Consider the following 127,524-nt stretch of genomic DNA (forward strand, 5'->3'; position numbering starts at 1 on the left):
ACCTCATCGCAGGGACAACACAGATAGACAGACAACATTCACACTCACATTCACACACTAGAGTCAATTTAGTGTTGCCAATAAACTTATCCCAAGGTGCATGTCTTTGGAAGTGGGAGGAAGCCAGAGAACCCGGAGGGAACCCACGCATTCATGGGGAGAACATGCAAACTCCACACAGAAAGATCCCGAGCCCGGGATTGAACACAGGACTTCTCAGTACCTTCGTATTGTGAGGCAGACGCACTAACACCTCTGCCACCGTGAAGCCCCTCTTGCCGGGACATATCATACAATTCAATCAGCAAGATAGGGTGGAGCTAGACCGTTTAGTATTTAATTCATAAGTAGTAAAATCTTCAAGTCTCATCTTCAGTGCACAGCAAGTCAATGCAGGTGAGCCAGTATAGGCGTGATATGGACAAACGTTCTTGTTCTTGTCAAAAGTTAAGCAACCGCATTTTGTACCAACTGTAATCCTTTAATGCCAGACATAAGAAGGCCCGACAATAATACGCTACAGTAATCGAGACGAGAAGTAATGAATAATAACCTCAGTGTCAGTGGTGGACAAAATGGAACAAATTTGATCAATATTACGGAGATGAAAGAAGGCCGTTTTAGTAACACTCTTAATGTGTGACTCAAATGAAAGATTTGGGTCAAAGATAATACCCAGATTCTTTACCGAGTTGCCTTGTGTAATTGTTTGGTTGTCAAATGTTAAACTGGTCTTATTAAATAGGTGTCAGTGTCTAGCAGGTCCGATAATCAGCATTTTCGTTTTCTTAGCATTGAATTGCAAAAAGTTAGTGGACATCCATTGTTTAATTTCATTAAGACACGCCTCCAGCTGACTACAAGCAGGGAAACCCAGACTTCCCTCTCCCCAGCCACTTCGTCTAGCTCTTCCCGGGGGATCCCGAGGCGTTCCCAGGCCAGCCGGTACCCGTCCACTGCATCCGGAGTCCTATGAGCCAAGAGGACCCGATAGGACTCCTTCTTCAGCTTGACGGCATCCCTCACCGCTGGTGTCCACCAAAGGGTTTTAGGATTGCTGCCCTGACAAGCACCAACTACCTTGCGGCCACAGCTCCGATCAGCCGCCTCGACAATAGAGGTGCGGAACATGGTCCACTCGGACTCAATGTCCAGCACCTCCCTCGTGACATGTTCAAAGTTCTTCCGGAGGTGGGAATTGAAACTTTCTCTGACAGGAGACTCTGCCAGACGTTCCCAGCAGACCCTCACAATGCGTTTGGGCCTCCCAGGTCTGTCCGGCATCCTCCCCCACCATCGCAGCCAACTCACCACCAGGTAGTGAACGGTAGAAAGCTCCGCCCCTCTCTTCACCCGAGTGTCCAAAACATAAGGCCGCAAATCCGATGACACAACTACAAAGTCGATCATGGAACTGCGGCCTAGGGTGTCCTGGTGCCAAGTGCACATATGGACACCCTTATGTTTGAACATGGTGTTTGTTATGGACAAACTGTGACGAGCACAAAAGTCCAATAACAAAACACGACTCGGGTTCAGATCCGGGCGGCCATTCTTCCCAATCACGCCTCTCCAGGTTTCACTGTCGCTGCCAACGTGAGCGTTGAAGTCCCCCAGTAGGACAAGGGAATCACCTGCGGGAGCACTTTCCAGTAGTCCCTCGAGTGCTCCCAAAAAGGGTGGGTACTCTGAACTGCTGTTTGGTGCGTAAGCACAAACAACAGTCAGGACCCGTCCCCCCACCCGAAGGCGGAGGGAGGCTACCCTTTCGTCCACCGGGTTAAACTCCAACGTGCAGACTTTGAGCCGGCGGGCAACAAGAATTGCCACCCCAGCCCGTCGCCTCTCACTGCCGGCAACGCCAGAGTGGAAGAGGTTCCAGTCCCTCTCGAGAGAAGTGGTTCCAGAGCCCTTGCTGTGCATCGAAGTGAGTCCGACTATTTCCAGCCGGAACTTCTCGACTTCGCGCACTAGCTCAGGCTCTTTCCCCCCAGTGAGGTGACGTTCCACGTCCCAAGAGCTAGCTTCTGTAGCCGAGGATCGGACCGCCAAGTGCCCTGCCTTCAGCTGCCGCCCAGCTCACATTGCACCCAACCTCTATGGCTACGGGTGGTGAGCCCATTGGAGGGGTGACCCATGTTGCCTCTTCGGGCTGTGCCCGGCCGGGCCCCATGGGAACAGGCCCGGCCACCAGGCGCTCGCCATCGTGCCCCACCTCCGGGCCTGGCTCCAGAGGGAGGCCCCGGTGACTCAAGTCTGGGCGAGGGAAATCTGGGTCCATGTTTTTTCTTCTTCATAGAGGTCTTCGAGCTGCTCTTTGTCTGATCCCTAACAGGGGGCATAAAGTCCCCGGACAACATAGCTCCTAGGATCATTGGGACACGCAAACTCCTCTACCACGATAAGGTGGCAGCTCAGAGAGGAGTCAAATTGTGTTTATTTCAGTTTTTTTTAATTTTGGTCTTTTCTCCCCCGGTTCTCGCTCATGCGTGCTCCCTTTTCGCTCTCTTTCTCATGGTCCCGGACGCTGCTAATAAAGGAGACAGGTGATTAGATAGCCTGTTTCAGCAGAGGAATCCACTCACCTGTCAGCTGCTTCGTAGCCGGCTCCTGCACACTTCTCTTTTAATTTTCCTAAAGGAACTCTCCTGAAGGAATCAATAAAGTACCATCTATCCATCTATCTATCTATCTATCTATCTATCTATCTATCTATCTATCTATCTATCTATCTATCTATTGTTGAGACGCATTTTTAGTGCCGTCTCACCCGGGCCGGGAGCAGGAACACAATTCGAGGAGGCAGAAGTTGAGTCAAGTAGAAGTATTTTATTGAACGCAGTCTGCAGAGAGCGGAGATCGTACAGTACATTTGAACAGTAGTACCAGGAAAACCCAAAGTGATCTGTCTGAGAGTTTGTTGTACAGCAGCTTATATACACTGTGCTAGTAGTTATCTGATTGGTCAGTCTACTGACTGACGTCAGTTGCTATGTGTCTCGTGTCTAGGAAGTACTCTTGGTTTCCTGTTAAGTTGGTTGTTGCTCAAGCATCTGTTTCCTGTATGTGCAATGTTTGGTTGGTTTGCTGTTATGTTCGTTATTGTTCAAACATCCGTTTCCTGTAGGTGCAGTGTTTGGCACACTGAGCCAAATAGAGGTCAGGACGTTTGCTTTGTACACTCATTAATCCCCCTTTTGATCTCTATTAAAGAGATCACAAATCAAAACATCGTATAATATGTGAAAATTCGACTAAGTAGTAATACTTAGTGGCACCTTAAACTTGAGTTGTACCCGTGATGGACAGATGTATCAGGGCTCAAAGAAAGACCATGAGTACCCCAAACCAACAGAGAATAAGGAGGTCGATGGTTGTCACGATCTTCTTGGTCCCTCGACGAATCTGGTTGGTGGTTTGGCACACCACGTGTAGGAGAGGAGCGCTATTTCACCTCCTCCCACAGGGATTTTGGGTAGACTACCTCACCCTGATGCCACCAGGGGATTATTCTGCCCCTTGTTGATTGGTGGTCTTCTCCCGTTGTTGTTGTTCACGTAACTCGGTACGTGTCACTCTCAACGTGCGTGCAGGGGCGTCCGCCGCTGCACACTGGCTCCAGTGGAACCACGTGTCTCCCTTGCCGTTCAGCCGAACAGCATGCGAGGTGCGTTCAGTCACTCGATATGGACCCGTCCACCTGGGTTCGGTCCACTTTCGCTTGAGCACCTTCAGTAGGACCCACTCTGTGCTTGTTGGGGTCGCTGTGTCTTCCTTGTTTCTCTCCCCCACCTGCTTGGCATACTCTGCAACAAGGGCTTGTAAAGCATGGAAATACTGCGTGTGGGTTAATGACTGATCATCACCTTTGATTCCAATAAGCTTGGACTGGGGCCCTGGAAACCTCCTGCCTGTGGTCAGCTCAAAGGGAGTAAAGGCCGTGCTTTGGTTTATTGAGCTTCGAACAGACATGAGGGCAAGGGGTAGCGCATCTAGCCAATTCATTTTGGTCTGTGCACAGATTTTTGCCAATTTAGATTTGAGTGTTTGGTTCATTCTTTCAACCTTTCCTTGGGATTGTGGGTGGTAGACCGAACCAAACCTGTGTTTCAACCCCAGCATTTCTTCAACCTTTTGCAGATCATGGTTTTTGAAATGTGTACCATTATCTGATCGGATTTTCTCAGGAAAACCATGTCTGGGGATATACTGGTTTACCAAAAACTTCACCACTGTCTTACTGTCTTCTTCCCTTTTTTAGGGAGTACCTCTGGCCAACCTGAATACACATCCACACATACCATCATATACCTCTACCCTTTTACTGAATTCACCATATCTGTGTAATCTATGATGATTTCTTTCCCTGTTTTCGTCTCGAGAGGGAAACGTCCAGGATGCGGTCTGACTGTTGGTCGTGCATTATACATGGTGCATTCAGGGCAAGTATGTACATGATATTTACACATATCTTTCAAAAATGGGTGCCACCAATTTTCGAGGTTTCTCTGCATCTGTGCAGCCCCGACATGTCCCACTCCGTGCGCCTCAGTTAGTGCTATGTTTTTTATTCCAGGTGGTAGCACAATCCGGCCATCCGGACTTCGCCACAAATCGTCGGTTTTTGTGCAGCCTCTGGCCAGCCATAGTGATTTCTCCTCCGGTGAAGTTTTACTCTGTTCCGTTTTTACATGTACAAGTTCCCTATCGGTATCTGGGGTTGTCTCAGTGTCAGAGCAGAGCATCATCATATTATGTACATATCCGGCTGCTTTTTTCGCAGCTGCATCAGCCGCGTCATTTCCTATTTTCGTGTGCGAGTGTGTTTTCTCATGACCCTTACATTTGATTACGGCTACCTTTTGTGGTAACATCAGTGCTTCCGCTAGTTCTTTCATCTCTGCCTCATGCTTAATGGGTTTGTTGGACGCCATAAGGTATCCTGTTCTTTGCCATTGTGGCAATTCTATGTGTACCGCCCCTATTGAATAAGCTGAGTCAGTGTAAATGTTGATTACCTGGTCCTCTCCTGCTTTCAACGCTTTGATTACAGCAATTATTTCTGCTCTCTGTGCTGACTGGGGTCCCTCAATTTTGTCTGCAACAACTGTTTTTACGCCTGATTCTGTTTTTTCCACTACAGCATAGGCTGAGATTAGGCCTTGTTTTTCATGTCGGAAACAACACCCATCTGTGTACAAGTTTCTTCCTCCCTCAAATGATTCTGCCTGTAAGTCTGGTCTGACTTTTTCCTCTTTCTGAACCTTGTCTGCACATAGATGTGGTGTACCTGTACCCATTTGGTCTGCCATGTTAACCCCCTCATGTGTGAATGTCAGGTTTGGCGCTTCTAGTACTTTCGCTAGTCGCCTCTGTCTGAGCGCTGTGAGCGTGAATGTTGCAGAATTAACGTATGCCACAACGCTGTGAGTGGTTAGAACGTGCAGTGGGTGGTCCATGAGAATGTGTGCTGTTTTTTGTATGATTTTTGCTATTCCCGCGACATGGTGTGTGCACGTTGGGTGACGTTTTTCCATGCTGTCGAGCATCGCACTGATGTACATCAATATTTTCCTCTCTCCCCCTTTTTTCTGGAACAGCACACCGTTGACACAGTGTGATGTACCAGAAACATCAAGATAGAAGGTGGAGGAGTAGTCGGGGATCGCAAGTTCAGCCGCATGGGAAAGTTGCTGTTTGAGGGATATAAACGAAACCTCAGCTTCCGTAGTCCAATTAAGCTGTGCAGACAGTTTTCGCATGCCGTGTTCACGAACGAGGTCCCGAAGGGATGACGTAAGGCCTGTGTAGTTAGCGACATAATTCCTGCTGTAGCCCGTAAGCCCAAGGAAAGAAAGCATATCTTTAACTGTTTTGGGTTTAGGGTGGTGTAGGATCGTGTCCCTGTGTTCTGGTGATAAACCGGACCCTTCCTGTGAGATCTGTCTGCCTAAGAAGGAAACGACTCTCCGGACTACCAGTAGTTTGGACTTACTGGCCTTAAAACCTTTCTCAGCTAAATGTAGTAGTACCTGTTTTGTGGCTTTCAAGCAGAGTGAGGCAGTGGGTGCAGCAAGAAGAAGATCATCAACGTACTGGACAAGAGTAGCTTCCGGTGGCAGCTCGCAATCAGTCAAAACATCCTTTAATACCTGATTAAATAGGCCAGGGGATAGAGCAAATCCCTGAGGAAGACGAGAATAGGTCAGTTGGACCCCTCGGTAGGTGAAGGCAAAAATGTTTCTACATTCTTCGGCTAGTGGTAGGCAGAAAAATGCATTAGCGAGGTCGATACAGGTGAACCATTGGTGGCGAGGATCAAGATTAGTCAACGCAACGTAAGGGTTGGGAACTGGGATGGTTTGCGTGCATAACGCAGAGTTAATGGCCCTAAGATCATGAACCATGCGATATTTACCAGTGCCCTTCTTTTCAATGGGCCATATGGGAGTGTTCCATTCCGAGGATGTTTCTACCAACACCCCCTTTTCAAATAGACCCTCAATGGTATCTGCAATGCCGATTTCGGCGTCTTTTTTACTTGGGTATTGGGGAACCCACACTGGGTTGTTATTTTTCAGCTTGAAAGTAACTGGGGGGCAGTCGACTAGGCCAACATCCGTGGGCCCAGTGGACCATAATGAGTCAGGCAGTGAATCTAACAACAATGCTGCTTCTTTTCCACAGTCTTGATAATGGAGACGGTAGCGCCGGTATCCAATAAGAAAGGCAGCAAGTCCTGATTTACTGTCACTGACAGCACCGGTTCTGCCGTAAGGTGCTGTCCAGGGCTTCTCTGTGGGGCGTGTCACTCAGTGTCTTGCCACAAGGGGAACTGTGGTGCGGGTCCTCTCCCTTGAGACTGAGGAGGGTGTGTTCCTCCCCGGTTCTGAACTCCTCCTCTCTGTGGAAACCCTCTTTGTGACTGAGCAGGGTTATATGGGCACTCCCTCACCCAATGGGAGGAGTCCCCACACAGGAAACAGCCTTGGTTTCCTCCTTGAGGCCTTCCCCCGGAAAACCCTCTCCTTCCTCCACCCCGTGGGCCTCCCCTTCCCCTATTTTGTCCTCCCCCTCTTCTGAAATGTGGCGTCCCAGACTCCTGAACGTTATCGCCGTCCCACTGCTGTACAGTTTGAGACATAACCTTGACCTGATCTTTCTTGCCCTTCTTTTTGTCGTTTAAGTCATCTCTAGCTTTGGCTAGTTGTAATTTCAGTAATTGTGCCTGCAAATCTGCTTTGTCTTTCTCATCTTGTTGTGTTTTGTCTTGAGCCGTGGTAAGGTGATGAACGAGATGCTTCTCCCATGTACAAAGTTGACATCCTAACATGTCAGGGTTACTTTTCATGGCTGTTTGCACTGACTCAGGCACTCCACTCAGAACTGCTTGTCGGAACCACTCGGCCTGTGACCCAGTGTTACCGGGGTACTGGCCGGTTTGATTGGTCCAGGCCTCTTTGGCTTCACATAAAAACTGCCTGGGGTTTTGTTTGGGGTCCCATCTAATTTTAGGCATAACGGCTGAATTAGGCAGTGGGAAATGACTACGCATTGCAGCACCAAGAGCAGTGCATAGTTGGGTGAATCTGACCTCATCGGACAGTGTTAGAGTTTTTGCGTCCGTCTCTACATCTCTAAGATTAGTCTGGGTCATGCACCGAGCAGCAACAGCGCGGAAATCTCCCAATGCCAGAGTGTGACCGGCTGTTAAGGTGTCTAATTTATTCATCCACAGCCCTCCTCCATCGGTTACAGGAGGTAGTTTATCTATAAACCAAAAGAGAATGGTTTATACCTGGCTACTTGTCCCTGAGCTGTGGGCACAAGTGGGTACGCAGATGCAACATGCCGGACAGACCTCCGGTTATATGGGTGCGTATCTGCAGTAGGGTCTTCTGCTCTTTTCTTTCTTAATAATTCAGCCACCGGAGCAATTAGCTGTCGGCGTTGTCGACGTTCTTCCCACTGCCTGTTTAACACACCCATCGCTTCCTCTACTGTTCCTTCATTTTGCTCAAGCAGGCTTGTCAACAGATGTCGGCTATCATGACCTTCCGTCGAAGCCTGATCCAACTGGTTCAATTCGACATCTAATTGTATCAAGAGATCTTGCTCTTTATCTGCTTCCCACTGTCCTATACCTCTAAGGGAAGCAATACCACTTAACTGTTTTTTAGCGCTTTCTACCTGGTCTTGGAGGAAAGTTTTCCTTTCTGCAGCTTGTCTTTCTGCCTCTTGTGAAAACCTTTCTTGTTTTTCTTTAAATCTCTCTCTGAGTTGTCTATCCATAAATTCAGTGTACCCAGCCTCCTCGGACTCAGTTACTACAATAGTTTGAGGTGGTTTACCTACAGCTGATAAGGGAGGAGCCGGTGGAAACGGCAGTGAGACCATCGCAGGTGTAGAGGATTTAATGGAGCGCAGCGAGATTTTGTCCGAGCTACATTCTTTGTCGGTTACGTAACCGTCAGGCGGATCAATGTTCAGTGTGCCTTTTTCAATGTAAAATGTGGGATACATGCCTTGGTTTGGAGGCGCTTAGGGTGGAGGACATGTGGGGACATGAGGTGCAGTTACCGATTTGGAGTGAAGCTCCTTTTGGTGCAGATGTTTGGTGCTTTGCCAGCAGATTAACAGTTCAGCCCACTCCCGTCGCTCCTTCTCCCAGTCGCGTTCCTTTTTCCTCTGTACACTGCTGCTGGAATTTTAATTTTCCTGAAGGAACTCTCCTGAAGGAATCAATAAAGTACTATCTATCTATCTATCTATCTATCTATCTATCTATCTATCTATCCAACTGGACTTCTGCAACAAACCTCCAATCTTTCCCTGCTCTTCCGCTTCATCTCTCTTTATAGCTGCTGTGTTCATCTTATCAAGTATCAATTGTCCTAAGGGCCCTATATGTTCCAATGTTTTCCCCATGTCCTGAATAAGTTGTTCTAATTTTTGTTTTGCTTTTGTTACTTTCTTCTCTTTATCTGTTGGCTTTGATGTGGCAGCTAGGGCATTAGCTGTGGATCCAATTTGGGTCAATAGGGTGACATATGGGCTGACCGGGCCCCATCCATCATCATCTATTTCTCTATCAAACTCTCTTTCCATTTTTTAACTAGACTCTGAGCTCCACAGTTTTATTGCGACAACAATCTTCCCGGAGATAGCTGCGTTAGCCCACTGCGGTTCTCTGAGAGACAAGCTTCTGGGCCGGCCCTAAAGGTCGGTCCGGTCTCCCACTGGGTGTCCTATCACAAGAACCACAGCGTTTACTCCAAAAATAAGATGTCTCGCTTATCAACTGGGTGATTTAGCCCTCGCTGCGTGTCTGTTGGTCAGATATGGACGGTTTTCACCGCCCACCCCACCCTAAACGGTAGCGAATGAACGACGTTCGTTGGCACCGTTAGGTATCCCGTCAGTTCATCAGCCGCAGACCCAGCAAACAACGAGTATTCACACAACGATTTACTCAGAGTCTTATTCTCCCCACTTCCCTTCTTACCTCAACAACACTTAAAATACACACACAAAGTTAGTGTCACATACACATTCGATACCCACACAGTATTTTCTTTAGCTTAAAGTTGTGTTATCGAAAGACTACTCAGTCTCTGTTTTCAACTGCAGTTTCCTTCGACTGTATTTGTCTTCTCCCCTCGTTTTTCCCACGTAAAACAACCTATTTTGTTGTTTTGAGGAGTTTTATACAGCGATATTTCAATCTCTCCAAGGTTTATAAACCTATTTTCCCAAACGTTTTTGGAGTTTTCATATCGTAACAACAACTAGGATTTAGGGACCTCAACCCCCGGGACTCTAACCCAGCCGCGGTACTAACCGCTCCTGGAACCCGTCGGATCTCAGGTGGAGTTACGCCACTCTCGAGGTTACTGTGTATTCCTCCTGTATCGAAGTTATTTACACTTCTACTGACTCTTTTAGTTTTTATGATTTCTTACAAGTACATAGGACAGGACACTATTTTAATAGTTTCCAATATGCAGAATTTGTTTTAACAGGTTTCTGCTTACTTTATTTGTAAGTGCCGGCTAATGTCTTTGTCCTTTGTCCATGAAGAAAATTTTTAGGTCCGAATGGTCCTCTCAATGTTCTCCTCACAACTCCCTCGATCCCGGAACGAGCCCCCAAATTGTTGAGACGCATTTTCAGTGCCGTCTCACCCGGGCCGGGAGCAGGAACACGATTCGAGGAGGCAGAAATTGAGTCAAGTAGAAGTATTTTATTGAACGCAGTCTGCAGAGAGCGGAGATCGTATAGTACACTTGAACAGTAGTACCAGGAAAACCCAAAGCGATCTGTCTGAGAGTTTGTTGTACAGCAGCTTATATACACTGTGCTAGTAGTTATCTGATTGGTCAGTCTACTGACTGACGTCAGTTGCTATGTGTCTCGTGTCTAGGAAGTACTCTTGGTTTCCTGTTAAGTTGGTTGTTGCTCAAGCATCTGTTTCCTGTATGTGCAGTGTTTGGTTGGTTTCCTGTTATGTTCGTTATTGTTCAAACATCTGTTTCCTGTAGGTGCAGTGTTTGGCACACTGAGCCAAATTGAGGTCAGGACGTTTGCTTTGTACACTCATTACTATCTATCTATCTATCTATCTATCTATCTATCTATCTATCTATCTATCTATCTATCTATCTATCTATCTATCTATCTATCTATCTATCTATCTATCTATCTATCTATCTATCTATCTATCTATCTATCTATCTATCTATCTATCTATCTGTCTATAAATAAATAAATAAATAAATGGGTTGTACTTGTATAGCGCTTTTCTACCTTCAAGGTACTCAAAGCGCTTTGACACTACTTCCACATTTACCCATTCACACACACATTCACACACTGATGAAGGGAGCTGCCATGCAAGGCGCTAACCAGCACCCATCAGGAGCAAGGGTGAAGTGTCTTGCTCAGGACACAATGGACGTGACGTGGTTGGTACTAGGTGGGGATTGAACCAGGGATCCTCGGATTGCGCACGGCCACTCTGCCACTGCGCCACGCCGTCTATCTATCTATCTATCTATCTATCCATCTATCTATCTATCTATCTATCTATCTATCTATCTATCTATCTATCTATCTATCTATCTATCTATCTATCTATCTATCTATCTATCTATCTATCTATCTATATATCTATCTATCTATCTATCTATCTATCTATCTATCTATCTATCTATCTATCTATCTATCTATCCATCTATCTATCTGAAGACGCGCCGACCACGCCCTCTCCACAGTCAGATATATATGATAATAGCTCAATAAAGAGGAAACTTGTTGTTCCATTCTACTGGTACTTTAAGGTGTCAGGGAGTTATATATATATATATATATATATATATAGTTAGGTATATATATGTATATATATATATATATATATATATATATATATATATATATATATATATATATATATATATATATATATATATATATATATATATATATATATATATAAGGGCTGTCAACGTTAACTCGTTAACGCATGTGATTAATAAAAACATTATCGCCTTATCTTAAATAGTCCAAATGAATCAAACCATTTGTTATGACACCGCGTAAACCCAGAAGTCAGCGCTTATTGTTACACCGCCTAAAGATGAATGGTGAAAGGCGGCCAATTTAATTGCAAAACAAACCCCGTAGGAACTTTGGATAAAACTGAGGTAAGCTTTCTCATAATCAGCGCACAACAGGTTTAAAATAGCAAAACACATGCCGGTTTTCCATGTGGCATTAAAAAGCATTAAAAGTTCAACAGTCTATTTGTGTTTTAGAATATTGGTTGGGAAATTACAAATATTCAATGGTCAAATTAACGTCAGAACCCAACAGTGATTGAACGTCGTCATAAAACATGTTAGCTTGCGCCTCCTCCGTGGAAGCAGATCCGTGGTCACCTGATAACCTCTCCGCACAGGAGAGGGCGGGGGGCAGAGAAGAAAAGAGAGATGGCAGATCAACTGGTATAAATGGGTTTTAAGATGGGACTTAAATGCTTTTACTGAGGTAGCATCTCTAATTGTTACCGGTAGGGCATCCCAGAGAACTGGAAAACGTCCTACAGCCGGCAGACTTTTTTTGGGCTCTGGGTATGACTAATATATATACATATAATCATTGTATAATAAACATTTTACATTATTGTCGTAGAATAACTATTTTACAAATGTATGATAAGTTTTTTTGTACAAGTTTTATTATACATTGGTTATTGTATGCCTGCCCTACAATCACAAATAAATAAAATAAATGATAAATGGGTTGTACTTGTATAGCGCTTTTCTACCTTCAAGGTACTCAAAGCGCTTTGACACTACTTCCACATTTACCCATTCACACACACATTCACACACTGATGGAGGGAGCTGCCATGCAAGGCGCCAACCAGCACCCATCAGGAGCAAGGGTGAAGTGTCTTGCTCAGGACACAACGGACGTGACGAGGTTGGTACTAGGTGGGATTTGAACCAGGGACCCTCGGGTTGCGCACGGCCACTCTCCCACTGTGCCACGCCGTCCCATGTAATATCATGTGTAATAAGCTACCAAATGTGCTACGATGAAAAACAACAAGATCATATTTACAGCTAAGGCTTCTTCTTTTTTTCTTCCTAGTTTTTTTTATTATTTATTTTTTATTCCTTTCTTCTTCTTGCTTTCATCAGTTAGTCGCTTCAGTGCAAACATGAAAAGCTCAGCGGGAACTCTCTGCACACATTTATGTGTGGTATTGCCTTAATGTCGCACAGCTCAGCCTCTTTCACACACACACACACACGCACGCACACGCACACGCACGCGCACGCACGCAGGCACGCACGCACACACACACACACACACACACACACACACACACACACACACATACAAGTAAGTGTACATCATTGAAGGGTTATGATAGCTTGCATGTATATTTCCTAACAAATACAACATGCGAGAACATAATGTACACTAATGTTCATGTTTCCAAATGAAAAAGCAAGAAATGGACAACCATAGACAATGCTAAATTTATCGGCCAACAATAATGTCTATCAAACATTTTGATTATTTTAATCCTTTGATTACATTTGTGTCCCCACAGTGACACTCACTTGACCAAACATTATTTGTGGGCTTAACTTATATTATAAATACATGGATGGAGAACTAGGGCCTGGTCCAGAGGTTGTGACGAGTAGGACGCATTGTGATGCGGGTTTCGTTCTCCGAAGGATGCAGACGGGCTTTGGACACAGCGTGCAGGTAGGAAATAATTTCTTTAAAATATAAATCAGACTTTGACAAACTAAAAGAGCTAGCATGGGAGCTAGAAAAAAACTAAATGGCCTTAGCATGGAAGTTAGCATAAGCAGAACCGGGGACCAAAGTCATCACTTGTTGTGCAAAGACAAATTAGAAAGCAAGACAGACTGACGGGAGAAGGCAGGCTAAATAATGACAGTAATCACAAAATCAGGTGTGCGTCCGGAACAAGCGGCAGGTGAAACCAATACGTCGCTATGGAAACCAACTGAGAAGTGCACAAACAAATTCAAAAATCTAAACATAATATGATCCGGGCAGCGGATCATAACAGAGGTGATTGTAACACACCAAGACGTACAAACGTATATATATGTATATGTGTATATATATATATTAAGGGTGGGCAAATTAATGCGTTAATTACGCGTTAACTCATCAATCTATTAACGCCGACAATTATTTTATCGCACATTTGCGTATGTTGTTTACATGCTTTTATTTTGTTAACGCATTTTCTTAACAAGATGGCATCTCCCGGATGTACTTCGGCGTCGAGGGGCTCTTGGTAAAGATGGAACATTTGGCAAAAATACCGGACAATTCTGCAAATTTCAAGGCTGGCTTACAGCGTGGTCACTCCGGGATCACTTACGACCGCCAGACAATTCTGAATGTGGATAGATCGGGCCGTTTGGGACTGAATGATGCGTGCTTGCTAGCATGGGAATACTTTGCCGGCTACATCCAGCGGCCTGTGAAGCAGCGGAGTATTTGTGTTGTCTGTCTATTTATGAATAATGCAGACGAGGAGTGTTGGCTGAGTTCTTAACGTTTGCTTTCAGAGCGTGCATATCACAACATACAAGATGCCGTCATGGCAACACAACCTATACCGGACTACCGCGCATGCTCGTCACTCCTGCTGCATGCTGGGTAGGGTAGTTCTTTTTTTCCCTGGCTCATAACATCACAAATAGTACCATGTATATGCATTCAGTTTATCAAAGCACCAAGCAAACAATCGGAAAATCCCAATCTTATCAATTCCTAAATATGGTAATAATTATTTTAAGTGCACTACGCAGAATAAACACAACATTATTAATATTGCTACTACGGATAATTTGATCAAAAATTCCCTAAAACAGCCCACTACCTATAATATAGGTTTTTTAAACACAAGACCCTGATAAAAAAAAATGTTTCTGCTGTTACCTCAGAAATTGCCCGTTCAGATGTTATGATTGTGGCTCAGAGATTTGTATGTAGATTATATTTATTTTCCATAACAAACAGGATAACTTAAATACCCTGGCAGTGGCAATAAGCTTAAATGTTTGTATTTACATTTTTTCAGTTGATTTTCATAAAATATGCTATTTAACTGCTACTGAGATAGGCGCCAGCGCCCCCCGCGACCCCAAAAGGGAATAAGCGGTAGAAAATGGATGAATGGATGTTTAACAAGGACTGATTTAAATTGTGTTTGCACAACAAACGTTTTGGCGCTTTTGTTCATGTGGGAGAATATTCCAATAAAGGTGCATTACACACTACTTTTGAATTCATTATTGGGCTTTGCGTATACAATGCAGTTAATCACGATTAATCGGAGAAATAGTGCGATTAACTCCGATTAAAATTTTTAATCGTTGCCCAGCCCTAAAATATATATATATATATATATATATATATATATATATATATATATATATATATATATATATATATATATATATATATATGTACATATATATATGTATATATATATGTGTATATATTTTTTGCCTTTGCGACCGAGAGTGGAGTCGGCTCTCTCAGCAGACGATGGTGTGGAACATCGCAGAGGTCACCACAATGTATATGTTTCTTTTAGTTTTTATTCAAAGCTGTATGTAGAAGTGGCTGTTTGCATCAGCTCTGATCTTTTGATGTCTTTAATGTCTTTTGTGTTCTTTGATGTTTGATGTTTTCCTCTTACAAACATGTAAGAGGGATGTGTGCTATGGCTATGAGTTGTTTCCCCCCAATTGTGTACATGTATCTCACCTTTATTGTAAGGGGCGCCGGATGTTGGCAGACCCGTCAGCGATCCTGTTCTGTCTTCCTGAAATGTTTGTCTGATATTGAATGGGATTCTGCTGAACATTTTAATTTCCCCTCAGGGATTAATAATGTATTTTGGTTTCTGATTCTGATTCTGATTAAACACTGTTTCCAGACTCCAGCCCGTTCAAGTGGGTGGGCTTCTGGCCATCGTATAATAAGATCTGAAAGCTCATTTTATTCCTATTTTGTGTTATGTTGCACGATTGCACCAAGAAAAATTCCTAGTTTGTGAACCCGTTCTCAAACAATGGCAATAAAAAACGATTCTGATTCTGATTCTAATTTGAAGCTATCTGTCCTGGTCTATTGTCTTGTAATTGTGTATTGCAACTGCTTGTCTTGTCTGATTTATGATGTATTATTAATTTGGTTCTAATTTCTGTCATGGTGGTTTTAAAGTCTATGTCTCACTGTCGCCGGATTGTAGTCAGCTGGAGGCGTGTCTTAATGAAATTAAACAATGGATGTCCGCTAACTTTTTGCAACTCAACGCCAAAAAAAACGAAATGCTGATTATCGGTCCTGCTAGACACCGACCTCTATTTAATGATACAACTTTAACTTTCGACAACCAGACAATTAAACAAAGCGACTCGGTAAAAAATCTGGGTATTATCTTCGACCCAACTCTCTCGTTTGAGTCACACATTAAGAATGTTACTAAAACGGCCTTCTTTCATCTCCGTAATATCGCAAAAATTTGCTCCATTTTGTCCACTAACGACGCCGAGATCATTATCCATGCGTTTGTTACATCTCGTCTCGATTACTGTAACGTATTATTTTCGGGTCTCTCCATGTCTAGCATTAAAAGATTACAGTTGGTACAAAATGCTGCTGCTAGACTTTTGACAAGAACAAGAGTGTTAGATCATATTACGCCTATACTGGCTCACCTGCACTGGCTTCCTGTGCACTGAAGATGAGACTTGAAGATTTTACTACTTAGTTTGCCCACATATATGCGGTCCTCTCCAAGGTTTCTCATAGTCATCATTGTCACTGTCACCGACGTCCCACTGGGATGAGTTTCCTTGCCCTTATGTGGGCTCTACAGAGGATGTTGTTGTGGTTTGTGTTGTGGTTTGTGCAGCCCTTTGAGATACTAGTGATTTAGGGCTATATAAATAAACATTGATTGATTGATTGATAGAACATTTTCGAAACCTGCCTTGGAACTATGGCTGAAAATGAGCATTTATGATAAGTCTGGCGCATTTACACTGTTTTTTCAAGTGTTGATTAATGTGCACTGTCCCAATTAAATAAATGGAAAAAAAAATATTAACGAAGCATTTGTGCTTATTTTGCCCTGTTTTGGAGCTTTCACACGTCTGTCGCCTCTTGGTGGTAATACTTCATCGGTGCAGGGGGGATGGTAGTCTTTGAGGCCCAACAGAAGGAATCACACTGACCTTTGTTTAGCCTCACCGTGATGATATTCATAATATCTTGTACGTCGAGACATGACAAAAATTAAGCTAAAAGTCAATGTTGTTAAAGTGGTCATGTAACTGTCATGTGAGTTCCATGTGACTCAAGAAGAAGAATTCAGGGCAAAACCTAGGACAATTTGGCTGAGCGGCTGCTGGCCATTAGCCATACATCAAAGGCGGGGCTTCTCAGCAGGAGGCTGCAGTGGTGCGTAGGCCACAGCCTCTGCTAATCTTCGCTTTGCGAGCTGGAGGTTTCTTTTTACTAACTAGCTGGGTCGGTCTCATTAGTAAGGAGTTGGAGAGGGGTTGCTCAGCACGCCATAGTACGGCTAACAGAGAAGAAAGCTAGGAAGCACCATCATTTCACATGCAAAGTTCTACTGCTTCCAAAGCAGGACGGGGAAGCCGGCTCAATTTAGTTCAGCTTAATTTAGTTTATCTGACCTTATTTTAATTATTACTAAGCTTGTATGCTAACGTTAGCAAGGAACAAAGATGCATTTGGTTTTGAAAGGGTACATGAATATTTAATCATTTGGTGTCAAAAAGACAATCAACGTCATCAAAGGAGGGTTTCAAACAGGGAACATCCACTTTAGGCTGCAGCACCGCCTCCTCATTTGTGAACAACGGCAGCCTTTCCTTGGAAGTCACATAAGGCCTCCCAGGGGGCGGACCGCCAACATACCCGCTCCTGCGCTGCGTGTGGTGAACTGAACAAAAGCAGAAAGCTGCAAAGAGGACTCTTTGTTGCTGCTTTCTAATATTTCAACATCAACATGTTTGTTTATGAATTACTTTAAACATCAACATCCATCCATTGTGTACCGCTTATTCCCTTTTGGGGTCGCGGGGGGCGCTGGTGCCTATCTCAGCTACAATCGGGCGGAAGGCGGGGTACACCCTGGACAAGTCGCCACCTCATCGCAGGGCCAACACAGATAGACAGACAACATTCAAACATCAACATATTTGTTTACAAATAGCTTTAAAAATCAACATTTTTGTTCACAGATTACTTTAAACAGCAACGACGTCCCACTGGGTCATTATTGTCACCGATGTCCCACTGGGTGTGAGTTTTCCTTGGGTGTGAGTTTTCCTTGCCCTTATGTGGGCCTACCGAGGATGTCGTGGTGGTTTGTGCAGCCCTTTGAGACACTAGTGATTTAGGGCTATATAAGTAAACATTGATTGATTGATTGATTGAACATCTTTGTTTAGGAATTAATCTAAACATCTACATCTCTGTTTAAAATTGGTCTAAACATCTACATCTTTGTTTTACAAAGTTACACAGTTTATTGCAGTTGTGTTTACAACTACTTTAAAACTCAACAACTTGGTTTAAAAATCACTTAAAACTTCAACATCTTTGTTTAAAAAAATAATCTAAACATCAAAATATTTAATTAAAAAGGTTACACTAAATATTCCAAATTTGTTTACAATTATTTTAAACAACAACAGCTTTGTTTACACATTTCTTTAAACATCAACATATGAGTTTACAAATTTTTGAAAACGCCAACATCTTTGTATAAAATGCACTGTATACTACAAATTTTGTTTAAACATTACTCGAAACATCAACATGCATATTTGTATAAAAAATACACTGACTATTACCATTTTGTTTACAAATACATTAAACATCAACATCTTTGTTTATAAATACTGTAAAAATCAACAATTTTGTTTACAATTACTTCAAACAACATATCTATTTACAAATAAATTTAAACATCAACATGTGTTATTTTCAAAATACTTTAAATGTCAACATCTTTGTTTACAATTACTTAAGCATCAACATATTTTTTGTACAAATTACTTTTAAACATAAAAATATTTGTTTACAAATTACTTTACACATCAACATCTGTGTTTATAAATTATTTAAAACATCAACATATTTGTTTACAGATGAGTATACTTGTATTGATAAAATTGTATTGATGAACATGTAATGATAAACTTGTAATGATAAACTCAGCTTGATGGGCTTTTGTTGATAAAGTTGTATTTAACTATATTAAGCTGTTTAACTTGTGCTACACAAGTTAACAACAAAAGTTGTGTTAATGTCTAACGAAGGAGGAAACAGTAACGTCACCAAGCATATGGTGATGCTAACAAGAAGTAAGTCATAAAAGGGGTTTTTTGATTGATTGGAACTTTTAATAGTAGATTGCACAGTACAGTACATATTCCGTACAATTGACCACTAAATGGTAACACTCGAATAAGTTTTTCAACTTGTTTAGGTCGGGGTCCACGTTAATCAATTCATGGTGTCTTTGAGGTGTTGCGCCCACTTACTTCCCAGCCCTTTTCAGCTTCGTTCAAAACAGTTTGAATATTCATAGATAATGTTTTACTTCATGAGCATAAATGTTATTCAAGAGTTCGTCATTTGCACGTCTCATGACAAGTTAAACTGTCAAAAATGGTTTTACCTGCTAAGCAACAAGACAAAAATTGGTGTCTGCCGTCCCCTAGTGGTTGAAAGCAATACAGGCTGCTGATCTTGTGTAATGACTCCATATTATGTGCGTGTGCGTGCGTACGTGCGCGTTTGAGTGCGCGCGTGTGTGTGTCTTTGTATAAAAATAAAGAACTAGTAGAAGAATGAAATACTGAAAAAGCAAAAGAATGTAAAACAAGTAGAATAAAGAAGAATAAAAAAGTAAACAAGTAGAATAATTACATTCGGACATGATGCGATGTAAGGTGATATGAAACTGTGTGATGTATTGTGTTGTTAAATGTGCTCATGTTCGAAATAAACCATGAAAAGAAAGAAAAGAAAAAAGAACAAGTACGAAAATTAAATAAAGTAGAAGTAGAAGAATGAAGAACAAGCATGGGAATAAAGAACAAGTTGAAGAGTGAAGACCATATATAGGAATGAAGAACAAGTAGGATATATTGAAATAAAGAACAGGTAGAATAATGAAGAACAAGTAGAAGAATCAAATAAAGAAAAAGTACAAGAATGAAGAACGAGTAGAAGAATGAAGAACAATTAGAATAATTCAATAAAGAACAAGTAGAAGAATGGAGAACAAGTAGAATGGAAAAAAGAACAATTATAGGAATGAAAAACAAATATAATTAAATAAACAATTAAGAGAATGAAAAACAAGTAAATTGATTTAATACAGAACCAGTATAGAAATGAAGAAGTAGAAGAAGGAAATAAAGAACAAATCAAATAATTAAGTACAAGTAGAAGATTAGAGAACAAGAAGGAGAAATAGGTAAAGAACAAGTAGAAGAAGGAAGAACAAGAATGAAGAACAAGTAGAACAATCAAAAAAAGAACAAGTAGAACAATGAAGAACAAGTATATGAATTAATAACAAGTACAATGAAACAACAAGCAATTAGAAGAATGAGGATCAAGTGAATTGATTACATACAGAACAAGTATAGAAATGCCCCCGACTTACCATGAATTGATTTAAAGGTTTGTAGAAGATTGGAGAACAAATGAAGAATGAAGTAAAGAACAAGTATAATAGTTAAGTACAAGTAGAAGAACAAGTATAAGAATGAAGAACAAGTATAAGAATGAAGAACAAGTATAGGAGAATGAAGAACAAGTAGAATATTGGAGAACAAGTAGGAGAATGAAGAACAAGTACAAGATTAGAGAAATTGAAGAACAAGTAGAAGAATGAAATGCAGAAAGAGTAGAATAATGAAGAACAAGTAGAATATTGGAGAACAAATAGGAGAAGGAAGTAAAGAACAAGTAGAAGAATGAAGAACAAGTAGAAGAATGAACAAACAGTAGAAAGATCTATTAGCACATGTCCATGTTTGGTGTCAGCTGTGATGATTATGTTGAGGACATCAGGGAGATGATGACTCTGATGCTGATGCTGATGATGCTCACAGTGTGTTGTAATGTGCACGTTGAAACAGCTGAGACCTCACACACATTAGTTAGGGCATGTCCAAACAGGCACCTGACTGTGAATCAATCATCACATTCACATATTCTTTAAGATATTCACATATTCCATCCATCAATTTTCTACCGCTTATTCTCTTTTTGGGATCTCCGGGGGCGCTGGCGCATATCTCAGCTTCAATCGGTCGTAAGGCGGGGTACACCCTGGACAAGTCGCCACCTCATCGCAGGGCCAACACAGATAGACAGACATCATTCACACTCACATTCACGCACTAGGGCCAATTTAGTGTTGCCAACATATTCACCTTTCAAATAGAATAGAATGCCTCTATTGTTATTGTACGTCAGCACCGTGAGATTAGAGCATCACTAATATCAGTGCAAAATAAAAACAAGGTGTTTAAGAAAATATGGGGGGAAATGACAAATACACACAATATAAACATATACAATACTAAATGAAATAAACCACAGTCATATTTAGGTCACATGATTGAAACCAACCAAGATATTGTAGGATTATGGAAGCCATGCAGTCTCATTTGCATAATTACAAGATGGCTTCCTATAGCCAAAAACGCACAATCTGCTTGAACTCTAGTGACCTTTCAGCAGCTGGACCTCTGGGCTGCTGAGGGATTCAAAAACGACCATCGCCAACAAGTTGAACACTCAGCAGTTTGATTATGCATTTCTACTTCCTGTCGCCCAAGATGACATCCAAAAGTGTCTCACTGTGGACAAACGCCATAACGAAACTGTTAATTCTATAGACTCACAACTAAACTACACAAGGATGCTAAGAAAGATAAAGATGGTGAAGAAGCTAAAAAAACTTTAAAATGCAAAATATGTTAAACAAGATAACTATGCTAAACAAGATAAATATTCTAAACAAGATCTATATGCTAAACAAGAGAAAGATGCTAAAGATTCTAAAAAAAAAGTGAAGATGCTAAGAAGCTAAACAAGATATAGATGCTAAACAAGATAAAGGTGCTAAAGATGCTAAACAAAATGCTAAACAAGCTAAAGATGCTTAACAAGATAAAACTGCCAACAATGCGAAACAAAATGTAAATATGCTAAAGAAGATTACTATGGCAAATTAGGATAAAGATGCTAAGAAGCTAAACATAAATATGAGATACAGATAAAGATGGAAGATAAAGATGCTTAACAAGATAAAGATGCCATATTGGTAGATAAAATGGTAAAGATGTTAAAAAAGATAACTTTGCTTAAATGATAAACAAGGTAAAGAAGCTAAACAAACAGATAATATACAGATAAAGATAGAAGATGAAGATGCTAAACAAGATAAAGATGCCATATTGGTAAATAAAATGGTAAAGATGCTAAAAAAGATAACTATGCTTAAATGATAAACTAGGTAAATATGCTAAACAAGAGAATATGCTGAAGAAACTAAACAATATACAGATGCTAAACAAAATAAAAATGTTAAAAAATATATATGCCAAAGAAGACAATGATGCTAAACAAGATAAATATGTCAAAAATGCTAAACAAGACAATCCATCAATTCATCCATTTTCTACCGTTTGTCCCTTTTGGGTCGCTGGAGTCTATCTCAGCTGCATTCGGGCGGAAGGCGGGGTACACCCTCGACAAGTCGGCACCTCATCACAGGGCCAACACAGATCGACAGACAAGATTCACACTCACATTCACACACTAGGGCCAATTTAGTGTTGCCAATCAACCTATCCCCAGGTGCATGTTTTTGGCGGTGGGAGGAAGCCAGAGTACCCGGAGGGAACCCACGCAGTCACGGGGAGAACATGCAAACTCCACACAGAAAGATACCGAGCGCAGGATCGAACCCAGGACCTTCGTATTGTGAGGCAGACGCACTAACCCCTCTACCACTGTGCAGCTCTAAACAAGACTATAATGGTAAGTAATTTTAAACAGATTAAGATGCTAAAATTATATATGCTAAAGTTGCTAAATATTATAATGATGCTAAACAAGACAAATATGCTAAAGATGTCATGATCTGGTAGCTCTGTTGTTGCTTGTCTACTTTTTGTTGCAGTGTCTGGTTTTTAGGTCACTGGACGGAGTCACTTTCGCGTACACCTGATACCCGATTCCTTCTCACTACTTACTGTAAGCTCACCATTTCATTAATTTTGCTCCAATAGATTCCTGATTGTATACCCTTCCAGTCGTGTTCATCTCAACTGCCCTAGCACCTTTTTGTTCCCGTGGCTCTCCCAGTGCTGCCGTGTAGCCTTATTTTATTCCACTCCACACCTTTTGTGTGCGTTTTCAGTTTCTCCACACCTTTTGTGTGCGTCCGTTGCGGGTAGCAAGAATGCTCCCGGTGTGCGCGTCTACTTCTATTGGCAATTCATCCTCAACCTTAACCACAAAGCTGAACCTTTGACAGGGCTCACGTCCACTAAATGTTTCCTAAAGCATCTATTATTAAGAACGTTGATCCTGCTTTAAAAAAAATTCAAGGTTGATGCATCCGATACAGGAGCTGGAGCAGTTCTGTCCCACCATTCCCCTGTCGAGTAGTGTTGTGTCGTTCGTGAACGATTTGTTTGAACGAACGAATCTTTTGAGTGAACGTACTGAACCGAATCACTTCATGAACTAATTTGTTCCTTTCTCAGTTCAGTTGAGCTCCGCCGCGACCATGCCGGTATGAGTGGAACTGGCGCATTCTGTGACTCCCTGAACCCTCGACCCAGCCAGCTACCCATCATGGGGCGGGTGTAGGGACTGAGCGAACGATTCGTTCACCGCGGATTAACGACATGAATCACTCAGTGAACGACAGCACTCTCGCTCTCAGGGCTCGCGAACCTACAGACACATAGAACTGACTGTGTTGCGGAGGATGACGTCACATTGAGGATCTCGTTCAGTCACTGTGCGCATCGTTCATTGGGTGCTGAGGGCTTGGGTCGTTTGCGAACTGACACACAGCGAGATCTGCCGCTGGGGAAGCTGTTACTGACTGACTCATGATTCGCCGACCTGCACACATTTTTGTATTCTATTTTTCATATCGTGTTTATTATATACTGCTTTAAGAGTGATCATAATGGGTTTAAAAAAAAAAAAAAAACACATTGGATGTGATATAAAAGGAAGAGTGATTTTTATCAAATATTTAATACATGTATGTTTTGTTAGAAACATTACATGTTAAAATAATAAAATGTAATGTGAAAAAACAAAACTTGTAACACATTTTAGAATCGTTTTTTCTATCTTGTCAGATCCACCATGAATTGTTAAAATAAATGTAATGTAATAATGTAGAAAATAATTGCATTTCAAACACATTTAAGAATATATTTAAATTATGTCGTTGACTCAAATGTTAAAATGTAAAAATAATAATACCATTTCTAAATGTCTTTTTAATTTTTACCACTTTAAAAAACTTTTTTATTTTTTTATTTTGTTTTCAGATCCATTTTAAAATGTCATGGACACCTCATGGAGAGGACACAAAAAAAGAAGAAGGGGAAAAAAAAGAAAACAATATTTGTAGCAAATTTTAAAATAAATTCTTATTATCTTGTCAGATTCACTTTTAAATGTTAAAGTAATCACATCTAATGTAGTAATTAAAAAAAATTAAAAACAGAATTTTCAAACTGGCGCATTCTGTGACTCACTGCACCCCCGACGCAGCCAGCTACTCATCATGGGGGCGGGGGAGGGACTGAGCGAACGATTCGTTCACCGCGGAGTAACGACATGAATCACTCAGTGAACGACAACATTCTCGCTCTCAGGACTTGCGAACCTACTGACACAGAGAACTGACTGTGTCTCGGAGGAGGACGTCACATTGAGTATCTCGTTTAGTCGCTGTGTGCGTCGTTCATTGGGTGCTGAGGACTTGTGTCGTTCGCGAACTGACACACACCGAGATCTGCCGCTGGGGAAGCTGTTACTGACTGACTCATGATTCGCTGACCTGCACACAGAACTGCTGATGGAGAAGTGATTCGGTGAACAAATCTTTTGAACGAATCAATTTAAGGGACTGATCCTAGTGATTCAGTACAGTCAAAAGAACTGCTGATCCCATCACTACTGTCGAGCAGAGGCTTCACCCTGGTGCCTTTTTCTTGCGTTGCTTCACAGAAGCTAAAAGGTACCGTATTTTTCGGAGTATAAGTCGCTCCGGAGTATAAGTCGCACCTGCCGAAAATGCATTAAAAAAAAGGAAAAAAACATATATAAGTCGCACTGGAGTATAAGTCGCATTTTGGGGGTAAATTTATTTGATAAAATCCAACACCAAGAATAGACATTTGAAAGGCAATTTAAATTAAATAAAGAATAGTGAACAACAGTCTGAATAAGTGTACGTTATATGACGCATAAATAACCAACTAAGAAGGTGCCTGGTATGTTAACGTAACATATTATGGTAAGACTCATTCAAATAGCTATAACATATAGAACGTGGGTTTACCTTTACATTTACCAAACAATCTGTCACTCCTAATTCGCTAAATCCGATGAAATCTTATATGTCTAGTCTCTTACGTGAATGAGCTAAATAATGTTATTTGATATTTTACGGTAATGTGTTGATAATTTCACACATAAGTCGCTCCTGAGTATAAGTCGCACCCCCGGCCAAACTTTGAAAAAAACTGCGACTTATAGTCCGAAAAATACGGTACTATGAGGTGAGGAATAGAGAACTATGGCCATCGTTCTCACCCTGTATGGGTAGAGGCACTGGCTGGAGGCGACTGCCACACCATTCCTGGTTGTCACAGGTCATAAGAACCTGGCATACATAAGGACTGCTCAAAGGCTTAACTCCCGCTCTCATGCACCCTTTTAATCATTTTGTTGACATCAATGAGGTGATTAATGTGAGCCGTGATCAGGACCACATGGTCTGATGATCATGTTCACCTGCTATAGTTCTCATCATGTTTCCAGCTTTAAGCAGATTAGAAGAACAGAAGGTCCATGTTGTATTCATGGACACCATTATGTTTTATTTTAACATATTGTCTTTTACAAGTGGAGGAGTTCAAGTACCTAGGAGTCTTGTTCACGAGTGGGGGAAGAGTGGATGGTGAGATCGACAGGCGGATCGGTGCGGCGTCTTCAGTAATCCGGACGTTGTATCGATCCGTTGTGGTGAAGAAGGAGCTGAGCCGGAAGGCAAAGCTCTCAATTTACCGGTCGATCTACGTTCCCATCCTCACCTATGGTCATGAGCTTTGGGTCATGACCGAAAGGATAAGATCACGGGTACAAGCGGCCGAAATGAGTTTCCTCCGCCGTGTGGCGGGTCTCTCCCTTAGAGATAGGGTGAGAAGCTCTGCCATCCGGGAGGAGCTCAACGTAAAGCCGCTGCTCCTCCACATCGAGAGGAGCCAGATGAGGTGGTTCGGGCATCTGGTCAGGATGCCACCCGAACGCCTCCCTAGGGAGGTGTTTAGGGCACGTCCAGCTGGTAGGAGGCCACGGGGAAGACCCAGGACACGTTGGGAAGACTATGTCTCCCGGCTGGCCTGGGAACGCCTCGGGATCCCCCGGGAAGAGCTAGACGAAGTGGCTGGAGATAGGGAAGTCTGGGCTTCCCTGCTTAGGCTGCTGCCCCCGCGACCCGACCTCGGATAAGCGGAAGATGATGGATGGATGGATGGATGTCTTTTACAAGAGCACAACATAGTTTATTTTAATGCAACTGATGCTACTTTGTCAACACCTGTCTGAACGTCTTCACGTATCTTTTGACAAAAATTTTACAAAAAGAGTTGGACTCAGCAGTAGCATTATTGATATTTTGCTAAAGGTCAAACCACGTGAGCCTCCAATGTGTATGAATATTGTATACAAATATAGAAATACACATGTTTTACAACAAACAGTATGTATTTAACTTTCACTAAGTGTCGTTTTATAGCTGGATTGTTTCTACGTGATTCTAATTAATGTCCACTTGTTTTAATATGTATTTACATATACATATATATATATATATATATATATATATATATATATATATATATATATATATATACACATATATATATATATATATATATATATATGTATATATATATATGTCCATCCATCCATCCATCCATTTTCTACCGCTCATTCCCTTTGGGGTCGCGGGGGGCTCATTCGGCGAAAGGCAGTGTACACCCTGGACAAGTCGCCACCTCATCGCAGGGCCAACACAGATAGACAGACAACAGTCTCACTCACATTCACACACTATGGCCAATTTAGTGTTGCCAATCAACCTATCCCCAAGTGCATGTCTTTGGAGGTGGTAGGAAGCCGGAATACCCGGAGGGAACCCACACATTCACAGGGAGGACATGCAAACTCCACACAGAAAGATCCCGAGCCCGGGATTGAACCCTGACTACTCAGGACCTTCGTATTGTGAGGCAGACGCACTAACACCTCTTCCACCGTGAAACCATTTATATATATATATATGTACATATATATATATATATATATATATATATATATATATATATATATATATATATATATATATATTATATATATATATATATATATATATTATATATATGTATATATATATATATATATATATATTTATATATATATATATATGTACATATATATATATATATATATATATATATATACATATATATATTATATATATGTATATATATATATATATATATATATATTTATATATATATATATATGTATATATATATATATATATATATATATATATATATATATATATATATATATATATATATATATATACACAGGTATATATCAATCAATCAATCAATGTTTACTTATATAGCCCTAAATCAGTAGACCACCACGACATCCTCGGTAGGCCCACATAAGGGCAAACGAAAACTCACACCCAGTGGGACATCGGTGACAATAATGACCCAGTGGGACGTCGGTGACAATGATGACTATGAGAACCTTAGAGAGGAGGAAAGCAATGGATGTCGAGCGGGTCTAACATGATACTGTGAAAGTTCAATCCACAATGGATCCAACACAGTCGCGAGAGTCCAGTCCAAAGCGGATCCAACACAGCAGCGAGAGTCCCGTTCACAGCGGAGCCAGCAGGAAACCATCCCAAGCGGAGGTGGATCAGCAGCGCAGAGATGTCCCCAGCCGATACACAGGCGAGCAGTACATGGCCACCGGATCGGACCGGACCCCCTCCACAAGGGAGAGTGGGACATAGAAGAAAAAGAAAAGAAACGGCAGATCAACTGGTCTAAAAAGGGAGTCTATTTAAAGGATAGAGTATACAAATGAGTTTTAAGGTGAGACTTAAATGCTTCTACTGAGGTGGCATCGCGAACTTTTACCGGGAGGGTATTCCAGAGTACTGGAGCCCAACGGAAAACGCTCTATAGCCCGCAGACTTTTTTTGGGCTTTGGGAATCACTAATAAGCCGGAGTCCTTTGAACGCAGATTTCTTGCCGGGACATATGGTACAATACAATCGGCAAGATAGGATGGAGCTAGACCGTGTAGTATTTTATACGTAAGTAGTAAAACCTTAAAGTCACATCTTAAGTGCACAGGAAGCCAGTGCAGGTGAGCCAGTACAGGCGTAATGTGATCAAACTTTCTTGTTCTTGTCAAAAGTCTAGCAGCCGCATTTTGTACCAACTGTAATCTTTTAATGCTAGACATGGGGAGACCCGAAAATAATACGTTACAGTAGTCGAGGCGAGACGTAACAAACGCATGGATAATGATCTCAGCGTCTTTAGTGGACAGAATGGAGCGAATTTTAGCGATATTACGGAGATGAAAGAAGGCCGTTTTACTAACGCTTTTAATGTGTGCCTCAAAGGAGAGAGTTGGGTCGAAGATAATACCCAGATTCTTTACCGTGTCGCCTTGTTTAATTGTTTGGTTGTCAAATGTTAGAGTTGTATTATTAAATAGAGTTCGGTGTCTAGCAGGACCGATAATCAGCATTTCCGTTTTTTTGGCGTTGAGTTGCAAAAAGTTAGCGGACATCCATTGTTTAATTTCATTAAGACACGCCTCCAGCTGACTACAATCCGGCGTGTTGGTCAGCTTTAGGGGCATGTAGAGTTGGGTGTCATCAGCATAACAGTGAAAGTTAATACCGTATTTGCGTATGATGTCACCTAGCGGCAGCTAGATGCTGAAGAGTGCAGGGCCAAGGACCGAACCCTGGGGAACTCCACACGTTACCTTAACGTAGTCCGAGATCAGATTGTTATGGGAGACACACTGCATCCTATCAGTAAGATAAGAGTTAAACCAAGACAGGGCTAAGTCTGACATACCAATTCGTGTTTTGATACGTTCTAATAAAATATTATGATCGACGGTATCGAAAGCAGCGCTAAGATCGAGCAGCAGCAACATAGATGACGCATCAGAATCCATCGTTAGCAATAGATCATTAGTCATTTTTGCGAGGGCTGTCTCCGTGGAGTGATTTGCCCTGAAACCGGATTGAAAGGTTTCACATAGATTGTTAGACGCTAAGTGTTCATTTAACTGCTCCGCAACAATTTTTTCAAGGATTTTTGAAATAAAGGGAAGGTGAGACACCGGTCGGTAGTTTACCATGAGGTCAGGATCGAGGTTAGGTCTTTTAAGAAGAGGATGAATAACCGCTTTTTTGAATGCTAGGGGAACAGTGCCCGAGGAGAGTGATAAGTTTATAATATTTAGCACTGATGGACCTAATAATACAAAGAGCTCCTTGATCAGTTTCCCAGGAAGAGGGTCAAGTAAACATGTTGTCTGTTTTATTCCATTTACACGTTGTAACAATTCCTCTAATGTTATTTCCTCGAAACGAGAGAAACTATTTTGGAGGGCAGTATCCGCCGTATATACAATCGTGTCAGTGTTAATAGAACCCCGTTGTAGCTGGGACGCATTGTCTTTAATCTCCTTTCTAATGACTTCAATTTTCTTACTAAAGAATTGCATAAAGTCATCAGCTGAGTGGGTTGAGCTACTGGAAGGGGTCCCTTGTTGGGTTAGCGATGCTACCGTACTAAACAAAAATTGAGGATCGTTTTTATCACGGTGGATGAGATTTGAGTAATATTTAGCTTTAGCTAAGGTAAGCATGCGTTTATAAGTTATTAAACCATCACTCCATGCTTGATGGTGCACCTCAAGTTTAGTCGTGCGCCATTTGCGTTCCAGCTTTCTACATAATAATTTCTGAGCTCTAGTTTCTTCTGTAAACCACGGGGTGCGCTTTTTTGGAGCCTTTTTTAACTTTAGCGGTGCTATGTTATCAATGGTTTCGCGCAGGGCGTCGTTAAAGTTGTTAGTGAGGTTATCAATAGAGCCCACATACTTTGGGAATGGTGCCATTACCGAGGGCAGTAGGTCAGCAAGAGTTGTCGTTGTGGCTGTATTAATGTTGCGGCTGCTATAGCAGTTATTATTATTATTAGTTTGACGAACATGTGTCTGAACCTCGAATTTTATAAGGTAATGATCGGACAATACTTTAGTATACAGGAGTATCGTAACTTTGGAAACGGTGATACCCCTGACAAGCACTAGGTCTATCGTATTACCGTTGCGATGCGTGGATTCATTTATTATTTGTGTGAGACCACAGCTATCAATTACAGTCTGGAGCGCTACGCACGGTGGGTCCGATGGGGTATTCATATGGATATTAAAGTCCCCCATTATGATTATATTATCGGCGTGTGTCACTAGATCAGCAACGAACTCTGAGAATTCATTGATAAAGTCCGAATAGGGCCCTGGGGGGCGGTAGATAACAGCCAGGTGTAGAGGCAGTGGTGTGACAGACCTCATAGTAAGCACCTCAAACGATTTATATTTATTATTTATGTTAGGACCAAGGTTAAAGTTTTCGTTGTATATTAGTGCGACCCCCCCCCCACCCCTTTTAAGCAGACGGGCACTATGCGCATGTGTAAAGTTAGGAGGACATGCCTCATTTAGCGCAAAAAAGTAGTTTGGTTTAAGCCAGGTTTCGCTGAGACCGATGACGTTAAGATTGTTGTCTCTGATAATATTATTAACTAACAACGTTTTAGGAGACAATTATCTTATGTTTAAAAAACCTATATTATAGGTAGTGGGCTGTGTTAGGGAATTTTTTATCAAATTATCCGTAGTAGCAATATTAATAATGTTGTGTTTATTATGCCCAGTGCATTTAGTATAGTTACGACCATATCTAGGAATTGATACGACAGGAATTTTCCGATTGTTTGATTGTTGCTTTGATAAACTGCACGCATCATGGTTAGCCACCTCAGTAACGGGAATTTTCCGATTGTTTGTTTGTTGCTTTGATAAACTGCACGCATCATGGTTAGCCACCTCAGTAACGGGAATTTTCCGATTGTTTGTTTGTTGCTTTGATAAACTGCACGCATCATAGTTAGCCACCTCAGTAAAACACATGTCCAACTCTGAATCACTCAAAGCAGAAAAAACTTGTTCTAATTTAACTGACTCCTTACCCAGACCAGTAGTCTCGCATTTTCCATTTAAATCCGTCTTCAGGATGGAGGGAAGTGGTGTTCTGTGGGGATTAGCCTTCTGCTTTGTTTTTAGCCCCGCTCGGCATTCGCGTTTCCGATCACACCGCTGGCGTCTGCTCCGTAGACGGCCCCCGCTGCTACTAGACTCCCCTGCTTCACAGGCCGCTGGATGTAGCCGCCGACGTATTCCCATGCTAGTTAGCACGTTTAGCACGCACGCGTCTATCAGTCCAAAACAGCCCGATATGTCCACATCCAGAAGTGTCTGGCGGTCGTATGTGATCACGGAGTGACCACGATGTGAGCCAGCCATAAAGTTTGTGGAATTGTCCGGTATTTCTGCCAAATGTTCCATCTTTAGCAAGAGCCCCTCGAGGACGCAGCCCGTCCGGGTGCCGCCATCTTATATATATATATTAGGGCTGGGCAACGATCAAAAATTTTAATCAAAGTTAATCGCACTATTTCTCCGATTGATCGCGATTAACTGCATTGTATACGCAAAGCCCAATAATGAATTCAAAAGTAGTGTGTAATGCACCTTTATTGGAATATTCTCCCACATGAACAAAAGCACCAAAACATTTGTTTTGCAAACACAATTTAAATCAGTCCTTGTTAAACAGTAGCAGTTAAATAGCATATTTTATGAAAATCAACTCAAAAAATGTAAATACAAACATTTAAGCTTATTGCCACTGCCAGGGTATTTAAGTTATCCTGTTTGTTATGGAAAATAAATATAATCTACATACAAATCTCTGAGCCACAATCATAACATCTGAACAGGCAATTTCTGAGGTAACAGCAGAAACATTTTTTTTTATCAGGGTCTTATGTTTAAAAAACCTATATTATAGGTAGTGGGCTGTTTTAGGGAATTTTTGATCAAATTATCCGTAGTAGCAATATTAATAATGTTGTGTTTATTCTGCGTAGTGCACTTAAAATAATTATGACCATATCTAGGAATTGATATGATGGGAATTTTCCGATTGTTTGCTTGGTGCTTTGATAAACTGAACGCATATACATGGTACTATTTGTGATGTTATGAGCCAGGGAAAAAAAGAACTACCCTACCCAGCATGCAACAGGAGTGACGAGCATGCGCGGTAGAACGGTATAGGTTGTGTCGCCATGACGGCATCTTGTATGTTGTGATATGCACGCTCTGAAAGCAAACGTTAAGAACTCAGCTAACACTCCTCGTCTGCATTATTCATAAATAGACAGACAACACAAATACTTCGCTGCTTCACAGGCCGCTGGATGTAGCCGGCAAAGTATTCCCATGCTAGCTAGCCGGTCTAGCAAGCACGCGTCATTCAGTCCAAAACGGCCCGATCTATCCACATTCAGAATTGTCTGGTGGTCGTAAGTGATCCCGGAGTGACCACGCTGTAAGCCAGCCATGAAATTTGCAGAATTGTCCGGTATTTTTGCCAAATGTTCCATCTTTACCAAGAGCCCCTTGACGCCGAAATACATCCGGGAGATGCCATCTTGTTAAGAAAACGCGTTAACAAAATAAAAGCATGTAAACAACATACGCAAATGTGCGATAAAATAATTGTCGGCGTTAATAGATTGATGAGTTAACGCGTAATTAACGCATTAATTTGCCCACCCCTAATATATATATATATACATATATAAATATGTATGTATATATATATATATATATATATATATATATATATATATATAAATATATATATATATATATATATATATATATATATATATATATATATATATATATATATATATATATATATATATATATATATATATATATATATATCCATCCATTTTCTACCGCTTATTCCCTTTTGGGGTCACGGGGGGCGCTGGCGCCAATCTCAGCTACAATCATGCGGAAGACAGTGTACACCCTGGACAAGTCGCCACCTCATCGCAGGGCAAACACAGATAGATAGACAACATTCACACACTAGGGTCAATTTAGTGTTGCCAATCAACCTATATATATATATATATATGTATATATATATATATATACATATATATATATATAGGGCTTCACGGTGGCAGAGGGGTTAGTGCGTCTGCCTCACAATACGAAGGTCCTGCAGTCCTGGGTTCAAATCCAGGCTCGGGATCTTTCTGTGTGGAGTTTGCATGTTCTCCCCGTGAATGCGTGGGTTCCCTCCGGGTACTCCGGCTTCCTCCCACTTCCAAAGACATGCACCTGGGGATAGGTTGATTGGCAACACTAAATTGGCCCTAGTGTGTGAATGTGAGTGTGAATGTTGTCTGTCTATCTGTGTTGGCCCTGCGATGAGGTGGCGACTTGTCCAGGGTGTACCCCGCCTTCCGCCCGATTGTAGCTGAGATAGGCGCCAGCGCCCCCCGCGACCCCGAAAGGGAATAAGCGGTAGAAAATGGATGGATGGATGGATATATATATATATATATATATATATATATATATATATATATATATATATATATATATATATATATATATATATATATATATATATACATATATATCCATCCATTTTCTACCGCTTATTCCCTTTTGGGGTCGCGGGGGTATATATATATATATATATATATATATATATATACATATATATATATATATATATATATATATATATATATATATATATATATACATATATATCCATCCATTTTCTACCGCTTATTCCCTTTTGGGGTCGCGGGGGTATATATATATATATATATATATATATATATATATATATATATATATATATATATATATATATATATATGGTATATATATATACCATATTTCCTTGATTTTCCGCCAGGTATACAGTATGCGCCTGCCTAGAATTACTGCCAGGTCAAACTCGTTTCGCAAAATAATTAGCGCATGCTTAGCAATACCGCCGGCTCAGGATTAACGGCGGATCAAACTCATTTCGCAAAATATTATTTTTATTAGCGTGGGTCTAGAATTTCCGCCGGGTCAAACTCGTTTTGCCAAATAATTAATATATGCCTAGAAATTCCGCTGGTTCAAACTTGTCACGTCACGAGTGACACTTCCCCAGACATCATTTTCAAAATGGAGGAGGCTGATTTCAATCATTTGTAATCGCATAAAGGAAAGAAGATTAAGAGCTATTCAGTAGGATTTAAGGTCCAAGCTATTGAATATGCTAAAAACAACAATAAGCAGCTATGTTATATTAATATACCGTAGCTGCGTGTGTCAAATATGAGTCATTAAATGACTCCCGCTTCCTGGTGGTAGAGGGCGCTAGTGATCCTTCTTGCGATACCTCGGCTGCAAAAGAAGTGACAACAAGCAGCAAGAGTGAGCAGCGATCGTTTATTTTTTCCTCTCGCTTGCACTTTTAACATGGAGGATTACATATCTAAAATAAAACAGTTTTGTAAACTGGACTTTCAATCGAAGCAGGAGGTAATAAAGGAAGATCTCCATTGAGACAGAGAGACTTTTAAAACTGAAGAAAGATAAGGAAGACTTCTAAAAACAAGTTATCAATGCTTTTGATCAGAAGGAGCTGCGCATGGACTTCATTTATAAGTAAATGTAAGACCATAATAACGTTTTTTTTAATTGAAGGTGATTTTCATGATGGTATCCATTCATCACACTCAAATTTATAAGCGCAGCCCCAAATTTACCGCATGCCTTTGGTAAGCGCCGGGGTAAGAAGAGGTTTGAAAATAATTAGCGCATGCTTGCCTTTACCGCATGCTTTTGGTAAACGCCGGAGTGAGAAGAGGTTTTAAATTAATTAGCGGCCCGGCGGCAATTCTATGAAATACAGTATATATAATTAGTATGTATGTATGCATGCATTTTACTGTATTTCTTTTACAAAAATCCCACAGAATATCAATCACTTTAACAAAATAATACTGTAGAGAACAATCCAAATTCCAAACCATACCCATTCCAGATAGCAATCCTTAGCGCAATTGGTAAGAGACACAAACAGAACACAAAAACAAAAAGATTCAACAGAAATGAATACAATAAATGTAAAGAAATAAATATAAAAACACTATTTTTATCACCCATCATTTATTGTACAAACCCCGTTTCAATATGAGTTGGGAAATTGTGTTAGATGTAAATATAAACGGAATACATCCATCCATCCATTTTCTACCGCTTATTCCCTTTTGGGGTCGCGGGGGGCGCTGGCGCCTATCTCAGCTACAATCGGGCGGAAGGCAGGGTACACCCTGGACAAGTCGCTACCTCATCGCAGGGCCAACACAGATAGACAACATTCACACTCACATTCACACACTAGGGCCAATTTAGTGTTGCCAATCAACCGGAATACAATGATTAGCAAATCATTTTCAACCCATATTCAATTGAATATGATACAAAGACAACATATTTGATGTTCAAACTAATTAAGCAATGATATTACAGACTTTTGACCCCTCAGGCGGTACTGCATCAAAAACCGACATCATTGTGTAAAGGATATCACCACATGGGCTCAGGAACACTTCATAAAAGCCACTGTCAGTAACTACAGTCGGTTGCTACATCTGTAAGAGCAAGTTAAAACTCTGCTATGCAAAGCAAAACCCATTTATCAACAACACCAAGGAACGCTGCTGGGTTCGCTGGGCCTGAGCTCATCTAAGATGGACTGATGCAAAGTGGAAAAGTGTTCTGTGGTCTGACAAGTATTTAAAATTATTTTTGGAAACTGTGGACGTGGTGTCCTCCGGAATTAAGAGGAAAATAACCATCCGGATTGTTACAGGTGCAAAGTTCAAAAGCCAGCATCTGTGATGGTATGGGGGTGTATTAGTCCCCAAGACATGGGTAACTTACACATCTGTGAAGGCACCATTAATACTGAAAGGCCCATACAGGTTTTGGAGCAACATATGTTGTCATCCAAGCAACGTTATCATGGACACCCCTGCTTATTTGATTGATTGATTGATTGATACTTTTATTAGTAGATTGCACAGTACAGTACATAGTCCATACAATTGACCACTAAATGGTAACACCCGAATAAGTTTTTCAACTTGTTTAAGTCGGGGTCCACGTTAATCAATTCATGCAAGACAATGCCCAGCCACGTGTTACAACAGCGTGGTTTCGTAGTAAAAGAGTGCAGGTACTTTCCTGGCCCGCCTGCAGTCCAGATCTGTCTCCCATCGAAAATGTGTGGCGCATTATGAAGCGTAAAATACGACAGCGGAGACCCCGGACTGTTGAACAACCAAAGCTCTACATAAAACAAGAATGAGAAAGAATTCCACTTTCAAAGCTTCAACAATTAGTTTCCTCAGTTCCCAAACGTTTTTAAAAGAAAAGGTGATGTAACACAGTGGTGAACATGCCCTTTCCCAGCTACTTTGGCACGTGTTGCAACCATTAAATTCTAAGTTAATTATTATTTGCAAAAAAAAAAAAAGTTTATAAGGTTGAACATCAAATATCTTGTCTTTGTAGTGCATTCAATAGAATATGGCTTAAAAAGGATTTGCAAATCATTGTATTCTGTTTATATTTACATCTAACACAATTTCCCAACTCATATGGAAATGGGGTTTGTACTTCACCATCTCATCACCACCACAACCATTAATAAAATAACAATATTGTCATACTGGTTTACACTTGCATTGCATCTCATAAGCTTGACAACACACTGTATTTATTATTTACCACAAGGATTACTAATAAGTCATATTTTGGTTAATTCAATAGTTAAAACGAATTCCTATAATGGTTCTGGGGACATCGTGGCAAAGTTAAAATAGAATAGAATAGAATAGAATTTACTTTATTGGCATTATGTTTCAATATAATGAGATTAAAGACTCCAACTTAGGGTGCGGTAGTGGGAACAAATATGGGGTGAAATAAATAACACAAGAGGTAATAAAGGAAAAAACTAACAATTGAAAGAAACAGACTACTGTCCAATAAAAATAATAAGCAATACTATACAATGTACAAAACACTATAGAAATACAAAATACTGTACAATATACAGAACAAGACAAGAGTACCGAAGTAATAAATAACAATCAGTGTCGGACGTATTGCACTCGAAGGGTAATATTGCACAGTAGGTTATTAGTGCGAAATTTTGTATAGGGTTGAATTATTATTATTATAAATTAGGGTTCAACATGGTGACAGCTCTGGGAAAGGATCTGTCTCTGAGCCTATTTGTTATGGCTCTGATGCACCTGTAGCGCCTGCCCGATTTTAGCAAGTCAAACAGGTGGAAGCCAGGATGTGTGCTGTTCTTGGTAATGTTTTTTGCTCTGTTGAGGCAACGGGAGTTGTGTAAAACCTTCAGGGAGGGCAGGAGGCAGCCAATGATTTTTTGTGCAGACTTTATGACCCTCTGAATCACCTGTTTGTCTGCTTCAGTGCAGCTGGCGTACCACACTGTTATGCAGTATGTCAGCAGGCTCTCGGCAGCCGAGCGGTAGAAGGTCACCATCAGCTGTTTCTCCAGTCTGCTCTTCCTCAGCACCCTCAGGAAGTGGAGTCTCCGCTGGGCCTTCCGGATGACCGCATTTGTATTTTGGGTCCAGGACAGGTCGCTATCAATATCATCATCCACGAATCTTTCATCCTCGCTCAAATTAACGGGGAAATTGTCGTTATCTCCGTCCGAATAGCTCTTGCTGCTGGAGGCTCCCATTAAAAACAATGTGAGGACGTAAGGAGCCCTCACCCTTGTGACGTCATCGTCTGCGACTTCCGGCAAATACAAGGCTTTTTTATCAGCACCAAAAGTTGCGAACTTTATCGTCGATGTTCTCTACTAAATCCTTTCAACAAAAATATGGCAATATCGCGAAATGATCAAGTATGACACATAGAATGGACCTGCTATCCCCGTTTGAATAATAAAATCTCATTTCAGTAGGCCTTTAAAGGGGACTGCAACATTTTAGGAATTTTGACCATTCCGCCCGTAAAATTAAAAAAATAACCATTCAATAACCACCAAAAATACTCAATTTACATTTCATGACTTGAATATTAACCAAGTATTACTGATATTGTTATTATAAGCACTGTCGCAGACAAACTATTGATAGCGGCGGCGGCGTGATCACCACCGAAAGTGCCTATGTTTACATCAACGAGTGATAACCTGACACAAAAAAGCGTTTGGTGCCAACCCCCTTTTCTTTGCGAGGATAATGAGTCCTTCTTCATCTAAACAGGAATATAATAAGATTCTCGATGTCGGCATCCTAATTACAGCAGACATTGTACAGTAAGTGATGTTTTATTATGTGTGTTATCTTTCATAAAGTCTGCAGTGAGAAATAATCAATGATGTTCAAACAAAAAAGTGAACGTTGTGATGTGCTTTTGACATTAATGAACCTAATGAATTGTGTGAGTACACGCAAGCTCCTGCACCTGGAATAAGATTTGAACTTTCAGCGGGTAAGCAGTGACGAGTTGAGTTTATACCAAAATGGCGACATGGATGATACAGCAGAGGATTGGGAGAATGTCATGTGGTCAGATGAAACCAAAATAGAACTTTTTGGTATAACTTCAACTTGTCGTGTTTGGAGGAAGAAGAATACTGAGTTGCATCCCAAGAACACCATACCTACTGTGAAGCATGGGGGTGGAAACATCATGGTTTGGGGCTGTTTTTCTGCAAAGGGGACAGGACGATTGATCCGTGTTAAGGAAAGAATGAATGGGGCCATGTATCATGAGATTTTGAGCCAAAACCTCCTTCCATTAGTGCGAGCTTTGAATGGTTGACCAAATACTTATTTCCACCATAATTTACCAATACATTCTTTAAAATTCCTACAATGTGAATTCCTGGATTTTTTTTCACATTCTGTTTCTCGCAGTTGAAGTGTACCTATGATGAAAATTACAGACCTCTGTCATCATTTTAAGTGGGAGAACTTGCACAATCGGTGGCTGACTCAATACTTTTTTGCCCACATTTTTATTAATTATGATTGTGGATTGTACCAAAGTTGATTCAAAAATGTAATTTGGTTGATTCCAAGTATATTATGACACAGTTTTAGAATGCTAAAAGTAACTTGTATTGGGCTCTGCCTCATCTCATGAAGTATTTTTTAATGTAATATAAACTCCCCACAGGAGGGGTTAGTGCGTCTGCCTCACAATACGAAGGTCCTGGGTTCCATCCTACGCTCGGGATCTTTCTGTGTGGAGTTTGCATGTTCTCCCTGTGACTGCTTGGGTTCCTTCCGGGTACTGCGGCTTCCTCCCACATCCAAAGACATGCACCTGGAGATAGGTTGATTGGATTGGCAACACTAAATTGGCCCTAGTGTGTGAATGTTAGTGTGAATGTTGTCTATCTGTGTTGGCCCTGCGATGTGGTGGCGACTTGTTTCAGGTGTACCCCGCCTTCCGCCCAATTGTAGCTGAGATAGGCTCCAGCGCCCCCACAACCCTGAAGGGAATAAGCAGATTTTTTTTCTATGTTGATCCAGTCCTTATCTGCAGAAGAATGAAATAACTGTCTTGTGTTGTACTCTGTGCACTGTCTTGTGTAATGCACACACTGTTGCTATTACTGGAACAATTATTCCCCTGAGGGATCAATACTGTTCTAATAAAATCATTGAATCGAACAATTGTTGTCTGGAAAAAGGTGAGTTTGTTTTCTTTTTTAACAGCAGAAAACAAAAAGGAAATGTTGCTGTATTGCTGTATTAAGTATTTTCTTTAGTATTTATTTAATATGTCCACATATTGCAGAGCTGGAACTTTGTTCTTCATTATTGCTGACTCTATAGATGTAAAAAGCACACCAGGTGCATTATATGAATAATTATGTTGCGCGTATTAAGTTCTGTGTTGTATTGTTAATTTTCTGTGTGATTAAAAAGGCTTGAAACTGACCCTGATAATATTTCTTTTATCTGCTGCTTTTCTTGCCAACATATGATACATCAAGGAACTAGTCATGTGAAATCCACAGCAGCACACTAGAGAATAACACTTTATTCATTCTTTTAGAGTGCACTGGAATATTTGATGAATACTGTTTGGGCTGTGTTCAAATACAATGTTTCATAATTATCTATGATTTTGCACATCGAACAATGTTTTTGTGTATATTTAACACAGCTTATGGGGGAATAAACAGATATTGTTTCAACACACCTGGACGCAGGAACTTAATCAAGGTACTCGACTCGCCTCCCTTCCATCGATGTCTGAAGATTCGATGAGTTTGATTGTGGAATGTTCTATACCGCAAACTTTATTAGTCAGGAAATACTAGACTGAATATTCAAAACTGACTTTTGGTAAAGATAGTGTACTGTTTGTGTTTAAAAAAGAGCTCAAGCAGTTGAAGTTTGGTCTTTATTGTGTTTGGACATCCAAAGCAGAAGAAACGCTAAGAGTCACAAAAAAGGCAAAACAAAAAGTCATGATTGCTTGGAGCTAATTAAATAAAAATAATACACTTAAATATATAATTATGTTTAACAAATTCAATAATTTAGCTATACAAACACATGTACTAAGACAATAAGTCCATAAATACAGCCAATAAATAAGATAAAAGTTTAAGGCAGTTTACAGCAGGATTTGTAATCCAAAGGCATTAGCGGCTACATGCTAACAATTTGTACAAGCTAAATTACAATATAAATAAATTAAATGACAAAATAAACATTCTATAGAACAAAAATAAACAAAATGACAAGATAAACAAGCTACATTACAAAATAAACAATCTAAATGACAAGATAGACTAAATATTTTTATGAACATTTTCGCCATTCTTTAGACTTCTAGAGCAATATCACGTGATAGTGACATTTGGAATGTGGGTGGGGCTTTGTATGCTGTGTAGCAGCCGGAAGTGACGTTCGCTGCTTGTGTCCATGGCAGCGGCGTTGCTCAGTTTGAGGCGGGCATAGTGCGCGTAATGCATGTGCGCGGAAGCTAGGTGTTTACGCAGGTGGGAGTGACCTTTGAACTTTTTGTCGCACTGGTCGCAGTCCAACTGTTCATCCTCCGAACCGGACTCTAACGGTTCTGGACTGGACGTTTCTCGGCCAGTGGAAGTGGGGAGGAACATTTTGGTCAATTTGGGTTTGTGCCAGCGACGGTGTGAGGCCAGGTTGGCGGGGCAGCTGAACACCTTGGCACACTCTGGGCAGCGGTACTCTACCCGAACTATTCTGGAACACCTGTGCTGGGCCAGGCTCAGCGGGTCCCGGTACGCCTCCCCACACAGCTGACACACAAACTCACCGTCACCCTCCGGAGGCTTCCGGTCCACCAGAACCTCCTTAATCCTCAGACCCAGTACAGGCGAGGTGGTGACGTCATCATCCAAGGGCAGCTTCCGCATTGATTTGCTTCTCTTGGTGGGCGTGGCTTTCACTTTGGTCCGCTTGGTCCCCACCGTGGTGCTGGATTCGGTTCGGTTGTTCATCTTGAGGTCCACCGGTTCGAAGAGGTGGTCCTGAGCCGTGAGGGCAGCAGCCGTGGCCGGGAAAGACTCGGAGCGGGTCAGCGAGCCCAAAGTGAAGTCCTGCTCTTTGCTGACCGGCCGTGTCGGGCTGGACAGACACCGGTACATCACCTCCGGGTCGCCGAACTGGACCCCCTTAGTAGTCCTCTCTAGAGCGGCCGGCCAGCAGTGGGGTTTCAGCGTGCGCACGCGCTCGTGCACGGGGGAAGGTGAAGACTGCAGATCATCTTCCTCATCCTCGGTTCTGAACCGGTACGACACCGGAATGGACCTCTTGCTCCTCTTCACCAGGAAGCCCCGAGGCATGCTGGAAGGCACTGTGTGTGTGTGTGTGTGTGTGTGTGTGTGTGTGTGTGTGTGTGTGTGTGTGTGTGTGTGTGTGTGTGTGTGTGTGTGTGTGTGTGTGTGTGTGTGTGTGTGTCAGAGTGTGTGTGTGTGTGCGGGTGGGAAGCAAGGGGCCCGTGTGCATAAGCTTCTGCTTGGATTCTAATGGATTAATCATTGCTGCTTCTTTTTAACACCACTTTAAACCCCCTCCCCTCTCTCCCCTCCCACTCGGGCGCCTCTTTCGACCAATCACAAGCAGCCAACCCCTCCTGTATTTGTGATGTGAGGAGGAGGATGATCCCCCCCAACACTCACCATCAACTTGATCACTTCCTGGGCATACGCACTCACACACACGCACTTACGCACTCACACTGACACACACACACACCCGCATGGTGACAGTAGTCCACGCACACACACAACAATGCTTTGTATCAAATCATCGCTTTATTGTCAAGCAAAATATTGACAAGCCCTGGGGGGGATAAGGACAGGGGTTCACATTAGGGGGGTCACTTTGGGGTCGTGTGTCCAGACGTGTGCTGAGGGCAATCATGTGTATTTTGGGGGGCAGGGTCCAAGTAGGTCAAAGTGTGATCTGCATGAATGTTCATTGGGGATCAGATGACATATGGTCATGTGACCGGTGCAGCCACTCGAAGTGTCGGTGGGCTCATTCTGGAAGATAATAATCATGTTAATACATTGTCATGCTAACATGTGTGAGTCTTATTAGCATATAGCTGTAAGGACGATGATGTTTCAAAAACATGTGAACAATTCATTTGACCTAAAAAGTGCAGGCAGAACCTGACCATGTCTTGCGAGAACAAGTATTTATTTAAAAAATGGACCACATAAGTGTACCTAATGAAGAGTTCAATTATTGCTCTGCTACCAGAGCCAAATTGACAACACATTCTTCATTGCATTGTTTGATCAGCTGTTTTACTGTTGTATGGCATGCACCATTTGAAAACAATTAGGTGTGTAAGTTACACATATACAAAATCTTTCTGTGTAAATAATACATTTCACAAATATATATCCGCGGCTTATAGTCCGGTTCAACTAATATATGGAAAACATTTTGTTGTTTTTAATTGAGTGGATGCATCTTAAGTACTGGTGCAGTCTATAATATGGAAAATACAGTAAATATTGAATGTTGTGCTGCAGACATATTTTAAATGAATGATTGAATGCTGTCATACATCGCAAGACTTTTTAAATCTACTACTATGTTTATAATAATCAGTATGTTATTTACTATTCAATTATACTTTGTCACTGATTGGATATGGATATCACATTGTCTCACAGAGTGTTGACAGCAGATGGGTTATATTTGTAACTTATGGGTTTTGTAGTTTTTTGTTACTGTAACTTTGCCCATTGTTCGGTTTTTCATCTGTTTTTTGTGTTTGTAAACCTTGCTAGGCCTGAAAATTCACACCTGAAACAGATCAGGCCATTAGGCCCTTTTAAGCAGTGCTCTACAATCATTGGTTGTGGATCACAATCACTATGAAAGACGTGATGACGGAGGGATAGTTTTTAATGCATTCTAAATATTGAATAAATGTAAATAAAAGTCTGCTTGGGATCTGCACTATTCCGCCAGTAAAATCCAATAAATAACCATCAAAAACACAGCAACAATACTCCATTTAATTTCGTGACTTGAATATTAACCAAGTATTAATGATATTGTTATTATAGGTGCTAACACAGAAGAGCTATTCATAGCGGCGCCGTGATTCACCTCGGTCGACGTGATCAATTCCGTGTCTCACTATCTTTACATCATTGAGGGGTCTGCTGCTTTCTCACTTCCTTGCTCCCTGTAAGTTGTATGTAGATCATGCATCTCACTTGGACATGAGACGTCTGGGTAGGTAATTCGACAGGTTGGGACTCATTGACCGCGAATTAGGACATGGAACTGGCAAGGATGACAACGAAAAGCACTTGTTCCAAAATTCCCCCAAAAATGGAGTTCCCCTTTAAGTTAATGACACTAAATGAATAAAGTGTCAATGAATAGACACTTTGATCATCGACACTTTGGACACCTTTGTCAGGATTCTTGAGGCAATTAATGAGGTGTCAATGACTAAACTGCCAATAAATACATTGTCAAAAGATAGTCAATAATTAACTACGCATTGCATAAATTGCCAATAAATGAAGTGTCAATGAATAAACGACATATCAATGAAAGAAGAGTTTAAAAAAATTAATTGTCCATGAATAAAGTGTCAATAAATAAAGTGAACCTGGTGCAGTGATGTCATTAGTCCAGAGGACAGGTGAACATGGGCAGCAGGTTGCTGTTGAAAGACAAATATTTGGCAGCGCTCCTCCTGAGCGCTGCTTTACTGGCGTCGTCCTTCATCACAGCCTGATGATGAGCACTGTCCTCCACGGCAACCATTTGCTTCAACTCGCTTTCCTGTAAGGGTGAACAAAGCATCACTCAGCCTGGATGTCTCTTGAAGTGTAACCATATACCATAATCACAATTCAAAAGCTTATTTTAAGGGGATGGTTTTTGGACACGCTCTGCTGCCTGCTTTCAAGGAGTGCAGAAGTGTCAATATTTGCTCCTGCTTGCTCACTGTTTGTTTTTTTGCTTTTAAATTATTCTACAAGCCTTGAATATGAATGTATTATGTTTCTTTTAAGTGAAGCAATATTCCCTGAATCATTTCAATGCTCTTTTTTTAAGGCTTTTTACAATCCATCTGATGAGCCAGCGACAACAACCTTCTCAACATGGCTGAAGAAGTAACCCAAACAAAGTCTGCCTGTGATAGTTGTAGTGTGATAGTTATAGTCATAAGTCTAAAAGAAATTTGTCCGTTACAAGTAATTGTGTTTTTTTTTGGGAAGCGAAAAAAGACTCAATGAGACACTCCTAGTGGAGTCCAATAATAAGAAGTCCACAATTACCTCCAGATCAAAGACTGTTACATACAGGCAAAAGCTGAATGATACCATGTCTTTTCAATAACTCTGTAAAGACACCTGCAGTGGACTTGGTGCTAGGCCGAAGCCAAGTGAGAACGTTGGTATCTATGGACATATCTAACATAAACATAAGCAGAATGGTTACTTGCAGCTATCCATGTGGTATCGACTCTCACCTCACAAAGCAGCTACTTGACGTCCTGGCTAAACACCAAGGGATAAAACAACTGATGTTATGTGTGCATGTGGTTGAAGTGTATGTCAGAAACCAACAGTCTGAAGGACTTTAATAAACTAGTTAAAAGTGTTTATAAAGTGGAATTTTCTACACCCATCACTCTCAAACTTCGACAGAAAGAGAAACAAATTCATCTGGCTGCTTCAGCTGAAAACATGGCGTTTCATAGATTGTGACTCCAGAGGACTGCATTTTATTGACAACTTCAATCTCTTCAGGCAACAAGAGGATCTGTTTCAGGGGAAAGGCCCACACCTGAACAGAGGTGGATTGAGACAACTGACGGATAACCTCATCCACGCACTGAGGTATCAGAATACTCGTGGACGGGATGCTGGGCTGGCCCAGGAGGAATAGAAGGGGAGCGGAAGAAGAACTTCTCCGCTGCCACGCAAGAACTACAGCACCTCCAGAATTCCAAACACAAGATTCTGATGCAGGAACTCTTGCATCACTATCACCTTCATCACGACCCTCACCACAAACCTGGTTCAAAACCGTTACATCTACCCCCTCCAGAGATTCTTCACTGCGTTTCTTCTCCCAACCGTCAACCATTAGACTTCTAGACCTTGAAAGATTGGTGAAATCAGGGATTAAAATGATTCCCCTTACTGCGGACATGGCGCAATCAATTTCCCCCCCAGTGAAACTCTAGCTCATCTCAAACACACAGTACTCCTTGTCTGAGCTTTAAGTAACAAACCATTTTATCATACAATTTAGATTTTATGTTTTTTAACTGAGACATGGCTCCAAATAAACACAGCAAAAGTAGCTATGATTGAAACTACTCCACCTCACTTTAACTATGTGTTTGAGACAAGAGAAAACCAGAGGGGTTTGAGTGTGCCATATTCAGGGACAATAAACACACCCACAAATTGTCATTTGTTTTTTTTTTATTTAATTATTTGAGTATGTGTCATTAAAAATGGAAACAAAACAATCAGCCATACTTTATATCACTATTTACAAACCAGTAGAACATTCTAATTATTTTTTGATGGTTTTATGGAATTACTTTAAGTTGTGTGCACTGAGTTTGACTGTATGGCCATTATAGGGGACTTAATGTGTGTGTGTGTGGATGTAGCCAATGACAGACATGGTGAAGGGCTCAGTGCTGTCCTTGAAATGTTGGGTCTAACAAAGCATGTAAACGAGCCCACAAACAGCAGAGGCCACACTTGTGATTTGATCATTACTAAGCGTCTTGCTATTTCAAATGTGAATGTTATCGATGTTGCTTTATCAGATCATTTCTGTGTTTTCTTTGACCCAAACCAGCGATTAGGTCTACGGTTGATGGGGAAGACTCATAAACAACAGGATAGGGATGCAGTTTAGGGAAATTATAAGGTTTGAAAAAAACCTGTATGCTAAAGTTGATGATTTATTGAACTCATATACATCAAGAGTTGAAAATGTTTTGGACGCCATTGCTCCTGTCAAGGTTGCAATGGTCAAAGTAGAAAAAAGTCACCATGGAGAAATGAAGACTCGGTCTGAGCACAGAAAAGGGAGTGCCGCAGAGCTGAACGGAAAAGGCGCAAGTCAAAGCTCCAAGTTCAACACATGATTTACAAAGAAAGGTAAATGTGTTCAACCAGACTTTGCGTAGGACAAGCGAAAAATATTTTTCTGAAAGAATCACAAACTGAAGAAACAACTATTGTGTCCTGTTTGCTACGGTAAACAGATGAGCAACCCCTCCAATTTCACTTCCAATAGAACTCATTACTACATGAAAGAGCAATGAGTTTGCAATATTTTTTCATGATAAAGTTTAAGGCATTACAAATGTAATAATTCCTGGAAAACAAATAGTTACTTTCCTGTCAGCTCGTCAACTAGAGCTGGCACATTTCACTCCTGTCACTGACAAAACAGTTGAAGAAATCATCCACAGTCTGAGACCATCAACATGCTGTCTTGCTGAGTTACCCACTAGATTTAAAAAGTCTGAGCTGAGCTGTTTGTTACCACAATATGCTCATCTAGTTAACATCTTCCTTCAGACTGGAACATTTCCAAAGGCCTTAAAACGGATGTCATTAAGCCCCTCTTGAAGTAGAATAGTCTTGATACCACAGTACTGAACAACTATTGGCCCATATCAAACCTTGAATTTTTGGAAAAATCCTGGAAAAACGTTCTATACCAACAGCTTAATGAGTTTCTCCTCTTTAACAATGTGTTTGATGATTTCCAATCAGGCTTAAGGCCCAACCAAAGCACCGAAACAGCGCTGATCAAAGAGACAAATGAACACGGACACAGGAAAAGTCTTGGTCATGGTTCTGCGTTTGACACGTTTGATTAGAATATCTAATGTCAGTGCTTAGAAAACTGGGTGAGAATATCTTGTTCTTTTCTTGACTGGTTCAAGTCCTATCTCGATAATTGGACATACTTTGTTGAAATTCGTAACTGGGTCTCTGACCAAATCGTTATGACTTGTGGAGTTCCTCAGGCCTCGATTCTTGGACTCCTATTGTTAAAATTGTGCATGCTGCCACTAGGCTAGCTCATACGCAGCTTTGATGTGTCCAACCACAACTATGCAGATGACACATGTGTCACTGACAGCAGGTAAATGTCGGCCTGTTGATTCACTTTGTCACTGCGTGGAACAGATCAGTGTGTAGATGCAAAACAATTTTCTTCAGATAAATTTAAGCAAAACTGAGATATTTGTATGTGGCCTACAAAAGCAAAGAGAAACTATTATTAGTCACCTTGAGACCCTCTTCCTGAAACGGAGTAATAATTTTAGAAAGTTAAGGGTGAGAATGAACTCAGACTTAAACTAACAGTCACATTAAGTCAATAACATCAACAGCTTTCTACCACCTGAAAAAACGTAGCCAAAGTCAGAGGAATAATGTAAAAATCAGACTTAGAAATACCAAGCCATGCCTGTGTCTCTAGTAGGTTAGACTACTGTAATGGCCTTTTCATTGGGTTATCTTAGTGAGCTGCAAACCGGCTGCCGTACATCCAGGGTGCAGCTGCTTGAGTCCTGACTAAAACCAGGAAATACTGTATGACCATATTAGTCCAGTGCATAGGTTACTGCACTGGCTTACTGATGCTTAAAGAATAAACTTTCAAACAACTTTGGTTGTGTATACATTTTTAGTACATCTCTGACATATTAGAACTATTTGAACCATCCCGGTCTCCTCAGGGAGTGGTCTCCTCCTGGTGCCCAGAATCAGGACAAATCATGGTGTGGCTGCATTTCAGTTTAATGGTTTTAAAGTTTGAAATTGTCTTTCGGAAGATTTGAGACGGGCCTCAATTTTGGCAATGTTCAAATGCAGACTTTTGTTTAACTGTGCATATGACAACTAAAGGTATTTTAGCTACAAACTTTGATTAAAATTTTAATTTGATTGTTTTTATGATGATTAAATTTTCTGTTTTAATTTGATTCATGATTGTTTAATTTTTGACTTCTTCCAAAAATTTTTAAAGCACTTTAAATTGCCTAGTGCATGAATTTTGTTCCATACATAAGCTTTCCTTGCCTTACCATGTCGGCAATATTATGTCTGCATAAGCAGGTATCATGACTTACAGGAAGTGTAATGTATTCTATGTATATATATATATATATATATACATATATATATATATATATATATATATATATATATATATATACATATATATATATATATGTATATTTATATATATATATATATATATATATATATATATGTATGTATATATATATAGTATTTATATATATATATATATATATATATATATATATATATTAAGATGGCAGCGACAAGCACATTCATAAAAACATAAAATACTATATATATATATATATATATATATATATATATATATATATATATATATATATATATATATATATATATATATATATATAAAAACATAAAAACATAAAATACTATATATATATATATATATATATATATATATATAGTATTTTATGTTTTTATGAATGTGCTTGTCGCTGCCATCTTAATACAAAAAGGAAAAAGTCAGTGGCGGCATTTTTTTTTACCGTTCTTGGATTACAAAAACTTCAGCGTTTATGTGTGAGTACTAAAATCAGGAACATTATTGCAAGAGAGATAATTTAATAATAATAATACATTTAAAAAAACTAAATGAATACTTTTAAGAATAAATGAATGAACAAAGAAATTAATAATTGAATGAATAAAGAAATGAAGGAAGTAATGAATGAATAAATGAATGAATAAATAAATAAATGAAAGCGAGTCTAAATTAATAAATATAAGGAATAAATAATGAGTGAATTCATTAATAAATTAATGAAAAAACAAAACAAATAATGAATGAATAATTAAAAACTAATGAATAATGAATGAATAAATGAATGACTCAACGATCGAAGAACAAACAAACAAACAAAGAAATGTGGCTGCTAAGATGTACAGTATATCCATTGATGAAAAACTTCTCCAAAGTGGACTTTCAGATAAAACAGAAAAAATATCATACTTTTACTTTTAAAACAAATTAAGTTTTCCTACTTCACATACAAATAAAAGATAAAACTACACGTTATTAGTATTTCATGAAAAAACAAAATAAATACACTGTTAAATATTTGATAACATCATTTAAAAAAAGTTAGTTATTATCTTCCTTTCTTGATAGCTTAAAGCTGGGGTACCTAAGTTACAAATGTATATCCTTTAACTAAAAAAAAATCATATTAGCATCATACAGTATGACGTAATAACAGAAAGTATTTTGGGGAAAAAATGTACGTCTGTGTCCTTTCTGTGTCTTATAACTAAGTATTTTAGTAAATAAAACCCCGGAAGACAAAATAATTTGTCTTCCTGGCAGCCAACCCGTCCAGAGTCAAGAGAAAGGTGGGGTGAACCGCGCCCACGAAAGGAACATCCTTATTGGCTGACGCGATATAAGTGTGTGCACGGTTCTAACTTGTTTGCAGTAAAGCATGGCTGCCGAACACCCACCTGAGAAGATCGCAATACCTGCGCTTGCCTTTAAAGCATATACTGCTAAAAAACAACAACAGAGGAAATCATAGGAAGAAAAGAAAACTGCTGTAAATCCAAAATAAACAAATAGAGCCGGAACTCAGTTAAATATTGTGGTCTGGCGTATTTGAGATGGAGGGCCTTGCGGGCCGGCCTTGGACTCATTTTGGACACGCATGTGGCTGTTTTCCTTCTAGACAGGTGATCTAATGTTCAATTTTCCTATATTTGTGTTTATCCTTTTTTAAGTGGCGAACTAGGGGAACCTTTGATGAAACTTCAGACTGTCAACAACCTATGTGTGTGCACATACAGCTATCTCAGCGAGGTGCGCAGAGTGGGGTGCAGGATTTGCAATTTGAATGCCTGGTGAAGATTCAAGAACCCCAGCTTTAATGACCGATCTGTAATAACAATGATCACAATGTATGAACATGAATTTAAGTAAAACTAAATTCCAAATGTGTCAGTGGCTCGCTAAGCACAAACCTCCCTGCGCTTCATTGCTGTGTATGAAGGTATGATTGTGAACAAACACATGAATGCTTACAGTGAGAGTGTTGGCTGAAGTGACGTAAACCAGCTCTTCCTCAAAGTCACAGAAACGGTCGTGAAAGATGGCCAGACACCAGCTTTGCTTGAAGAAACTGTAACATGGGGGGCAGAAACTCAGGATCAGGCTGGGAGTTGATAAAGTACTTGCCTTATATAACCTTAATCACAAAAGTGTAAATACATCATCGGTGACGCGCATTTTGTCTTTCATATTACTCTTGTAAGAAGATGACAATGAGCAAGTGTGGAACTCGCACACTTCTCCATGTTCATTGACTTTAACGGGTTCTGATAAACTGTCATACGCCCCAATTACTTTACAAGTCAGCTGACCAGCAAGAGGGGTTGAGTGAGAGATACGGCTGGTGGGAGGTAGGGAAGAGGGCTTCTTTGTCTTGTCCCGCACTGTCCACAAAGACAGATTGGCAAACTGCATAAACAGATTAGGAGGCGGGGGACAATAGTCTGGCACAGGTCGTTTGTATTGAAATCTCAAAAGCAGGTCACCTGCTGTTTAACAAACACACACACACACCCACACACACACACACACACACACACACACACACACACACACACACACACGCGCGCAGGTATACAGAAAAGAAGACAGGTGAGTGGTGTGGACCTGTAGAGGTCCTGGATCTGGCCCAGGTCGAGACGAACCAGAAGCTGACCCAGGAGCGTCTGGTGCTTGCCGTACAGACACAGGAGGTTTGGGACGGGAAGGGGCTTTAGGGACAAACAGGTAAGTGTCTCCACCAGCTGGTTTTGGTCCAGATGCAGACAGAGATAGTCTCCCTTCTCTGCCTGTCCAGTCGCCACGTGTCGACCCTGTTGGTAGCACGGTGTGGCGGGAATGGTGGGGTGGGAGTTGGGGTGGGGGGGGGGGGGGGGGGGGTGTCCATCATTCAGTGGGGAGGTGGATGTGGTCAAAAAAGAAAGACGTAAACATACGTGTTCAACAGAAGTTCCTGACTGGCTGCTGGCTGCTGGTTTGGTGACATGCAGAAAGTTTAATCTTCCCGGTAACTTCCCACCTGCACACACACAAACACGCCTCTGCTTACTCAATGGACACTTCAATAGGTACACCACCTACTGCATGAAGTTTTTGGATTCTTACAAAGATACACTTCTTGTACATGTACTATAAGCATGTGTATTTACAGTAGGTAATATGACAAACAGATAGTGTTATTTTGTTTTCTACATGCTTCTAATGGAAACAGAATTGTGCTGGATACTGACTAAGTGATCTTATGTGTGGTACTATAATATATATACAGTATATGTGTGTATGTGTATATGTATACATATATATGTATATATGTACCGAGGATGTCGTAGTGGTTTGTGTTGTGGTTATTGCAGCCCTTTGAGACACTAGTGATTTAGGGCTATATAAGTAAACATTGATTGATATATGTATACATATATACCTATACACACACATACACACACACATATATATATTTTTTTATTTATATATATATATATTATATATATATTTTTTTTTTATTTTTTATTTTTTTTATTTTATTTTATTTTTTTTAATATGTGGAAGTAGTGTCAAAGCGCTTTGAGTACCTTGAAGGCAGAAAAGCGCTATACAAGTACAACCCATTTATTTATTTATCATTTATATATATATATTTATATATATATATATATATATATATATATATATATATATATATATATATATATATATATATATATATATATATATATATATGTATATATATATGTGTGTATCTTAAAATGATGACAAAGGTCTGTAATTTTCATCATAGGGACACTTCAACTGGAAGAGACAGAATGTGAAAAAAAAAATCCAGGAATACACATTGTAGGAATTTAAATAATTTATTTTGTAAATTATGGTGCAAAACAAGTATTTGGTCAACCATTCAAAGCTCTCACTGATGGAAGGATGTTTTGGCTCAAAATCTCACGATACATGGCCCCATTCATTCTTTCCTTAACACGGATCAATCGTCATGTCCTCTTAGCAGAAAAACAGCCCCAAAGCATGATGTTTCCACCCCCATGATTCACAGTAGGTCTGGTGTTCTTGGGATGCAACTCAGTACTCTTCCACCAAACACGACAAGTTGAGGTTGTACCAAAATGGATACATGGATGATACAGCAGAGGATTAGGAGAATGTCATGTGGTCAGATCAAACCAAAATAGAACTTTTTGGTATAAACTCAACTCGTCGTGTTTGGAGGAAGAAGAATACTGAGTTGCATCCCAAGAACACCATACCTACTGTGAAGCATGGGGGTGGAAACATCATGCTTTGGGGCTGTTTTTCTGCTAAGGGGACAGGACGATTGATCTGTGTTAAGGAAAGAATGAATAGGGCCATGTATCGTGAGATTTTGAGCCAAAACCTCCTACCATCAGTGAGAGCTTAGAATGGTTGACCAAATACTTATTTTCCACCATAATTTACAAATAAATTATTTAAAATTCCTACACTGTGAATTCCTGATTTTTTTTTTCACATTCTGTCTCTCAGAGTTGAAGTGTACCTATGATGAAAGAGACAGACCTCTGTCATCATTTTAAGCGGGAGAACTTGCACAATCGATGGCTGACTAAATACTTTTTTGCCCCAGTGTGTATATATATATATATATATATATATATATATATATATATATACATCAATCCATCCATCTTCTTCCGCTTATCCGAGGTCGGGTCGCGGGGGCAACAGCCTAAGCAGGGAAACCCAGACTTCCCTCTCCCCAGCCACTTCGTCTAGCTCTTCCCGGGGGATCCCGAGGCGTTCCCAGGCCAGCCGGGAGACATAGTCTTCCCAACGTGTCCTGGGTCTTCCCCGTGGCCTCCTACCGGTTGGACGTGCCCTAAACACCTCCCTAGGGAGGCGTTCGGGTGGCATCCTGACCAGATGCCCGAACCACCTTATCTGGTTCCTCTCGATGTGGAGGAGCAGCGGCTTTACATTGAGCTCCCCCCGGATGGCAGAGCTTCTCACTCTATCTCCAAGAGACAGTCCCGCCACACGGCGGAGGAAACTCATTTCGGCCGCTTGTACCCGTGATCTTATCCTTTCGGTCATAATCCAAAGCTCATGACCATAGGTGAGGATGGGAACGTAGATCGACCGGTAAATTGAGAGCTTTGCCTTCCGGCTCAGCTCCTTCTTCACCACAACGGATCGGTACAACGTCCGCATTACTGAAGACGCCGCACCGACCCGCCTATCAATCTCACAATCCACTCTTCCCTCACTCGTGAAAGAGACTCCTAGGTACTTGAACTCCTCCACTTGGGGCAGGGTCTCCTTCCCAACCCGGAGATGGCATTCCACCCTTTTCCGGGCGAGAACCATGGACTCGGACTTGGAGGTGCTGATTCTCATTCCGGTCGCTTCACACTCGGCTGCGAACCGATCCAGTGAGAGCTGAAGATCCTGGTCAGATGAAGCCATCAGTACCACATCATCTGCAAAAAGCAGAGACCTAATCCTGCGGTCACCAAACCGGAACCCCTCAACGCCTTGACTGCGCCTAGAAATTCTGTCCATAAAAGTTATGAACAGAATCGGTGACAAAGGACAGCCTTGGCGGAATCCAACCCTCACTGGAAAAGTGTCCGACTTACTGCCGGCAATGCGGACCAAGCTCTGGCACTGATCGTACAGGGACCGGACCGCCACAATAAGACAGTCCGATACCCCATACTCTCCGAGCACTCCCCACAGGACTTCCCGAGGGACACGGTCGAATGCCTTCTCCAAGTCCACAAAGCACATGTAGACTGGTTGGGCAAACTCCCATGCACCCTCAATTTCAAGAACCCTGCCGAGAGTATAGAGCTGGTCCACAGTTCAAGAACCCTGCCGAGAGTATAGAGCTGGTCCACAGTTCCACGACCAGGACGAAAACCACACTGTTCCTCCTGAATCCGAGATTCGACTATCTGGCGTAGCCTCCTCTCTAGTACACCTGAATAAACCTTACCGGGAAGGCTGAGGAGTGTGATCCCACGATAGTTGGAACACACCCTCCGGTCCCCCTTCTTAAAGAGAGGAACCACCACCCCGGTCTGCCAATCCAGAGGTACTGCCCCCGATGTCCCCGCGATGCTGCAGAGTCTTGTCAACCAACACAGCCCACAGCATCCAGAGCCTTAAGGAACTCCGGGCGGACCTCATTCACCCCTGGGGCCTTGCCACCGAGGAGCTTTTTAACTACCTCAGCGACCTCAGCCCCAGAAATAGGAGAGTCCACCACAGATTCCCCAGGCACTGCTTCCTCATAGGAAGACGTGTTGGTGGGATTGAGGAGGTCTTCGAAGTATTCCTTCCACCTATCCACAACATCCGCAGTTGAGGTCAGCAGAACACCATCCGCACCATACACGGTGTTGATAGTGCACTGCTTCCCCTTCCTGAGGCGGCGGACGGTGGTCCAGAATCGCTTCGAAGCCGTCCGGAAGTCGTTTTCCATGGCTTCCCCGAATTCCTCCCATGTCCGAGTTTTCGCCTCCGCGACCGCTGCTGAAGCTGCACAGCCTCTGGCCTGTCGGTACCTGTCCACTGCCTCCGGAGTCCTATGAGCCAAAAGGACCCGATAGGACTCCTTCTTCAGCTTGACGGCATCCTTCACCGCTGGTGTCCACCAAGGGGTTTTCGGATTGCCGCCCCGACAGGCACCAACTACCTTGCGACCACAGCTCCGATCAGCCGCCTCGACAATAGAGGTGCGGAACATGGTCCACTCGGACTCAATGTCCCGCACCTCCCTCGTGACGTGTTCAAAGTTCTTCCGTACAGTATATATATATATATATATATATACTGTATAAATATATATATATATATATATATATATATATATATGTGTGTGTGTGTGTGTGTGTGTGTGTGTGTGTGTGTGTGTGTGTGTGTGTGTGTGTGTGTGTGTGTGTGTGTACATGTACTGAATATATTTCATTAGGGACCTTGAATCATTGGATTTTTGTAGATGGGAACCAGTCGGTCGGTGGCGCCTGGTGTCTCGTCAACCGGCTCCAGTGTGGGGTCGAAGTGGGTCAGCAGCATGGCTGCCAGCTCCTGGCCCACCTCCTTGGAGTTAAAGTTGGCGTGCGACCACTCCTCGCTGTAGTACGCGCGAGAGAATTTGGTGAGCGGGCCAGCACCCCAAATTGAGGGGTCGTTGGTGTGGAACATGGCGTCGATGACCAGCCGGCCGTCAAAGACCAGGAACGAGCTGCTGATGCTCCTGAATGCATCGTAGTCCACTCCTTTATTGGAAAGGTTGATGAACACCTGACAAGAAGACAGGACACATGTGTGCAGGTGATGATCATACCGATCCACGGGGAACTTAACTTACTCCGCATGGCAGGTGGAGAGGTTCTGAGGCGGTGCTGAAAGATACCGACATGAGAGGATCAGGATGACCTCCATCGTTCATGTTGGTCAGCACGCAGTCCCGGTGGACATGAACCCTGGCCTTCTGCAGGCGCGACATCACAGCTTTCTCCACAGCGGGGTCAACAAAGTAGGAAACACTGGGGTCTGCGGGCAGGGCACTGTAGTCGTTACTCTCAGGTAGTGTATCGTTGGATGCGTCACAGTCAGGAGGCAGGTCATTGGACGCTTCAGACTCGGGATTTGGGTCCTTGGATGCTTTAGAATCGGAAGGTGGGTCATTGGATGCGTTAAAATCTTGAGGTGGGTCATTGGATGTGTTACAACCGGAACGTGGGTCATTGGAGAAGTCAGAGTCAGGAGGAGGGTCATTAGACGCTTCAGAGACGGGATGTGGGTCATTGGATGAGTCAGAGTCAGGAGGCGGGTCATTGGATGCGTTAGAATCGGGAGGTGGGTCATTGGATGTGTTAGAATCGGGAGGTGGGTCATTGGATGTGTTAGAATCGGGAGGTGGGTCATTGGAGGAGTCAGAGTCAGGAGGCAGGTCATTGGATGCTTCAGAGACGGGATGTGGGTCATTGGATGCGTCAGAGTCAGGAGGCGGGTCATTGGATGCCTCAAAGTTGGATGCGTCACAATCAGGAGGTGGGTCATGAGATGTGTCAGAGTCAGGAGGCGGGTCATTTGATGTGTCACATTTGGGAGGCAGGTCATTGGATGCATCAGAGTCAGAAGGTGGGTTATTGGATGCGTCACAGTCAGGTGGTGGGTCAATGGATGCGCCAGAGTCAGGAAGTGGGTCTTTGAATGCGTCGGAGTTGAGAGGTGAGTCTTTGGATGCGTCAAAGTCAAGAGGCGGGTCATTGAATGTATCAGAGTCAGGAGGTGGGTCATTGAACACCTGAGCGTCAGGCAGCGGGTCATTGGTTGTCTCAGAGTAGAGAGGCGGGTCATCGGATGTGTTGGAGTCGGGAAGCGGGTCATTGGATGCATCAGAGTTGGGTGGCGGGTCATTGGATGCGTCAGAGTCAGGAAGCATGACATTGGATAAATCAAGAGGTGGGTCAATAGACGAGTCAGGAGGCGGGTCATTGGACGAGTCAGAGTTGGTAGGCGGGTCTTTGGACGAGTCAGGGGGAAGGTCATGGAATGTGTCAGAGTTGGGAGGCGGGTCATTGGATGCTTCAGAGTTGGTAGGCGGGTCATTGGAGGAGTCAGGGGGCAGGTCATGGAATGTGTCAGAGTTGGGAGGCGGGTCATTGGATGCTTCAGAGTTTGGAGGCAGGTCATTGGATGCATCAGAGTTGGTAGGCGCGTCATTGGATGCAATAGAGTCAAGAGGCGGGTCATTGGACAAGTCGCAGTCAGGAGGCGGGTCATTGGACATCTCAGAGTCGGGAGGTGGGTTACTGCAAATGACACCTTCCAGAGGAGGCAGGACCAGGTGAATACAGGCACCTCGCACTCCAAGACGGAGCAACGTCTCCACGGTGGTGAAGACATCAATGCTGTTCCCGTAGACAATAGCGTTATCTAGTGAGAAGGACAGTGTTAGCGTGAAGCTTCCAAACTGGCATCTTAATGATAAAACATAATAAAAACGAGTGCAGAAAGAATATTTCCCGGATGAGTATTTTACAAAAACATTATTGAAATCATTTAGAATTGTTGCAAACAAGACTGAAACCTGAAGAGCAAAAATGGTCACTGTCCATGGTACTGACTCCTGTGATGTCAACATTAAAGACCGGCCAGCATTAAAAGAGAGAGAGTGTGTGTGTGTGTGTGTGTGTGTGTGTGTGTGTGTGTGTGTGTGTGTGTGTGTGTGTGTGTGTGAGTGTGTGTGTGTGTGTGTGTGTTTGTGTGTGTGCGTGTTTGTGTGTGTGTGTTCACGTGCGTGCGTGCATGCGTGTGTGTATATACCTTTCTTCCCTGTAAAGTTGTCAAGCAGCCATTGGCGGGCGGTTGCACAGTCATGTTGGTCATTGAGAGTGAAGAAATTCGACGGTACCGGCCCGGTGTACCTGGGGGGGCAGGACAGCCCTTGATGATGCTCGTTTTTGTCCTCCTGGTTCGGATCCAGTAGTGTTGGACACGGAACCTATAAGAACAAGAAGAAGAAGAAACACAAAGTATGTGATGAACAGAATCAGAATCAAAATCAGTTTCACTGGCCAAGTATGTATAACACACAATTAGTGATAATCTTCACAAATAGTGAAGATTTAAGAGATTTTAATGTGTATTTCTGGATATGAAACATTAAGCATAACTCACTTGGTACTGCAGGCCGGTGCAGAGGACAAGGTAATCGTAGGGAATCTTAGCACCACTGGACACCAGCACGTGTTTGGACTTCCTGTCAATGGCGACCATCTTGGCAGCGATCTCTGTGACGCAGGAGCGTAGTGGCAACTGTTGCAGGGCGCCACTGCTGTAGGCGTGGCTGCAGGAGGCGGTAAATCATGTTCAGAAACAGCATGTTCAATACAGGGCTGGTACAGCACGTACTCGCCTCGTGGACAGGAACTTTGCGCCTTGGAGGTTGCTGTGGTCAGGGAAACCATGCGTTGAGATGAGGGTGAGGTTGTTGAATCTTAGGTGGGGACTGCAGAGACATTTAGAATGACTTAGCACTTTCTGCTTCCTGGAGGGTCCTAATACTTAAGTCCACGTTTGTATAAAAACAAAAGTGCAGCTAGCTGGGCCGCGTCAGAAACACTTACAACTAATGTTTTTTTGTTTGTTTGTTTTTTTATGAGTCCCATCCATCCACTCAGGCAAATCATATTGTTGATGTAGATGCCCATATTTGCTTTACAAAGGGCAAGTGTGGTATATTTCTCTTGTTGACCTATTTGTATTTTATTTAATGAATATATTACTTGATTAAATGAATTTATCACCCTTGTTCCTGTTGGGTCCTGGTTAGTGCCGTGCATGGTATCTCCCGCCATCAGTGTGTGAATGTGTGAATGTGTGAATGTGTGTGTGTGTGTGTGTGTGTGTGAATGGGTGAATGTGGAAATAGTGTCGAAGCGCTTTGAGTTCCTTAAAAAAAAAGGTAGAAAAGCGCTATACGAGTACAACCCGTTTACCATTTACCATATTTAGTGCTTTGCGCAGCTTGACCAGAGCAGGAGAGAATAGAAAGAATAAAGAGCGGGACAAGACACAGAGAGACAACAACAAAAATAACAACAGCAACAGAACTACATCAGCAAATATGATATATACAAATAAATGAAGTGAAGTGAATTATACTTATTCAGCGCTTTTCTCTAGTGACTCAAAGCACTTTACATAAGGAAACCCATAACCTAAGTTACATTCAAACTAGTGTTGGTGGCACTGGGAACAGGTGGGTAAAGTGTCTTGCCCACATGACACAACAGCAGTGACTATAGAATGGCAGAAGTAGGGATCGAACCTGCAACCCTTAAAGGTGCCATATGTAATAATTTCATGACAAGTCATCATTAAATGGCTCTGATATGTCAAAAGGCATTAATAAATCATGTTCTCTTTAAATACCTTTGTGAAGTGAAGTGAATTATATTTATATAGTGCTTTTTCTCTAGTGACTCAAAGCGCTTTACATAGTGAAACCCAATATCTAATTTTTACATTCAAACCAGTGTGGGTGGCACTGGGAGCAGGTGGGTAAAGTGTCTTGCCCAAGGACACAGCGGCAGTGACTAGGATGGCGGAAGCTGGGATCGAACCTGCAACCCTCAAGTTGCTGGCACGGCCGCTCTACCAACCGAGCTATACCATTTTATAACTGATAACGGTAGTTCGGCCGGCATAAGCTAGTTTTAAAATTAGATTTAGAGCCCCAAAATATTGTTATTGTTTTAATTATGATGCCCCGACCTCCACCGTTTGACCAATTTAAAAGTCAGTGAGTGTGCCACATTCAGGTTGCCAGTTACGCACCGCCCTCTTCTTTGAGCTACTGCCACTGGTAAAGTTACTAAATATGTCAGACCTTAGTACATCTAAAAGGCATCATTATGATTCTCAACTTATTCATAACAAAGCCAGGAACAAAACAAGGATTTGTATCGGGGATGCCTTCGAAAGATGGATTCCATTGAAGGCTCAGAAGATTTTTTCACCTGAAGCCAAACTTGCTAATTTCCTCCTTGATAGGTAAGTAAGGCATTTATGTTTTCTTATTACTTATGGAAATGAACATTTCAACATTTCATATGTAAACTATATTGTCCAATACAGTCTATGACCTTGTCTAACAAAGCTAGTATGTTCGTGCAACAAAAGCTTGGGGTGGTCGGTGCTCAGCTCCTAGTGTAAGGCTTAGCATGCCAGCCCGGTCAATGACACATTGACATACAGGCTAACGGGAGAAATATATGCCTGTAAGACTGTATGTCGATGTGTCATCGAACTCAAGTGGCAAAATATATTTTCGACAAATAAAACCTAAGTGGATATGGGTAGTGTAAGTGCATATTTCATTGAGGAAATGCATTCCAACATTAGCACGGCTATTTGCGGTTTCTGGTACTGTATGTGCATCAGGCCCTAATGTGGTGGTATTTGCTTGGCACAATATAATGCGTTACATGTAATGATTTTCTACTTAGTGTATTGGCATGGTAGTAGGCTATATGATTTATGTTTAACACGGTTTCCACGTAACGTGGGTTGGCTCATAGAAGTGCATTCCCACGCTGTCGCAAGCGACTCCAGCATCATTGCCTCCGCGACCTCCAGTTGGCCAATGCACGGGCGGCCATCAGGAGACCGCCACGCCAATTACCTGACTCTTCCCTGATGGTTGCGGGGACACTTGGTCTGGCGACCCACCGTCTTGTCCTTCCGCCGCTCTTCCGCGACTTTGGACTTTTTTTTGTTTTGTTTTTTAGAACGTCTGGTATCCGTTATCGGAAGGGGGGGATACCGTCAGGCTTGTCACTGACAGTTTGGCTATGTTCAGGTTTTTCTCTGCTTGTGTTTTATTTCCTGTCAGCGCTCTTATTTTGGTTCCATTTCCTGCACATCTTCCTGAGCACTCGGTTCCCTCACCTGTCCCCGACTGGCAGTCTGGCACACCTGGTGGCAATTGCCAATCCGGCAACTATTTATAACTGCCTCGCCCTTCAGTCAGTGCTTGAGGATTGTTAGCTGTTTGCGGTTTGCTGTCTCTTGGTTCCCCGTATCTTATAACCTGTTTCCTGTTTTTTGTTTCCTGTTTGCTGGTTCCTGTTTGCTGTCTCTAGTTCTCCTTGATTCCTGTATCCTGTTGCCTGATTCCTGTTTTCCTGCATTTCCTTTGAACATTAAAATCATGTTTTCCTACAACAAGCCATCCATCTCTGCACCTTGGGGTTCGTCACCAACACTTCTTGACAGCACCCATTGCAATGACCCCCCAGCAGACCTGCCGCAGAGATCAGACATGCACGACAGACACGCCAAGGCAGCAACACACATATACACAACAAACCACAAAGGAAAAAAAAGAAATACATAAATAATAATCATAATAATAAATACATACATTAAACAAATTATAAATACATAAAAATAAAACAAATACTTTACAATTAAATCAAATTAAACAAATACATTACAATCACAGGAAATTAAACAAATAAAATTAAACAATTAAATGTTTTTACATACATTTAAATACATTTAAAAATCGATTAGAGAGGGAATACTGCATGGCAGCTGGGCAGCACTGCCATATAACAACTATAGCCAATGTTGTAAGAAGTGATCTAGAAGGAATGGAAGGCATAACAACAGGTTTGTTGTGTTGGTGGAGAAGTGATGTAATGATGCAAGCAGCATGAGACAATGTTAGCATGCTAATCTGCAGCAGAAGGTGGATTGAGGCACATTGTTACTGTCTGCATGCAAATGAGGCGCCGTGCTCCGCTATCAGGCGTCGACAGACGGCGGCCGTGACCCTGGAGCTGGACTCAAGCCCAGCCAGCTCTTTATCCATCTGACCCCATGCTAGATGGTAAAAGGGTGGGGGGGGGATTTACTGCTGCTGCTGGAATCAGTGCGCGGGGGCTGGCCAGGGTTTGGGTAGGGCTGATAAGGGCCTCCAGCAGGCTGATCCACCATTCACCCTAGCCTTTAGTCATGGCCTCATTAGTCAACTCATTAGCGGCAGCTAACATGGACGCTGACAGGGAGGCTAATTAAAGGCGACCTGCGCCACACATGCTCAACACCAAACAGCTGCGCTCTCCACTGACGCCTTTGCCATTTTGCCAGCCGCCACTCAGCAAAAGTGCCCTGCTTGCCTGGCAGCTATCAGCTGGTCCAGGATCAGCAACCTGCCGCTTTCTATTTCAATAGTAGACTACTGTTAGAGCCAAACACACTTTCTGTCTGTCAAATTGATGACGTCACTAAAGGGATTGGCTCCAAGGCCAAGTGCCTGTCTATTTAGGGAGGAGTCGGGATCTTGCTCAGGTGTTGCTGAGTAGAGGCGCAACAGTTTTTGACTGTGCCAGGTTAGTGTTTGTTTGTTCCCGTGTATTTTCTGTTTTTGTACAAAGTGTATTATATAAATGTGACTTTATGATATTAAATATTTTTGTTAAACATGGACACAATTTTGGACATCAATTATTAGCCGGCTGCACACGTCTGAACTAGCTTCATTTATATTCGGCAACCAGTAGCAGTAATATAATAGGACTTTACAGCTACAATTAAGTCAAAAACTGTTGCGCCTCTACTCAGCAACTTTGGATCCTGTGGAAAACCAATCAAGGCAAAATTTACCTCAAGCATTTCAATCATTTCAAGGCAACACAATACCAGGTGAACTCCACACTGTATTACAGAGGCAAAATGAAATGATTGCACTCCTGGTTCAATCACAAACCTCCCAATTACTTCCACACAGACAAATTCCGTTTTTTGAAGGTGACCCATTGCAGTTTCAGGCTTTCATAAAAGCTTTTGAATATTGTATAGAGGCAAAAACCAATGATCGTGGTGACTGCTTATACTATCTGGAGCAGTTTACCAAAGGACAGCCCAGAGAGTTGGTGCGTAGTTGCCTCTATATGCCTACAGAGAGAGGCTATGCTACAGCAAAACGCCTACTAAGGGAACACTTTAGAAATCCTTCAAAAATAACAGCAGTCTACCTGGACAAAAGTATGGCATGGCCAAACATCAAGTCTGAGGATGTAAAAAATCTCCAAGCTTTTGCACTGTACTTGCGAGAATGCTCCAATGCCATGAATGAGCTGCAGTACTTGGACGAGCTCAACATGCCAGCTAGCATGAAGATGCTCATACAAAAGCTTCCATACAAATTAAGGGACCAGTGGAGAGGAAAAGCAGCCGACATTGTTGACCAACAAAAGCGACGTGCTTGTTTCACAGACATTGTTACATTTAGTGAACAGCAGGTCAGAATTGCTTCAGATCCTGTCTTTGGCGACATTCAGGACATCCCTCAAAATAAAACAATAACCAAACCCAAGCCTATACATCAAAGCAAATCACAGTTCAGAAGGAACAGTTTCGCAACTCATGTGACAGTTGCCACTAGACTTAAACCGGATCCACACCTCAATAAATTTGTGAACACCTCCTGTCTTTACTGTAAAAGTGAACATGCATTGGAGCACTGTCCGATACTGGAAAATAAGGCACACAGGGAAAAGCTTGACTTTTTAAAGGAAAAAGGCCTGTGTTTTGGTTGCCTGTGCACAGGGCACCTGAGCAAGAGTTGCGACAGGCGCATCACTTGCTCTTACTGCAACAAGACGCATCCCAAAGTGCTACATATGGACAGGAGGCCTCTGGAAAGTGGAGAAAATAGCCAACTTCCAAAGGTAAAAGCAGATAATTTTACTACATCATCTACTTGTGGCCATACAGGGGCTGGCAAATATGGAATTTTACCTATCCTGCCCGTTCAAGTGAAGTACTCAAACGGCAACAAGATAGTCCAGACATATGCTTTCCTAGATCCAGGAAGCACAGGGACCTTCTGTTCTGAACAATTGGTAAACAGGCTGAACACAGAAGGCCGAAAAACAAAAATCCACTTGCGCACCATGGGGCACAGTAAGGTGGTCCCGAGCAGCCTTGTAAATGGTCTGGAAATCTCTGAGCTTACTTGTAGTAAGTTTTTAGAGCTTCCTGAAGTCTTCACTCAAAGGCAAATGCCCGTGTACACAAACAATCTGATTAGTGAGGCAGAACTTGATAAGTGGCCTTACCTCCAAGGCATCAAAATTCCTCGGATAACTGCCGACGTGGACCTGTTAATTGGTACCAACGCCTCCAAGTTAATAGAACCACGGGAGGTGATTAACAGCCACGAAGATGGACTTTATGATGTCAGAACCCTATTGGGGTGGATAATTAATGGGCCATTACAAGGCAATGACACGCATAATGGGAGCCCCACAGTTACTGTTAACCGCACAATTGTTAACAGTTTGGAGGAACTGCTTATGAACCAGTACATGCATGATTTCAATGAGCAGGGTTCCAAAGATCAAGAGGATATGTCAAAAAAGGGAAAGAAGCCCAAGATAGAGAAGCCCAGCAGGAAGACATCAAAAAGAAAATGGAGCGCAGATGACAGTGACGATGAAAGAAAAGTCAGTCGAATGCGAACAATACGCTAGGCAGTCTCCAAGGCCGTGTCGAAACAGCGGGAAATCCTTCTGGGTGATGGAGGCCGTGAGGATGAAGAGCAGGATGACCCAGAGGAAGCTTACCTGGATCCTGATGAGTCTGGCAGTGATGAAGACTTCATGGTGGAAGATGACGAAGACAGCGACTATGGCAAGTCTAAAAAGAGAAGAGTTCCCCGAAAGAGGAGGAAGAAAACGATCCCAAGAGTCCTTTGGGAGAAGAAGAGGAGGAAACTGAGAAGAAGAAAAGCTCTCCTACCCCCAAGGTGACGAAGTAAGCTGATGGCAAGGAGTAGGAAAAGAAGACAGCTACAGTCTACATGGACTGTTGGTAATAGATCACCAGTATTAGATGTGCATGAGGAAATGCAGGCTGTGAATGTGAAGGCATGGGGTAAAATAACTGCATTATTGCAAAAAGGGAACATAAAACCCTAAGAGTGTTTGTTTTAGTATGATGGCTCTATTTTTGTTTTATTTATGTCAAATTGAATTGCTCTGTTCATCACGCCAGTAGCAATTAGGAGCTGGTGTGTTAGAGTCAAATACACTTTCTGTCTGTCAAATTGATGACATCACTAAAGGAGTTGGCTCCTAGGCCAAGTGGCTGGCTATTTAGGGAGGAGTCAGGATCTTGCTCAGGTGTAGCTGAGTAGAGGCGCAACAGTTTTTGACTGTGCCAGGCTAGTATTTGTTTGCTCCCGTGTATTTTCTGTTTTTGTACAAAGTGTATTATATAAATGTGACTTTATGATATTAAATATTTTTGTTAAACATGGACACAATTTTGGACATCAATTATTAGCCGGCTGCACATGTCTGAACTAGCTTCATTTATATTCGGCAACCAGTAGCAGTAATAGTATAGGACTTTACCGCTACAACTACTATTACATTGAAATATTACCACTATTATAATACTTTTCTAACAGTAGCATTTTAATAGTATATATGATAATATAGTACTATTATAAGACTGACCCACTTGCCTCTTCCTTGGATTTTTGAAATTTATTTAAAAAAAAGTTTTTTCCTATTTTGACCTACACTGTATTACTTTTAACAAATAATACTATCCATCCATCCATCCATCATCTTCCGCTTATCCGAGGTCGGGTCGCGGGGGCAACAGCCTAAGCAGGGAAACCCAGACTTCCCTCTCCCCAACCTCTTCGTCTAGCTCTTCCCGGGGGATCCCGAGGCGTTCCCAGGCCAGCCGGGAGACATAGTCTTCCCAACGTGTCCTGGGTCTTCCCCGTGGCCTCCTACCGGTTGGACGTGCCCTAAACACCTCCCTAGGGAGGCGTTCGGGTGGCATCCTGACCAGATGCCCGAACCACCTCATCTGGCTCCTCTCGATGTGGAGGAGCAGCGGCTTTACTTTGAGTCCCTCCCGGATGGCAGAGCTTCTCACCCTATCTCTAAGGGAGAGCCCCGCCACACGGCGGAGGAAACTCATTTCGGCCGCTTGTACCCGTGATCTTATCCTTTCGGTCATGACCCAAAGCTCATGACCATAGGTGAGGATGGGAACGTAGATCGAACGGTAAATTGAGAGCTTTGCCTTCCGGCTCAGCTCCTTCTTCACCACAACGGATCGGTACAATGTCCGCATTACTGAAGACGCCGCACCGATCCGCCTGTCGATCTCACGATCCAGTCTTCCCTCACTCGTGAACAAGACTCCTAGGTACTTGAACTCCTCCACTTGGGGCAGGGTCTCCTCCCCAACCCGGAGATGGCACTCCACCCTTTTCCGGGCGAGAACCATGGACTCGGACTTGGAGGTGCTGATTCTCATTCTGGTCGCTTCACACTCGGCTGCGAACCGATCCAGCGAATAATACTAATAAATTAATAATGTGCATTACATATTGTCACGTGTGGGGGGTCGGGTCGAGGTCTGTTCTCCCGGAATGCAGAACGGACAGCTCCCGACAACAGCGTAAGGTAGGAGATTGTGGAGAGGGGCGTGTCCTACGCGTCCCCTGCGGGCGGAGCATGTGCGGCAGCCGGTCGTGAAGCATCCATCAGGTGAGCAGATACCTCAGCTGGGACGAGTTATCTAATCACCTGTTTCCTTTATCAGCAGCATTGGAAACCATGAGCAGGGCTGGCAAACTGGGAGTGAGAGCCAGACGGAGGAGCCCGCTGTTGAGCGTGAAGAGACAGAAGCTGAAAAGCTGAAAAGGAACTCTGAACGATAAACTGTTGTAAAAATAATTAAAGAGTGTAACCCACTGAGCCAAGGTGTGGTGTTTCCTGCAAAGGAACAGAGGATCGAGGTCGGAGATCGCCACAGTGGCGCCCAACTAAAAAAAAAAAAAAAAAAAAAGGACCCACAGAAAATGTCGGCACCAACCCCGCTGGAAGCGCTTGGCCAAGTGCTGGCGCAAGTGTCAGCGGAAAGTCAGCAGCAGGCGCAGCTGCTGAAAACCTTGATGGACAGGGCAGAGACAACAGGAGGAACCTCGACCATGAAGCGCATGGTGGAGGGGGAGGATCCACAAACCTTGCTTGATGTGTTCGAAGCAACGGCGGTGGCGAACAGATGGCCGGAAGAGGAGTGGGGCGCGAAGCTGCTGCCGCTCCTGGTGGGGGAGGCGCAGCGGGCGGTGTTGAGTCTCCCGGCAACCGCCCGCATGCAATACGCCAACCTCCGACATTCCATCTTAGACCGGGTCGGCAGCAGCAAGGAAAACCACAGAAGGAGGTTCCGGGCGATGAGACTGGAACCAGAAGACCGGCCATTCGTCTTTGCGCACCGGCTGAGAGACGCAGCGACGAGATGGCTCCAGCCAAATGGTCAGGACCCGGGGATGCTGGAGGCCATAGTCCTGGAGCGATTCTTGGAGGCCATCCCGACGAGAACCGCAGCCTGGGTCAGGTACCACAGCCCCCCGGATGTCAAGGTAGCTGTAAAACTGGCGGAGGAACACCTGGCCGTGCAGCGGGAGGCGACGCCAAGGATGGCCACGGACGCCAAGGATGGCTGCAGCACCTCGCCGTCGGCTCGCCCCGCAATGGGGGGCGATGGAGAGAGCAAAATCGCCTGGGCAACACAGACAGGTTCCCCAGGCGGACAGAAAGCAAAATGCACATACACACACCCACACATACCACAAAAGGGGGGACGCGGGAAAATCACGAACTAACTGGTGTTTTTTTGTTGCAGGGTGCCGGCGCTGCAGATAGAGGGCTTCCCTCACAGAGTGCGAATCAAATGCCGGGCCCGGTGTGTTGGGGGTGCGGACAGCCCGGTCACGTGCGCAGGGAGTGCTCCCTGATGGAGGTGGGGCAGGTGATGCGGGTTGTCGGGCCTCCAGCACCTGCGCCCGAACACGGAGAGACGTACCGTGTACCGGTAAGGTTACGAGGGGGTACATACCGGGCGATGGTGGATTCGGGCCGTAAACAGTCCTTGATCCACCAGAATCTGGTTCGGCCCGGGGTTTTGAGGCAAGCAACACGGGTGAAAATCAGGTGTATTCATTGGGATGTGCACGAATATCCGATTGTACCAGTGGAAATTGCATATGGCAAACAAAAACATAAAGTCGAGGTAGCTGTAAGTACGCACCTCTCGCACCCCGTAATTTTGGGCACGAATTGGCCGGGGTTCAGAGATTTATTGGCAGAATGTGTTGGGGTGCGTTCACGGACAGTAGGAGAGGGGAATATTCGCGCTGTTCTTAGTGGCGACGCGGTTTCATCCGCCACCGGGAAATGGTTTTCCAGGCGCCGCATGAAAACCCGATGGCTGGACATATGGGGTATGACAAGACACTTAATCGGGTCATGGTCCGTTTCTATTGGCCAGGCCTCCGGGCGGATGTGCGCCGCTGGTGCGCCGTCTGCCCGGACTGCCAGCTGGTGAATCCAACGGCCACCCCAAAGGCACCATTACGCCCATTACCCCTCATAGAGGTCCCCTTCGAGAGAATGGGCATGGACCTCATCGGACCACTTCACCCGAGCACACAGGGATATCGCTTTGTTTTAGTCCTAGTGGATTACACAACGCGCTATCCCGAGGCAGTGCCGCTGCGCTATATTTCCGCCAAAAGTGTTGCGCAAGCACTGTTCAAGGTCATTTCCCGGGTTGGGATCCCGAAAGAGATCCTAACCGACCAGGGCACGTCCTTTATGTCGCGCACAATAAAAGAACTGTACGGATTATTGGGGATAAAATCGATCCGCACCAGTGTGTATCATCCGCAAACTGATGGGCTGGTGGAGCGGCTGAGTAAAACACTGAAAACAATGATCCGTAAGTTTATTCACGAGGACAAACAAAATTAGGATAAATGGTTGGATCCCCCTCATGTTCGCGATGCGGGAGGTACCTCAGGCCTCGCTTGGTTTTGCACCGTTTGAGTTATTGTATGGCCGGAAGCCTCGCGGAGTCTTGGACGTTATTAAAGAAAGCTGGGAGGAGAGTCCAAGCTCCGGCAAAAATGAAATACAATACATCCTTGACATGCGAGCAAAACTCCACCAGGTGGGGCACTTGTCACGCGAGAATTTGCTCCGTGCCCAAGAGCGTCAGCGCCGCACGTACAACAAGGGGACTCAACTGCGTAAATTCACACCGGAAGAAAAAGTGCTTGTATTGCTCCCAACTTCAAGCTCTAAATTACTTGCAAAGTGGCAAGGACCCTTTGAGGTCACGCGGCAAGTGAGTGATGTGGATTATGAGGTTCGGCGCTCGGACCGTCGAGGGGACACACAATTATATCATATAAATCTGCTGAAGGCATGGAGACAGGCGGAGCCTGTTTCCATGGCGACGGTGGTGAAGGAGGAAGAGGAGTTGGGGCCAGAGGTCCCGCACTCTGGACCCACCCCTCCGCTTTCCTGTGACAACCAGCTCACATTGGCACAGCGGGCGGAGGTAGCTGAGTTACAGCGGCGCTTTTCTGACGTGTTCTCATCACGGCCCGGCCGCACGAATCTCATCCGACACCACATTGAAACTAGCCCGGGGATTACGGTGCGGTCTAGGCCATACAGGCTCGCCGAACACAAGCGTAAAGTTGTGAGAGAGGAATTAAAAAAAATGCTTGAAATGTGAGTGATAGAAGAATCTCACAGCGCATGGTGTGGTCCCATTGTTTTGGTAGGGAAAAAGGATGGGACCATGCGTTTCTGTGTAGATTACCGCAGGGTGAATGATCAGTCACGTTTTGACGCATACCCAATGCCCCGGGTCGACGAGCTTCTAGATCGGCTGGGCACTGCTAATTTTTTCACCACGCTGGATTTAACCAAGGGCTACTGGCAGATTCCCTTATCACCAGAGTCCAGGGAAAAAACGGCCTTCTCCACTCCGGACGGTTTGTACCAGTTCGTAACACTTCCGTTCGGCTTGTTCGGTGCGCCTGCTACGTTCCAGCGTCTCCTGGACCGGGTGCTGCGGCCCCACGCTGCATACGCAGCTGCGTACTTGGATGATGCCATCATCCAGAGTGACAGCTGGGAACAACACATGCAGCGGGTGGGGGCGGTGCTCGAGTCCCTGAGGCGGGGCCTGAATCGGGCAGTGGAGGCATGTGGAAAGGGGCGTGTCCTACACGTCCCCTGCGGGCGGAGCATGTGCGGCAGCCGGTCGTGAAACAGCAATCAGGTGAGCAGATACCTCAGCTGGGACGAGTTATCTAATCACCTGTTTCCTTTATCAGCAGCGTTGGAAACCATGAGCGGGGCTGGCAAACTGGGAGTGAGAGCCAGACGGAGGAGCCCGCTGTTGAGCGTTAAGAGACAGAAGCTGAAAAGCTGAAAAGGAACTCTGAACGATAAACTGTTGTAAAAATAATAAAAGAGTGTAACCCACTGAGCCAAGGTGTGGTGTTTCCTGCAAAGGAACAGAGGATCGAGGTCGGAGATCGCCACAGAGACGATTTATTAATCATAAATCCAACACGTACCAAAAAGACAGAAACAAACAAAAGAAAAATGTGCCGATCACACGGGAAGCTAAGGCAACAACTAAGAACAGGAATCAGAATACACCAACGTGACAGTTGCATACTCTCATCATCCCCCACCTGAGGTTGAGTGGGCGGATAAAAAGAAAATGTCCGTGACGTTGGCGGGGCTTGAAAATTAAAAGGTGGCTGAGAATGACTAGCTCTAATTTCTAAAAACATGTCCTGATAATGTTTAATGATGGAGTTAGAGTCTTGTCCTGGGGGCGGCTGATAACAAAAAGAGTTCATGAAAAAATAATCTTGGTGACTGACATCATCCACAGGCGGCGGTGTGAGGTCATCCTGGGGCAGCCAAGCTGGCAGCAGCCTGTTTCCGTCCGGAGGGGGAGGGGCTTGCGGGAACGACGCATCCTGAGCGCGAAGCGAAGCTCTTCTGGATGACTTCAGTCCTCGCCGAAGCGTCCTGTACCGCGGCGGCACGTCAACGTCCCCGGGCCACATGGAGCTGATCGGTACCAGCGTGCTATTAGGACCCCACATTAGGTCCTGGCGCTTCATGGGGGTATGGCGGAGCGTCTCAGCCTCCATTGCGCACAACACCTCCCACGTACTTTGATCCACTTCCTCCACGTCCGCTGCGAGAGAACTTCTTACAGGTGGCTTAATTTTGTCACGTGTGGGGTGTCGGTTCGAGGTTTGTTCTCCCGGAATGCAGAACGGACAGCTCTGGACGACAGCGTGAGATAGGAGATGATTTATTAATCATAAATCAAACACGTACCAAAAAGACAGAAACAAACAAAAGAAAAACGTGCCGAACACACGGAAAGCTAAGGAAACAACTAAGAACAGGAATCAAAATCAGAATACACCAACATGACAGTTGCATACCGCAAGCAATGAAGCCACACCGACTGTGGCGAGCAACGTGAATAAATAGCTCTCTGATTAGTGCTCAACAGCAGGTGAACGAGCCGAGCACTAATCAGAGGCAGGTGAAACCAATTAACACCCATGGTAACCAAAACAAACACCATACTTGCCAACCTTGAGACCTCCAATTTTGGGAGGTGGGGGCGTGGTTGGGGGTGGAGCGGGGGCGTGGTTGGGGCGGCGCGTGATTAAGAGTCAAATATTTAATATATATATATATATATATATATATATATATATATATATATATATTAAATATGTATATATTTAATATATATACATATTTTTATATATAATACTTGACTTTCAGTGAATTCTAGCTATATATATATATATATTTATATATGTCTTAATTAGATTATCCAGAGAATAGTGCTCGATACCGTGGTAGAGCGCAATATGTATGTGTGGGAAAAATCACAAGACTACTTCATCTCTACAGAACTGTTTCATGAGGGGTTCCCTCAATCTCCTGATGATTGAGGGAACCCTTCATGAAACAGTTCTGTAGAGATGAAGTAGTCTTGTGATTTTTACCACACACACATACATTTTATATATATATATATATATATATATATATATATATATATATATATATATATATATATATATACATACATACATACATACATACATACATACATACATACATACAACCCGAGGGTCCTTGGTTCAATCTCCACCTAGTACCAACCTCGTCACGTCCGTTGTGTCCTGAGCAAGACACTTCACCCTTGCCTCTGATGGGTGCTGGTTAGCGCCTTGCATGGCAGCTCCCTCCATCAGTGTGTGAATGTGTGTGTGAATGGGTAAATGTGGAAGTAGTGTCAAAGCGCTTTGAGTACCTTGAAGGTAGAAAAGCGCTATACAAGTGCGACCCATTTATCATTTCACATTTAAATGAAATACTTGAATTTCAATGTTCATTTATTTACACATATATACACACACATAACACTCATCTACTCATTGTTGCGTTAAGGGTTGAAATGTCCATCTTTGTTCTATTCTCTGTCACTATTTTTCTAACCATATACATGCACAGCTAGACTCTCTGGCAGAGAAGAAGTCTAGCAAAACTCCTAGCCATTATAGACAACACCTCCCACACACTACACTCAGACCTTGCAGAGAGAATGAGCACGTTCAGTGGAAGGCTCAGACTCCCAAAATGTAACACGGAACGACACAGGAGGTCCTTCATACCGACAGCCATCAGACTGTATAATGCATATGTTCCTTGACTGCACTTAAATGTAGAATATATCTAGAATATATTTATATTATTAATATATAATATATATAATATATAATATATATTATATATTATATATTATATATATAATATATTATATTGTTTATTATTATCATTGTTTATTGTGAGCGAACTGTGGTGCTGAATTAAATAAAGTACATTCTATTCTACATTCTATTCTATTATATGTACAGTAGATGGCAGTAATGTCCTGTTTAAGAGTGTCACAAGTTCACAACATTGGAGCTTATGGCAGACGAACTGCTTTACGGCAGACGAAAATATGACTGCTGTTGTTGTTTGTTATTACCGGGCTGGGAGGACTTTAATGAAACTGCCTAACAATAAACCCACATAAGAAACCAAGAACTCGCCCTCGATCATTCTCCAGTTACAACGTCATTGGGCAGGTTCGCTCTTTATACTGTGGGAAAGCGGACATGAAAACAGACTGTTGACACGTCACTCAGGTCCGTCTGGAGCTCAAGGAGGCGTGGCCTCCAGCTCCACCTGAATTTCGGGAGATTTTCGGGAGAAATTTTGTCCCGGGAGGTTTTCGGGAGAGGCGCTGAATTTCGGGAGACTCCCGGAAAATCCGGGAGGGTTGGCAAGTATGACAAACACCCAAAGTGCACAGAAAAGGGGGTCCAAAACTAACAGAACATAACTAAACAAAACATGATCCGGATCACGGATCATGACACATATAATATATCATATTATATACGGGTGTGTATTTACAGTCGTTAATATGACACGTGGGTGTGTATTTACAGTGGGTAACCGCAGGATTAGGTCTCTGCTTTTTGCAGATGATGTGGTCCTGATGGCTTCATCTGACCGGGATCTTCAGCTCTCGCTGGATCGGTTCGCAGCCGAGTGTGAAGCGACCGGAATGAGAATCAGCACCTCCAAATCCGAGTCCATGGTTCTCGCCCGGAAAAGGGTGGAGTGCCATCTCCGGGTTGGGGAGGAGACCCTGCCCCAAGTGGAGGAGTTCAAGTACCTAGGAGTCTTGTTCACGAGTGAGGGAAGAGTGGATCGTGAGATCGACAGGCGGATCGGTGCGGCGTCTTCAGTAATGCGGACGTTGTACCGATCCGTTGTGGTGAAGAAGGAGCTGAGCCGGAAGGCAAAGCTCTAAATTTACCGGTCGATCTACGTTCCCATCCTCACCTATGGTCATGAGCTTTGGGTCATGACCGAAAGGATAAGATCACGGGTACAAGCGGCCGAAATGAGTTTCCTCCGCCGTGTGGCGGGGCTCTCCCTTAGAGATAGGGTGAGAAGCTCTGCCATCCGGGAGGAACTCAAAGTAAAGCCGCTGCTCCTCCACATCGAGAGGAGCCAGATGAGGTGGTTCGGGCATCTGGTCAGGATGCCACCCGAACGCCTCCCTAGGGAGGTGTTTAGGGCACGTCCAACCGGTAGGAGGCCACGGGGAAGACCCAGGACACGTTGGGAAGACTATGTCTCCCGGCTGGCCTGGGAACGCCTCGGGATCCCCCGGGAAGAGCTAGACGAAGTGGCTGGGGAGAGGGAAGTCTGGGTTTCCCTGCTTAGGCTGTTGCCCCCGCGACCCGACTTCGGATAAGCGGAAGATGATGGATGGATGGATGGAACATGATACAGGTGTGTATTCACAGTAGGTAATATGTATCAAGTGTGTATCAAGAGTCCGTAATACAAGACACGGGTGCATATTTACTAGGGCTGCGAATCTTTGGGTGTCCAACGATTTGATGCAATATCGATTCTTGGGGTCACGATTCGATTCAAAAATGATTTTTTTTTTTTTCAATTCAATACGATTCTCAATTCAAAAACAATTTTTCCCGATTTAAAAGGATTCTCTATTCATTCAATGCATAGGATTTCAGCAGGATCTACCCCAGTCTGCTGACATGCTAGCAGAGTAGTAGATTTAAAAAAAAAAAAATAGCTTTTATAATTGTAAAGGACAATGTTTTATCAACTGATTGCAATAATGTAAATTTGTTTTAACTATTAAACGAACCAAAAATACGACTTATTTTATCTTTGTGAAAACATTGGACACAGTGTGTTGTCAAGCTTATGAGATGTGATGCAAGTGTAAGCCACTGTGACACTATTGTTATTTTTTTTTTTTATATATAAATGTCTAATGATAATGTCAGTGAGGGATTTTTAATCACTGCTATGCTGAAATAATAACTAATATTGATACTGTCGTTGATAATATTCTTTTTTTTTCAATACTTTTGGTTTGTTCTGTGTTGTGTTTGTGTCTCCTTTCAATTGCTCTGTTTGTTGCAGTTCTGAGTGTTGATGGGTCAGGTTTGGTTTTGGAATTGGATTGCATTGTTATGGTATTGCTGTGTATTGTTTTGTTGGATTGATTTAAAAAAAAAAATTTAAAAAATAAAAAATAAAATAAGAAAAATAAAAATCGATTTTAAAAAAAAATGAGAATCGATTCTGAAGCGCACAACATGAGAATTGCAATCCGTATTCAAATCGTTTTTTTCCCACACCCCTAGTAGGTCGCATGACACACGGATGTGCATTTACAGTAGGCAATACGACATATGAGTGTGCATTTGAAGTGGGTAATAGGATACACAAGTGTGTGGGTATTGTCAGAGATAGTTTGTGACAAACCCCTCGATGCAGAGATGGACGCAGGCATTGAATAGGACAACATGGTTTAATTAAAATAATAGAACAACAACAAACAAAATGGTACTAACACAAAGCGCGCACGAGGCGGATAACAAACTAAGAGAGCTAGCATGGGAGCTAGAAAACAAAAAGGAGACTTAGCATGGAAGCTAGCAAAAACAAAAAGGGGCCTAGCGTGGAAGCTAGCGGGTAGCGAGCAGGAAAACAGAAGTTGTACTTGTAAAATGAAGGAACAAACTGGAAGCAGGGAACAAAAAACAGCATGCTACTGTGGTGTATTAATGTGCATGCTGATTCAGTGCTGTGTGTCCTTACTGACTTGCCGTAGTTGAGTTGTGGTGTCTACTGAGCATGCTCACCATGTGCTGTACATGGAGTGTTGATGATCCCTCTCTAGAGTGTATGCTACTGCTACTCCCAGTCGTATATAGAAGTTACTAAACATGTGCTCTACCTCGTTATCCGAATACATAACAGCTACAAACATCAAACAAATATATCTTACCGCTACACTGAAAAGACACGACAAGGTACAACACAACAGGAGCGATAATACATGACAAGAGCGACAAGAAGTGACATCGACAAATCAATAATCCAGCACTGACTGGAAGACAAAGCAGGTACAAATAGGAGCGGGCTGATTGACACCAGGTGTGGCCAGGTGCCAATCAGCCACAGCTGAGGGGAAACAAAGCACTCAGGGAGACAAACAGGAAGCTGAACCAAAATAAGAGTGCTGACAGGAACTAAGGACACGAAATACTAAACACACAGAGGAGTAACTAAAACACAAACAAACTGTCAGTGGCAAGCCTGACAGGTACTACACACAGAAGTTGTTATTTTGTTTTCCTCATGCTTCCTTTGCAAACTTAAAACTTGAGCTGAATGTTGACTAAGTAATCTTATGTGCGGTAGAACTCACCAGAAACAAAGCACCTCAAGGAAGGACAGGCCTGTGTTTGACGCCCCCACCAGAACAATTCTGGCATTGACGGTAACCTTTGGCTCCATGGTCAGCTTGCGGCTGATGAGGCCGAGAGCAAACGGGGCCTTAGCGAGAAGAAAACAACAACAATGTGTTACTTTTGCTGGTAGCCGCTCAGTGACTGCAGGGCATGTGGCAGCCTCAAGTAATTAGTGTCATGTTCAGAATAATGAATAATAATTAATCATAATGATTGATAATTATAAGATACTGACTGTGTTATGTCAAGTGCTGTACACAGCCGAGGATCACTTTTACACAACAATCTCTTAAAAGCTACAATAAAATAAGAAAATATTTTATATGATAGTTGATGTAAATAAATTGTATTTACTGTCTATGAAGTGTCACAACAAAAAAACATTGGGTTAGTTGTTCGGTCTGTGTACTGTTTTTATAGAGTATAGGTCTGCAATAAAATCCACCATAGGGCCAGAGAAAGTGTCAGTACTTTGATTAAAAAGATGAGCAAAACTTTGCAGAACGAACTATTGGCAACGTACAAAGGTACCTTTTCTTCCCATCCTCTTTCTCTGCTCATCACCGTCTTTGTCAACAAGTGTTCAATAGAGTGATATTAAATGTTTCTTTTATCCTTTACATGTATTTCACATTGTTTTCTATACTAAACTTTAAAAATTATCCATTCACATTTTTTTTTGGAGGGCTGTCAAAGATTAAAATATTTAATTGTGATTAATTACATTTTGTTCATAGGTAACTCAAAATTAATTGCTATGATCGTAGAAAAAAATATTTTTTGTCATTAATAAGTGTACCCTGGACACACAATGTTCAAGTTTTTAATGCAATGATTGGAGAATTAATTTGCTTTAATAAAATGTTTTTAAACACAAAAGGATATGAACATGCTTTTAAACAGAATAAGATTGTGTTGGTGTCTTGCCAGAGTTTGTATTTTGAAAAAATACAGAATTTGTATTCCTGCTTTGGGAGCCCTTGCATTTAGGGGAGATGAGCTACACTTCTGTGCATAGATAGCAGTTTTGCATATTAATAACACAAAATGTGGATTGTTGCATAATGCCTTGATTGTCAAAAATGCTAGGTGATATTATTTCTACCAGAATAAATGTTTCTGAGATTCTGTACTTTATATGCTGAACAACTGAAGCTCATTCATAACTCTGCATGACAATGTTTCAACCTTTTCTACCAGCTAAATATTCTGTAATTGCGGCCGATCAGAACACGTTATAAAAGAATATCATCGGCGGTGACTCGAAAGAGTACGACGATCTCCCTTTATGGAGGATGCCTGTGCGTGACTTTGTTTGACGTGGGGAGACTGGTGCACAGACAGTCACCACACGATCCTTGACAGATCCTGGTCAGCGTCCAGTGGCATGGAGTCCAAGACGACTGGGGACCCTTTTCTGCTGCAGTCTTCTTCCGCCATCACAGCCGTTCTGATAGTTTTTAAATTGACCGTCTTCTGCCTGCTCCGCCGTTGAGGTCTTCACCGTATTCCTGGCTAGGGGGCAGTCAGGTACTAGGTCTTTGCCAAGGGCCACCTGGGGTTTACAGTAGTAAAGGGGTTAACCTCCTAGTGCCCCAAGACCCCAAAGAGGAGCCTCCATTGTTGGATGCAATTTAACCTCATGCCCAGGACACAAAAGAATATACCATAGCGATGGTAATATTGTGTAGTGAACTGTAATTACTCGATGTGGGCTCCAGAGGGCAGTGGCAGGCATGCCTGCTGTAATAGACCTTGTCTCAATGGTAGCGAAGAAGAAGACGAGATTGTTCAAAGACAGTCTACTTCCTTCATATCGCGGCTGCCATTTCAATACACTTAATTTCAATCTGCCAGAAAATATTTATTTAGGCAGAAATATGACAGTTTAACGCGGGATAACAGAATAGCATGATCGTATTGTAAGACAATTTTGTTTTGTTGGTAAGACCAGATGTGAAGCGTAGCACTGTTATTGTGAAGCCGCCAACTGGACGTGTATGATTGGTACGTATGACAAAAGACTTGACATGTTTTGACAAAAATCTCAGATAAAAGTCACTTTAAATTTTCTCTCTACCGTCTTTGTTTCTGCTGAGCTTGAATTGCATCTTACTAAAGCAATTCGAGGAACAATCTACATTTTATGTCAGTAATGCACTTAATTGTAATATAAACACGGACGTAATGTTACGGTGCAAGTCCAGGCCGCTGCGCATTCCAGCTCTCACTCTACTGTGCGCTCCGCTGAGCGCGCCACAGGACACGCCCAAGAGCATTCCGCTCCTGCAGCAGCCGTGCCTCCGCTCAACATTCAACACACCTGATGCTGATGAGACCTTTCCTGCAGTCTTGAGCCAGCGTGTCCTGCATTCCAGTGCCAGAACGTAGTTACTTGTACATGTACAGTTAGCCTTTCATGTCGCTAGCTTCCTTGCATATGTGTGTTTCCTCACTCTTTGTGTTTCCCCTCCGGTCTGTTCATTGTGTCTTGCCCTGTGTCGCCATCCAACAGCCCTTAGTCATCCCCTGGTTTCAAGCGGTGTGTCTCATCTCCCCGGATCCCACCTGGACTTCCTGGATTTCAAACTCACGCCTGCCTCCGGACAACGACGCATTGCTCCAGCCCCGGATCCCCTGCCTGTCCCTGGACCTTTGAGCCTGCCTTGCCCTTTCTGGACTTCCGCACTGATCTCAACACGCACCTTCAACAGCACTCGGTAACACCCAACATAAAATCGCTATACAAAGTCACACCCTATATATTTGGACTAATCACACACTTCATTTATATATTTTAAATAAACACGTTGCAAGCTAACGACGTCCCTGCTTCCGTGCCGTCTCCTTCTAACACGTGAAGCCCCTTGTCTCTACACGCAGCGTTCACTCCAATGATGTCGTCTCACAGCAATTGAAGGTAAAATTGTATTGTCTGGAGAACGACTTGTCAAGGCGTTGGCGAGATATCCATCAGGTCTCCCTTTCTTCGTGCAGTTCTTCTAGCTATTTTGGAGCTTGTGATTCAACAATAACTGGACGCCATTACACAGTTCCCCAGGCTATGGAACAGGCGGAGGGTCAAAATCTTAATCGCGCGTTAAAAAAATTAATTTATAGTTTACGCGTTATTATCGTGTTAACTTTTACAGCCATAGATTTTACCTTATTTTTGATGGACTTTTTGAACCTGCACTCCAACCACCAAATTACCCATTGTGGGATAAATAAAGTCCATCTCATCGTAAAATACGTCTGAGTTCCATGATTTCTCATGAAAAACAAACAGACCAATCAGCACTTATGGACCAAGAAACAGCACCATCTAGTGGAGCCCACCTGTTGGTCAGTGATGCTCCTGGCAGGAGCGTTGGCACCCAGGTCCTTCAGAGGGTAAATGATCTGACGTCGCGGACGCACGGGAACGGCACAGTTGAAGATGAAGTCCAGATGATAGACACAGCATTCCTTAAAACCGAACAGGGATACAAAGGTTCAGACGGACACCTCACTTGAGATCAGTCACCTGGACCACAAACAGTTTGCAGCAGTTCAGCAGCTTCTCATAAAAAAAAGATTAGACAGGGACAAGCGGTAGAAAATGGATGGATGGATGGATGCGAGCGCGTGAGTGTCACCTGCTGACTGGCACTGAGCGGGTACACGCGGTGGTACAGGCAGGACTTGTGGGCCAGACGCAGCGTCTCCTTGAACAAGTGTTTGCTGAAGTGCTGGAAGCAACGCTTGAGAACAAAGTGACGGACCTGAGCGTGCTCCTTGTCGCCATGATGGCTGAAGTAGATGAAGCTCTCAATGTTGTAGCAAGCCCGAATGTACTCCATTTCCTGAGGAGAACACTTCATTAAGTAGAATGATTTTTATAAGCCCGTGCAGCACTGAGGCTGCACACCACAAGGGACAATGGGGATAGCTGGAGAACTGTGCCACGATATTCTCTGTGATGGAGCAGGAAAGGCTATAGGAATACATTTGCAAAAAAATTTCATATTAAGCACCCTGTCATTCCTTATTTGACATTTAACATGCCCTAATTGACGCAAAACGCGTCAAAAGCGCGTGATGTGTGAATAAGAAGGAGCGGCCCTGTTAACATTTTCTGTACCTACTAGAAGCATACCTCTTCATCTCTGATGATCAGCGTGCCAACGACCTTATTGTCCACTTCAACCACAAAGGCCTGCAAAGTGACCTACCCAAGTAAAAACATTGACATTAGTGTGTGTATATTTGAGTGTGTGTCCGTGCGTGCGTATATGTATGCACATGCGTGTGTGAGCTTGTGTGTGCAGGTCTGCGCGTATGTGTGTGTGGGTGTGCTTGTGCTTGCGTGAGTGAGGTAATTATCAGAATTGGAGAGGCAGCAGTGACAGCTGGGACGTCAGTTGGGGAAGAAACTCAAAGGAATTGTTACCAATCTGTTCCCTGGCATGTTCCCTTGTTTCTCTAAGATGGTCAACACACCATGAAGTCCCCATCACCTTCTAATCAGTACTTCAAAAGGTTGTGGTCCCGCTAATTGATCATTATACCACTGTCAGAGATGTGCGTGCGTGCGTGTGTGTGAGAGAGAGAGAGAGAGAGAGAGAGAGAGAGAGAGAGAGAGAGAGAGAGAGAGAGAGAGGACTAACTGGGTCAGTGTGAGCGTCTAAGATGAGGTCAAGGTCCTTAAGCAGGGCAGGACCCAGCCTCAGGTCCATGACCAGGTCAGACACAGCGGGCCGGTCAGAGGGCGTCAGTGATCGCACCGTGACATTCCTGCAAGAACATCACATCATATCAACATCAGCAGGATGCCCCGTCCACAAGTGTGTGGCCCACCTGAGCCCATCACGGTGCAGGATGTAGAGGTCAGAGGGCAACAAGCTGCCCCGTCGTGGAGGAACTCTCAGAAAGTTGAGCAGGAGCGGGAAATCTGGAGAAAATGTTGGGACTGTGATGATGCAGAAGTCCAAGTCCTGATAAAAGACACATTACTTTTAAATACTTATTTACACAACTCTCAGACATGTTACACGCTAAAGCAACACAAAGTACAGCTTGTTTTACATCATCTCAAGACAATTAATGAAACACATAATCAGAGATGACACTAACAACACATGACCTACATTACTATATTATTATATTTTATACCGCTAATTAACTAACATGATTTACATTACACGGCTTTAAACATCATTCATGCATTAATGAATCATGCTTCAAGAATCAGAGGAGTGAAAACACAAGAAAAGAAGTCAAACATGGGAAGAAATTATTATTTTATAATTATTTATTTATTATTATATTGTTATAAGGTGATGACACAAAGAAATTACTTACAGGGAAGAGTTGGAAAATGTATGGTATAAAGTCCAGTGATCTGGAGGAGAAGATAAGAGAAGAGTGAAATTATGTTTAAGTTTCCATGGTAACCATTGCATCACTGCTGACATTGATATTGTTCCAGCTGGTGGGAGGGGCCCACTGTCACCCCAATGAGGCTGATGGTTATGACTTTTGAAGGTCATGCGATATGGTGCACTACTTGTACTGTATATCAGAACCAGAATCAAAATTGTCTCTATTGGCCAGGTATGGCAAAAAATAGAAAAACAATCACTTATGAACAATTTACACTATACAATTACTACTATATAATTAATATAACATGTTATTATTATGAAATTAACATAACATGTTATTATTATGAATTAAAAAAAAACTTTTATACAAAACCCAATGCTAGTGAAGTAAATAAAAACACAGTACAATTATTTGCAAATCCTTTTCAACTTATATTTAATTAAATACACTGCAAAGACAAGATATTTAATGTTTGAACTGAGAATTTTTTTTTTTCATTAACTTAGAATTTAATGGCAGCAACACTTTTGCGGCGCACGCGCAGTCTGCGTTTCCGTCCTCTGCGGATCCACCCGGAAGATCCACGGACAGCGCGCTCGCACACGACCCCCGCTCACGCTGAGCGCAGCACGCCCACACACTAACAAGCATGCCCTCTATTACCAATCTGCTCACCTGGTACTAATGAGGGCAAGCTCAATCAAGGACCAGTGGAACCAAGGATGGGCGCGGGAACTTAGTTCTCATGTGATGAACCGTAAGCGAAGCTTTATGCTCTATATTTGTTTCCTCTCTGTGGCTTCATGTTTCCTTTGTCTTCTCCCGTGATTCAGCAGTGTTTTCCTTCCGTTGCCCCTGGATTTGGACTGCCTCCCTCGTTTCCCGACTCCTCACTCGCCCCACGACTATGACGCCTCTCTCTCTCCCCGAATTCCCTGCATGCGCATGGACCGCCTCGTTCCTTCGCTCCACGCTCAACATTTACGGTAACACTTAACAGCTATTCTGCACTCTGGGTTTTTGTCACACTCCATTATATAGTTCAGTAGTATTGTTTTTCATTATTTTATATACATTGACTATATATATATATATATATATATATATATATATATATATATATATATATATATATATATATATATAATACATTTATGAACATTACTGCACCCTGGTATCCGTTTGCCGTCATCCTCTTAGTAAACATAACAGTAAGTTCCCGCCAAAAATTGTTAAGGCCCTGACGGCACAGTTTCTTTAGTTCCGCCGCCTGTGAAATTTTTTTTTCTACCTCTTTTTGCCCCATTCACCATGTCTTTTTCTTTTTTTCACTCCACACGGGAGGATTTGTCTTGTCCGGTTGACGTGTCTCGGAAGGGGATGTTTAGTAACGATATGAGCAAGGAGGAATTTTCTTGTTGCCTGGACACCCTCAATCAGCAGGAAGCGTCTGGCATCCGCTTTCGGAGGTGGGGGATAGTACTGGTGGCTGTGCTGGTGTTGTGGCGCAGCTGCACCCAGACAGGCTACCCCCTGCCAGACAAATCCCACCTGTCTTCCGCTATTCCCAGCTACAGCCACCAGCCCCCTGGCTTTCCCCAGAGGCTAGCACCAGCCCCCTGGCTAGCCCCCGTGCTAGCACCAGCCCCTCGGCTAGCCCCCGAGCTAGCGCCAGTCTCCAGGTTAGCACCCGAGCTAGCGCCAGTCCCCAAGCTAGCATCTGAGCTAGCCTCCGAGCTAGCACCTGTCCCCGAGCTAACCTCCAAGCTAGCAAAAGCTCCCAGGCTGGCCCCCTCGTCACCACCAGCTCCCAGGCTGGCCCTGACCTCTGCTCCTCGGCCACCTCCTCAGCTGCCCTCCTCGTCTCCGGCTTCGATGACGTCAGGTGGTGCTTCCACGCCGGTGACGTCCGCTGCTGCTTCCACGCCGATGACGTCTCCTCCTCGTTTACAGCGAAACGCTCCATGGCGCCACTCACGCCCGCCTTCCCGACGGCCAAGATGGTGGCCGTTCCTTGGTCGCCCGCCTTGCCGGCCTCAGCGGTGTTCTACTCGCCGCCGCCACCAGACTCGTCCCCGGTGGATTCGGGGGACACCACCAGTTCGCCCCTCCAACCTTCCTTGATTTTTGTTCTTGCTTTTGGGGGGGTTCATATTCTAGGACATCTGGAATCTGTCCATGGGGGGGGTGGGGGGGGGGGGGGATACTGTTGCGGCGCACGCGCAATCTGCGTTTTCCTTCTCTGCGGATCCACCCGGAAGACCCGCGAACAGCGCGCTCGGACACGCCCCCGCTCACGCTGAAGCGCAGCACGCCCACTTACCGACAAGCATGCCCTCTATTACCAATCTGCTCACCTAATAATGATGAGGGCAAGCTCAATAAAGGACCAGTGGACCCAAGGATGGGCGCGGGAACTTAGTTCTCATATGGTGAACCATTAGCGAAGCTTTATGCTCAATTTTTGTTTCCTCTCCGTGGCTTGATGTGTTCTTTGTCTTCTCCCGTGTTTCAGCAGTGTTTTCCTTCCGTTGCCCCTGGATTTGGACTGCTTCCCTCGTTTCCCGACTCCTCGCTCGCCCCCGGACTCTGACGCCTCTCTCTCGCCCCGGATTCCCTGCATGCGCATGGACTGCCTCGTTCCTTCGCTCCACGTTCAACATTTACGGTAACAATTAGCAGTTAATCTGCACACATAGTCACACACATACACTCTGGGTTTTTGTCACACTCCATTATATAGTTCAGTAGTCCATCCATCCATCCATTTTGTACCACTTATTCCCTTTTGGGGTCGCGGGGGGCGCTGGCGCCTATCTCAGCTACAATCGGGCGGAAGGCGGGATACACCCTGGACAAGTCGCGGCTACATCGCAGGGCCAACAGAGATAGACAGACAACATTCACACTCACATTCATACACTAGGGCCAATTTAGTGTTGCCAATCAACCTATCCCCAGGTGCATGTCTTTGGAGGTGGGAGGAAGCCGAAGTACCCGGAGGGAACCCACGCATTCACGGGGAGAACATGCAAACTCCACACAGAAAGATCCCGAGCCTGGGATTGAACCCAGGACTGCAGGACCTTCGTATTGTGAGGCAGACACACTAACCCTCCGCCACCGTGAAGCCCATAGTTCAGTAGTATTGTTTGTTATTATTATATATACATTGACTATATATATATATATATATATATATATATATATATATATATATATATATATATATATATGAAATTTATGAACATTACTCCCCCCTGGTGTCCGTTTGCCATCATCCTCTTAGTAAACATAAACACATTGCAAAAAAGTTGGTACAGTGGCATTTTTACCTCTGTGTTACATAGCCTTTCCTTTTGACAACACTCAGTAAACTTTTGGGACCTGAGGAGACCAAATTTTGAAGCTTTTTCAGGTGGAATTATTTCCCATTCTCTGGGGCGTAACAGAAAATATTTGAGAAGCACTGAAATACTCCAACATGCGGCCCGACATTAAACACAGGATTTTTATTGTCACGTGACTCAGCCTTTCATCAACAAGTCACTTTGAGAAAAGCATCAGAAATGTTTCCTCACCTTATCTCGTAGTTCTTTTCTGAGAAGAAGAATTGGATGCAGAAGGTGTTTGCTTCTCCTAAGATTCCTTCAAAACATTTGTCCTGCTGACCACATCACAAAGCCATCACAGTTTGACCTTTGACCTTCAACATTATGATACACCTGAGTCCATTTTTACTATCCGAATGTCATCAAGGAAATTTTATTTAAATGTTTTACTGGAATGCATGTCATTTATTTGCACAAAACACAAAACAAAAACAGTTTTAGCTAAAGTACAGTCAGGGTTTATTTTGAAGTGAAATTTGCCAGTGAACACACCAGTCAGAGTCTCCTCACTCATCTTTGCACTGACACATAAAGTGATCCAAACACTGACTATACAACAACGCACCTTTCAGAAAAACATCTGTGATCAAGGTAAAGGATAATTTATAATCAAAATAAATTGCACGGTTAAGCTTTATACAGTGCATCCAGAAAGTATTCACAGCGCTTCACATTTTCCACATTTTGTTATGTTACAGCCTTATTCCAAAATGAAGTCATTTTTGTCCTCAATTTTTCCAATAAAGACAATGGGAAAACGTTTTTTAGACATTTTTGCAAAGATATTCAAATTAAAACACCAAGAAATCACATACACATAAGTATTCACAGCCTAAGCGCAATACTTTGTTAATGCACCTTTCGCAGCAATTACAGCCTCAAGTCTTTTTAAAACGATGCCACAAGCTTTAACACCTAACTTGACTCTTGCCAGATCATTGTAGTTCACTGAGCTCCACACAAAGATCTGGGACTTCTCAATAGGAGATGTATTTCAGAAGGCGGGTCCTTGTAAAAAAAAAATTATTTTATGTGATTGGATAAACCACTTGTCCGTTATCTTGAATGACATGCTACTTCAACCACTCACATCAAAATCAACCCGTGACACTGATCAGAGCGACGCTGGGAAATCCGGTCGGAAGAAGAGCCAAAACATCTTCTCCACCAATAAATGCCTTCAAAACCGTTCTCTGGTCATCTTTTAAATAATTAATATTCGATAGATTCGATAAAACAGTTGCAATAGCAGAATCAATGTCAGCACGCGACTCCTTGCTGCGTGCCGTCATTGTTGTTTGAATCAAACAGTCAATTCGGCACTACGTCACATCTATGAAATCCCGCCCGGCGAACCTGATTAGTTCATTATTTTTTGCTATCTTTAAGGAGTTTGCAATGCCTTCGAGCCCAGATCCTTGTGTAGAGCTCAGCGAACTACAAGCATCTGGAAAGAGTCAGGTTAAGGCACACCTATCTTTGGGCAGTTTTACCCATTCCTCTTTGCAGCACCTCTCATCGTAAAGGGGTGCCCTCCCCAGTATTTGAGAAAGACTGCTTTAGAGTGATTCTCTGCATAGACGGCAATATAAAGTAACACACACACATACAAATGCGTACACACACATATAAACACACGCGCACACACTATTTATGTTTGTTTAGCGATTTTGGCAAAGTTTAGCGACAAACGTTAGGAATTATTGGGTGTATATTCTATCATAACAGCAAATTGTTGATTGCCTCTCTTTTTTGACTTTTTTAAATCATTTTCCATTTTCCATTATGACTGTTTTCATCTATGAACCCACACTCCTTGTGTGTATGTGTGTCCCAGAAAGTGGTGAGCGAAAACTTACGAAGCAGATTGATAATTTGTATTTAATATTACTACTAATATAACAAAATATAGACATTTAAAAATATATGTTCTGATAAGGCACTAATGGTAACAAGGTAGCGTGTGTAGGTAGGTGGTGTTCCTATTATATGTTTTGGTTTGATAAATGAAACTTTTAGGAAATAGTTACATATAATTTATTATAAATGAAACTTTTAGGAAATAGTTACATATAGCACCTTTAATGTTTTATTTTATTTATACAATATAATACAAAATTTAAATGCTAAAAAAAACTAAGCGTGAGCCAAAAAAAAGGCCCACTTGCTATACATTGGACACGTATTACTGTATTACTATTTAACATGTGTTGCTTACCAAGCATGAAGCAGACTCTTCTTCTTCTTCTTCTTCTTCTTCTTCTTCTTCTTCTTCTTCTTCTTCTTCCTCACCTTGTTCTTCACCTTCTTCTACTTTTTCACCTTCTCCTTTACCTTCACCTTCTTCTACTTTTTTTTCTACTAGTTTTTTTTCAGCAACCTTTTCCGCCTGTTCTGCAAGATTGTCGTCTTGATGACCTTTGCACAACCAATCAAAGTCTCTTAAGTCAAAATGTCGCTGTAGTGTCCTCACGTCCACCTCTGCAGTGACACTGATGAACCCAGTGATAGCACCATCACACTGTCAAGACACGCAACAACAAGCATATTTCATGATTTAATATAAACTTCAAAAACCAGACATGGTCGTTCATACTTTGTATATATATTTAATAATTTAATTTCCTTTAAAAAACTGTAAAACTTTTTTATTAGCTTTAAATTGTCCTTAATGTTTACTTATAATTTTAATAATTTAGATAATAGCCTTGAATAAACAATCTGTAAGAATTTCAAATATTATTTTTGCAAGTTTTAAATAAGATATATTTTTTATAATATTTTTCAACAATCTTACATATTTAACCGTAATGATTTGAAATCTTCTTTAATAAATAATATTGTCTTCAACATTTTGTAATAATATTCAGTTGTCTTTAATAACTTTAAATAGTTTAATAAATGTTAATAATTTTGATAATTTTTAAATCATCTTGAATATTTAGAAATATTATTTAATTATTTTTAGTCATTCAAAATAATATCACATATTTCATAAAAACATGTATTAATTTTAACTAAGCCATCTTCAGTAATCCTCAATAACGTTTAATTTTCTTTAATATTCAACAATCCTTAAACTTCAAGATCCAGGGGGTATCCAACACACCTCACACACAGCAGCATGGTTCTGCTCATCCTGAGCCTCAATCAGCTCCGACAGGAAGTAAGGCTGGTCCATGTAGGACAGCAGCTTGGTCTGCTCTGCCACAATGTGCATAACGTCATCGTGGTCTTCAACTCTGACACGCACAAACACACACGTATGAATAATGACTATTATAGTTCTTTGCAACATCGTAAACATTCCCATACAAAGTGATTTCTTAACCCTCATCTATTGCATTTGAATACTTCATAGCGTCAAATACTTCATAGATAAAAAACAGAAGTAAACTTTGTTAATTACCTTAAACACACAGAAAATAAATATCTTCGAAACAAGATATCTTGACCCTAAGTGGCTAGAACAAATTAACTTTGTTAATTACCTTAAACACACAGAAAATAAATATCTTCGAAACAAGATATCTTGACCCTAAGTGGCTAGAACAAGAACTGCAGCTTAAAGTTGAGCAAATATAAGAATATGTTTATCATAATGCTTGTATACTCTATGCCAGAGGAAGTCAGGGGGTACACCGAGTTACAAAGGGGACATAAAATATTAAATTGATTGGACTTTATCATATATATTATTCTTAGACTTGGAAAATCTTTATTGTCCCCGAGGGCTAATTTGGTTTGCAGCAGTAGTCATTAAAAACAAGGTTCAACAGTAAAAACGAGGTACAAAAATAAAAACAAGGTACAACAATAAAAACGAGGTACAAGAGTAAAAACAAGGTACATATACATCAAATACATACAACATACAAACCTTCATAAAGCTAAAAACAAAAAACATTTGTAATACAATAAAAACTAATCACACGTCGCGTCCCACTAAAGTGACTACATAGCAGCTAAGCTTGTTTAAGGAGCTCATTTATAAAAACAACAGCTGAAGGAACAAAGGATTTTATGTATCGGTTGTTTTTGGCCTTTCTATTACTAGGGGTGTACCTACATCCTGAGGGCAAGAGTCTAAACTCTAAGAAGAGAGGGTGCTGAGGGTTGGCCAGAATGGCCTTTGCCTTCTTGATGACTCTGACCTGATAAATCTGGTTCATGGGGTTTCAACGTAGTGCCTGTGGTCTTTTGGCACACCTTGATTATTCCACCTAGTCTGTTTTTATTGGCCACACTGACGTTACCAAACCAGGAAGTGATAGAATATGTTAAAATAGACTCGATACAAGATGAATAAAACTATTCCACAATTATAATTGTTTTTCAATATATGGACTAAGATTGACCCAACACACTTTAGTTTTGTTTATAAATGGCGTTGGCAGGGACACCCTACTCACTGTACCTTGGAGTTAAAAAAACAAAAAACATCTATGTTAATTTATTCATGTTAGCATTTAAGAAAACTAGCAATTAGCACTCTGGTTGCCAGCTAGCGATTAGTGCTGTGGCTGCCAACTAGCAATTTGCGGACTAGTTGCCAGCCAGGGATGAGCGCTCTAGTTGACAGCTGGCAATTAACAGTCTCGTTGTCAGGTAGTGATTAGCACGCCAGTTGCCAGCTCGCATTTTACATACCAATTGCCAGCATGCGATTTGTGGACTAAATGCTAGCTATAGATATTAAAGTTAAAGTACCAATGATTGTCACACACATACTAGATGTAGCTAAATTATTCTCTGCATTTGACCCATCACCCTTGATCACCCCCTGGGAGGTGAGGGGAGCAGTGGGCAGCAGCGGTGCCGCGCCCGGGAATCATTTTATGGTGATTTAACCCCCAATTCCAACTCTTAATGCTGAGTGCCAAGCAGGGAGGTAATGGGTCCCATTTTTATAGTCTTTGGTATGACTCGGCCGAGATTTGAACTCACGACCTACCAGCAAGCTAGTTGCAGTTCGCAATAAACACTTTCGTTGTCAGCTAGCATGCCAGTTCCAAGCTAGCTATTTGGGCACTAAAGTTAAAGTTAAAGTTAAAGTACCAATGATTGTCACACTACTGCTATTATTTGAATATCTTCTAAGTATTTCACAATAGGTAGAGTCTCCCAAGACAAACAGGTCCTAGGTGAGTGATCAGACAAAGAGCAGCTCAAAGACTTCTATGGAATTACAGCAAAATGAACTCAGATTTCCCTCGCCCGGACGCGGGTCACCGGGGCCCCGCTCTGGAGCCAGGCCCGGAGTTGGGGCACGATGGCGAGCGCCTGGTGGCCGGGCCTGTCCCCATGGGGCCCGGCCGGGCACAGCCCGAAAAGGCAAAAAGGCAACGTGGGTCATCCCTCCAATGGGCTCACCACTCATAGGAGGGGCCATAGAGGTCGGGTGCATTGTGAGCTGGGCGGCAGCCGAAGGCAGGGCACTTGGCGGTCCGATCCTCGGCTACAGAAGCTAGCTCTTGGGACGTGGAACGTCACCTCACTGGGGGGGAAGGAGCCTGAGCTTGTCCGCGAGGTAGAAATGTTCCGGCTGGATATAGTCGGACTCACCTCGACGCACAGCAAGGGCTCTGGAACCAGTTCTCTCGAGACGGACTGGACCCTCTTCCACTCTGGCGTTGCCGGCAGTGAGAGGCGACGGGCTGGGGTGGCAATTCTCGTGGCCCCCCGGCTCAAAGCCTGCACGTTTGAGTTCAACCCAGTGGATGAGAGGGTAGCTTCCCTTCGCCTTCGTGTAGGGTGACGGGTCCTGACTGTTGTTTGTGCTTACGCACCAAACAGCAGTTCAGAATACCCACCCTTTTTGGGTACACTCGAGGGAGTACTGGAAAGTGCTCCCCCGGGTGATTCCCTTGTCCCACTGGGGGACTTCAACGCTCATGTTGGCAATGACAGTGAAACCTGGAGAGGCGTGATTGGGAAGAATGGTCACCCGGATCTAAACCCGAGTGGTGTTTTGTTATTGGACTTTTGTGCTCGTCACGGATTGTCCATAACAAACACCATGTTCAAACATAAGGGTGTCCATATGTGCACTTGGCACCAGGACACCCTAGGCCGCAGTTCCATGATCGACTTTGTAGTTGTGTCATCGGATTTGCGGCCGCATGTTCTGGACACTCGGGTGAAGAGAGGGGCGGAGCTTTCTACCGATCACCACCCGGTGGTGAGTTGGCTGCGATGGTGGGGGAGGATGCCGGACAGACCTGGCAGGCCCAAGCGCATTGTGAGGGTCTGCTGGGAACATCTGGCAGAGTCTCCTGTCAGAGAGAGTTTCAATTCACACCTCCGGGAGAACTTTGAACATGTCACGAGGGAGGTGCGGGACATTGAGTCCGAGTGGACCATGTTCCAAACCTCTATTGTCGAGGCGGCTGATTGGAGCTGTGGCCACAAGGTTGTTGGTGCCTGTCGTGGCGGTAATCCCAGAACCCGTTGGTGGACACCAGCAGTGAGGGATGCCGTCAAGCTGAAGAAGGAGTCCTATCGGGTTCTTTTGGCTCATAGGACTCCGGAGGCAGTGGACGGGTACCGACGGGCCAAGCGGTGTGCAGCTTTAGTGGTCGCGGAGGCAAAAACTCGGACATGGGAAGAGTTTGGGGAAGCCATGGAAAACGACTTCCGGACGGCTTCGAAGCGATTCTGGACCACCATACGCCGCCTCAGGAAGGGGAAGCAGTGCACTATCAACACCGTGTATGGTGCGGATGGTGTTCTGCTGACTTCGACTGTGGATGTTGTGGATCGGTGGAGGGAATACTTCGAAGACCTCCTCAATCCCACCAACACGTCTTCCTTTGAGGAAGCGGTGTCTGGGGAATCTGTGGTGGACTCTCCTATTTCTGGGGCTGAGGTCGCTGAGGTAGTTAAAAAGCTCCTCGGCGGAAAGGCCCCGGGGGTGGATGAGATCCGCCCGGAGTTCCTTAAGGCTCTGGATGCTGTGGGGCTGTCTTGGTTGACAAGACTCTGCAGCATCGCGTGGACATCGGGGGCGGTACCTCTGGATTGGCAGACCAGGGTGGTGGTCCCTCTCTTTAAGAAGGGGGACCGGAGGGTGTGTTCCAACTATCGTGGGATCACACTCCTCAGCCTTCCCGGTAAGGTTTATTCAGGTGTACTGGAGAGGAGGCTTCGCCGGATAGTCGAACCTCGGATTCAGGAGGAACAGTGTGGTTTTCGTCCTGGTTGTGGAACTGTGGACCAGCTCTATACTCTCGGCAGGGTTCTTGAGGGTGCATGGGAGTTTGCCCAACCAGTCTACATGTGCTTTGTGGACTTGGAGAAGGCATTCGACCGTGTCCCTCGGGAAGTCCTGTGGGGAGTGCTCAGAGAGTATGGGGTACCGGACCGTCTTATTGTGGCAGTCCGCTCCCTGTATGATGTGAAGTGAAGTGAATTATATTTATATAGCGCTTTTTCTCTAGTGACTCAAAGCGCTTTACATAGTGAAACCCAATATCTAAGTTACATTCAAACCAGTGTGGGTGGCACTGGGAGCAGGTGGGTAAAGTGTCTTGCCCAAGGACACAACAGCAGTGACTAGGATGGCGGAAGCGGGAATCGAACCTGCAACCCTCATGTTGCTGGCACGGCCACTCTACCAACCGAGCTAAACCGCCAATCAGTGTCAGAGCTTGGTCCGCATTGCTGGCAGTAAGTCGGACACGTTTCCAGTGAGGGTTGGACCCCGCCAAGGCTGTCCTGTGTCACCGATTCTGTTCATAACTTTTATGGACAGAATTTCTAGGCGCAGCCAAGGCGTTGAGGGGATCCGGTTTGGTGGCCACGGGATTAGGTCTCTGCTTTTTGCAGATGATGTAGTCCTGATGGCTTCATCTGGCCGGGATCTTCAGCTCTCACTGGATCGGTTCGCAGCCGAGTGTGAAGCGACCGGAATGAGAATCAGCACCTCCAAGTCCGAGTCCATGGTTCACGCCCGGAAAAGGGTGGAGTGCCATCTCCGGGTTGGGGAGGAGACCCTGCCCCAAGTGGAGAAGTTCAAGTACCTAGGAGTCTTGTTCACGAGTGGGGGAATAGTGGATCGTGAGATCGACAGGCGGATCGGTGCGGCGTCTTCAGTAATGCGGACGTTGTATCGATCCGTTGAAGTGAAGAAGGAGCTGAGCCGGAAGGCAAAGCTCTCAATTTACCGGTCAATCTACGTTCCCATCCTCACCTATGGTCATGAGCTTTGGGTCATGACCGAAAGGATAAGATCACGGGTACAAGCGGCCGAAATGAGTTTCCTCCGCCGGGTGGCGGGGCTCTCCCTTAGAGATAGGGTGAGAAGCTCTGCCATCCAGGAGGAGCTCAACGTAAAGCCGCTGCTCCTCCACATCGAGAGGAGCCAGATGAGGTGGTTCGGGCATCTGGTCAGGATGCCACCCGAACGCCTCCCTAGGGAGGTGTTTAGGGCACGGCCAGCTGGTAGGAGGCCACGGGGAAGACCCAGGACACGTTGGAAAGACTATGTCTCCCGCCTGGCCTGGGAACGCCTCGGGATCCCCCGGGAAGAGCTAGACGAAGTGGCTGGAGAGAGGGAAGTCTGGGCTTCCCTGCTTAGGCTGCTGCCCCCACGACCCGACCTCGGATAAGCGGAAGATGATGATGATGATGATATTTCACAATAACAAGGTACATTTATGACCAGTTTGATATAAAGAAAAAAAATCTTAACAAGATTTTCAGTAAAGGGTCCACTGGACGACGTTAAATACCTCTGTTCCGTGGTAAATATTTATCTACATGAGTGTTTGCAAACTAGTGCTGTCAATCAATCAATATTTACTGATGTAGCCCTAAATCACAAGCCACAACAGGGCAAGAAAAAACTCAACCCAATGGGATGACAATATGACAATGAGAAACCCCCCCTATCTAACATAATAGTGTGACAGTCCAGTCCATAGTGGGGCCAGCAGGGGATCATCTTGAGTGGAGACAAGTCAGCAACGCAGAAACGTGCCTAAATGATGCACAGATGTCAAATGATTTCATTTTTGAAATCAGAGTAATCACACTTTTGCATTTTGATAAATCCCATTACATTACTTGTAAATTACAATTTAAATTAACTTAAAAAGACCCCTATATTTGAACAGAAATGCAATTTTATTGTCAGGAAAATTTTGAAATGTTTTACTTATGTGTATGTCATTTATTTGTTAAAAACCTGCTAACAGTTTTATCTAAAATACTGTCTAGGTTAATTTTGAAGGGAAATTTGTAAGCACACCAGTCTGATTTCCTCACTAATCTTTTCACTGACAAAGCATTAACCTATTCCATCAATCTATCTATTTTCTACCGCTTGTCCCTTTTGGAGTTGCGGGGGGTGCTGGAGCCTATCTCAGCTGCATTCGGACACCCTGGACAAGTCGCCACCTCATCACAGGGCCAACACAGATAGACAGACAACATTCACACTCACATTCACACACTAGGGCCAATTTAGTGTTGTCAGTCAACCTATCCCCAGGTGCATGTCTTTGGAGGTGGGATTCCTCCCGGAGAGTCAAGAGGAGAACATTCAAACTCCACACAGAAAGATCCTGAGCCTAGGATTGAACCAAGGACTTTCGTATTGTGAGGCACATTCACTAAGCCACTGTGCCATTGTCCTAATCACTGACCTTATGTAAACACACCTTTCAGGTAACCATTTACGAGGAGCATCCATCCATTTCCTACCGTTTTGTCCCTTTCAGGACAATTAGTGTTGCCAATCAACCTATCCCCAGGTGCATGTCTTGAAAAGGTGGGAGGAAGCCGGAGTACTTGGAGGAAACCCACGCAGTCACGAGGACAACATGCAAACTCCACACAGAAAGATACTGAGCCCAGTATTGAAACCAGGACCTTCGTATTGTGAGGTACACGCACTAAGCCCTGTGCCACCATGCTGCCCTCACGAGGAGCATGTGCACTTAAAATATATAATGTGATTAATCTGCATACTGTACATGAAGATACACCATTATTGTGTGTGTGTGTGTGTGTGTGTGTGTGTGTGTGTGTGTGTGTGTGTGTGTGTGTGTGTGTGTGTGTGTGTGTGTGTGTGTGTGTGTGTGTGTGTGTGTGTGTGTGTGTGTGTGTGTGTGTGTGTGTCTGTTATGATGTAGAATCACCTGGCAGGGCGAATGAGAAGTCTTGGACAGAATCTACGTCTGTGACAAACCAATACTGACAGCTGAGCGTCTTCTTCTTCAACGTCTTCTTCTGCTTCTACTGCAATACGCTGCAGAGGCTCAAACATTTCTTCCAGACATGGTTCTGCAAACATAAGCGTACATATACACCATGAATATATAATGTAGGACAATACATATGGCGAGAACTTGTTACACTGATCAAGTTGACCTAAGCAGACGGACGTTGGGCTGAGCAGGCACAAAAATTCAAGCTCAGCTGTGGTGTTGAACACTGCCCTGTATGGGAAACAATAACATGTTGGAAGGCAATCTATCATGCATGTGATGATGTGAGGTTGATGACCTCATGATGTGCTGAAAGCTTGCTGTGGTGAAGCTGTGCTGCGACACAAACAGGTGTATGAAGAGAGTGTTCCATGGCTGTAAGCACCAGAAGAACATACTGACAAAACAATCAGTGCACATCCAAACCTTTATGGGTTGGAAACAATGCTCTTGTTCACTCACTGTGAAGGCCTCAGCTTGGAAGCGTTTCTGCAGGTACGTTTCCCAGTGAGCGGCATCCACCACATCTCCAGCAGGATAGTCCAGGAACGACGCGTGGGCCACCACCTCTCCTTTGTCATTTTCCAACGTCACCGCCAGGTTGGCTTTTTCCCTCCACAAGACAAAGTGGAACAAAATCACCAACAGGTCTCCCAACTTCAATGCTTCCTCTGAACCAGGGGTCCCCGAACTACAGCCAGCGTATACAGAGAATATATATATATATATATATATATACAGTGGGGCAAAAAGTATTTAGTCAGCCACCGATTGTGCAAGTTCTCCCACTTAAAATGATGACAGTGGTCTATAATTTTCATCATAGGTACACTTCAACTGTGAAAAAAAAAATCCAGGAATTAACATTGTACAACAAGTCTCACACACTCAATGCTTACTCGTAACAAAGTGGAACAACATCACAACTGGTCTTACACACTCAATGCTTACTAAGCAAAGTGGAACAACATTTCTTTCACACTCAATGCTTACTCGTAACAAAGTGGAACATCATCACAACTGGTCTTACACACTCAATGCTTACTAAGCAAAGTGGAACAACATTTCTTTCACACTCAATGCTTACTCTTAGCAAAGTGGAAGAACATTTGTCACACACTCAGTTCTTAGTCTTGGCAAAGTGGAACAACATCACGACAAGTCTTACACACTCAATGCTTGCTAAGCAAAGTGGAACATCAAGTGTTACAAAATCAATACTTACTCTCAGCAAAGTGGAACAACATCACAACTGGTCTTAAACACGCAATGCTTACTAATAAGCAAAGTGGAACAACATTTCTCTCACACTCAATGCTTATTCTTAGCAAAATGGAACAACATTTCTCACACACTCAATGCTGACTCTTGGCAATGTGGAACAACATCACGGCAAGTCTTACACACTCAATGCTTACTAAGCAAAGTGGAACAGCTAGTGTTACGCAATCAATACTTACTCTTAGCAAAGTGGAACAACATCACAACTGGTCTTAAACACTCAATGCTTACTAAGCAAAGTGGAACAACAAGTCTCACACACTCAATGCTTACTCGTAACAAAGTGGAACAACATCACAACTGGTCTTACACACTTAATGCTTACTAAGCAAAGTGGAAAAACATTTCTCTCACACTCAATGCTTATTCTTAGCAAAGTGGAACAACATTCCTCACACACTCAATGCTTACTCTTGGCAAAGTGGAACAACATCCCAACAAGTCTCACACACTCAGTGCTTATATACTCTTAGCATAGTGGAACAACATCACAACTGCTCATACACACTCGATGCCGAATTGAAACAAACTGGAACAACATCAAAACTGGTCAAACACACTCAATGCTTACTAAGCAAAGTAGAACAACAAGTCTCACACATGCTTACTCCAAACAAAGTGGAACAACATCTCAACTGCTTACTGTAACCTGAAAGCTCATTAGCAGATGTAAATTGAGTGACAGGTGCTATAATGTTTTCTCATACAGGAGATGGAGGACGCTGACTGGACCAAAAAGCTCCTCAGTCGTGGGGGTGATGAGGCGGTTGATGCACTCAGCATCAGCTGATTCACTTCTCCTGGCCGTCACTCCTACGACTTGTCCACTGCTTGAAGTTATGTCTCTCATCTTGTTACTACAGGGGGAAATAAACATCTGTCATTTCCTAGCAACCAACGTAGTAGCTCATTTAAAAATATCAGCGCCAATACAAAACTGATGTTCATGTGTTTTTACTCCTGTTAATAGTAAACATGGCTTGTTTTTAAATGATGTGATGTGCATTAAAAGTGCTCACAAAACTACAAGTACATTTGAATGAAAAACAAAATATAATTTACCAAAACGCATCCAGCAAAAGTCCTAAGCAAGTCTTTAGGGTTGAACTTCCCACTAACAAACATCGTTACTATGGTGACGAGTAGTCACAAAACGTGCTGAGAAGCGTTGCCAGACGTACAATAATGAATTTTTTAATGAGCAATTTATGTGTTCTTCGAGATTTATTGATTAGTTGAAACTTTAATTAGTAGATTGCACAGTTCAGTACACATTCCGTTCAATTGACCACTAAATCGTAACACCCGAATAAGTTTTCAACTTGTTTAAGTCGGGGTCCACGTTAATCAATTCATGGTAAAATATGGCTGTTACTCTTTAGCAGTTGTTATCAGAATTAAATGTACTACTTTCAACGCTTTCATTCGTACTAAGTTTACTTTAGTCTTGTTCATAATGTATGTCAATTAAACACTGCAACCGGGGAAAATTCCCATCGTGGGCTCAATGAAGTGCATGTTATCCTAACATTTGTCATTTCCCGTCTGGCAACGCAGATGCATGTCAACGCAAAGCATGCTGGGTAATGTCAAAGTGTCTCTCGTGTACGGAACGTTCAGACGACGTTTTCACTTCTGATTGACTTTGCAAGACAAATCTTTGTTTTTTCAAACTTGTGAGGTGGTGGTTGAAATAGTCCACAAAATGGCTTCTACCGCGGCTGGGAAGCAGCGAATCCCGAAAGTGGCGAAGGTAACAAATATAAGCGGAACATGGTGGCTAAGCTAATGCTACCTAACAGCGATGAGGGTTTGCATAGAAAGCAACTTATTGTTTTCAAATGTGTGCTTCTAGGTGAAGAATAAAGCTCCCGCTGAGGTCCAGATCACAGCCGAACAGCTTCTTCGAGAAGCTAAAGAGAGAGAACTCGAACTTCTCCCGCCGCCACCAAAACAAAAGATTACAGATAAAGAAGAACTTAATGATTACAAGTTAAGGAAGAGAAAGGTGAGCAGCGTAAAAACACTACATCTTGAAGCTATGCTTTTTGGGGCAAGTTCATGTTTTCATTGACTTTGTAGGCATTTGAGGACAACATCAGGAAGAATCGCACTATCATCAGTAACTGGATCAAATACGCACAATGGGAGGAAAGCTTGACAGAAATTCAGAGGTATTTTGTTCTAACGTGCTATTTAGTTCATTTAAAATAGGAATCAGCTGGCATGTATTCTAAAGGGACAAGTGGAAAAAATGGATTGTATCCTTCAGCCCTGAATTGTCACATAATGTTACATCTCCATCTTCTATGGGACCTCAGGGCTCGCTCCATTTACGAGCGAGCGCTGGACGTGGACCACCGCAACGTCACACTGTGGCTCAAGTATGCCGAGATGGAGATGAAGAGTCGCCAGGTGAACCACGCTCGCAACATCTGGGACAGAGCGATCACCATCCTGCCCCGCGTCAACCAGTTCTGGTAAAAATGCACCGCCTGGGTTTTTTGAAGCCTCGCTGTACGCGCAGCATGGCATTTATCCGACTGTGTGCGCCGCAGGTACAAGTACACCTACATGGAGGAGATGCTGGGCAACGTGGCGGGCTGCAGGCAGACGTTTGAGCGCTGGATGGAGTGGGAGCCGGATGAACAGGCGTGGCATTCTTTCATCAACTTCGAGCTGCGCTACAAGGAAGTGGACAAAGCTCGCAGCATCTATGAGAGATATATCCTTCTACTGCTTCTTCTTCCAAATGATTATTGTGTGTATGTGCAAAGCTCCTTAACTCCTCTGCACTCGTCATGGTTCACCCTGAGGTGAAGAACTGGATCAAGTACGCTCGTTTTGAGGATAAGCATGGCTACATTGCTCACAGCAGGAAGGTGTTGGAGCGGGCGGTGGAGTTCTTTGGAGAGGAGCACGTAGACGAGAACCTTTTTGTAGCCTTTGCCAGATTTGAGGAGACTCAAAAGGAGGTCAGTTTGTCCGTACATGTTCTCATGTTCACTCACAAAGATGGTGGACACACTGTTGTTTCTGCCTTGTCAGTTTGAGCGGGTCCGCGTGATCTACAAATACGCTTTGGACAGGATCCCTAAGCAGCAGGCCCAGGAGCTCTTTAAGAACTACACCATGTTTGAAAAGAAATTTGGAGACCGGCGGGGAATTGAGGACGTCATTGTCAGCAAGAGAAGGTTTCAGTACGAGGAGGAAGTTAAGGTAGACGCCATGACTTCTGACCTTACAAGTTTCCTACGTGGTTCCTCTTTGTTAATGCTATTGTTATTGTTGTGTAGGCTAATCCACACAACTACGATGCCTGGTTCGATTATCTCCGTCTGGTGGAGAGCGACGCAGATCCCGACACGGTGCGAGAGGTTTATGAGCGTGCCATCGCCAATGTCCCACCCATCCAGGAGAAGAGGCACTGGAGACGTTACATCTACTTGTGGATCAACTACGCTCTGTATGAAGAGTTGGAGGTCCTGGTGGGTGCTGTTCTGTTCACGTCACTTTGTAAGTATACCATCTTCTTAATAAAGACTACTTGTTGTCAGGACGTTGACAGAACGAGGCAGGTGTACCAGGCTTGTTTGGATCTGATCCCTCACAAAAAAGTAAGTAAAAGTCACATTGTTGTTTGCATCGTGACAATGTTTCGTCATGACGTTTTCTCTTTCAGTTCACCTTTGCTAAGATTTGGCTGCTGTACGGTCAGTTTGAGATACGACAAAAAAACCTGCAGGGTGCGAGGAAGGTCATGGTGAGACTTAGCCTGTTCTTGGTCTTTGTCACTTTACTGTGAAAGTCTGCATGTGTATTCACAGCACTTCTTTTCAGGGCACAGCGATCGGGAAATGTCCAAAAAACAAACTTCTGAAAGGCTACATCGAGTTGGAGCTACAGCTTCGAGAGTTTGACCGCTGCAGAAAGCTCTACGAGAAATACCTGGAGTTCAGTCCCGAGAACTGCACCACTTGGATCAAATTTGCAGAGCTGGAGACCATTCTGGGGGACGTAGGCCGGGCCCGTGCTATTTTTGAGCTGGCTATTGGACAACCGCGACTTGACATGCCCGAGGTACTGCAGATCGCTCTTCAATTCAACTGGTTCTGACTTGTGAAAGTAATAAGAGATGAACACCAGTTGAAATCATTATAGTACCCAAACTGAGATGTTTCTGTAACTAACAGGTGCTGTGGAAGTCTTACATCGACTTTGAGATAGAGCAGGAGGAGTTTGACAACACAAGGAACCTCTACAAAAGACTTCTGCAGCGCACGCAGCATGTTAAGGTAGGCGTCGCCTCCGTGTGGAAACACACTGACCCAGTTGAGCCACTGACCTACATGTGGTCTTTAGGTCTGGATCAGCTACGCCAAGTTCGAGCTGTCAGTTGAAAGCAGTGACAGGCTGCAGAAGTGCCGTCAGATCTTTGAGGAGGCCAACAAGGGCATGAGGAGCTGCGAGGAGAAGGAGGAGCGGCTCATGCTGCTCGAGTCCTGGAAGGACTTTGAGTCCGAGTTTGGTTCCGACAGCAGCATAGAGCGAGTTCGCAAGCTGCTGCCTGAGAAGGTGAAGAAGAGGAGGAAGCTGACTGCCGAGGACGGGGTATGTTCCTTTTCTTTGTGCTTTTTATTTGCATCCCACCTGTAGGGAATTTCTGTACATGTTTTCTTTTTTGTTGCAGTCTGACGCTGGCTGGGAGGAATATTATGACTACATCTTCCCCGAGGACGCTGCCAACCAGCCCAACCTCAAGCTGCTGGCCATGGCCAAGATGTGGAAGAAACAGCAGCAGCTGGCCACAGAACAGACTGTGAGGCTCAACGAGACTTCAGAAGATGTCCCAGAGGACTCTGAGGGGAATAAAGTAAGTGAAGCCGAGAACACAGTAGATGACAGAGATGACAGCAGCAGCAGCAGCAGCAGCAGCAGCGAGGAGGAGCATGATGATGGAGACAAGGACAATAACAAAGACAACAATGAAGCTCAAGATTAGATTAACAATTGTCATTACACAAGGACATCTTTTTTTAACAAAACTTTATTTAGAATTTACAGCAAATACAGTTTTAAGAATGTGTGCTTTCACGCTGTGGCTCTTTGATGTTCAGAAATATGAGTGTCATAGAGCCACAAGGATTGTTATTCGATGTCCTCGGGCCTTACAGGATGTGGCAATGGAATGATGGACTTCTTCTCCATATCTCTGGACAAAGCTTTCCTCATGTCTGCACACATGGACAACATGTATCTGTCTTGCGTCCAACATCACAAGGACAAAATCAGGAGGCATCTTACCATAAGCATCCTCGTCTGGTTCACCATTGCTGGCCGAGTAATACTCGATGACAGTCCTGTAGACGCTGTAACCCAGACGCTTGTACATATTGACCGCCACCTGGTTGGATACTCGCACAAAGAGATCTACGAAGAAGCCACCTTTCCTGATGGACAGGACCAGCAGCTCATTTAAAGAAACAGTTTGTATTTTTGATGAAAATAAAGTAAAATGTTTGTGGAATTATCACTCTTTTTTTCATCAAAAGATGTTAACATTGACCAAGTTTGTTCTACAACTTTACATTTTTATCAAAGTAAAGGCAACTTAATCTACAATTCCAGGTACAGAGATGGCAAAAGTAATTCACTACCAAACTCATCCTGTCTGATGTGGCGGCACTAACCTTTCTGAGATTTCCTCCAGCATTTCCATGAGTTTTGCTGCCAATCCGAGCCTTCGAAACTCGGGAGCCACGGACAGAGCTGTGACATGACCATGCCACTCTTCCCGGGCCACGGATCCCTCTGCCTTCCCCATGACTGCAAGAACATTTAGCAAAAATTCTTGTCACTAGTAATTGTCTCACTTTAGTGAGAATAGTATCAGTCTTTGGAATGAATAAACCCCAAATTATCGTCACATTGCAGGAGCAATAACTTACTGCAGTGGTTCTCAACCTTTTTTCAGTGATGTACCCCCTGTGAACATGTTTTTAATTCAAGCACCCCCTAATAAGAGCAAAGCATTTTTGATTGAAAAAAAAAGAGATAAAGAAGTAAAATACAGCACTGTCATCAGTTTATGATTTATTAAATTGTATAACAGTGCAACATATTGCTCATTTGTAGTGATCTTTCTTGAAGTATTTGGAAAAAAAAGATATAAAAATAACTAAAAACTTGTTGAAAAATAAACAAGTGATTCAATTATAAATAAAGATTTCTACACAGAAGTAATCAACTTAAAGAACCCTCTTGGGGAAATGTTATAGAGATCCATCTGGATTAATGAACTTAATTCTAAACATTTCTTTACAAAAAGATAAATCTTTAACATCAATATTTATGGAACATGTCCACAACAAATCTAGCTGTCAACACTGAATATTGCATTGTTGCATTTCTTTTCACAGTTTATGAACTTACATTCATATTTTGTTGAAGTATTATTCAATGAATATTTTTATAAAGGATTTTTGAATTGTTGCTATTTCTGAAATATCTTTTAAAGAATACCCCCATTTGAGGACCACTGACTTACTGTATCCCATCAGTTCACCTCCAGGAGCCTCGGCAACAATGAAGTATTCAGGCCAGTGGGCCAGGTACTGCAGGTAGAAGGGGATCCCATACTGAAGTCCAATGTCAAAGAAAAGTGTCCACTTCGTCTCCATATCTAGTGATCCCAGTTTTTTGTCTCCTGGTGATAACCGATTGACTGATAAAGCTAAACTAATGTGACTATCTGTATATTGAAGGATACTGTTTCTGTCAAAGGGTCCAAGTTGCTGTGGAAGGGATTACAAACATATATTTATATCGTTAAAACTGTTTTATTTAGGGTCACTTTATAAGAGGAACATCAATAACAAAACATCAATAGTCTTTTATGAACATCGGTTGCACCGTAAACACATTGAATATCATTATGTCTGCAATAAGGACAGCCTGGTTATAGTATACTTAGGGTTACATTTTTAAATGTAAACGTGCTTGGGGTTAGCATAAAGTGCTAAGGAGTGTTAGCTCAAGCGGCTATCTTTTATTTACCTTAACCGGCTGTAACCAAAAGAAGTGCTACTCTAAACGACAGTTGGCTGACTTGTCTTTAAAGGTCACATCGAAACAAAACGTTAGTTGCTTACTAGTCATTTATTAAGATTTCGTCTGGTAGACACAATATATCAGATTATTGAACAGAGTTTGTTACAGAAGAGAGTCACAAAGTCACAGACAAAAAGGAAGCCGTCAAACAACATTAAACGCGTTTCAATATATAAAATAATGAGTGTTTCTCTTACATATTGTTAAATTTAAACAAGTCGTCGCAGGTGAACGGTCTTAACGTCGTCATCTTGACTTGAGGTAATACTGACACAGCGACTCCTGCTGGATGGAGGTACTTACGCCACTGAGCCCAACCAGATGCTCTCGCGAGAACACATGATAACTCGTTTGATTGATTGAAACTTTTATTAGTAGATTGCACAGTTCAGTACAATTGAGCACTAAATGGTAACACCCGGATACATTTTTCAACTCCTTTAATCGTTAATCAATTCATGGTACAAATATATACTATCAGCATGATACAGTCATCACACAATAGTTAATCATTAGAGCAGGGGTCACCAACGCGGTGCCCGCGGGCACCAGGTAGCCCGTAAGGACCAGATGAGTCGCCCACCGGCCTGTCCTAAAAATAGCTCAAATAGCAGCACTTACCAGTGAGCTGCCTCTATTTTTTAAACGTTATTTATTTACTAGCAACCGCTGGTCTCGCTTTGCTCAACATTTTTAATTCTAAGAGAGACAAAACTCAAATAGAATTTGAAAATCCAAGAAAATATTTTAAAGACTTGGTCTTCACTTATTTAAATAAATTCATTTATTTTTTTACTTTGCTTCTTATAACTTTCAGAAAGACAATTTTAGAGAAAAAATACAACCTTAAAAAGGATTTTAGGATTTTTAAACACATATACCTTTTTACCTTTTAAATTCCTTCCTCTTCTTTCCTGACAATTTAAATCAATGTTCAAGTAAATTTATTATTTTTATGGTAAAGAATAATAAATACATTTTAATTCAATTCTTAATTTTAGCTTCTGTTTTTTCAACGAAGAATATTTGTGAAATATTTCTTCAAACTTATTATAATTAAAATTCCAAATAAATATTCTAGCAAATCTATAAAATCTGTAGAATCAAATTTAAATCTTATTTCAAAGTCTTTTGAAGTTCTTTAAAAAAAAAAAAAAATTGTTCTGGAAAATCTATGAGAAATAATGGTTTGTCTTTGTTAGAAATATAGCTTGGTCCAATTTGTTATATATTCTAACAAAGTGCAGATTGGATTTTAACCTATGTAAAACATGTCATCAACATTCTAAAAATAATCTTAATCAGCAAAAATTACTAATGATTTTCCATAAATTCTTTTTTTTTAAATTTCAAAAAGATTCAAATTAGCTAGTTTTTCTCCTCATTTTTTTCGGTTGAATTTTCAATTTTAAAGAGTCAAAATTGAAGATAAACTATGTTTCAAAATTTAATTTTCATATTTTTTCCTGTTTTCTCCTCTTTTAAACCGTTAAATTAAGTGTTTTTTTTCATAATTTATTCTCTACAAAAAACCTTCCGTAAAAGGCAAAAAAAAATGTATGACGGAATGACGGACAGAAATACCCATTTTTTATATATATAGATTTCATTATTAAAGGTAAATTGAGCAAATTTCTGCCAATTTATTTACGTGTGTATGAAGCTGGCTGGAAGCCCTTTGCATTAATCAGTACCCAAGAAGTAGCTCTTGGTTTCAAAAAGGTTGGTGACCCCTGCATTAGAGTATATACATTGAATTATTTACATTATTTACTGTACAATCCTGGGGGGTGGGATGTGGTATGTGTGTGGGGGGGTGGGTGGGGGGGGGGGGGGGTTGGTTAGGTTTGGTTGATATCAGCACTTCAGTTATCAACAATTGCATCATCTGAGAAATTGACATTGTAACAGTGTAGGTCTGACTTCGTAGGATTTGTACAGCAAGTAGTGGACATAGAGAGATCAGAAAGCATAATAAGTATATACATTTGATTATTTACATTTGATTATTTACAATCCTGGGAGGTGGGGAGTGGAGGTTGGAGGGCGTTAGTTTTGGGTTAAAGTTGCCTGGAGGTGTTCTTTTAGTGCGCTTTTGAAGGAGGATTGAGATGCACTTTCTTCTACACCTGTTGGGAGTGCATTCCATATTGATTTAGCATAGAAGGAGAATGAGTTAAGGGTTTAACGTGATTAGTGGAGCTCCCCCGGTGTTGTGGTTATGGCGGTCAATTACGTTAAGGAAGTAGTGTGACATGTACTTTGGTATCAGGGAGGTGTAGCGGATTTTATAGACTAGGCTCAGTGCATGTTGCTTTACTCTGTCCTCCACACTGAGCCAGCCCACTTTGGAGAAGTGGGTTGGAGTGAGGTGTGATCTGGGGTGGAGGTCTAAAAGTAACCTGACTAGCTTGTTCTGGGATGTTTTGAGTCTAGATTTGAGGGTTTTGGAGGTGCATGCGTAATTGAAAAAGGGTTGAATGAGAGTTCCCGCTACCATCTTCATGGTGCGTTTGTTGACCAGAGATTTACGGGGAGAATCTGGAGAGAAGTCTTGTTTGTTTGTTGACCTTTTTGATTACCTCGGTTGCCATTTTATCACAGGAAAGATTAGCCTCTAGAATGGAACCCAGGTAGGTGACCTCATCTTTCCTGGTGATAACAATGTCACCCACTTTAATAGTGAAGTCATTGACTTTCTTAAGGTTGATTTGGGACCCAAATAGGATGGATTCCGTTTTACCTAAGTGTATGGATAGCTTATTGAGCTATAGCTTATAGTCTTCATTTTCATCATGGATCAAACTAGAAGACCAAAGAAGCCCTCAAGTTCCCGGTTTAGAAAAAGAAAATAACTAGGTGAGAAAGGGGCACAAGATAAAAGTGTGCAGATTTGTAAGAGCGTACTTGCCAACCCTCCCGGATTTTCCGGGAGACTCCCGAAATTCAGCGCCTCTCCCGAAAACCTCCCGGGACAAATTTTCTCCCGAAAATCTCCCGAAATTCAGGCTGAGCTGGAGGGGGCGCATGCAGACCTGACTCAATGTTGTGACCCTCTTAAACAGGACAATACTGCCATCTACTGTACATAAAATGTAAATATATTCTACATTTAAGTGCAGTCAAGGAACATGCATTAGGGAGTCTGTTCTGAATCCCACAGTAAAGAGACGTAACTTCATCACGTCGCCTGGTTATTCACTCCAACCCAATATATTACACCGTCGACGAGCAAAATGAAGAAATACTCTTGCAAGTTCCAGAACGATTGGAAACAAGAATTTCAGTTTATCCAGGAGAGTTCGAAGGGGAAGGGATATGATGCCTGTAATTTTGTAGAACAGACTTCTCCATTGAACACGGCGGCCTAATGGATATACTCAGCCATGAACGGTCAGCGAAGCACAAAGCGTTCGCAGCGCAGCATCGTTCACAACCCAGTATTATGGGCCACCTCGCAAAATGGAGACCCAATGGTGTAACTTATGCTGAGACAAAGATGGCTATGCTGATAGCTGGAAGCAACATCCCGTTCTCATTTGCGGATGTCTACAACAAATCCGTGAAGGAGATTGCTCGCCAATACGCAAATGGCAGAACAAAGGTTACTCAAATAGTGAAAGGTAAGTGTTGTTGTTGTTTTTAGTAACCAGCAAGCACAGTACAGTCATAGAGACAAAGAAGGACCTTCAAGTCCTCATGCTGTTCAACACATGTAGGACATGCTGTCTCCTACTTCCTTACGCCATAGCTGCAAATCTGTGTATACAACAATGGAGGGCTGTGATGCAACTTCAGACCTGGAACATGGACCAGTTGGTACCCAGATGACACCATCTGGAGCAGACGCAGTCTCACGAAATTGGAATTTGCCATGCATGCAAGTGGCGTGGTGATCCTCAACTTCCTGCTCAAGTATGACAACCACAGTCTGACTATCGAAGTACGTGCATGGCGCCGCCGCTGATACCACTATATCACTGCCTACTGACTTGTCATGTGACGCTGTAGGACAGCCATGCATACTTTCCAACCTTGAGACCTCCGAATTCGGGAGCTGGGGGGGGGTTGGTGGTAGCGGGGGGTGTATATTGTAGTGTCCCGGAAGAGTTAGTGCTGCAAGGGGTTCTGGGTATTTGTTCTTTTGTGTTTATGTTGTGTTACAGTGCGGATGTTCTCCCGAAATGTGTTTTGTTATTCTTTTTTGGTGTGAGTTCACAGTTTGGCCCATATTTGTGACAGTGTTAAAGTTGTTTATACGGCCACCCTCAGTGTGACCTGTATGGCTGTTGATCAAGTATGCATTGCATTCATGTATGTGTGTCTGTTAAAGCCACATATATACTGTGACTGCATCGACACGCTGTTGGTATGGATGGAGGAAAAGCGAACGAGACGATAGGTTGTAGAGGACGCTAAAGGTAGCACACCCCAATATTCTTGGCCGGGTGGAAATCGGGAGACATTTGGGAGAATGGTTGCCCCGGGAGATTTTCGGGAGGGGTAGTGAAATTCGGGAGTCTCCCGGAAAAATCGGGAGGGTTGGCAAGTATGCAGCAATGAGACATTTAAGGTGGAAACATACTACACGTGTCCCAGCTTGTCCTGCAGCCAGATTCAGAAGCACACAGGCAGTGCAGAGGTAACGTCAAACATCTTGAGGGGTCATGTAGAAGCCTTCATTAGCAAAGTTTTAAGGTTCTTCCTGATCCTTCAGGTGGGTTCCCGCCTAATGCTGCATGTGGACAGCAGCTTCCCACTGACTGGGATTCACTATGAGGTAGGTTACTGCATGACCACTGACTGGGATTTCCTGTGTATCAATCAATCAATCATGTATATAGTCGTTGATCACAGGTGCTTCGAAGGGCTGCACAAACCACAGTGACATCATTCATGATCATGTGAGAGTCCAGTCAGTTGGGGGCAAGCAGAGGTTTGTAGGAGGTCTCCATACAGGTCATAGAGGAGTGTTCCACACAACATCACATGTAGGTGCAGCAAAGAGGAGTGAAATGGATGAAAGACCCTAGAAAAACACATGCCACAGCACCATCATGCTAATGTAGAACATGTGAGAAGGTCACAAGAAGTGAGAAGGGATGGCGTGGTTCGGTTGGTAGAGCAAACTTGCCAGCAACTTGAGGGTTAAAGATTGGGAGTGGGAGCCCACATCTGCAGCCCCTCCAAGGTTTCTCATTGTATGCCATTGGGTTGAGTTTTTTCTTGCCCTGATGTGGGATCTGAGCCGAAGATGTTGTTGTGGCTTGTGCAGCCTTTTGAGACACTCGGGATTAAGGGCTACATAAATACACTTTGACACTTTGATTCTTCCCCTCTTCTTATTCTTCTCTTTCCTTTCCTTTTTCTTCTTCGCCTTGTTGTCCTCGTTTTTTTGTATTCTTCGTCTCTCTCTCTGTCTCTCTCTGTCTCTCTCTTCGTCTTACTTTTCTTGTCCTTCTTTTTTCCGCTTTACTTCCCCTTCCTTTTGTTCTTCTTCTCTTTCTTCTTCTTCTCCTTTTTCTTCCCCCTGTTCTTCTTTTTGCCCTTTGTCTTCTACTTCTACCTCTTCATCATCTCTTTTCTTCTTCCCCTTGCCTGGTCAGGACATGACCTTTTGCTTCTTCTGTGGTAACGACTGTCGTCTGAGGTCAGCACAGCCGCGCTCGCTTATGACTTCGCCTCCGTGCTGGCTTTCCTCTCGTCATACAGCTGCTGTCATGTCATCTCATATTAATCGTCTTCATCCTCATCATGTGTTAGTGCTTCTCTGATAATAAATCAATGTGATTTGTGTCTGATCTTTTCAAGCTTTGATGACCTTGAAGTTATCTCCTCTGCCAGCAGGTGTCAGCATTGTACAACGTTTCCCTTCACATACATTTCATAGTGACGTCACTGTGCAGTAAAAACAATGAGTATTTATACAGTTTGATAGCAACATTTCTAAATAAATATTCAAATTTGTTTAATTTCTGCTTCGCCTGAGAAAGATAACCTTCAATTTGATGATCAATAATCAATTCAATTCAAATAAATTCAAAACCCAAAATAACTGTATTACAAAAAAAAGCTGCAAATTCACGCAAAGAAGTTAGCCAAGTATATTTTTGTTAAACACTTGTCCGTTAAAATCTGTTGCTCTATAACAATGATTCTGAAACTGTGGTACGTGTACCACTAGTCAGAGTGGTGACTAGAGATTGTACAGCCAACTAAACAACAGGTGCCATGTTTGGTACCTAAAACCTGTGCCTGCAATTGAGTCATTCAGACGTTAATTTTCCTGACGAAATAAACTAAACTAATAAGTGTAAATGTAGTTCTTAACATACTCCAGCTCATAAACTTTTAATAAATCGTGCTTTTATTTTGTTATGGTATAATTTGTGGGCAATTCTGCGCCCGTATTTAATGCACTCCGCTGCTTCCTATAGTGACCTCCTTTTGCCAAAATCCTCATTAGCTCTGGACTAACAATTATGGAGAAACTATGACATGTGTCATGTGTGGAGTACATAAACTGTGGTGGCTGCCTCCAATGTATTTGTAATGGCCTGATTTACTAAAAATGTTTATGAGTACTAAAACAAGTGCAAACCTGATAGCACACGCAAAGCTGATCTACTGAAGGTGTGCAAAGTGGATTGTGTCTGTTAAGTGAGCAGAATAAGTCGTGCAATCCATTTTGCATCTCTGTTTTCATTCCATCCATTTTCTTCCGCATATCCAATGTCAGGTAGCAGGGGCAGGAGCCTAAGCAGAGAAGCCCAGACTTCCCTCTCCCCAGCCACTTCGTCCAGCTCCTCCCAGGGGTTCCCAAGGCGTTACCAGGCAAGCAGGGAGACATGGTCTCCCCAACTCGTCCAGGGTCTTCCCAATGGCCTCCTACCTGTCAGACGCGCCCTAAACACCTTCCCCGAGAGGCGTCCGGTGAGCATCCTGACCAGATGCCCGAACCACCTCATCTGGCTCCTGTCAATGTGGAGGAGCAGCAGAGGATGGCAGAGCTTCTCACCCTATCTCTAAGGGAGAGCCCTGCCACCCGGCGGAGGAAACTCATTCCGGCCGCTTGTACCCGTGATCTTATCCTTTCGGTCATAGCCCAAAGCTCATGACCATAGGTGAGGATGGGAACCTAGATGGAACAATAAATGGTGTGCTTTGCTTTCCGGCTTACCTCCTTCTTCACCACAGTGGATCAACACAGTTTCCGCACCGCTGTAGACTCTGCCTGTCAATCTCACAATTCTCTCTTCCCCCCTTGTGAACAAGACTCTAAGGTACTTCTCAACTTGGGGCATAAACTCATCCCCAGCCCGGAGATGGCACTCCACCCTTTTTCGGTCAAGAACCATGGACTCTGACTTGGAGGTGTTGATTCTCATCCCAGTCGCTTCACACTCGGCTGCGAACCGATCCAGTGAGAGCTGAAGATCCTGGCCAGATGAAACCATTAGGACCACATCATCTGCAAAAAGCAGAGACCTAATCCTGCAGCTGCTGGATGATTTATGAGCTGATTAAAATGAATTAAATGGATTCGTTATGGTGTCTGCTGGCTTTTTTTATACAAGTCAGAAAATACAAATTTAAGCATAGGTCCCCTTTAACTGCAAATAATAAGTTGAACACTGAATGAATGTTTTCCCCACCAGAAAATGATGTTGATGTTTTTTGAATATCTATGATGGAGCTCCGCACTTGTCAATCCAGTTTCCCATCCTTATAACCCGTGACTTTTGTGCAAATACTCCTAAAACATGCACCTGGGGATAGGTTGATTGCAGTGACGTGCGGTGAACTAAACACCAGGTGAGGCATACATACTTTTTTTTTTTTTAACTTAAATTTATATGTGCAGCTCTAGTCATTGTTGATTTAGGTTGCAGATTAGAGTTACAGGAAAACAAGGGAGTTATTCGCTTTCATAAAAATGTTATCATAATGATATTATGATATGATAAATGGTTCCAAAAACTATTTGATGAAGTTGTTATTAAATACTTTTTGGTCCCATTTGCTTTTAACAAAATAAATCAAGTATGTGAGTATATCTTACCTTTCTGTATTTGTACTTGAAGCAGCAATAGCTATCCTCCATGAAAACATACTTTGTATGATCGCATTCATTTTGTCTTAAAGTCCAGTTTAGAGAAGTATTTCATCTTGGATACAATATGTAATGCTCCATATTGGCAGAAACATTCATTTAATTCAATTTCATTCCAAGAAATTAAACAATATTTTTGCATCTGACAAAAAACACCCACAAAGGCTGGCTTACTCTAATAAAAATGCCATGTTTGTTATAAATAAAGTTAAAAAAAATAATAATAATAAAAAGCTGGCTTCCACTGGAGAGACCTGTGTCTGCTAGCTTGAGCGCCCCCACTTCTCCCAGTGTGGCGAGTCAGAGTAGTGCTGAGGCATTGAACTGCAAGTTGACAATATATCGCCCCCTACCTTGAGGCAGAGGTACTTGCTGCCTCAAGACCTGCCTTTTCCACGTGGCAACAAGCATGCGCCCCCTCGCACGCCCACGCCCAATACACACTGTGTGTAGCCGTGGAGGCCCCGCCTGTGTCTGCCTCACTTCTCATCTGCTGCATTGTTTTGATCAGGATTTTGACCATGAAAATGATCAAAATATACAGGAACCACACCAGAAAATGATCAAAATATACAGGAACCACACCAAAATCACATAGAAAGCACAAACCAAAAGAGAAATATTAAAACTTATTTTATTGTATTACTTCGTTTTGGAACATCTCATGGTTAAGCCACCTGGTGGCAGGTGAGGCACTGTCTCACTTGCCTTCCCTGACAGCACGTCACTGGTTGATTGGCATCACTAAATTGGCCTTAGTGTGTGAATGTGAGTGTGAATGTTGTCTGTCTATCTGTGTTGGCACTGTGATGAGGTGGCGACTTGTCCAGGGTGTACAGCGCCTTCCGCCCGAGTGCTGCTGGGATAGGCTCCTGCAGCGCCGTGACCCCGAGGGGGACATTTGGTGGCAAAATTGATGGATGGATAATAATATGTATATGTACATGTATATGTATATATGTGTATATAAACATTTATATATATATATACCGTATATTACCAAGTAAACGCCCTTGGGCAAATAACCGCCCATGTCCTAATAGCCGCCCGGGGTCTGAGCCCATTTTGTGAATTAAACGCCTCTTCCTAATAATAGCCCATGTATGCGGTACACGACAACTGATGGACGAGAATACTTTAAGGGGGAAGAACAAACAGAAAGTTTGACTTAAAGTTCAAGCTAGCGGTTGTGAAGTATGTGGCGCAGAATTCTTGTTTGGCAGTGGCAGGCAGTTTAACGTTGACCCGATGCGTGTACGCGAATGGAAACAAAAAAAGGGAGAACTACTATCTCAGTCAGCAATCGATGGAAAACGGGCTCGCTTATCTGGCGGAGGTAGGAAGAACGTGAACGACGAGTTTGATGCCAATTTGTGTCAGTGGAGACATCACCTTCGTGGACTGAACCGCCGTGTGTCTCGCAAAATGGTCCGTTTTAAGGCCAAGGAGTTGTATGCCACCGCGAGTGACACAAGAGATATCGGGGATGTGTTTGGTGCAACGAGTGGCTGGCTTAATTGATTCCTGCGTTGGAACAACTTTACCCTCAGGAGGAGAACAACTGTTGCACAGAAGGACGCTCCCGTCGAGAAGATTGTCAACTTCCTCGTTTTCTCTACTAAACAGATAGAGGCCAAGAAAATCCAGCCCAAGAATATCGTCGCCATGGATGAAACAGCCGTCTGGTTTGACATGTTTGGTTTTAGTACGGTCAATGAGAGGGGCGCCCGCTCCATTTGCCTCAAAACCACCGGCCACGAGAAGGCACGCGTCACGGTGGCTCTTGCAGCCAAAGGCAGACGGGACAAAGCTGAAGCCTTACATTGTGTTGAAAGGTGCTGTCCGTGATGTAAAGGCTATGCAGAGCATCCCTGGGGTGATCATAACTTCCTCCAAGAGGGGCTGGTTTAATGATGACCTGACAAAGGATTGGCTCCAGAGGGCAGTGGGGAAATTTCACTTCGGACCGAGGCTACTTGCATGGGACTCGTACCAATGCCATATCAGCGAGGCCACGAAAGCAGAGCTCAAAAGGGGCTACAACCTTACCTTACTCCTAACTATACGAATGCGCATACTGCCCGTCCCCTTAAAAGTGGTGGGAGGTCACAGTAATATACAACGAAAACTTTAACCTTAGTCCTAACATAAACAACAAATATAAATCGTTTGAGGTGCTTATTATGAGGTCTGTCACACCACTGTCTCTATACATGGCTGTTATCTACCGCCCCCCAGGGCCCTTTTCGGACTTTATCTATGAATTCTCAGAGTTCGTTGCTGATCTAGTGACGCACGTCGATGATATAATTATAATAGGGGACTTTAATATCCCTATGAATACCCCATCGGACCCACCGTGCGTGGCGCTCCAGACTATAATTGATAGCTGTGGTCTTACACAAATAATAAATGAACCCACGCATCGCAACGGTGATACGATAGACCTAGTGCTTGTCAGGGGTATCACCGTTTCCAAAGTTATGATACTCCCGTATACAAAAGTAATGTCCGATCATTACCTGATAAAATTCGAGGTTCAGACTCATGTTCGGCAAGCTAATAATAATAATAACTGCTATAGCTGCTGCAACATTAATGCTGCCACAACAACAACTCTTTCTGACCTACTACCCTCGGTAATGGCACCATTCCCAAATTATGTGGACTCTATTGATAACTTCACTAACAACTTTAACGACGCCCTGCGCGAAACAATTGAAAGTATAACACTGCTGAAGTTAAAAAAAGCTCCAAAAAGGGGTATCCCATGGTTTACAGAAGAAACTAGAGCTCAGAAATGATCATGTAGAAAGCTGGAACGCAAAATGGCGCACGACTAAACTTGAGTTTTACCATCAAGCATGGAGTGATAACTTAATAACTTATAAACGCATGCTTACCTTAGCTAAAGCTAAATATTACTCAAATCTCATCCGCCTTAATAAAAACGATCCTAAATTTTTGTTTAGTACTGCAGCATCGCTAACCCAACAAGGGACTCCTTCCAGTAGCTCCACCCACTCAGCAGATGACTTTATGAAATTCTTTAATGAGAAAATTGAAAGTCATTAGAAAGGAGATTAAAGACAATGCGTCCCAGCTACAACTGGGTTCCATTATCACAGATACGACTGTATATACGGCGGATACTGCCCTCCAAAATAGTTTCTCTCGTTTTGATGAAATAACATTAGAAGAATTGTTACAACGTGTAAATGGAATAAAACAAACAACATGTTTACTTGACCCACTTCCTGGGAAACTTATCAAGGAGCTCTTTGTATTATTAGGTCCATCAGTGCTAAATATTATAAATTTATCACTTTCCTCTGGCACTGTTCCCCTAGCATTCAAAAAAGCGGTTATTCATCCTCTCCTTAAAAGACCTAACCTCGATCCTGACCTCATGGTAAACTACCGACTAGTGTCTCACCTTCCCTTTATTTAAAAAATCCTCCAAAGAATTGTTGCAGAGCAGCTAAATGAACACTTAGCGTCTAACAATCTATGTGAAACTTTTCAATCCGGTTTCAGGGCAAATCACTCTACGGAGACAGCAATAGCAAAAATGACTAATGATCTATTGCTAACGATGGATCGTCATCTATGTTGCTGCTCCTCGATCTTAGCGCTGCTTTCGATACCGTCGATCATAATATTTTATTAGAACGTATCAAAACACGAATTGGTATGTCAGACTTAGCCCTGTCTTGGTTTAACTCTTATCTTACTGATAGGATGCAGTGCGTCTCCCATAACAATGTTACCTCGGACTACGTTAAGGTAACATGTGGAGTTCCCCAGGGTTCGGTCCTTGGCCCTGCACTCTTCAGCATCTACATGCTGCCGCTAGGTGACATCATACGCAAATACGGTGTTAGCTTTCACTGTTATGCTGATGACACCCAACTCTACATGCCCCTAAAGCTGACCAACACGCAGGATTGTAGTCAGCTGGAGGCGTGTCTTAATGAAATTAAACAATAGATGTCCGCTAACTTTTTGCGACTCAACGCCAAAAAAAACGGAAATGCTGATTATCGGTCCTGCTAGACACCGACCTCTATTTAAAAATACAACTTTAACATTTGAAAACCAAACAATTAAACAAGGCGACACGGTAAAGAATCTGGGTATTATCTACGACCCAACTCTCTCGTTTGAGTCATACATTAAAAGCGTTACTAAAACAGCCTTCTTTCATCTCCATATATCGCAAAAATTCGCTCCATTTTGTCCACTAACGACACTGAGATCATTATCCATGCGTTTGTTACGTCTCGCCTCGATTACTGTAACATATTATTTTTGGGTCTCCCCATGTCTAGCATTAAGAAATTACAGTTGGTACAAAATGCGGCTGCTAGACTTTTGACAAGAACAAGAAAGTTTGATCATATTACGCCTATACTGGCTCACCTGCACTGGCTTCCTGTGCACTTAAGATGTGACTTTAAGGTTTTACTACCTACGTATAAAATACTACACGGTCTAGCTCCAGCCTATCTTGCCGATTGTATTGTACCATATGTCCTGGCAAGAAATCTGCGTTCGAAGGACTCCGGCTTATTAGTGATTCCTAGAGCCCCAAAAAAGTCTGCGGGCTATAGAGCGTTTTCCGTTGGGCTGCAGTACTCTGGAATGCCCTCCCGGTAACAGTTAGAGATGCCACCTCAGTAGAAGCATTTAAGTCTCACCTTAAAACTCATTTGTATACTCTAGCCTTTGAATAGACTCCCTTTGTAGACCAGTCGATCTGCCATTTCTTTTCTTTTTCTCCTCTGTCCCACTCTCCCTTGTGGAAGGGGTCCGGTTCGGTGGCCATGCATGAAGTACTGGCTGTCCAGAGTCGGGACCCAGGATGGACCGCTCGCCTGTGTATGGGCTGGAGACATCTCTGCGCTGCTGATCCGCCTCCGCTTGGGATGGTTTCCTGTTGGCTCGACTATGGACGGAACTCTCGCTACCGTGTTGGATCCACTTTGGACTGGACTCTCACGGTTGTGTTGGATCAACTATGGATTGAACTTTCACAGTATCATGTTAGACCCGCTCGACATCCATTGCTTTCGGTTCCCCTTGAGGGGGGGTGGGGTGGGGGGTTGCCCACATATGCGATCCTCTCCAAGGTTTCTCATAATCATCATTGTCACCGACGTCCCACTTTGTGTGAGTTTTCCTTGCCCTTATGTGGGCTCTACCGAGGATGTCGTTGTGGTTTGTGTTGTGGGTTGTGCAGCCCTTTGAGACACTAGTGATTTAGGGCTATATAAATAATCATTGATTCATAGATTGAATGGCTGTTATATCTGGAGGTTGCACAGAATACCTGCAGGCCCCCGATGTTGTGTGGAATGGCCCTTTCAAGGCGTAGCTCCGTGACTACTATGATAACTGGTTGGCTGATGATAAAGACAAGACCTACACCAACTCAGGGAACCTGAGAGCCCCTCTTTCCGCCGCCTCCTGGTCGACTGAGTCCTGGGAGCCTGGGATGCTCTGGATCGGGACACTCTGATCAACTCATTCAAGGTAGGCTGGCTGGCTGTGTGTATGTGTGTGTGTGCGTGTGTTGCAAACAGTAGCCATAGCTGATTGTTGCTTTCTTGTATCCTACAAGGTGTGTTGGCTGAGGGTGGCAGCTGATGGCGGTGAGGACCAGCTCATTTACTGCCTCAAGGAGGGACAGCCATGCCAGGCAGGCAGAGAGATGCTTTTGAGGGCTAGGCAGCAGGGTGCTGCTGTGGTTCCGGAAGAGGAGGCGAATGATGAGGAACAGCAGTACCTCAATGAACTTGTGATTGAAGAGGAGGAGGAGGAGGATGAATGGGGTTGATTTGCATTTGGAGTTGCGTTTGCTGCAGTATTATTGTTTTGATGGTTTTATAGAGTACTTGGTACCATAATTGTATTTTTCCTGTATGCTGCTTAATTTAAAACTTGGAATACTGTAGCTTTTATTTTATTTAAGTGACACTATTATTGTTCTGTTTTGATGGTGGGTTTTATACTAGAGTACTTGGTACCATAATTTTATTTTTCCCGGTAGGCTGCTTTATTCAAAAACTTTATTTATTTTCAGTATTGGTATTCTATTTGACAATTGTTGCACTACTGCCATGTCGAGGCCTTGTTGATCTTTTTACTTTTGATAGTCTTATTATTTTGTTTGTATGTTTACAATAGCTTTTACATTTAAAGTTTTTTATACGAAAAAAGAATAATGGACCGTAACCATTGTAACCAAATAATGGCCTGGTGCAGGCTGGTGCAAAAATAAATAAAAGCCTTTAGCAACTAACCGCCTGCTTCTTTTAAACGCCCGTCTCCAAAAATGATTTTGTGAAATAAACGCCCAGGCTACTATTTGGTAATACACGGTATATATATATATATATATATATATATATATATATATATATATATATATATATATATATATATATATATATATATATATATATATATATATATATATATACATATATATATATATACATATATATATATACATATATATATAAATATATATATATTTATATGTACATATATATATACGTATATATATATATATATATATACAGTATATATACATATATACATATATATATTTATATATATGTATATATATATACCGTATATTACCAAATATACGATATATATATATATATATATACATATATATATATATATATATATACATATATATATATATATGCATATATATATATATTAGTATATATATATATGTATATATATATAAATGATAAATGATTATAAATGATTATACGGCGTGGCGCAGTGGGAGAGTGGCCGTGCGCAACCCGAGGGTCACTGGTTCAAATCCCACCTAGTACCAACCTCGTCACGTCCGTTGTGTCCTGAGCAAGACACTTCACCCTTGCTCCTGATGGGTGCTGGTTGGCGCCTTGCATGGCAGCTCCCTCCATCAGTGTGTGAATGTGTGTGTGAATGGGTAAATGTGGAAGTAGTGTCAAAGCGCTTTGAGTACCTTGAAGGTAGAAAAGCGCTATACAAGTACAACCCATTTATTTATTTATTTATTTATATATATATGTATATGTATATATATATACTGTATATATATATATATATATATATATATATATATATATATATATATATATATATATATATATATATATATATATATATATATATATATATATATATATATATATATATATATATATATATATATATATATATATATATATATATATATGTATAATATATATATATATATATGTAAGTATATATATATATATATATACCGTATATTACCAAATAGTAGCCTGGGCGTTTATTTTACAAAATCATTTTTGGAGACGGGCTTCACGGTGGCAGAGGGGTTAGTGCGTCTGCCTCACAATACGAAGGTCCTGCAGTCCTGGGTTCAAATTCAGGCTCGGGATCTTTCTGTGTGGAGTTTGCATGTTCTCCCCGTGAATGTGTGGGTTCCCTCCGGGTACTCCGGCTTCCTCCCACTTCCAAAGACATGCACCTGGGGATAGGTTGATTGGCAACACTAAATTGGCCCTAGTGTGTGAATGTGAGTGTGAATGTTGTCTGTCTATCTGTGTTGGCCCTGCGATGAGGTGGCGACTTGTCCAGGGTGTACCCCGCCTTCCGCCCGATTGTAGCTGGGATAGGCGCCAGCGCCCCCCGCGACCCCGAAAGGGAATAAGCGGTAGAAAATGGATGGATGGATTTTTGAAGACGGGCGTTTAAAAGAAGCAGGCGGTTAGTTGCGAAAGGCTTTTATTTATTTTTGCACCAGCCTGCACCAGGCCATTATTTGGTTACAATGGTTACTGTCCATTATTCTTTTTTCGTATAAAAAACTTTAAATATAAAAGTTATTGTAAACAGCTGAAGCCTATCTCAGCTGCATTCGGGTGGAAGGCGAGGTACACACTGGACAAGTCGTCACCTCATCGCAGGGCCAACACAGATAGACAGACAACATTCACACTCACATTCACACACTAGGGACCATTTAGTGTTGCCAATCAACCTATCCCAAGGTGCATGTCTTTGGAAGTGGGAGGAAGCCGGACTACTCAGGACCTTCGTATTGTGAGGCACATTCACTAACCCCTGTGCCAACGTGATGCCCTGCCAAGGGACATATAACCAAATGTTAACATTGCTGTATGTTTACTTTTGACCCAGCAGACTTGGTCACATTTTCAGCAGACCCATCATAAATTCATAAAAGAACCAAACTTCATGAATTTTTTTTTTGTGACCAACATGTAGTATGTGCTCCAGACACTCTGTCACAAAAAAATAAGAGTTGTACAATTCATTGTAAACTCAAGACAGCCATGTCATTATGTTCTTTACAAGTTATTTACTTGTCGATTTGAGGGGGGAATGGTGGGCATTTCCCCATTTCATCTCCGACATCGTCACACAAGATGTAGTTTTGCTTTAAATATCCTTCTTGAAAATGGCCTTGCAAATGTATATTTGCGTTTTGTTCTCCTTCTTTGTGGGTCAACACTTCCCGCTTCCTGCTAACTTTCAACTTAGCAGGAATGACAAGTGATTATCCAATCACTGTGTCGTTAACATCAAGGCTACTGTCAACAACTTGTGATCTTATTGGCTATCGCAACTATCTATCAACTGTGTGTGTTCTCAAATTCATCCGCTAACGGAGTATCCAATTACGGCATGCGTGGATGTCACTTTCAACATGAGACCTTCTAGAAACTATGACAACAACTCGTGATCTGATTGGCTATCACTGTATGTCCCCGTTCACTTCCAGTGCATGGACGCCCGCATTGTTGATTCTGAAGGCATGGCAACATAGGCTAGCTGAATTCTGATTGGATAAAAACTCTAAACTAAAAAACAACAGCGCTGGAAAGAGCATATTATGACATGAAGAGAATATAATTACTTTTAGATATTTAGGAAAAGTAAATTAAAAACTTTTATCTTTAATTATTATCATGATTTCTGAGAAGGCCTTGCTGGCCCACCACTGATATATATATATATATATATATATATATATATATATATATATATATATATATATATATATATATATATATATACTCATATATATGAGTAGGGAAATTGTGTTATATGTAAATATATAAACGGAATACAATGATTTGCAAATCCTTTTCAACCCATATTCAGTTTAATGCACTACAAAGACAAGATATTTGATGGTCAAACTCATGAACTTCATTTTTTTTTTTGCAAATAATAATTAACCTATAATTTCATGGCTGCAACACGTGCCAAACTAGTTGGGAAAGGTCATGTTCACCACTGTGTTACATCACCTTTTCTTTTAACAACACTCAATAAACGTTTGGGAACTGAGGAAACTAATTGTTGAAGCTTTGAAAGTGGAATTCTTTCTTATTCTTGTTTTATGTAGAGCTTCAGTCGTTCAGCAGTCCGGGGTCTCCGCTGTCATATTTTACACTTCATAATGCGCCACACATTTTCGATGGGAGACAGGTTTGGACTGCAGGCGGGCCAGGAAAGTACCTGCACTCTTTTACTACGAAGCCACGCTGTTGTAACACATGGCTTGGTATTGTCTTGCTGATATAAGCAGGGGCGTTCATGATAACGTTGCTTGGATGACAACATATGTTGCTCCCAAACCTGTATGGACCTTTCAGCATTAATGGTGCCTTCACAGATGTGTAAGTTACCCATGCCTTGGGCACTAATACACCCCCATACCCTCACAGATGCTGGCTTTTGAACTTTGCGCCTATAACAATCTGGATGGTTATTTTCCTCTTTGTTCCGGAGGACACCACGTCCAAAATTTCCAAATATAATTTGAAATGTGGACTCGTCAGACCACAGAACACTTTTCCACTTTGCATCAGTTCATCTTAGATGAGCTCGGGCCCAGCGAAGCCAGCGGCGTTCCTTGGTGTTGTTGATAAATGGGTTTCGCTTTGCATAGCAGAGTTAACTTGCACTTACAGATGTAGCAACCAACTGTAGTTACTGACAGTGGTTTTATGAAGTGTTCTTGAGCCCATGTGGTGATATCCTTTACACACTGATGTCAGTTTTTGATGCAGTACCGCCTGAAGGATCAAAGGTCCGTAATATCATCGCGACGTGCAGTGATTTCTCCAGATTCTCTGAACTTTTTGATGATTTTACGGACCGGCATGGGTTTCCATGGCCGAGCAGCTGCATCTAAGCCATACATCACCGTAGATGGTAAAATCCCTAAATTCCTTGCAATAGCTCGTTGAGAAATGTTGTTCTAAAACTGTTCGACAATTTGCTTACAAATTGGTGACGCTCGCCCCATCCTTGTTTGTGAATTACTTAGCATTTCATGGAATCAATCAATCAATCAATCAATGTTTACTTATATAGCCCTAAATCACTAGTGTCTCAAAGGGCTGCACAAACCACTACGACATCCTCGGTAGGCCCACATAAGGGCAAGGAAAACTCACACCCAGTGGGACGTCGGTGACAATGATGACTATGAGAACCTTGGAGAGGAGGAAAGCAATGGATGTCGAGCGGGTCTAACATGATACTGTGAAAGTTCAATCCATAATGGATCCAACACAGTCGCGAGAGTCCAGTCCAAAGCGGATCCAACACAGCAGCAAGAGTCCCGTTCACAGCGGAGCCAGCAGGAAACCATCCCAAGCGGAGGTGGATCAGCAGCGCAGAGATGTCCCCAGCCGATACACAGGCAAGCAGTACATGGCCACCGGATCGGACCGGACCCCCTCCACAAGGGAGAGTGGGACATAGAAGAAAAAGAAAAGAAACGGCAGATCAACTGGTCTAAAAAGGGAGTCTATTTAAAGGCCAGAGTATACAAATGAGTTTTAAGGTGAGACTTAAATGCTTTTACTGAGGTGGCATCTCGAACTGTTACCGGGAGGGCATTCCAGAGTACTGGAGCCCGAACGGAAAACGCTCTATAGCCCGCAGACTTTTTTTGGGCTTTGGGAATCACTAATAAGCCGGAGTCCTTTGAATGCAGATTTCTTGCCGGGACATATGGTACAATACAATCGGCAAGATAGGATGGAGCTAGACCGTGTAGTATTTTATACGTAAGTAGTAAAACCTTAAAGTCACATCTTAAGTGCACAGGAAGCCAGTGCAGGTGAGCCAGTACAGGCGTAATGTGATCAAACTTTCTTGTTCTTGTCAAAAGTCTAGCAGCCGCATTTTGTACCAACTGTAATCTTTTAATGCTAGACATGGGGAGACCCGAAAATAATACGTTACAGTAGTCGAGGCGAGACGTAACAAACGCATGGATAATGATCTCAGCGTCTTTAGTGGACAGAATGGAGCGAATTTTAGCGATATTACGGAGATGAAAGAAGGCCGTTTTAGTAACGCTTTTAATGTGTGCCTCAAAGGAGAGAGTTGGGTCGAAGATAATACCCAGATTCTTTACCGTGTCGCCTTGTTTAATTGTTTGGTTGTCAAATGTTAGAGTTGTATTAATAAATAGAGTTCGGTGTCTAGCAGGACCGATAATCAGCATTTCCGTTTTTTTGGCGTTGAGTTGCAAAAAGTTAGCGGACATCCATTGTTTAATTTCATTAAGACACGCCTCCAGTTGACTACAATCCGGCGTGTTGGTCAGCTTTAGGGGCATGTAGAGTTGGGTGTCATCAGCATAACAGTGAAAGCTAACACCGTATTTGCGTATGATGTCACCTAGCGGCAGCATGTAGATGCTGAAGAGTGCAGGGCCAAGGACCGAACCCTGGGGAACTCCACACGTTACCTTAACGTAGTCCGAGGTCACATTGTTATGGGAGACACACTGCCTCCTATCAGTAAGATAAGAGTTAAACCAAGACAGGGCTAAGTCTGACATACCAATTCGTGTTTTGATACGTTCTAATAAAATATTATGATCGACGGTATCGAAAGCAGCGCTAAGATCGAGGAGCAGCAACATAGATGACGCATCAGAATCCATCGTTAGCAATAGATCATTAGTCATTTTTGCGAGGGCTGTCTCCGTGGAGTGATTTGCCCTGAAACCGGATTGAAAGGTTTCACATAGATTGTTAGACGCTAAGTGTTCATTTAACTCTTCCGCAACAATTTTTTCGAGGATGTTTGAAATAAAGGGAAGGTGAGACACCGGTCGGTAGTTTACCATGAGGTCAGGATCGAGGTTAGGTCTTTTAAGAAGAGGATGAATGAAAGCTGCTTTTATACCAAATCATGGCACCCACCTGTTCCCAATTAACCTGCACACCTGTGGGATGTTCCAAAAAAGTGTTTGAGGAGCATTCCTCAACTTTATCAGTATTTACTGCCATCTTTCTAAACTTATTTGTCACGTGTTGCTGGCATCAAATTCTAAAGTTAATGAATATTTGCAAAAAAAAAAGTTTATCAGTTTGAACATCAAATATGTTGTCTTTGTAGATATTCAACTGAATATGGGTTGAAAATTATTTGCAAATCATTGTATTCCGTTTATATTTACATCAAACACAATTTCCCAACTCATATGGAAACAGGGTTTGTATATAAATATATATATCGCAGTGATTACAAACACTTAATTGGAAGCAGCCAACACAATTAAATTACATACTTAACACAAACCACAAAAGTTCCCTGTAATCGTTGGTCCAAAGCTAATGAGAGTTTTGACAAAATGAGGGTAACACTTTTATTTGGTCATTCCGTGTATTTTATTAATGTTTATTGTTGTTGTTATTGTTAGCCTTCTGGTCACTAAACATTGCATGAATGTAGACATCAGAGTGCATAAAATACGGCCACAAATGTATGTTTTGATTACATAAAAGCATATTTTATTGGAAATTTATGAGCTGGAGTATGTTTAAAACTATATTTAGATATATCATTATGGTTTATTTTGTCAGGAAAACTAACGTCATAATGACAAGCAATGCATGCTTGAGGGCTCAGCCGCACACGTCCTGGTGCAAACATGGCGCTTCTGGTTTAGATGTCCGTACTCTCTTTATACACGACTCTGCCACTAGATGTACGCGGGCTCCATCTAACTTTACCCAAATAAAACATAGCTCTGCCTTGTTTTTAATGAATACTTAGGCCTACTACGATAGTTTATTTTATTGTTGCTCATCATAGTGGTACATGGAGAGTCCATTTTATGCGTAGGTGGTAAGTTTGAGAACCCCTACTCTAAAATACTGGAACATATTACATCATAAGTCTTTAAAGATTACCTTTATATTTGGCACCGTTGGTTTTCTTGCACTTCCTGATCGACTGGCTAACTTCCTGCTATACTGGGTTGCAGCATTTTTAATCCACAATAGTTTACATTTGTTGCAAGGGTGTTGTATTACTTTAAAATATGGTTTTGCTTTTAGATCTTTTCTGTCTGTAAAGCATTTGGACATTGCTGTGTGTTTGCCCTTGTTGACCACTGTAGTTAGAAGTATGATTAGGAATACTGTAATAGTTTTAGTAGTATTTGTTAGTAGTATGGGGAGTAGGACACTGCATATCAATACACATATAAAGGAGTATTACATCACGTATAAAAGTTTTAAAACACATATTAAAGTAACATTTCAAGTATAAAAGTATTTCATCACGTATAAAAGTATTATATTACCTATAAAAGTATCATTTCAGGTCTAAAAGTATGACATCACCTATAAAAGTGCTACATCTGTTACGCACAGGTCAGGTTTTGGACCCCAGAGAAACAGTGAGGAGATAGGAGCAATAGGAAGCATTAATGCATAAAAGAGGGTGAAAAATGACAATGACACTTGCGGGTGATGCCAGTGCACGATTCACGAGAAAATTTATAAAAGCAGAAACGAAAGTAGCCAAAGAAAGGGCAAGGAGAAAACTGGAACTAAAGAACTAAATGATGGGAACAATTAAAAAAAAACTACAAATAGAAAACACTAGTGATTAATGGCGGCGAAGAACCCCCAACCGCAGGTGCGTGGCATCATCTTAAGTAGTTATAGTGACTGAACAGGTGTACTCAGTTACTCCTCCTTTTACATTGGTGCCATGGCAAAATTATGGGATCAGAAAAAAAGAGTGAAAACAAAAAACAAATAGGAACAGCAGGAGGACAAAAACAGACATGCAATATTATCATCTATACAATTATTACATCACTTATAAAATGCGAGTGGACCCCTGACTGGTTGCCTGGATTTCGAACTACCTCACCGACAGGCCACAGTACGTCAGACTGAAGGACATCACGTCTGACACTGTGATCAGCAGCACCGGAGCACCGCAGGGAACGGTGCTGGCCTCTCTTCTCTTCACCCTGTACACCGCTGACTTCTGCTACAACTCAGAGCTGTGTCACACCCAGAAGTACGCGGATGACACAGCCATCGTCGGGTGCATCAGGGACGGCAGAGAGGAGTTTCGGAACCTGGTGAGGGACTTTGTTGTCTAGTGCCACACGAACCCCTTGCAGCTCAATCCATCAAAGACCAAGGAGCTGGTCATTGACTTTGGGAGGTCGAGTCCACGGTCACAGCAGTACATCTAAGAAGGACAGCTCCAGACTTCAGAAACTGATCAGGCGGGCCGGTTCTACAATCGGAATGAAACTGGGCTCACTGGTGACGGTGGCAGAGAAGAGGACTGTGGACAAACTAGTGAGCATCCTGGATGATGCCAGTCACCCTCTGCATAGCGTTATCAGTAGCCAGAGGAGCCGGTTCAGTGCTAGACTGCTTCATCCCAAGGGCAGGACTAATAGACTCAAGAACTCCTTTGTCCCACACGCCATTAGACTGTACAACTCCTCTCTGGGACGGGGGGCGGGGTGTACTAGGATGACAGGGGATGCAAAACATTAACAGCGCAATACGGTTTCATAACATGGTCACTACTGCCTACTTTGTCTTGTTATATTCCTTTTTTACTGTTATATTGTTATTCCCATTGTTTTTATTCTTTTTGTAATATTTCTCTATTTTGTTTCCTTTTAAACCCCCATTATTTACTTTTTTTAAAATTGATCTCAACTCTGTACACTGCTGCTGGAATCTTAATTTTCCTGAAGGAACTCTCCTGAAGGAATCAATAAAATACTATCTATCTATCTATAAAGTTTTGTAGGTGTATTAAAAGGTGTAGCTGCCTCGGAACACAAGTTCTGGGTCATGGCGGGTGGCCTCTTGACCCGGTTGCTGGTGAGGCAGGTGGATCTCCCTCCCGGCAGTGGGGTCACCCTGGGACCCTCACAGCAGGTCGACCCGTCTTTGTTCTGCTCACACAGGGTGTGGCGTCTTGCCAGGTTGT

General features: G+C 42.7%; 4 protein-coding genes across 5 annotated transcripts; 1 reads left to right on the forward strand and 3 right to left on the reverse strand.

Annotated features, from left to right (window-relative positions):
* Nucleotides 1-40,735: 40,735 nt before the first annotated feature.
* Nucleotides 40,736-42,259, reverse strand: LOC133553317 (insulinoma-associated protein 1a-like). The gene has a single exon (XM_061901381.1). The coding sequence runs from the start codon at nucleotides 42,090-42,092 to the stop codon at nucleotides 41,109-41,111; it is 984 nt and encodes a 327-aa protein (XP_061757365.1). The 5' UTR covers nucleotides 42,093-42,259; the 3' UTR covers nucleotides 40,736-41,108.
* Nucleotides 42,260-42,562: 303 nt separating this feature from the next.
* On the reverse strand, nucleotides 42,563-97,836 carry cfap61 (cilia and flagella associated protein 61). The gene is made up of 26 exons (XM_061901380.1): nucleotides 97,694-97,836; nucleotides 96,168-96,318; nucleotides 96,004-96,080; nucleotides 95,869-95,936; nucleotides 95,637-95,781; nucleotides 88,604-88,736; nucleotides 87,718-88,015; nucleotides 85,684-85,735; nucleotides 82,079-82,118; nucleotides 81,575-81,711; nucleotides 81,385-81,511; nucleotides 80,874-80,945; nucleotides 80,374-80,580; nucleotides 80,075-80,203; nucleotides 76,693-76,820; nucleotides 58,841-58,933; nucleotides 58,603-58,771; nucleotides 58,249-58,426; nucleotides 57,593-57,858; nucleotides 56,285-57,256; nucleotides 55,890-56,217; nucleotides 51,864-51,946; nucleotides 51,535-51,740; nucleotides 50,902-50,998; nucleotides 44,396-44,571; nucleotides 42,563-42,794 (listed from the first exon to the last, which is right to left on the reverse strand). Exons 1-25 carry the CDS (start codon nucleotides 97,834-97,836, stop codon nucleotides 44,413-44,415), a joined length of 4,458 nt encoding a protein of 1,485 aa, XP_061757364.1. The 3' UTR covers nucleotides 42,563-42,794; nucleotides 44,396-44,412.
* Nucleotides 97,837-98,537: 701 nt separating this feature from the next.
* Nucleotides 98,538-102,513, forward strand: crnkl1 (crooked neck pre-mRNA splicing factor 1). The gene is made up of 14 exons (XM_061901382.1): nucleotides 98,538-98,739; nucleotides 98,842-98,994; nucleotides 99,069-99,160; nucleotides 99,308-99,466; nucleotides 99,545-99,711; nucleotides 99,783-99,961; nucleotides 100,035-100,205; nucleotides 100,283-100,474; nucleotides 100,544-100,603; nucleotides 100,669-100,749; nucleotides 100,827-101,066; nucleotides 101,180-101,281; nucleotides 101,349-101,597; nucleotides 101,677-102,513. The coding sequence occupies exons 1-14, from the start codon at nucleotides 98,692-98,694 to the stop codon at nucleotides 101,986-101,988; spliced, it is 2,205 nt and encodes a 734-aa protein (XP_061757366.1). The 5' UTR covers nucleotides 98,538-98,691; the 3' UTR covers nucleotides 101,989-102,513.
* On the reverse strand, nucleotides 102,016-104,413 carry naa20 (N-alpha-acetyltransferase 20, NatB catalytic subunit). 2 transcript variants are annotated; one of them, XM_061901384.1, is made up of 6 exons: nucleotides 104,294-104,413; nucleotides 103,756-103,780; nucleotides 103,534-103,624; nucleotides 102,677-102,812; nucleotides 102,291-102,436; nucleotides 102,016-102,220 (listed from the first exon to the last, which is right to left on the reverse strand). In XM_061901384.1, exons 1-6 carry the CDS (start codon nucleotides 104,344-104,346, stop codon nucleotides 102,135-102,137), a joined length of 537 nt encoding a protein of 178 aa, XP_061757368.1. In that variant the 5' UTR covers nucleotides 104,347-104,413; the 3' UTR covers nucleotides 102,016-102,134. The 2 variants fall into 2 exon arrangements, with proteins under 2 accessions (XP_061757368.1, XP_061757367.1); XM_061901383.1 differs by having other exon boundaries at nucleotides 102,016-102,436.
* Nucleotides 104,414-127,524: the final 23,111 nt, after the last annotated feature.

Source organism: Nerophis ophidion, linkage group LG05, assembly GCF_033978795.1.
Source record: "Nerophis ophidion isolate RoL-2023_Sa linkage group LG05, RoL_Noph_v1.0, whole genome shotgun sequence".
Taxonomy (NCBI): domain Eukaryota; kingdom Metazoa; phylum Chordata; class Actinopteri; order Syngnathiformes; family Syngnathidae; genus Nerophis; species Nerophis ophidion.

What these genes read in the sequence shown, in the direction of transcription:
- LOC133553317 (XM_061901381.1), bottom strand. Translation starts at nt 42,092, where the DNA reads ATGCCTCGGGGCTTCCTGGTGAAGAGGAGCAAGAGGTCCATTCCGGTG.
- cfap61 (XM_061901380.1), bottom strand. Translation starts at nt 97,836, where the DNA reads ATGAGAGACATAACTTCAAGCAGTGGACAAGTCGTAGGAGTGACGGCC. An exon ending in ACATTTTCCAACTCTTCCCT is followed by an intron (nt 81,712 to 82,078) that starts GTAAGTAATTTC and finishes GTCTTTTATCAG; the next exon opens with GACTTGGACTTCTGCATCAT. An exon ending in CAGGAACTTCTGTTGAACAC is followed by an intron (nt 51,741 to 51,863) that starts GTATGTTTACGT and finishes TGCTACCAACAG; the next exon opens with GGTCGACACGTGGCGACTGG.
- crnkl1 (XM_061901382.1), top strand. Translation starts at nt 98,692, where the DNA reads ATGGCTTCTACCGCGGCTGGGAAGCAGCGAATCCCGAAAGTGGCGAAG. An exon ending in CCCCGCGTCAACCAGTTCTG is followed by an intron (nt 99,467 to 99,544) that starts GTAAAAATGCAC and finishes TGTGCGCCGCAG; the next exon opens with GTACAAGTACACCTACATGG. An exon ending in TCGCAGCATCTATGAGAGAT is followed by an intron (nt 99,712 to 99,782) that starts ATATCCTTCTAC and finishes ACTCCTCTGCAC; the next exon opens with TCGTCATGGTTCACCCTGAG.
- naa20 (XM_061901383.1), bottom strand. Translation starts at nt 104,346, where the DNA reads ATGACGACGTTAAGACCGTTCACCTGCGACGACTTGTTTAAATTTAAC. An exon ending in TTGTTTAAATTTAACAATAT is followed by an intron (nt 103,781 to 104,293) that starts GTAAGAGAAACA and finishes TCCCTTCCACAG; the next exon opens with CAACTTGGACCCTTTGACAG. An exon ending in TGGACCCTTTGACAGAAACA is followed by an intron (nt 103,625 to 103,755) that starts GTATCCTTCAAT and finishes ATTGGACTTCAG; the next exon opens with TATGGGATCCCCTTCTACCT.